General features: G+C 37.7%; 2 protein-coding genes across 2 annotated transcripts; both read right to left on the bottom strand.

Annotated features, from left to right (window-relative positions):
• Nucleotides 1-34,430: 34,430 nt before the first annotated feature.
• LOC131045495 (aldehyde dehydrogenase 1) lies at nt 34,431-94,595 on the bottom strand. Its single transcript, XM_057979078.2, has 10 exons — nt 93,865-94,595; nt 93,640-93,782; nt 93,304-93,457; nt 93,007-93,236; nt 92,816-92,905; nt 89,179-89,352; nt 88,957-89,094; nt 35,520-35,657; nt 35,352-35,413; nt 34,431-35,022 (listed from the first exon to the last, which is right to left on the bottom strand). Exons 1-10 carry the CDS (start codon nt 94,031-94,033, stop codon nt 34,749-34,751), a joined length of 1,572 nt encoding a protein of 523 aa, XP_057835061.1. The 5' UTR covers nt 94,034-94,595; the 3' UTR covers nt 34,431-34,748.
• A 9,608-nt stretch (nt 94,596-104,203) lies between these two features.
• LOC131045496 (anthocyanidin 5,3-O-glucosyltransferase) lies at nt 104,204-106,511 on the bottom strand. Its single transcript, XM_057979079.2, has one exon. It carries the CDS (start codon nt 105,778-105,780, stop codon nt 104,365-104,367), a length of 1,416 nt encoding a protein of 471 aa, XP_057835062.2. The 5' UTR covers nt 105,781-106,511; the 3' UTR covers nt 104,204-104,364.
• Between the last annotated feature and the right edge of the window lie 37,668 nt (nt 106,512-144,179).

Genomic DNA, 144,179 nt, shown 5'->3' with positions numbered 1-144,179 from the left:
TACAAAACTAAAAAAAATAGATAAATTACTAGAACCAAAGCGAATGGACACTACAACAATAGATGTGAACTACAAAACCTCTTATTCCCTTAAAAGAAAATGTATGCAAGATCATTTCAAATGAGCCTCTAATAAATAGGCTTGAATCTAGAGATTTCTCATTATATATCTCTTAATGTTTCTTTCTAACTTATGCATAGAGGCTCATCTATAATTAGTGAAACAAAAATGATTTTTTTTATTAAAATAATTTTGACAAATAAATTAACATTTTTCATGTTACAACTACAAATGCTACTCGTGTACTTTTTTTTTTAAATGTAAAAGATGCAGATAGATATCATTTTCAAAGTGCCTTCATTCAACCACAAATATAATAAAAAATAAATACCTTGATAATAGCATCTTTTACACATATTTTTTAAAGATAGGTATATTAAGTTAAATTATGTGACTAGTTAAAATTATTTTTTATAAAATTGTAATCATATTTTATTTGAAATTTTAAAAATTCTGACTAACAACAATATTTTTAATTATCAATGGTTTCAAAAATCTTCCTACATATTTTAAATTGAGCCATTTTTAATAAATTATTGTTATTCAAAAAGGTGGTTAACAACAACTCATGCAACTATTTAAGAGATTTGGTAGTCTTGTAATTTGTATATTGTTTGTTTATTTATAACTAATGCTCACAAAATGGGATAGATGTTAGGAGACACAACAAAAGAAGCAATTCAAACGTTAGTGTTAGTGTCAGAAATGAAAGACTATCCTAAGCAAGCATATCAAGAGAGATATTAAACATGTAATGGAAAACATGCAAATACAAAAGAGATACACTACACTCCTCAAAATGCTAACCAAGATGTTTATAGATGTTCCTCCCTCGTTCCTCTCCTCTCCAAGTTCCACATGAGTGTAGCTCTCAACTTTGCACTACTATGGAAGTCTTATGGAGATTCAAGATTAAAAATGATGATTATGAGTATGCAAATACACACAAGCTAAATATGAGAGAAATGAGTTAATTAAGATATGTTAATTTAAACCAAAAGAAGAAAAAACTAACTATGTTCCTAAATGTTCTCTCTTAAATTCACTATAACTTAGATGCATACAAAATTTCTAGATTATGGCTAGATGATGTGAAAATGAGAAATGAAAGCTCTATTTATAGGTAAAATAGGTCAATGGATGGTTGATATTGAGTAATCTCAACAAGGGCCAAGATTGATGGGTTTATGATCCATGTGAGGTTTTCAACCCAATCCCAGGATGACAAATGTCATCATGAGATGACTTGAGAGGGGAGAGAAGAAGCATTAAATGGTTGACATGACATGAAGGTTAGTTTGGGAGGTAAGGTTAATGTTGAGTTGAATGAATAAAGCCATTATCCAATAAATAATGCCTTTATCCAATGGATAAACTTTTGTGCAAGAGTTAGTGAGGATAACCATGGTCAAAGCAATAAATGCTTGAAGAGACTCATGAGTCAAATGAGGGTTGAGTTAGAGAGAAAGTCTCTAACCATGTGGGTGAGTTGAGTTAACCATAAATGGTTATGTAAGAGCCATAAATGGTCATGTAAGAGCCATTAGTGGTTTGGAAGACTTTAGGGGTTAACTTGTTGAATACATAAAGCATTAAATGCTTTCCAAAGACTTTGAGGCTTTGAGAAGTGACTTCAAGTTGCTTAGGAATGTGACAATAATTAGAAAATGGATTAAGTTAATTAGGAATGATTAGAAGAACTTAGAAAGTGGTTAGAAGAGTCTAGAAGGGGATTTAGGATTGCAAGTGGGTTTGGTGGGTGAGAGATATGATTTTATTTAAAATAAAATAAATTTATTTCAACAAAAAAGGTGCAACTTGCATTTGTAGGAGAATGCAAGTGGGGGGGTAGTTTAAGGATTTAAATAAATGTTTTGTTATTTATTTAAAAGAGGAAAGGGGATTAAATTAAATAAATGTGTTTTATTCAATTTAATTGATTTAGAGTGTGGCTTAATGAATTAATTTAAATAAATTGAATAATTTATTTAATTAATAAGAGAAGGGGTTGAGGATGAATTAATTAAATATTAATTTAATTAACTAATTACTGATGGTTAGATAATCAAATAATTAGTAAATATTTATTTAATTAAGTGAACCGATTTATGTGATTACATTTGCCCCTCTTTGAGACGGTGAGGTTTATCGCGTCATTTCAAAGAAGGAAAAATGTGTGAAGAAATATGCCCCATAAATGTTAATTTAATGGGTGGTATGCCCCCTCGAGAGATGGGTCAAATTTTTTTGAAAAATCGGGCGATATCTCGAAAAAAAATGAGAAGTGGAGGCGAGGCAGAATAGAATAAATTAGTAATATCGGTGAAAGAATGGAAGAAATCAGAGTTAAAACAGAGAAATGAGAGGCATTGGAAGTTCACAGGAACCACGACGGTAAGCGGGGTGAATTAGGGTAAGGGCTGGAGGGTATATATGGGGGTGAAGGGGTAAAAATAGGCTCATTTGCATCTATCTCCTTAGCAGTTTGGAGCTCTGATAGTGACTTTTGGTGAAGGAGTGAGCAGTGAACATCATGCCTGTGCCTATAGCAAATCACTGGCTAGAGCGGATCCGTCAATTCCAGCGGCCAGATGACTACGAGCCAGCGGTATGCAAATTTTGAATTTTGTGTTTTGTGCATTTTTAGCATATTTTTTGAAGCGTCAAAGTTCAATCAAGACAATAGCGCTAAAACTGGGTTTTAACACTTTTGTCGCCTAAAATAGTGCTATTGTGCCACAATGATGTTATAGTCTAGTAGTTTTAGCGCTATGGCTAGGTTTAGCACATGTGTGTAGTAGTTTTAGTGCCATTGAAGTTTTAGCGCGATTGGGTGCTTGGTCTAGCGCATTTGTTTTGGAATAGTGTTGTTATGTAGTGGTTTTAGCGCATTTGGGTTTTTTGCATGATTGCATAGTTGTTTAAGCGCTTTTGTTAGCAGAATAGCACGATTGTCAGAAACAGATGCCCCAGTGTTAGGAAAAATATCTCCTGATGCCTGTGTTGGGTGGATGGATGGATGAGTTGTTTTGAATCATAGCAGCCCCATTGAGACTAGGTCATTATGATAAATTCCTGTTGTAGTCTAGGTTTGCCATGTTGGCTTACCTGTTGAGACCCGAAGATACTTGATCAAAGTATCTGTTGATAGTCTAGGTTGAAACTTAAGAAAGTTTGAAACAAAACAATTGATGATGTGTTGATGTGTGTATGTGTAGGAGGATCTTCTCGTCTTATAGATGCGGGAGTAGCATCCTGCCATAAAACAGCTGCGAGAGCAGTTGATTGAGGCAGAGTGAGATTGTGTTGCAGTGACTGGGTTGTTTGATATGATGTATCTTCCCGCAATTTGGACGAATCACAGACTAATGACAACACTGGTCGAGTGTTGGCATAGTGAGACATGTGCCTTCCACCTGGCGACGAGAGAGATGACAGTTACCCTAGAGGATGTGTGGAGGATACTACACATCCCGATCAGAGGGGAGCTAGTGACCTACGATCGAGCACTAGGGATGATAGCAGTATAGAGGATTTTTTTGCCGATGATGTTCATATTGAGGATGGTTTGATAGCCTGGGAGGACATAGAAGCACTATATGAGTCATTACCAACAATTTTATCCAGGATCGTCAGGGGTTCGTTGTGCCCCAATTGACGTTCACATGGACTGGTCGTTGGTTGGGGCCAGGTGATTGAGCAGATGATGACTGAGGGGAACCACTATGCCTAGGGACCATGCGTGTTAGCACATCTTTACAGGGAGCTACATGAGGTGGCGTACCGAGATGTGAGATCATTAGGAGTAGGGATCACATTGCTACATGTCTGGGCATGGGAACAACTGTCAGTTACGCGACCCATCTGCTTGAGATTTAGGGCGATAGATCAGCCCTACATATACATGTATGGAGGGATGATGAGCCAACCCCACCTAGGGAAGTTAGAGTTTTGGCGACGAGCGTTAGATGATTTAGACACAGTGATATGGAAGCCATATATCGAGTGTGAGCCCTGGGATGATGATGCAAAGGCCCTTCCCTATGTATTTATGACATGGTTTTTGATTGGTCACACAACCTACCTTGTAGAGAGACAGGTACCAGGGAGGGTGATGAGACGGTTTGGATGGAGGCAAGGATTTTTTAGGGGGTCAGGTGAGTATGCACCAACTGTACAGGAGAGATTTCAGTGGGGACTAGTGTTACCATATGATCAGGCCTTGGCAAAGTTTCAGACTTTACAGGCGAGACCATGGCATATGAGGCCTAAGATTGTGGATGCAGGGTGACGAAGGAGTACACACAGTATCGTACCACACATCTGATTGCATGGATTTCAGATCCAGTCGAGCCGATACCAGCTTTTCAGGATGAGAGGAGGCGGTGACTGGGGAGGAGAGGAGGTAGGGGTGGAGGAGGAGGAGGTGGTGTTGGGGGTGAGGGAGGTGGTGGGGGAGGTTATGGTGGAGCAAGAGGAGGTGGGGGTGGAGGTGGTGGGAGTGGGGGTTTTGGGGGTGGAGGTGGAGGTGGTGGAGGAGGATGTTTACAGAGGAGAGGAAGAGGTGGGAAACCATTGCGACTGTCACAGGGTCCACTGATACAGGGGGCAACCAGAGTAGAAGGTAGGGATATTGGGGAGGGAGCGAAGGTGGGGGAGATGGGAGAGGATCCTATGGAGATGGGCGAGGGAGTCGTAGGTGGAGGAGGTGGGGATTTACAGGAGCACACGATAGTATATTTGCAGACTCGACTGACAGAAGTTGAGGCTCAGTTAGAGGATAGGGATGCAGAGATTGTAGCTAGGGATGTTCAGATGTTTGCACAGGATTCAGAGTTGACAGTAGTGAGGCGAGAACAGGATGATGCGGTTGATAGGGTGATCCAGATGCAAGATAGAGTTTGGGTTTTGGAGGGAGCACAGGCACAGGGTCCGATGGAGGTGGTATTGAGTGTGATCCAACGAGCAGGGGGAGAGATTGACTACTGGCAAGGTTTATATGAGCAGTTTGTGTCGATTAGCCAGCGAGCTATGAGCTACGCTTAGATGCGAAGGGCGAGGTTAGAGTGGTCGCAGAGGGTACAGAGTAGTGGGGGTGTTATGGGTCCTCTGCGGCAATCTAGTGCGGGTGGAGAAGGGGGTAGTGGTGGAGAAGGGGGTAGTGGTGGAGCAAGGGGAGGTGGTGGTGCAACATCTAGCCAAAGTGCCATTTGAGAGTTGTTTATGTACTTGTTGCTTTTCTATTTTGGACTGTACTCTGGATTGCTCTTGGTAGCCAATATATTTTTGACATCATTGTACTCTAATACATGTATGTTTTTGCGAGATGATATGTAATGTGATATAGGAGGAGATCCCATATTTTTGTAATGATATGCATATATATGATGATATGTATGGTTTTATGCAGGATGATGATTATGATTTATGCTTAGATTCATGCTATGGATGATTTTGCTTTCTATATGTGCATGGTGATGATTTTATGATTTCTATATGCATGTTATGGATGTGGTGCTAACATGTTGATGCGGGTTAGTAGATGTATGATGCTTTTTTGTAATGCTTATGGTGTGATGCAATGATGACTATGTATGTGTAATGATGAGTTGAAATAAATGATAATGTTGTGTGATAGATAATACTTGTTTATGTTGATGATATGATAATATGAGTAAATGATGTATATTGTCTTAAGATGAATCTAAATGAATCAAATGTTTATGTATGCAATTTAGATGAATGTAATTTAAATGGATGAACAAATGCTGATACAACTTATGTATGAATGCATCTAAATGAATGCACTTAAAAATGGATAAACAAATGGAGACAAATGTTTATGTTATGATTCCAAATGAATGTACTCACAAAAATGGATAAACAAATGTGGATACAAATGTTTATGTATGATTCTAAATGACTCAAAATAAAATATGACTAAGTGATAAATGAGATGAAACAATAATGCAAACAAACCCAACTAAGGGATAAAAAACAACTGCACCTTAATGTGATTTAAAGGAGAATGAATAATTGCACCTTAATGCAATTAAAAGATAATGAATAACTAGACCTTAATGCAATTAAAATGATAATAAAAGGAATGCATGTTTGTTAAAATGAATGCACGATATGGAGGAATGAATGTTCTTGATAACAAAAATGCACTCAAATGAAATGCAAGTTAATGATAATAGATGTACATGATGTGCTAAATGCCTCAAAGGAGATGAACAAATTAATGCAGTTTAAATACATATCTAAATGAGTCTAAATTCAAGTAATTGATAATGAACTGAATGCATGTAATGCAACTAAATGATAATGCCATGCCTTCATGATATATGAATGCAAGTTGGTGAGAATTTGCAGATGTGGAATGCAGATGTGAGATGATGTATCAGATGATGTCATGATGTTTTACCCAAGACAAACTATATTAGGTGCTTTCTCATATAAGCCCGAATTACTTTGCATGCAACAATTGATATAAATAATGAATGAGCAAATGGATGGGTGATATGCAACATAATGCAATATATACAGATGAGATGAAATGACGTTCCATAGAGTCGTCATAGTGCTTTATTATATTCATTGAGCATGGTAGCATCGTTCTTGGCCGAGGTAGTAGGAACCAAGTTTGGAGCATTTCACCTGTAAGCAAGCATTTAAGACAAGTAAAAGAAAGTGACCCTCCATTTTGGTTCACGTGCAAATGGTCGAGGTATATGTTGTAGTCAGTAAGCCATAGTGATCCATGACTAGATTTTCGCATATGATCACTTTAGCTTAGTGAACTCCCCATGTAGACACCATTAGTACATGCCCCAGAACTTCATTGGAACAATTTGCAGATAATAAACAAAATGATATTTAGTAACCATCCCGACTACTTTAATCATTTGTGGATATCCCGGAGTAGCGTAGGAACCTGATATGAATAAATAAATAAATAACAAACCAACCAAGTACTTGATAGCTTAAACAAAATTTTCTTGTCAAAGAAAATGTTATCATGTCTTTGTTTTGGAAGGAAGGATGCATCCTTGTTAAGACAGTTGTGTGTACGGGTGTTGATTGTTTGGTTGATTTTATAAGTGATCATCATTTAAGTAGCTCAAAATGTTTGTTTGGTGTCTGTTGTGATGTATATGTACAAAGGATTTTATTTGTTGCCGTGTTTTTTATTGATCTTTGATGTTTTATCATGCTTTTGGATTTTGTGAGTGTTTTGAATTTTGTGGGTGTTTTTGAATGTTTTTGGTATTATTGCAAACAATTTTGAATGAGGAAAGCAATGAATCACAAATAATGTAGAATCCACTTCCATCAATAGGTTAATAGTATTGCCCCCAGTTTAGACATCACTATGAAAAGTAGGATGCAGGATGTATGAAGTACTAACCCTGATTGTAGATCAATAACAAGCCATGGTTTGAATGATGGATGAATGGATGTGATCGCAACAATTTTGAAAGACAATGGATCCATAGCCCTTACGAGTGGTGCCTGTTTGCCAGGTTTTCACCATCGCACTTACCCAAGGTGCCACCAGAGTGGTTGTTCACCATTTCGATGCATGATTTTTCTCTTTACTAGTTTCATTTTTCTTAATGTTTTTGGTGTTTTTCTGGTATGTGATGGAGCTTGATGCTCCGTACAACTTATGTATAAAACTGTTTGAGGTGCATGTTGTTGATTGAATCTGCTAGTGGTTCCCCTTCTGAAGTGGCCAGTTGATATACCGCAGACCCAAATACAGTAGTGATAACATATGGGCCCAGCCAATTGGATTCAAACTTTCCCTGATGTTCTCTGTTTGGTTGGTTACGAGGATTGTCCCTGAGAACAAGATCACCTACCTCAAATGTATGATGTTTAACCTGATGATTATAGCTTCTGCTCATGCCTTGTTGGTAGGCCTTGAGGTGGTTGTATGCATCTGGGCGCCTTTCATCAAGTAGTTTCAAGACTTGAAGACGTGAGACTCGGTATGCTTCATTATCTATGATATTGTGCAAGAAAACCCGTAGAGATGGTATCTCAACTTCAATAGGCAGGATGGCTTCTGCTCCATAGACCAATGAGTAGGGAGTTGCACCTATAGGGGTTCGAATGCTAGTTCGATACGCCCATAGTGCTGGATTTAATTGAACGTGCCAATCACGACCAACATCATTGACCGTCTTCTTGAGGATTCTCAATATGTTTTTATTTGATGCTTCGGCCTGACCATTGCCTTGTGGGTAATAGGGAGTGGAAAAGCGGTGTTGGATGTGAAACTTCTCACAGAGCTCGCAGACATCCTAATTTTTTAAAGAAAGCTCATTATTTGTGATGATAGACATGGGTACACCATATCGGCAGATGATGTAATTAAGGATGAATGAGGTGATCTTCTTGCCAGTGACTTGGGTAAGTGGAACGGCTTCGATCCACTTTGTGAAGTATTCGGTGGCGGTAATGATAAATTTGTGGCCATTGGATGAAGATGGATGAATTTTACCCACAAGGTCAAGTCCCCATTGACAAAAGGGCCATGGTGTTGTGATTGGTTGCAATTCATGTGCTGGTGCATGTATCGGATCTTCGTGAACTTGGCAGTTCTTGCATTTTCTGACAAAATAGTAAGTCTTTTTCCATGGATGGCCAATAGTATCCAGCGCGCATGATTTTCTTTGCTAAGGAAGGACCGCTTGAGTGAGCCTCACAAATTCCTTTATGTACCTCTTCCAAGGCCTTTGTTATCTTGTCTTTTTCTAGACATCAAAGGAGAGTACCATCAAGACTTCGCTAGTGTAGGGTTTCGGCAATGATGGTATATCGAGCGGTTTGGCGGATGAAGGTTTTGCATTGGTTATTGGATTGGTTGGGAGGAAGTGTGTGATCGCGGAGGTAAGTGAAGAACTCACCGTACCATGGGGATTTGGAACCGACGAGGTGACATATCATTTCAGTTTTGGGGATAGCATACACAGGGATCCAAAGTTGTTCTACTAAGAACTCACAGCGTGTTGAATTTTGCAGAAGATCCAGGAGAGATGCAATTGCAGCCATTGCATCAGCAGCTCGATTCTGATCTCTAGGTACTTGCTCAAATGTGATAGTTGTAAATGATTCTTTGTAAGTATCCACCATCCTTTTATATGGCATGAGCTTATCATCTTTGGTTTGATACTCTTCGGTGACTTGCCAGATGACTAGCTATGAATCTCCATATACCTATAGCTCTTTTAGATGCCATTGTATAGCCAATCTGAGTCCTGTGATTAAGGCCTCATATTCTTCTATGTTATTGGTGCAAGGAAAAGTGAGCCTGTATGACTTCGGGATGTCGTCACCTTGAGGTGTAATGAAAAGAATGTCTGCCCCCAAGCCATGTCTAGTATATGAGCCATCAAAGTAGAGATTTCATGGTTGTGTTGCTACGATCATGAAGATCTCTTCATCTAGAAAATTTGAAACAAGAGGATGGTCACCTGTGAGGGGTGCATCGGCCAATTGATCTGCAATAACTTTCCCCTTTAGAGCCTTGCGGCCCACGTACTCAATGTCAAATTCACTTAGGATCATAACCCATTTGGCCAAGCGGCCTGTCAATGCTGCCTTGCTGAGTAGGTACTTGAGTGGATTGGTTTTAGCATTGAGTTGTACCTTGTGTGTCAACATGTAGTGCCTCAATTTGGTGGCTGCCAAGATAACTGCTAGGCAAGCTCGCTTAATACGTGTGTAATTGAGTTCATAGCCTACCAATGTGCGAGAGATGTAGTATACAACACATTCTTTTCCTTCTGCATTGTGTTGTTCCAGGAGTACTCCTAATGTCGTATTTGTAGCTGAAATATAGAGCAATAGAGGTCTACTTGGATCTGGTGGGATCATCAACAGTGTATTCATCAGGTAGTCTTTAAGCATTTGGAATGCTTGCTAGCACTTTGTATCCCATTTAAAGAAAATATTCTTGTGTAACATATGCATGAAGGGATGACACTTATCAGCCAGTTGTGCAATGAATCTTTAGATTGATTGTAGCCGCCCATGTAGTGTCCTTAAATGACTGATGTTCTTGGGAGGTGGCATGTCCATGATTGCTTTGGCCTTTGTTGGATCTACTTCAATGCTTTTGCTTGAGACAATGTATCCTAGGAGCTTCCCAGAGGTTACTCCAAAGACATATTTCTTTGGATTAAGTCATACATGATATTGCTCTAATCTGTCGCAGATTTGACCTAGTATTTCCATGTGACCTTCTCTTGTTAATGATTTAGCTAGTAAATCATTGACATAATCTTCCAGTATAGTGTGCATTAGGTCATGAAAGATGGTTGTCATCGCTCTCTGATAGGTTGCCCCTACATTTTTCAGACCAAATGGCATCACGTTCCAACAGTAGGTTCCCCATGGGCATGTAAAAGTAGTTTTATGTTGATCATCTGGAGCAATCTTGATCTGGTTGTACCCTGAAAGATCATCCATAAGAGAAAGCATGGCATGATCCGCTATGAGATCGACGATCATGTCAATGTTTGGTAAGGGGAAGCCATCCTTAGGGCATGCTTTGTTAAAATCTCTGAAGTCTGTACAGATACAAATGCCCCCATTAGGCTTACCGACAGGTACAATGTTGGAGATCCAATCGGCATAATCGATAGGTCGAATGAACCCAACATCTTAGAGCTTTTTGAGTTCTGCTTTGACAAGCACAACAATCTGTGGATGCATCTTTCTGATCTTTTGTTTTATCTGTTTAGCTCCTTCTGCCACAGTGAGGTGATGCATGACTAAATTCAAATCTAAGCCAGGCATGTCCGCATAAGACCATGCGAAGTTGATTTGACGCTTCTGAAAGAATTACACAAATTTTGGATGATCCTCTGGAGTTAGTAGAGATACCAAATGTATTTGGTGAGGAATCCCAGAGGTCCCCACATTGAATTCTTTTGTTTCTTCAATTAAGATTGTCGATCTCTCCTGATTTGTACTAGAGGGGAGGATGTCAAACCTTTCATCCTCAGGCGCCTCATAGGGGTTTTCACCTTTGGATACGCTCTTTATTTTTACTTTTTTGGGATCAACAAGTGCCACTGTGTGGTTTTCACTAGAATATCCATGTTTTATTGTGATGTTTTTGCAGCTGAAAGGTTTGGCATCTGCCGCAAAGTATGTTGCGCTATTAAGTTCAATGGCAAATCTAGCTTTGTGATCCTCACTTGGTATGTGATCCCATATTTGTAAAAAGTCAATGAGTGCCTCATCATTTTGGCAGTGATCAAGACATGAGGGATTTAGCTAGTTCGAGTCAATGATTTCGAGGTGGATGATAGGCATGACCTCATCGGTTAAGTTGAGTTCAAAGGAGGAGTTAGTGAGGGTTAATATTGATGAGTGAAGTTCGTCAATGGTACTCTCCTTGTCAGGTTCTGGTGTCGGATTTGATGTAGGTCCTGTGGAAGGTGCTTCTTGCTCACGAACCCAAAAGGTTTTAATCTAGGCCTCTCCATAAACTGGGATATCTTTACAAGGTGGGGGAGGTAATGTGTCTTCCTTGTCTGAAGTATTTAGATTCACTTAATCAAATTCCCACTCATGCGAGTCGGTCTCTGAATCACTCTCTAACATCCGATTACTGTACCATGCTGGGATGTCTTGTGTATTGAAGAGTGTATTGATCACGGGTTTATGCACTTTTATAGGTGGGATTTCCGGTGTTGCTGGCAGGATTATAGGAGTTGTTGATGTTGTTGGTGCCACTACTGCTATTCTTAGTTTGGTAGGTGCGGTTGGTACAATTGCTAGGAGTATCGGTGTTGGTGATGTTGTTGTTGTTATTGATGGTATTATTAGTGTTGTAGATTCTACTGAAGGGATGATTGGTGTTGTTGGTACAATTGGTGTAGCAAATGTTACTGATGGGATTATTATTGTTGTGGGCGCTACTGCTGGGATTATTGTTGGTGTGATTGATGTCGCTGATGGGATCGTCGGTGTTGTTGGTACTGCTGGTGTGATTGATGTTGCTGATTTGATGATCAATTTTGTTGGTGCGGATGGTGTTGTTGGTGCCGCAGATATAATCAAGGATGGCCTCCTTGGAGTAACTGTTTGATACATGGGGTTGCTGGGTTTACCTTTGAATCTGAGTTTAGGAAGAGATTCCTTTTGAAAACCTAATCCAGTGTTATCTTTGGGTTTCAACTCAAGCTGCAAGGGCTCATGTCGTCCTTGTTTGCAATGTCCCAAAGCACTCTGGCCATCATAGCCCATTCTTTGCATGATAGTGAGGCCTTTGCCATATTTATCAGTGGGATTTCTGTGGTGATAGGGTCTTTGTAGATCCATTCTGCTAGGTCCTCATCTCTGGTTTCCTCTTCTCGACTTTTACTAGGGATGAATTGCGCCAAGGTGCATGCTTGTTTGGCCAATGGTGGTTGAAGCAACTTTTGAGGCTTTCCATAAGTTCTAGGGGAAGTGGGTAATTTCCCAACACAAAAGAGTTGGCTTAGATTATATTCCCTAGGACCTTCCTCTGCTATTTTCATTTTCAACTTCTCTTGCTTTGGTATAGGGGTGATTGAGCTGGAAAGAGAGGTTGGACTAACATATGATGTGGACGGGATGTCTTCTCTATTGTCAGGAACAATGATCTTTGGCTTATGGTTAATATTGTTGCAATATGCAAATGGATTTTCATCACCAAGGATTGTGATTTCTATACCGTTATGGGGAAACTTGATACATTGATGATAGGTGGATGGAACGGCTTGCATGTCGTGTATCCAAGGTCTTCCCAACAACAAATTATATGGCAGAGGAAGGTCCAGAACTTGACAGATGATATGCTTCACCATTGGGCCCACTCTGATAGGTAATACAACAACGACTTTGGAAGAACGCTCTGCATCATCATAGGCCTTAATGGTGATCTTTTTACTGGGATCCACTGATTCTACCGCATAGCCCAATGTTGTGACCAACTCTAAGGTACATATATTCAGGTCAGCTCCATTGTCAATCAAGACTCGCTTGATTCTATGTTGGTTTACAAATCCTTCAATGTGAAGGGATGCATTATGTGGTTGTTGGAATGAAGTGTTGTCACTTTCAGAAAAAGTGAGCCATGGTGATGACCTGAGACTACCAACCATGGCTTGAAATTGATCTGTGTTAAGGTTGGTAGGGACTGACGTTTCTTGGAGAGCTTGATCCAAGATTTTTTTGTGTGAAGGAGATAAGCGCAAAAGCTCTAATATGGATATGAGTGCAGGCGTTTTATCCAATTGTTCCACAAGATTATATTGCTTGGGCAGGGGTGTTGCTCCTTGTGGTGTCGCTCGAATGGTAATTTTGCTACGACTCCTAAAAACATTGCATGCAAGATTTGGATCTGTGATGGTGAGGGTTGCAACTTGTTCATTAGCGTCATAGAGGTGATTCACAGTATAATTATAGGCAGCTTGTGTATAATTAGTTGTAGTATCTGTGTTTCACCCGGAGGTGGAAGGGCCCCTTTGATCAGGTGATGGAAGTGGATTCTTGAACATTAGATGATTTTCATTTGATCTTTTAGGGTTGTGTCCTTCGATTTCAATTTCTCCTCTATCTATAAGATCTTGAACAAGATCTTTCAGTCGATGACAGTTACTCATTTTATGCCCTTTCCCTTGGTGGAACTCACAGTGTTCATTATCTCTCCACCATGGAGGTTTGAATTGAGGTTCATAGTTAGATGTCTTCGGTAAGGTCACAAGATTTGAAGAGACCAATTGACGCAATATTGTTTCGATGGGTTCCCCTAAGGGTGTGTACGTACGTTTTGGTTTATAGTTCGGTTGTCATTGTCTTGGTTCCTCTTGTGGCGCATTGCGACATTGATTTTGTGGATGAGTGATGGTGTTGTTTTTAGGAGGGGGATTTTGCCCCACAAACCTGACCACAGGTTGTGCAATCTTTATGGTCCTTGCATCTATGACCCCGTCATTGATGATGTTCTTCTTCTTATTCCAGAAATTGGGTTTATCACTATTAAAACGCAGGCAAGGGCCATCTTTTGGTTCATTGTAGATTTTGATGTCCCTTTTTGATAAGGGTTTGTTCACATTTTAATCCCTGGGTGATCATGTCTTCAAAGGACTCTATGCCCTTCATGTCTAAATGGAATTCCATCTCATCATTCAAGTTGGAAATGAATATTTCCACTAGTTCTTGTTCAGGCAAATGAAGAGAATGTCTACTAGACAGTTGCCTCCACCGTTGTAGGAAAGTTGAAAACAACTACCTTGGTTTTTGTTTGGTGTTGCATAGATCTTCCATGGTAACATCTCTTTCTATGTTATGTGAATAATGTGCGATGAACTTCTGGACTAGTTCCTCGAATGTTCTAATGTCGCCTGGTAATCGGGAAAACCATTGCGTGGTTGTACCTCCCAAACTTTGAGGAAAGAGGCACATTAGATAGGTGTCCTTGTAAGCCACCTCTAAACAAGCTGAGTGAAATTTTCAGACATGATCTCTAGGGTCTCCTTTGCCCTGATACTTTTCAAACTTAGGTGTTTCAAACCCTCGTGGAAAAGGTGGCATATGTAGGTTCCTATCAAAGGGATAGGGACAAATATCATTAAGTGAAAACTGGGTAGCCTTCACACCACTATTGAGTTGTTGAGCAAGATTCTCGACTTGTTGTCTCAACATGTCTATTTATGTAGGAGGAGGAGGCGGGGGATTTCGTTGATGATTAAGGTCATATCGGAAGTAATGTGAGAGCTGATAAACACAACACCACATGAGCCTAAAGATCTTCTGCAAGATGAATAATCTGTTACAAGGAGAAGCAAAGAAGCAAAAATAACTAAAAGAAAAACACAGAAAAATATGCTCAAAAGATGAGAGCTCAATATTCACAAAATGTGTAATGTGATAATAATACAAGGAAAAGAAAATTAACCTCTAATAGGTCAAGAAACCCTAAAAGGGAAAACTTAGGCTTGCACATAATAATTAATAAAAGAATTAATTATTATGCACCTAATGTTAGCTTAAGTGTAAAAAGAGATAATAGGGAACTTAAAGAATTAAACAAATATTGTTTAATTAATCAAGTAAAGACCTGATTACTCTAACACCCCCCCTTAAGCTAGACTTAGGGAGAAGCTAAAACCTAGAACAACTACTAAAAGCAGGAAAGATGGGTCCTGGCAACAAGGCCTGATCGGGTACCCAAATACAATGAAATCTCTATGAAATGGAGACAAAGGAGAAAACCCAATGGGACAAAACTTCTCTCCAAAAAGAGATAAAAGAACATGCTGAAAGAAGAAGAAGGAAGGAAGGCCTCATAAAGACCCCCCAAGGACAACTTCCTTCACCCCAAGCATAGAGCACAATTGAAGATAGCGCGGCGATGCAAAAGGTTTCATGAAGATGTCTGCAACCTACTCGGCAGTGGGAATGTACTCCAGAATGAGAGAACCATCCTGAATCAACTGGTGGATGAAATGCATGTGAAGCTCAATGTGCGTCATCCACTAATGCTCTATCGGGTTGCGAGAAATATGAATAGCACTCTGATTGTCACACCAAAGAACAGTGGGACTATCAAGAGGAAAACCAAACTCAGTCATCAACTGACGAAACCATAAGATCTCCTGACTGGCGAGCACAACAACTCGATACTCAACCTTTGTAGATGATAATGCATGAGCAGTCTACTTCTTGCAAGACCATGTGATAGGACCAGAGCCAAGACAGAAAACAAAGCCATAAGTAGACTTCTGATTGGTGACATCACCAACCCAATTTGAGTTAGTGTAACCAACAATGTGAAGTTCTCCTGATGTGTAGTGAATGCCATGATAACTAGAGCCTTGAATGTACCGCAAGATATGTTTGGCAGCTTGCCAATGACTCTCATGAGGATTATGGGAGAATCGAGAGACAAGGCCAACTGCAAAGGAAAGATCAGGGTGAGTGTGAGTCAGGTACAACAAACTGTCAACCAACTACCTGTAAAGTGTAGAATCTACTGAAGGAGTGGGACAAGTAGGAATCAAAACAACCCCTGACTGAAAAGGAGTGGGAGCGGGCTTGCAATCAAGCATACCAAAGTGCTGAAGCATGTCAAGAGCATACTTTTGCTCGTAAATGTAGATCCCATCAGAAGACTGAATCACCTAAAGACCAAGGAAATAGTGCAAAAGACCAAGGTCTGTCATCTCAAACTGGTCCATCAAGGCTCGCTGAATATGTTGAATCATAGAGGATGAGCTACCGATAATGAGGAGATCATCAACATAGAGCACAAGAATCAGGATCTCACCCTCAAGAAGCTGAATATGCACTGTGTGATCAGAATGACTACGGATGAAACCAGTGGAGAGCAAGAAAGAATCCATCTTTTCCTACCAAGCCCGAGGGGCCTGTTTGAGACCATTCAATGAACACCTAAGTCTACAAACCAAAGAACTGTCCTGCACAATTCCCTGAGGCTGCTCCATGTAGATTTCCTCCTGTAGGTCCCCATGCAAGAATGCACTCTTCACATCCATCTAAAAAATAGGCCATCCCCGAGAAGCTGCAAGAGAGAGTACAAAGCGAATAGAGTTCATCTTGGCAACAAGGGCAAAGGTCTCGGAGTAATCAATACCCAGAACCTGTGAGAAACCCTTTGCAACAAGATGTGCTTTGTACTTATCAATGGAACCATCAACATCATACTTAGTGTGATACAACCAGCGGCACCTAACCATCTTTCTGCCCTTAGGAAGAGGACATAGATCCCAAGTATGATTCTACATCAAAGAAGAATACTCCTCTTCCATAGCACAATCCCACTCAGGGTGTCATGTAGCCTCTGAAAGCTTTTGAGGATCATCTGAAAGGGCATGACTCAAAAGACTAGAACCCATAATATGAGAACGGGTGTGATGAGTATCTGAAGGATCACCGGCCATAGAACCTGTCGCCTCAACAGTAAAGAGAGCCCACTTGGGCATCTAAGATGGAGCAGGTGGAGGTGGGGATGGTAGATCATCAGAATCATCCTCAAAATAATCCTAAAGAGATGCAGTGGAAGGAGTAGGTAGAGGAGTAGACACTGGAGTTGAGGTATCCACTGTGGGAAGGCGCTCATCAAACTGAACATCCCGTCAAAATATGACCTCTTTGGAATCAGGATCAAACAACCTGTATCCTTTAACATCCTCACAACAGCCAACAAAAATGAGGGGTTGGCTCTTCTGCTCCATGGCTTTCCTCTGAGCATCAAGAATAAAAGCCCATGCCTCACTGCCAAACACTCAGAAAAAAGAAACATCAGGCTTGTCATGAGACCAAGCCTCCTCAGAGTCATATGTCGAATCGCCTTGTGAGGCATCCGATTCTGAATATAGTTGGCACAATTGACTGCCTCAACCCAAAAAGATGAATCCATGGACCTGGACTAAATCATACAATTCTCCATCTCCCGTAAAGTTATGTTCTTTCTCTCAACGACACCATTCTGCGGAGGGGTGTAGGGAACAGTAAATTGATGCTACAAACCATGCTCAGTGCAAAAATCTCTGAAAGCCTGATTCACATACTTCCCCCCATTATCTATACGTATCTACCGAATAGAACAACCAAATTGCTTCTCTCCAAATGTCTTGAAGATTCGAATTGAATCAAAGACATCAGACTTGTACTTAAGAAAGTACACCCATGTGCATTTGGAGAAGTCATCAATAAAAGTGAGTACATACTTGGCCCCAAAAAAAGGAGTGGGAAATGACATGAGATCACTGTGAATCAACTCCAAGGGTGCCAAAGCACGAGAGACTCTTCCCTTCGGAAAGGGATCTCTGTGATGCTTGCCAAGCACACAACCATGACAAACACCATCAGTGCAGGAAATCTGTGGGAGCCCAAGAACAAGTGCCTGTGTACTCATATGCTGAAGATATATGTAATTGACATGGCCCAAGCACTCATGCAAAAGCTTACTCACTGAATCTGCATGTGCTATAAGAGACAAACTGGCACCCATAGAGGGCTCAAATCCATCAAATTTGTATAGACGAGATGCAGTATCAACACTCCCAGTAGCCACAACCAAATCAGAGTCATCGAGGTCCCGAATAACCACATCATGTGGTGAGAACTCAATTGTCTTACCAGAGCAAGAATGGCAAATCTGATAAATGGACAGGAGGTTCGTCGAGATGTCAAGGACGACCAGAACATCCTGCAGAGTACCCCCATCCAAAGAGACAAAACCTGAACCCAAGATTGAAAGCTGTATTGGGTCACCCACTGCAATCTGTGAAGTACCACAAGAGCTAAGAGAAGTAACCAACTGTTGAGTGTGATTCATATGGTGAGAAGCACCAGAATCAAGTATCCATGTGGACCCATAGGTCAAAACTCGAGCAATGAGAGAATGACCTTTCCCTATGGAAGGAGAAGACGCCTGAGGTGAGGAGATGTGATGTTGTTGCATGGCTTCCTCTAAAGCCTCTAAGCATTTCCAACACCTGGAAACTGGATGTCCTTCCTTGCCACAAAAACTGCAAGTGTCTCCTAATTTCTTCTTAGTCTTGGAGGAACTCACCAGACGATGAAGATTTTCCATGTTTCGGAGCAAATGGTGGTTTAGAATCAGACTTGGGAGGAGGCTTGGAGGAATGCTCACTGCCAGCAGAATTCTTCTTTGGCTTCGGTTTCTGCTTTTGCTTCTCCTTAGAGGACTGAGAAACCAACGCTTTGTTCTTGGATCCTAAGAGCATATCCAGCTGAGAAAGATGAGACTGCTCACGAGACAAATGCTCACAAAAAACATCAAAGGTAGGCATGGTGAAACGAGCACCCAAGCCATCCATGGTGGAGTAGAAAGCAGAGACAAAAAATTGAAAATGACCCCGAAGCTTTGAAAGAATCAAGTGAATGCACTCTGTGTCTATCTTGGTCTTGCCACATCCTTGAAGAACAGATCTGGTAGTCTTGAACTTGTTCAAAAAATCCTCAATGGTGGGAAAGGAATCAAGTGACAAGGAAACTAACTTTGCATCAATCTGTAATGTCTGAATCTCATTAACTCTCCCGAAAAGAGACTCAAACTTCAACCACATAGCCCGAGGAGTGAGCAACTCATCAAGGTGAAACATGAGACTATCTGAGACATGCAAAGAGAGCAAACCCATGGCCTCATCCATCTTGTTAATGTGCTAAAGAATCTCATAAGGATGTTGCAAGAGAGGTTGAACCTCATCCAAACAAGACCACAACCCTCATGCCCAGAGAAGCCTTGTGATGCGAGGCTTCCAGGTGTGATATTTGTGTGAAGTCAACAACTCAACGGAAGGATTTGCCATGAAAAACTCTGCACTTGCACCTGCACTTGCTTATTGGTTTTTTTTTTATGTGATCTTTCAAAATAGATAGAAGATGTAGAAGGGTTTGTTTGTTTTGAGAGTTTTGGTGTTCTTTATTTTTGATATAAATGACAGAAAGCAAAAAAAAAACACCCCCCCATAATAGATAAACCCAAACCCTATTACATACTGATGAGAAGGAAGTAGTGCATAAGCAAAAAAACTTCAAACTAAAATCTCATGTACCTGACAAGAGTTCTGAGAAATAAGATCACAGATCTGAATAGAGCATGCTGAGAGCTTTCCAACACATTCATTTTTGAAAAACGGAGTCTGTTTGCCTATTCTACGGCCCCGGAAGTGCAAAAAAGAGTCCCGACTTTGATTGGAAAAAAGTACAATCAAACATCACATTTGGAAAAAAAATCCAACACCATGAGGTCCGGCTCGGAACTAGCTTTTCGACGCCTATTTGTTTTCCAAAAAATGACTCCGGATGCTTAAGATATGGTCAAAAAATGAACCCCCACTCAAAAAAGCAAGAGGGTGGTGGTCCGGTCGAGGAGCCAGGTGGCGATGGTGCATGGGCGGTGTTCCGATGGCTCTCTGGTGGTGCTTTGGGGAGGAGCGGCAGAATGGTGAGGCTGCAGATGAGGTGGTCGGGCGCAGGGAGAGGCCTGGTGGTGGCGATGGCGGCGGGAAAGGCTGGGCAGCGGCAGCAGGAGCCGACAGGGCTAGCAAGTGGTCGAAGGGCCAATGGGGGCCAGCAGATGGCCGAAGGGCCGGTGGGGGCTGGCGGGAGCCAGAGGGCGGGACCGGTGGCGGCTGGGACTAACAGGTCCGGTCTTCCGTACGGCAATCGGACTGTCAAGTGCAGTACCTCGGCGAAAAAACCAACGCGAAAAAGATTTTATTTTTTAAAACTCTTTTTCCTTTTGCCTTTTTTGAATTTTTTGATTTTTTTTTTAATTAAAAAATCGGCCTGCATGCCGTAAAAAGGCAAAAAATAATATTTTTTTGATTTTTTTTTGAATTGCGTGTCAAGTTCGTACGACCTGGTACTGAAGAAAAAAATGCCCCCAGATGCTCAGGAGTCAAAACTAGGCAAGTTTTATATGACTAGAGGGGTTTTGGGGCCTTCTGAGCACAATGGTGAGGTCCGTTTAGGCCCAAAGTGCTCAGAAAAAGGCCTATCCCTAAGTGCACAAGAAAAACTTCCTAAAACCCCAGATCTGCTTCCAATGCAAAAATTCTCAAAACAAGAACAGATAGCTGCATATCTGAAGCTCTGATACCATGTGAGAGTTGAGAAACACAACACCACAAGAGCCTAAATATCTTCTGCAAGCTGAATAATCTGTTACAAGGAGAAGCAAGGAAGCAAAAATAACTAAAAGCAAAACACAGAAAAATATGCTCAAAAGATGAGAGCTCAATATTCACAAAATGTGTAATGTGATAATAATACAAGGAAAAGAAAATTAACCTCTAATAGGTCAAGAAACCCTAAAAGGGCAATCCTAGGCTTGCACATAATAATTAATAAAAGAATTAATTATTATGCACCTAACGTTAGCTTAAGTGTAAAAAGAGATAATAGCGAACTTAAATAATTAAACAAATATTGTTTAATTAATCAAGTAAATACCCGATTACTCTAACAAGTAATCTCTACCTCTTCCACCATCGTTATGGCTATGTTGTTCTGATATATGCCATATCTGTGCAGTATCAAAATCAGAGGGTAGTTTAGCACCCTCTTGAGCAAGTCTCAAAAGATGAGCATCTGCATTGTTTTTAAGGATTTCGTCAAAAAGTCGATTGAACCTGGGATTGTGTTGTGCTCTTTTTATAGCTTTGAGAGTTGGAGTGCTAGGAGCTTCATCATTTGTACCTCCTCCAATGACCTCATGAAAATCATTGAGGTTTTCTTCCTCCTCTTCAATCTCTAGTTGTCTAGTTTTCAATTTGGTGTGAGCCATTTTGTTTGAGAGTTTTGAGGTTTTGGTGAGTTATGAGGGATGGTGATGAATTTTTTTTATGAGAGATAAGTGTTTTTGTGAAATGTTTAGAAGATGGATATCTAACACTGAAGGTTGGATGTTACCAAAGTTCTTTGTGAATTGCTCTTGTGTTTTTAACAATTTGGATGTGATAAGGTATAGCAAGGTTTGAGATGTGTTACAAACCAAACTACCTAGTAATGAGAGGATGCACTCATAAACTAGTTTTAATCTGTGTAGAAATGCCTCTTAGGATGATTGATCCTAGATGTAGAGACACTCTAAAAGTGATGTTTTGTTTTGATTTAAGTAGTATCTAAAAAGAACTTAGGACAAGACCTTTTTATGTTTTGAGAGTTGAATGGATTGATGATGTATGAATGTGAAAGGATAGAATATGGACCTCAATAAAAAAAATTGTGTCACAAAGGGGACTTCTTCCTCTTCTCTCTCAGGGGTTGGTGGTTCTTCTCGAGCTATGTTATAGGTAATGCAGATGTTTGGAAAGAAAGCAAGGTTGATTTTGTCTCCTTTGTTTTTGTGATAACTTAAGGCTCTATACTGAGTAAAAGCTCTGTTTTTCAAAGGCTCTTTATCAAACTCGTTGGATTTGCCTTGAAGATATAGACACATATGATACAAGAAGGCTCTGTGTGAGATAAAAATTTGTCTATTGAGATAGAAAAATTTCCTTCTTTTGATAAAAGCCTTTGAACTCAATAGTCTTTTCTTCAAGTTGATATGTTGATGAAGAGTCCTTTTTTCTCAGGATTTGAATGATGGTCATATAATTTGATATCTTGTTTGCACTTTGTTTTGATGTTTGTTTGTTGGTCAAATATTGATGGAAAATTGTGTTGGATGAATACTTGGTTTGAATTTGTTTTGAATTTCTTTGACAAGAAAACAGAGCAAGCACAATAATTTTGACTCAAAAAGGCACAAATAAGTGTGGATTTAAATCAACCCAATCTTTGAACTTTTTGAACCTTTTTCAAATGTTTTTGTATGTTTTTCCAAAAGCTTGAAGTTGGCTCAAATTATTACTGGTCTGACACAAAACGAAGACACTTCAAACACACTTTATCCCTAAGGTCAAATGGCCAGTTGCGATAATTTCAGCCCACGTCTTGATATTTCTTCAACTTTGGTACTACTTACCTTATGAATCTCGTTGTGGAAGGTAAGGATGTGATAGACTAAGTCTTGCGTAAGCATAATAGATAGATGATCCCTATGATGGGGGAGTCACCACTTTTATCAAGCTACAAGTAGCCTTTCAAAAAGCCCTACTTCTACTCAAGGAAATATGTATGGTGAGTATCTTGGGAGCAAAACCATCTATGCTCTTGCACTGAACTTCTCACAAATATTCTCAATCAATAGAACGGGTGGGTTTCTATAATAAAAGGTGTCTAGTAATGTTTGATGTTTTTGGACATAAGTTCATTATGCAGTGACTCACTTAAGAGCCTTGTAACTTGTGGTGGGGCCCATATGTCCTTTCAGTAAGTTACACTGTAGGAACAACTACACCCAAGGCTACAACTTTCGCTCACTCCTGATTTTTATAGCGGGTCGAAGGATTTACCGCGCAAGGTCGTTCCCAAGAGTGATGTGTCTCTTGGCAGACCTCTCTTAAAAAGATAAAATTTTGAGGGTTACTAACACTTTTCTCTTGCACCTAGGACCATGAAATCCAAGGGAGAGGATAGTGTGTGTTATAAGTAGGACCACTCTACAGACTTTTTGCACAAGTGTGCCAATCACTGAAAACACCCGTTCTTATTAACTGATTTATTGCAATGTGATTTAAAAGCTATTTGGAGATGTTACTCCAACAAACATGGTGTTCTTTTTAAATTCAAGGCAAAATGTTGTCTAACTCTAGGAAAGTAAAATCCTGGTCAACCAAATTTGAAGCACGTTTTTGCTTGAAGTAAAATCGATTTAGAAACATAATTTTGACAAGTTGTTGGTTCTTTTTAACTTGCAAAAATAAAAAATTGATTGTGATTTTTAGATTTTTGCAAGAAAATGAAAGTTTGTTTGTCTTGTTTTAAGTCTAAATGAAAATTTGCCCCTAACTTACAAAAACAAAAAAATTGTTTGATGTGAATTTTTTGGTTCTTTTTAAAGCTCAAATTGAAAAGTGTGATTTATTTTATGACCCAAAATAAAGTGAAGTTGGTTTTTAACCAAAAAGAGAAAGTGAATTCGTTTTAACCCAACTTTAAATAACAAAGTTAGTGGAAAAGAATTTAAACTTTATAATCTAACTCTTCAAATCCTACAAAAGAAGTTAATAAAAACCTGCATAAACAAACAAACAGTTAGTGAAAAAGAAGTTTCTGGTGGGCTTCTACAAGCCTAAATTTTTTTAATTTTCGGTTACAATAATTTTTTTTACAACTCTCTGTTACAATAGCGCTACTCTGTGTAAACATAGAAGTGCTATTTAACATGAAGGCGCTAAATGACAGACAAAAATGCTAAAAGCAAAACAAACGCACTATAAAATGGACAAAAGCACTAAAAGAACCTGTCAAACAAAATAAAAATTGTGTCAATCAAAGAGTGCGAAAGTGCTAAACTAATTACAATAGCGCTATTTAAAGTACAATAGCACTAAACCAAAGACAAAAGTGCTAATTAAAAGATGAAAGCGCTACTTTAGCTAACGAAAGCGCCAAAACACCAACTTTCGAAGGCGCTAAAGCGAGTTCAATAGCGCTAAAGCACGGCCTGTGTGTTAATTTCAATAAACAAAATGTTAGTAGTTTCAAATTTTTAAATCAGAAGGCTGCGTGTTCGATTTACCCTGGGTTCATCAAATGATGCTCACAAAATGAGATAGATGTTAGGAAACACAACAAAAGAAACAATTCAAACGTTAGTGTTAGTGTCAGAAATAAAAGACTATCATAAGCAAGCATATCAAGAGAGATATCAAACATGTAATGGAAAGCATGCAAATACAAAAGAGATACACTACAGTCCTCCAAATGCTAACCAAGATGTTCATAGTTGCTCCTCCCTTGTTCCTCTCCTCTCCAAGTTCCACATGAGTGTATCTCTCAGCTTTGCACTCCTATGGAAGTCTTATGGAGATTCAAGATTGAAAGTGATGATTATGATTATGCAAATACACACAAGCTAAATATGAGAGCAATGAGTTAATTAAGCTATGTTAATTTCAACCAAAAGAAGAACAAAGTAACTATGTTCCTAAATGTTCTCTCTTAAATTCACTATAACTTAGATGCATACAAGATTTCTGGATTATGGTTAGATGATGTGAAAATGAAAAATGCGAGCTCTATTTATAAGTAAAATAGGGCAATGGATGGTTGAGATTGAGTAATCTCAATAAGGGCCAGGATTGATGGGTTTATGATCCATGTGAACGTTTTCAACCCAATCCCAGGATGGCAAATGTCATCATGAAATGGTTTGAGAGGGGAGAGAAGAAACATTAAATGTTTGACATGACATGAAAGTTAGTTTGGGAGGTAAGGTTAATGTTGAGTTGAATGAATAAAGCCATTATCCAATAAATAATGTCTTTATCCAATGGATAAACTTTTGTGCAAGAGTTAGTGAGGATAACCATGGCCAAAGCAATAAATGCTTGAAGAGACCCATGAGTCAAATGAGGGTTGAGTTAGAGAGAAAGTCTCTAACCATGTGGGTGAGTTGAGTTAACCATAAATGGTTATGTAAGAGCCATAAATGGTCATGTAAGAGCCATTAGTGGTTTGGAAGACTTTAGGGGTTAACTTGTTGAATACATAAAGCATTAAATGATTTTCAAAGACTTTGAGGCTTTGAGAAGTTACTTCAAGTTGCTTAGGAATGTGACAATAATTAGGAAATGGATTAAGCTAATTAGGAATGATTAGAAGAACTTAGAAAGTGGTTAGAAGATTCTAGAAGGGGATTTAGGATTGCAAGTGGGTTTGGTGGGTGAGGGAAAATAGGATTTTATTTAAAATAAAATTAATTTATTTCAACAAAATAGGTGCAACTTGCATTTGTAGGAGAATGCAAGCAGGGGGGGGTAGTTTAGGGATTTAAATAAATGTTTTGTTATTTATTTAAAAGAGAAAAGGGGGTTAAATTAATTAAATGTGCTTTATTCATTTAATTGATTTAGAGTGTGGCTTAATGAATTAATTTAAATAAATTGAATAATTTATTTAATTAATAGAAGGGGTTGAGGATGAATTAATTAAATATTAATTTAATTAACTGGTTATTGATGGTTAGATAATCAAATAAATAGTAAATATTCATTTAATTAAGTGGACAAATTTATGTGACTACAATAACTAATTTTATTTTTATTTAAATGTATAAATCTATGGAAAAATTTTAGAAATGAAATTAGGAAGGAAATCTTTAGGTAGCCTGGGTCATTTTGTTCAACTCTTAATTTTCTTGTAGTGTGAATGAGGGTCTATTACACACCCCTTTAGAGGTTTTAGGAGGGACTCTCCTATAAAGAGCTAAGATCCAGGTTGCTAGACTAAACTCTTGATTCCTTTCAATTGAAATTTTTTTGCAAAGGAAATGTTAAAACAAACTTTAAAAATGCACCTATTTGATTCAAACAATGACTATAATTCTCCTTTTTACCCATCATCAGAATTCTAATTCTTATTGTAACTTCTTCACAAATTTTGGAGGATTCTATAATTTATAAAGACCATCTCTTGATGAGCACATGATTATAAATTGAGAGGGGAGCGGTGAATCACTATAATACAATTATTTACTTTTTTCAAACTTAATACCATATGCATATCAATTGTACATCATTCACATAAGATGCAACAATTACGCAACACGAGAAGAACACAAGATTTACTTGGAAATCCTTATGAGAGAAAACCTATATGTATATATATATATATATATATATATATATATATATATATATATATATATATATATATATATATATATATATATATATATATATATATATTCACAAGTCTACTAAAACCTATTCTCAAATTTGATCAAGATCTCTTCACGAATGTGCTAAAAATATCTTCACAATTTCTTGAAATCTCTAATGAATTTTCTCATAGGTCTCATTATTCTGCTCATACGTCTACTCAAATCTACCATATAAGTCTGCTCAAATTATACAATAAATTTAATGTGATGAATGATCTTTATGACTAGTCTAAGATGATGTATTGATTGTACCAAGGTCTACTCCAAATTATAGCCCAAACCTACTCCAAATTATGCATAATGTCTACTATAAATCTATAATGAATTCTTTACAAGTATTTTCATATATTCATCTGTGTTTAATCTTCATACAAGGGCTCCATATATTCTTCAATATAGGTTTGAAACACTCGTAATTTTCCACTCTTAGGTCTCCTATGAAATCTGAAAGATATTTTTTAATTGCTTTCCTTTTAATCCTCAAAACATCTATATATACCTTCCCCTAAGAGATGTGACTCCTCCAAGGGAGTCCTCCATGTCAACAAAGAAAATATTTATCTAATTTTATATACTCTTCCAAAGTGGGTACCAACAACAAGAGGGGTTAGCCCCTTTAGAAAATCATTTATTTGTTATTTAAATCCCCTAGGTTCAACCTTAATAAGTATACATAAATTTATGTATTTTGGATCTATTCAAAACCTAATATGAGCACTAAGAATAGGTTGGCCAAAAGGGGTAGTGCTTAATTTAATTCCATCACCTCTTATTTGCTTAAGGCAGTCGTCCATGATAGGAATAACATAATTATTTGTGCAATATTTAAATTGTCTCCTTGCTCAACAATATCTCAAAAATGGTGTCATAAGTTTGGCACAATCTAACCTTCAATAAATTAGACTTGCCATTTGACATCAATGACAACAATTTTCAATGATCTCCCTCATTGTCATTGATGTCAACCTTGCAATCAAACCATTTGTGAATACAACGTGATCATAATGCTCTTCCTTTCTCTAATGCTCCCCTTCCTCTAACTCTCCCCTTTGACATCAATGGCAAAGGGATCTCCAATGCTCTAACAAAAAATCTCCCTCTTTCTATAATACTTCCTCTTGACATCAACAACATTATTTTGTTTTTTCTAACAGCTCTCCCTATTTCTAAAATCAATGACAATGAACTATTTATTACCTTCATATAGAATATGCATTAGTTGATCTATCTTGAATTGTCTTCTCTATGGAGCTCATAAGATATTGCAATAATTAGCTCCCCCTAAATTTGTGCCTCTCCTTGAATTTGTCTGTGAAGTGTTTTTGCACAATCATAGATTCTTTCTTTTTTCTCATTATCTTTCTCTTATTTCCTTCTCCAAACTTTTGTAAACTTTCCCTTTTGTTTGTTCACAATATCTTTCTTGTTCTGTATAGGTTCTATAAGACAACTTCTATAAAATCTTGTTGTATGCCCATAGTTGTTGCATTTGTAGCATATGACATTATAATCTACCAACGGAGCAAATCAATTATAGTTCATATGTGATGCCCATAAGAACTATTTTTGTTGCAATCATAACTATATCTCACATGTTCGCTACAATCTATTGTCTTGTAACCAAAGTGGTTGCATGAAAAACATTAACCATAAAGAAACTTTGGAACCTCGTTACATGTTATCTTATTGAGGACTTTTTGAACTTGTTCTTGTTAACCTTTAGATAAATGTAGATCTTTTGTGGATCTTGATTCTTATTGTTGTTTCTTTCACCCTTGATAGAGATTTTTAGGGCTTCAACATACTTTTTGGTTCTTTATTTGATTCCTTTGGTGCATTTTTTGAGTCTTCTTTATTGGCCTTTTGATTTTTTTTTATAGCCGAATCTTGTCTTATTGAATGGTGACCTCTGTTCATTTAATATATCATCTATAATCTCGGTACTCTTATCAAACTTGAGCCTTTTGTTCAACTTGGAGGATTTTTTTTTAGTTCCTTTCTTAAGAAAACAATCTCAAACTCCAACCTTTCACAATCTTCTTCCTTTACTTTCAATTGGTTTCTCATATCCTCTTCAACCCTTTTTGCCTATTCTACTTGAACTTTCAGATCTACAATCATTTTTTCTAATTCTTCAAGACTTTGTGATATTTTTTCTTCGGCGTCATTGTCCTCTTGAATTCATAATCCTTGTTTCAAATTATTTTCCTAAGTTTCTGAATCTCTTTGTTGTCGTAATTGAGTTCTTCTTCAAGATCTACTTACCCTTCATCTTCACTATGCACTTCCTTTAAATCTTTTTCTTCTACATCCATCCATTTTTTTCTTCTACTCATAAAGTTGTCTTATCTTTTAATGGTATCATCTTTGTTCCTATTTTCATGTGTGTTCCATTTGTCATCACATCACTTTTTCTAGCTTCTTTGTCATCTCTTGCATTTGGTTTTGTTTGTTGATCAATGCTCTGCTTGGTGTTTCCTTTTTCCTTATTTCCTTTTCTTCTTGCCAAGTGTGCTCCCCAAAATCAACTTTCAAGTGATTAAAATATGTTCAAAGGAACCAAATCTAATACCAATTGATGAGCACGTGGTTATACTAAAACGGGTGGAGTGAATCAATATAATAGAATTATTTACTTTTTCAAACTTAATACCATAAGCATATTAATTGCACAATATAATTCACATAAGATGCAACAATTACATAACACAAGATTTATATGGAAATCCTTACAAGAGAAAACCACAACAAAATATCGCTTATATATAAATCTCTCTTACAATTTTCATAGACACCAACTCACAAGTGACACTAGTCTCATCTTATATGATTTGTAGGCACCAACCCCCACAATTGAACGTCAACTAAGCAAGAGACACCAATCTCTTCTTGTGGTATGCACCAAACTCTTTCGTTCTATACCTCATCACAAGTCTACTAAAATCCCTTCTCAAATTTGATCAAGATCTCTTCATGAATCTGCTAAACAATCTTCTCTAATCTGTTCAAAAACTCTTCACAATTCTTCCTTGAAATCTCTCATGAATATGCTCATAAGTCTTATTATTCTACTTATATGTCTACTTAAATCTGCTCATAAGTCTCATTATTCTACTATGTAACTTTGCTCAAATATGCTATATAAGTTTGCTCAAAGTCTACAATAGAATTGATGTGATGAATGGTCTTATGACTACTCCAAAATGATGAATTAATTGCACCAATGTCAGCTTCAAAGTCTAACTCAAACCTCCTCCAAATTAGGCATAATGTCTACTATAAATTTGCAACAAATTCTTCCCAAGTATTTGGACATGTTCTTCATATTTATCTACATTTAATCTTCATACAAGGACTATATATTTTTTCCAATATAGATCTAAAAGACTCTTCATAATTTTCTACTCTTACGTCTCCTATGAAATCTAAAAGATATTGTTTAATTGCTTTCCTTTTAATCCTCAAAACATCTTATAAATATACCTTGCAATAACCTCTTGTTCCAAGAGATGTGACTCCTCCAAGGAGGTCCTCTATGTCAGCAAAGAAAAAATTTATTTAATTTTAAATATTCTTCCAAAGTGGCCACCAACAAGAAGAGAGGTCGGTCCCTTAAGAAAATCATTTATTTGTGATTTAAATCCCCTAGGGTCAGCCTCAATAAGCATGCTATTTAAAACCCAATATGGGCACCAAGAATAGGTTGGCCAAAAGGAGTAATATTTTATTTTAATTCCATCACCTCTTATTTCATAATGTAGTTGACCATGATAAGAAATAAATAATTATTTGTGCAATATTTAAATTGTCTTTTTGCGCAACATATCTTAAAAAAATATGGTCATAAATTTGACACAATCTACCCTTCAATAAATTAGATTTTCCCTTTGACATCAATGACAACAATTTCCAAAACCTCTTCCTATAAAAACTCATAGGATCATGAAATTAATAGATGGCATTTTGAACATGTAAAAGGATGCGTCGCATGCAAAGGAGAGATCAATAGGGAAAATCCTAGTAGTGGCAGGTTGTTTTGCCTTTGTTGTGGGCAATAGGGATGAGGATGATGTTGAAGATGATGATGTTGTAGATAATTTTGGTTATTATTTGTAGGAAATGGTGAGAGTTCCTTTGCTGGAGATGACAAAGGAGAGCTCGTGTAGGCTCCCAAACCCTTGGGGTAGTGGTGTCTGGGTCGGTCATGGTTGATGGTGTTGATGAAGGCATAGTTGTAGATGACAATATTGGAGAAGAGGTTGAAGCTTGGGCTTTTAACTGGGTGGAAGAAGATGGATACCCTTTTTCTTTGCTTGCTTATGGTCTCTCACCCTCTGATGGGGTTGGTGATGAGGGTTTTTCTTCAATGGGTTAATCAATTGATGAAGAGGATGAACTTCTCTTGGACATCCTCTTGAAGCTCGTCTGAAGACTAAAAATTTGTTGGGGAGTCTATGGTGGATGTCATTGATGGAGAGTTGTTTTCGAGTATGTGTAAATGGTTTCTCTGCTACTCTTGGTTTGTCCTCAAAGTCAATCCATAATAATGTGGATTTCTTGTTTGCTCAAATCTTCATCTTTGACAGAGATGGGGTTCAATAAATCAACATGTGGTGTTGATTTTGTTCAACCTGAGTTTGTTGAGGATGGTGATGTTTTTCCACCTCATGTTGTTCATGTTTCATCTCCTAGGGTTTCAAAGGAACTCTGTGAGTTGGAGCTTGTAGCTATTGTTTCTTTACTGGGTTGTGATGTGATGGTTGCAAGTTTTGGTATTCTTGTGGCTTTTGTTTCTTTGTTGGATTGTGATGTGATGGTTGCAAGTTTTATTATTCCTATGGATATTGTTTCTTCACCTCCTATTGCTACCGTTTCAAAGGATATCTTGCAATATAGGAGTTCTAGTGATAGTGATTCTACCAAGGTTAAGAAGAATGAGCAATTCCAAATTGATATACCTAATTCTCTTTTTCTTAAGTTGTCAGGTTGGCTTAGGAGATTACTTGTTGGGAGACTTTGTGGTAATCATCACAATAAAGATACTATCAAAAGATGGGTTCTTCGAGTCTAGAAACTTAGAGGCCAAGTTGATTTCTTGTTTGGAGGATTACTCTAGGATCTTGCTAGATGGCCCCTCATTTCTGGGAATGAATGGCCTTTATCTCTATAACTAATCTCCTAATTTCAACCCAATGAAATATATATTCAAGTTTCCTACTTGGGTTCATCTACCAGGGCTGCCCTTGGAGTATTAGAATGAAAAGGTTTTTATGATTATTGTCAATTCTTTTGGGCAATATTGTGCTACTAATAATATCACCAAATTCATTAAGTATTTGTTATTTGCTAGATTTTTTGTGTTTGTGTAGAAAAACCAAGTGCCCGCCACTTAAATTACCTTATCTTCAAAATTTAAAGCTTGGATGCAGCAAACTGAATATGAAAAGTTTCCAATTATTTCTCATTCTTGTGGTAAACAACCCTCCAATTCTTGCATGACAAATATAAAAAACCACTTTGGAAAAGAAAGAAGCAAATGTAAGCTTCTATGGAGGAGTCCATTACCTCTTTGTGGAGGTTAAAAAAAAGATAATAAAGGAAAATACCTTATAGATTGTTCAAAAATGGACACCCTTTTTGATTTTTGGGGAATGATCCTTGTACTGAGATAAAGCAAAAGTCTTTGGAACAATTTTTTAAACCACTTTGGCTTGGTTGGTTGGTTTTTGCAAGATTTTGCAATGCTTTGTTTGTTGTAATCTTCTAGTAGTTCTGCTTGATAGTTTTCATGTCTGGTTGTACTTCTGTCCTTTGTATTTGATTTTGGACCCTTTCAAAACTCTGCTTACCTAATAAAAAACATGATTTTTTTTTAATTGTTAACCACACCATTACAGATCATACAAAACAGCAAGTGTGTAGGATAGAAAACTAACCACAAGAGGAAAACAACCAGCCGTTCTAAATGGGGCAGCCGAAGCTTTCATAGCTCAAAACCATTCAGTATTCTGTAAACTAATGAGAGAAGAAGATTTTATTTTCTCGAAAGATATACATGGGAAATTTTACCAGATTTAAAGCTTTCCATGCTTAATGGTCGACAGATTATAAGCAACTCACCAAATAGTGGTGCAGCTCGAAAGAGTTTAAGATTAGGGATTTTAAGAATTTTTGCAGGGGTTGAGTTGCTTTAACATAGGGCGACGCTTTGTTTTAAGTCATTTATAAAGTTAATTGTTTTCAATCCTTTTGCTGCAACTTGAATAGGGTTAAATCAGAGAAGAGCGGGTAGCAAAGAAGATTTTCACTTAAGGGCTGTATTCAATCACCATTAACTGGGTTAGATAGGCAAGCAAGCAAGTGCACATGCACATTTTCCCTCGTTTCTTAATAGTTTAAAGGAAAACGTAACAGATCTTTCCTATACCATGCATTCCAACATTTTATAATTATTGTTGTTCAAATGTTTTCTGGAGTTCCCTACCGAATTCACAATTTGGTAGTATGATGAAAACACAGATATTCGAGCCAGGGAGTTCAAAATCCAATTTCTTAGATCAAAGCGGGTCCTTCGGAAGAACAAAGCTAAAGCTAAGCTTTTTAGGATCTTTTAGTCTTGCACATATTTGATCCAATGCTTTCAACGCTGAGAATAGAACCGTGCTTGAGTTGTTAAGAGACTTCCATTTTTCACAGAATTATAAAATGTGCTGAATATATTACAACACTCGATATGAGCTTGCCTGAAATCTAGAGTTCGAATTTAGAGAAGTTTAACCTTTTTAAAGGATGTGGAGGTTAAACAAACTTCAACTCGGGCAAAATGTCCTCTTCATATGCATCTAATTTTAGAATAACCGAAATGTCCATTACAGTTACAGTGGTTCATATCTGAACCTGTAAAATTCCAATACTATTGATTTCACTTTAGTAAGCTAAAATTGTTAACTCTTGCGATGTTTGTGCTTTGCCATAGGTGATTCGCGCATACTTACGTGTTGGCACAAACACTAGAGCTAGTTTGTTTAGCTTGTTCCAAAACGTATAGTATAGTGATTGGGAAAATGCTTTTAAAGATATGAATGAATACTTTCAGGCTCATGCATCTATATTGGATAGCTACAATGATGAAAAATCATTCATACGAAAAAGTAACCTGCTATATGTTATTCTGTATTTAGTGTAGAATCTCAGTCTAGCTGCAACCTCTGAATCCATCCCTTGTAACATGTTTAAAAGCAAGTCATAAGCAACAAATAAAAATTGCACAACCCAAAATGTTTGGAAAATTGATAGCTTTTTGGGGACTTGGATTTGCATATCTCGTTCACATCTTATTGTAATGCTATTAGTATATAAAATAAATTACAAATGACTTCTTTGGTGTGTGTTAACATGTTTGAAAGCAACAGCAATAAGGAAGATGAAAAATTGCACAACCCCTGTAATGTCCCGAGCCCGTACAGAGGCTGTCTGCCGTATGGTGGAGTGGTCTGAGTGAACCCGTACGGTGGCTGGGAAGGTCATACGGTGGATGTTGTCCAGCCGTATGGGGTGTACGGTAGTGGCCGTACGGTGGGTGAATATCCGCCGGTAGATGTTGTTTGGCCGTACGGGGTGTACGGTAGGGGTCCGTACGGTGGATGAATACCCGCCGAGTTCCGCCCTCAGAGCCCTCTGGATACTTCGTCAGTTCGATGTTGCATAGAGGCGTGGAATGGATTATTGTTATGCCAGACACAAGAGACTCAGATGAAGATTCGAACATACAAAGAGAAATTATATTGATAAGATTCGCACAACAGATTACACACTTCAAATAGAAGCAGAATAGGGTGAGGGATGAATCCCACCGAAACTGCGGATACCAAGTAGGGAGGGTCTTTCACCTCCAAAATGGTGGACAACAGAACTCCAACTGGAATTCGCACAAACAAGAAAAGATACCAGATTTGCATGCCTACATCATGACTAACTCGGCCATATATATGGGCTCCAAGAAGTTTCCCGAAGGGTTACAAACGGGCCAACACAGCAAACATAACTTAACTAATAAAATAAAAAGGGGGCCCGAAAGCTTTTATTATTAAATTTAGGGCCATACAATAATTAATATTATTTAATTACATCGGGGACATTACAACCCCAAAATGTTCAAAAGAAATTGGTAGCTTCATTGGAGTCCAGATTTGTTTCATCTTTTATATATCTTATTGCAATGATATTTGTAAATAAATGTTTTTGCACAAATAAAATAAATTACAATAATATATTTGAAACAGATACTGCATAATACTTGTTAATATTGTAAAATAATATATAACTATTCTAATTGATAATAACTACAAGAGATACGTAATAAGTGAATCTCTTATAACCAAGGGGACTCATAAACAGGGCAAATAACACTTTTAACCTGCATGTAACTTTCAAGACCACATAAACTCCTTTCTCTCCCAATGCCACTCATCTTGTAGCCACCAAAAGGGGCATCCATGTCAGTTACTAGGTAACAATTGATCCAAATCACTCCTGCGCGAAGGGATCTTGAAAGTCTATTTGCAACATTTATATTCTTGGTTACTATACCTGCTGCAAGACCATATATTGTTTTGTTCCCTCTTTCTATCACTTCCTCCACCGTTCTACAGTTACATAAGTTATTTTAGCTTCAACTTTATAAAAATATCAATAAAATAGGAAAATAATAAAATATTTAATCTTTCATAAAACTCTAAAAAATGTATTATTATAATTCTTTTTGAGTTTCTGGATTAGATTGTGTGCCAAATTTTTTATCAACGTGTCAAATTTGAATTCTTTATCATCCTGATGATGAATCACAGAGTGTGATTCGAAACATTGATAAAAAATTTGGCACACAATCTAATCCAGAAGCTCTAAAAGAATTATAATATGGATTGTAGAAATCTGATAGCATTAATGTATTATTAATTAGTTTCAAGTAACTCACTTAAATTTTAAAATAGACATGACTGGTCCAAATATTTCATCTTGGGCAATCTTCATATTATCCTGTAAATCATAGCATGAGCATGATAAACAAATAGATAAATTGTAATTAGAATACTTAATAAAATGAGAAGCATGTAATGAATGCAAAACCGACTTATACAAATACCTGGACATCGGAGAATATGGTAGGTTCAACATAGAATCCTTTGTCACCCCAACATTTACCTCCTATCAACAAATTTGCCTGCTCTCTCTTCCCAAGCTCAATATACTTCAATATTTTATCAAACTGTGCCTTGTCAACCTATGATGTAACATGGGAGTAAGTCATAATATATTAAAAAACAAACACAATTAAGTAAACTATAATATAGCTTTGTGATCTATTGGAGTGCCATTATTAACGTAAATTTTGGAAACATTGTTGTTAATCCATTTATGGATGGAAAAACGATTCTCTTTTGAAAAAAGTTTTATTATCAAATATATTTAATTCACTTTAGAAAGTGTTAATCTGTATTAACATAAAAGATGATGATGATACAAGGAGAAAAATAAAAATGAAAATTTAGAGATGTTATTTATTAAAAAAAATCTTAACTACTTGTAAGAAATATAAGTTAAAATATTTTATAAAGAAGAATGAATAGTATGATTTAATTTCTCAATTTTCTAAATTCTAAAGCCACTTTATGTATTAAACTAAAAATTAAAAATATATGAAAAGAAATTCTTGTAAAATATATGAAGAGAAATTCATAAATTTAGCGATTCTCAAAATATATTAGAATAAAATGTTAAAAGTTTTTACAACAAATTTATTATTGAATATTATGTTTGATTAAATAAATATAATCCAATCTCATATCTGGAATGATCATATTTGATTTACCTTTCAAAACTTCTCCCACCCTTCGAAGAGTTTTGTAGAGGCCATAAAAGCAAGGTTTCAACTTTTCTGCACCACTCTTCTTCAAAGAAGACTGCCTATAAGGTTGAAGGCACAAGAAAACTAAGTCACCCACCCCAAAACTCCTCTCAACTTGGTGCCTATTTGCATATATCTTTTGCTGATTCTGGTCACTCTGAAGATTATCCTCAAGTATCTTGAGGATGTCTTGGTTATCTTGTATCCAATATTTAGCCTTTAGAGCTCTGCTATTACCAAAAGTTAAATCAAGAAATGATGGAGCATCATAACCATTCAAAAAATCTGAAAGGAGGCATCCCAATCAATATGTGATAGGTGATGCTGTAACAATGCTCACCCAAATGCAACCACCTAATCCAAGCCCTCTGCTGCTCTGCAACATTGTTGTGCAGGTATCCTTCCACCTATTTATTCACAATATCTGTCTGACCATTAGTTTGAGGGTAGTAATTGGTAGTAAGTGTCAACTCTATGCTAGCCAACCTAAATAGCTCCTACCAAAAAGCATTTGGAAACTTGCTATCCCAATCACTAACTATAATCTTTAGCAATCCATGAAATTTCAACACCTCCTTGAAGAACAACTCTGGAACTTGTGATGCCTTATACTCCAATGAAATGGCAAAGAAATGTGCAAACTTGGTCAACCAATCAACTACCACAAATATGCAATATTTGCCTTGCACCTTTGGTAGACCTGTAATGGTTGTAACAAACCTACTGGGAAAGTGTACTTCGACTTGTTCTATTGACAAGTAATATACTCGCAAACATGTTGCAAGACATCATCCTTGAGGCCCTTCCAAGAGAATCTCTCTCTAACCTGCCTATAAGTATTAAAGTATCTTGGATGTCCTGCCAGCGGTGTATCATGAATAGCTCTAAATATCTTCTCCTTAAGCTTCGATTTAGGAACCAAATAAATCCTATCTTTGTAGTAGATAATATCATCTACAACCCTATACCTATCATCTTGAATTTTGCCATCCATAATCTTGCATGCCAATGCAAAATTGGACTACTCAACCAAGAGATGAGCTTTCCAATCAGCTGAAATTTTCTCTAGAGAACAAATAGTGGGCTTTCTAGAAAGAGCATCTACAACCATATTCTTCTTCCCTTTTACATACTCTATGTCTAAGCCATATGCTTGTACTTTGTTAACCCACTTTTGTTGCCTTTCATTCAAGTCTTTCTGCTGTAAGAAATATTTCAAGTTGTTATGATTTGTTCTAACAATAAATTTGCCACCTACCAAATATTGTCTAAACTTTGTCAACGCATGCATGATGGCAAGCATCTCCTTATCGTAGATGGAATGGGAGTCTCTCTACATATTGGAGCTTCCGCTCTCATAGGCAATAGGATGCTTGTTCTACATCAACACTGCTCTAATTCCATCACTTGAAGCATCACATTCCAAAACAAAGGGATGAGAGAAAATAGTCAAAGCCAAAATAGGACAAGTACTCATCACCTCCTTGAGTCTGTCAAATGTACGTTGAGCCTCATCCGTCCATTTGAAAGATCCCTTCTTGGTGAGATTTGTAAGAGGTGTGCCAAGCTGAGAAGAACCCTTAACAAACCTCCTATAGTAATTGCACAAACCAAAGAATCCCTTCAATTCTATCAATGTCATTAGCAGTAGCCAATCAAAAATAGTTTGTATTTTCTCTTGATGAACTTGAACACCATTTGTATTGATCACAAGCCCCAAGTAGAGAATCTTTGTCATCCCAAACTCACACTCGAAAGCCTTAGCATTAAAGGATTGTGCCTCCATGATGCCCAATACCTCATCAAGATGCCTCAAACATTCCTCCCAAGTCTTGCTATATATAAGAATGTCATTTAAAAACACTGGAAGAATCCTCTACAATTGTTTATTGGAAGTGTGGTTCATATAGGATTGGAAGGTGGCGAGAGCATTACTTAAACCGAATGGAATTCTTAAAAACTCGTAGTGCCAATAATGACACCTAAATGTTGTTTTGTGTATATCTTGCTTGCTCCCTAACTGTAATCTAATGGTATCCAGATCGAAGATCAATTTTTGAGAAATACATTGCCCCATGTAGCTCATCCAGCAACTCATTGATCTTGAGCATAGGATATCTATTTTTAATAGTCTTTCTATTTAGTACATAGTATTCAATGCACATCAACATAGTCCCATCCTTCACCAAAACAACTAAAAAAGCAAAGGGACTCGAGCTAGGTTGTATATGGCCCATGTCTAGTAACTCCTTAATTGTTTTTCTAACTCCTTGAATCTTTTTCCATACCTATAAGGAGTGGTGATGATGGGCTTAGAGCCCCCCTCTAGCTCAATAACATGCTCGCAGAGGTCTCCCTGGAGGAATCTCACTAAAACCAAGTTGTGCTTATCCAACACCGACTGAATATCCACATAATACTAATCACTACTCTTCATAGGGGCCTTAGATGAAATCAAGTACCGAGCTACCCATGCAACATCGCCATGTCTAAATAATATGCTCTCCATCCTCTATGCTGACATGATCCTAGGTGCACAATTGGACATTCCCCGTAATACTACCTTCTTAACATCCATTCTGAACTTCAACTCCATAGTCTAAAAATTTTGTGAATATTTACCTAATGAGTGAAGCCATTGAAAAGACCAAAATAGCATCAGTATCAACATAGAAATCATCAATGACAATGTAATTGCCTAGAGCAATATTCAATTGTGGGACCCTTTGGTACAAGACATGTTGAAACCATCTGCCACCACAGCATTGAAACCATCAAAGTCCTATACCTGTATACCCCTCTTAGCCGCCAATGTTGAATGAATAAAATAATGAGTAGCCCCACTATCAATCAAAGTTGTAACTCACTACCCCTAAAGCACCCCACAAACTTTGAAAGAGTTATATCTAGCAGTGCTCGATATTGTAGCTATAGTTCTACCTTTCACCTCCTTAGTTGAATGTTCATTCTTCTCCACATGCTCACCATTTTACTCACTCTATTTGTTGTCGTTGGCTCCTTCAACTTTCTCTTCCTCACCATCGGAAACTACCTCAATGTAATGCACCTTACCTTTTCCCAAACACCTATGGCTTGGTTCCCAAGGCTATTTGCAACAAACAATTTTTTTTTCTATGTAATTCATTCCAAACATTGTCATCCATGTTATTCTTTTTAGGCCATTCCTTCTCAAAAGATTTCTTAGCTTTCTTGTGCTTTAAGGGCTTAAGCTAAAATTTGTTTTTAGGGACTGAACTCTCCATGTTTCTAGCCCTCTTTATGCAATCTTGCAAGGTACTAGGATCAAATGCTTTGATCCAGCCATGAAGTGGCTCTGATAATCCCTCTATGAACAAAACAATCAATTTATGCTCGAACACATTCGTGACCATAACAGATAACTTCCGCAACTCTGAAATGTATGCATCAACTGATCCAACTTGTTTTAGCTATGTCAACTCCCTGAAATGCAATTTTGGATCCTTCTTATTGAATCTATCAATTAATCTCTGAGTGAAATCTATATAGGAAGTAATGGTATCATGTCCCAAGGTCACTAGCCCTTGGTACCACCACTCCTAAGCTTCTCCATCTAAGTGAAGGGTGGCATACTTGATTGCCTCCATCTCTGTCATTGGTTTAAGCTGAATTCTAATTTCTGCACCCATGCACAAGCAATACACTTACTCAAACCATCGAAGTTGGGAATGGTTGACTCACCCACCTTGCGTTGCAAATCTTTGTTACTCCCTTGTCCTCTTTCTCCTCTAGATTTATTTCTGTATTTTTTTGGACAATCATCTGCTAGGGACAAAGCTACATGAAATCCATCACCCAATGATTCATATTCCTTCAAATAATCTATAAAACCTTCACCACCTTCCTGCTGGTCCTCTTGGTGGTGCCTCCAGAAATTCAAGCATTAGAGGCCTAGGAGTGGTTCTACTCGTTGTCCTAGAATTGTTTATGGAAACATTAGTGTTACTACCTTCTCCTTGATTGCCATAATGGCCATTATTGCCATTGTTCCCATGATCGCCTTGATTATTTTTGTTATTTGCATTCATGGCCGCCATCATCTGGGATATAGTTTGAACCAACTATCGTTATCCTCTATCTAGATCACTTAGCATGGCCAAGGCCCAAAACACTAAGGTCCCAATGTTCCTTACTATCATGTCTATCCCCCAAATTTTCTTCTTCTAAATCTGAATTCAAAACACCCCTTTCTCTCTTACTCTTGTAAGTGATATATTCCTACCTTTTGGATTCATTAAAAGGTTTCAGACATCAAATTTTGTTACAAACCCACTAGGCTGGCAAGGTCTAAACTTTGAGACCATTGTAAAATCCCTTATTTTTCACCAAATATTTGCATTTTCATCCATCAACATTCGGACAAGCAATTTGCATACTTTATGGTTTGTTTGCAAGATTTATATGTTCAGATTTGTAATAGTTTCATATCATATGGGCAATGCATAGCATATATAAACTACATTCAATTGAGACTTTCTCTTAGCGTAAAAATCTGTTTTTTACACTCAGATTTATAAACATTACAATGAGCAGAAAATATAAATGCAAAGATTTATTTCTGACTTGTACTATTAGAGCAGCCAAGCTTGGGGATAAGCCCAAGCACGCAGCTATGTTCACACAACAGGAATCAAATTCACAGCAACAAGAAATGAAACATCTTTATTGACAATATTGTTTATGGAGCACAAAATGTTTACAAATTAGGATTCAATGATCAACAGTTCCTAGTTCTGGTTTGCACTTCAAGCAAGCCTAAACTTTACTTTTCCCTCCGATGATTACTACTTCAATTTTCTCTGATTCTCAAAACGGTTTCTCTATTCTTTGCGTTCTCTCACAGTTTGCTCATTTCTCTATTCTTTGCGTTCTCTCACAGTTTGTTCTTCCAATTCCAACTTCCCCCCTTTACAACCGTTCATTTCGGTCTTTTATTGGTTGTGGCGGAAGTTCAACTGTCAACCAATCTAGTGTCCCAACCACGTCGTGCCACCTAACTCATCACAACCAAGTCTGAACCAATTGATAAGACAAGGCGTTATGCTCTCCCACCTCTCCTCAATCCACTGATCTGGGAGACTCTTTCATGCCCCATAGGTTAAACCAACCAATATCGATGAGAGACTTTTGATGTCTCATTGACACATCAGTGAAAGATGTGATTGAAGGCAAGTGGGAACAAAGTCCATCGAAAACTGTCGAGTTGAGTTGTTTTAAGCCTCCTCGATGGAGCAAAGGGTTGACCAAAGATAACGAATTAAACCCATCGGGCTGACATGACCTCATCAAGAAGAGGTTCTCCAAGTCCTTTCGATCAAGTGCATGACCAAACAAAGAAAGCGTAAGCAGCTTATTGGTAAGATAATGCCACATGGATGAGAGCTTTAACAAGTCACTATGACAACCTGGTAAGTGGTGAGCATTGGAAACGAAACCATTGGAGAGACCTATGAACTTCAGGATGAGCTCAGAAGAGTCACTTTGATCAAACGATGACGTTGACAGTACTCTGACCGGTGAGAGTTCAATGAAGTCTTATCGAGCGAACAAACGCTCGGTGCCATCATGAGGACTTACTCGGATTAGAGATAACATTTTTTGTCTCGTCAAGCCACTCGAAATCTGACCTAGTTTTGCAAACACCGATTCCGAACCAATCCAACACTAAGATCAAACCAAAACTGCAACTAAAACAAAAGTGCCTCCAATAGAAATGAAAAAAATATGTACAATGATGCAGATTGCTCTTGTGGCCGAGATGCTCCTGCATTAGACACCCCGGGTAGGAAAAATGTTCCATGAGAGGGAACTCATGAACATTTGGGCCCATCTGGGATCCGAATCCCAAACTGAGCTAGATCATTCACCCTCAACCAAGATGCCTCTACAACTATTTCCCTTTCCTTTCCACGTGTTTTCCTAGCAACTCTAGAATCTATGATTTCATCCACCTCTACAAACTGCTTCTTAGGAAGTTGATCTACCCACGCTGTTCTATTAGATGTATCTATAGGCAGATGTGTCTAAGCACTGGTCTCCCCCTCATAATACTTATAAAGATCACTGATATTGAATATAGGAGAGGTATCTATGTTCTTTGGAAGGTCAACTTCATAGGCATTGGCTGAAAACTTCCTCAAGATCTTGCAAGGACCTATTTTCTTCCATTTGAGTTTATTATAGGTTCCCTGTGGAAACCTTTCCTTCCTCAAATGAACCCAAACTAACTCACCAACCTGAAATTCCTGCTCCATCTTCTGCAGGTCACCATAATTCATGTACATAGTAGTACTCTTTTCCAACCTTTCCTTTACTTGTAGTCTTGTACAAATCCCAGATGTAATTTGCAAAATCCTCAGCCACAACACTTGACCTCACTATGTCTGCACTATCCCTTAGTTCATCCATGCCTCTTGGGTTGTAACCATACACTACATTGAATGGACATTTTCCCACACTTTTGTTGACTGAATTGTTATAGGCAAAACTCTACCTGCGGCAATGTCAAGTCCCACTGATTTGGTTTGTCATCAATCAGACATCTCAACAAATTACCCAAACTCCTATTGACAACTTCAGTTTGATGGTCAATCTATGGATGGTACGCTGAACTGAAACCCAATGTGTGCCTAACTTCATCCACAATGTATGCCAAAAATGGCCAACAAACTTTGTATCATGATTAGATGTAATACTCTTAGCCTCTTAGGCAAGCCATGTAACTGAACTACTTTGAAAACAAATTTGCAAAGTGGGAAGCATCACTAGTCTTCTTGCACGGAATAAATGAGCCATTTTAGAAAATCTATCAACAACAAAAACTAAATCATTACCTCGCTAAGTCTGAGGCAGCCCCAAAACAAAATCTATGCTAATGTGTTCCCACAGTCTCTCTAAAATTGGCAATGGCTGATACAGTCCTATATTCTGCTTCATACCCTTTGCATGTTGACATATCCTACAGCCTTGTACCGTCTTCTTGACATCCACACTCATTCCTGGCCAAAAATAGCTCTCATTCAACAGAGCTATTATCTTATCAATTTCGAAATGTTCACCCAATCCACCACTATGTTTTTCCCTTATTAAATTCTCCCTCATGGAGCCTTGAGGTATGCACGACCTTTTCCTTTGAACAGAAAATTCTCTTGAATGAAATACTCCAGCCATGGAGTTCGATCCGTTCCCATTGGATTCTTGCATGCCATCCATGCTTCCTTGAAATCTGGATCTTGTTCGTACAAATCATTGAAAGGATCAAATCCAACAACATTCACCTTCAACTCATTCAACAATAAACTCTTTCTACTTAGTGCATCAACAACTCTATTGGATTTACCACTCCTATGTTTTAAAACAAAAGAATAACTTTGTGAAAATTCAACCCATTTCAAATGCCTCTGATTCAGCTTACCTTGGTTGTTAATGAACTGCGGCTTGATGATCTATATACAGTACAAATTCTTTTGGCAACAAAAAATGCCTCCACTTCTTGAGTGTTTGCCCAATTGCATAAAATTCCTGAACATACACGAAAAAATTCCTTTTTGCTTCATTCAACTTCTCGCTGAAGTATGCTATTGGTCTTACTTCTTGACTAAGAACACCCCCAATTGTTGTTCCACTAGCATCACAATCAACCTGGAAAACTTTTCCAAAGTTTGGCAACACCAACACTGGTTGCTCTATCACCTTACTCTTCAACAACTGAAAACTCTTCTCTGCTGTAAGTGTCCACTTGAATTCTTTTTTTACTCCCTTCATTGTTTTGGTTATAAGAGCACAAATTCCGCTGAAATTTCTTATGAACTTCCTATAGAAGCTCGCCAACCCATGAAAAATACAGGCTTCAAACACACTTCTTGGAGGTGGCCAATCAACAATAGCCTTCACTTTCTCAGGGTCCATTTTCAACCCTTCCTCTAAGACTACAAATCCCAAGTAAACCAATTCCTTCTTCGTGAAAGTACACTTTTTCAGATTCATCATTGGTTTTTCTTCTTTCAGTCTTTGTAACACAGCCCTAACATTTTCTAAATGTTCCTCTTTCGTCTTACTGAATTAAAATATCATCAAGATATACTATGACAAACTTACTCAAGATGCAACAAGGTGGGAATCAGCAATTAATACCAACTAAGCCCATATACAATTAATTCAAATAAGCCCAAAATGGCATCCATTCATGCATTAAATGCACCCCATTACATCAAATTTGCCCAAAATACCATGAATATTCCTCATGCAAACATAAATGCCCATCATTCTCCATGCGACGACAACATGCACAAGGAATCTGTCCTAAAATCATTAAGATGGCGGCTGCATGCAAAAAGATTCTTCATGCATTGATCGGGCCACTGCTAAGTCAAAATATCTAGTAGTAAATGTGCCGCCACTACTCAATCAAAAGATTCTCGTCCAAGAATGGATGACCATTATCCCGTTCATTAATTGTATAAGCAATGAATTTACCGATGATGGCCTCTAGCTCTCCTACGAAGATACTTGGCACACTTTCAATGTCAAACTCCATCAACGTAATTTCTTCCTCGCTCCTGGAGAAGAAGTTTCCCCATTCCACAATCATTTCCTGCACCTTCTTCATTGTGTTGGAAAATGAGGAAACATTTTGAAAATGTTCCTTAGAAAAGGAACCTATGAAGAAGAATTCATGTAACTGAGATTTCAAGGAATTCACCATTACTCCATCTTCATTGAGTCTCTTTGCGAACAGTGCTTCGATCACATTGATCACTTCCTCCTGCACCCTTCTAATTGAGTCTTTCAAAGTTAAAGACTCCATGCTAAACTTTTCAAAGGTATTCTTTCCTAAGCAAACAACACAGAACCATCGAGAAAAGTCATAAATTTCATTCTCTTGGATTATTTTTCCATCAATCAGTGTTTGCTTCGAAATCTTCATTAGAGCCCTGAGTCGCGGAACGGTTAAGTCCTGATAGATGTGGGCATCTTCCCACAAACCTTTTGCTACCTCCAACCTGTTTAGAAGGGCAACAACTCTAGAATGAAGACGAGCTAAGTCTTCAATGAACTTCCCTGCTGCAGTAAAGACATCTTCCACCCATTCCCTGGAACTTTGTGCCATTACTCTGATTACCTCTGTGTCATCAACGACTTCCTTAGGGAGGGAGGAAGGAGGAACGAAAGATGGATCTACTTCCATGAGTGGCCGCTTGAGACTTCTGATATATTCACATAAGACCTTATTTTCTTCCTTTAGCCTTTTACATTTTGCCTCTGTTTTCTGCATCTTTTCCCTCATGGCCAAGGAAGATCCTTTGAAGTCTTCAATTACCTGTCCGGTGGAAGCATGCCCAAGGTCAACTTGTCTGATTACATAATCTTTCGACCTTATTTTATTCTTGTCCTTATCTACTGCAGGCTCAGCTATGTGCAAGGTTCGGGATCCAAATTCATCCCTCACGACCTTGGAGAATTTTCGAGGATCCTTCTTCTCTATTGGCTGATCCATTCTTTTCAATAGCTCTTCTAACTCCTATGCTAGATCAGTTTTCTTTTCCGACTCCTTCCTCAATCTATCCATCAGCCAATTAGGAGCGGGAATGGAGTGACTATGGATTTCCATCTGCTCCTGTTCTTGTGATACTTCCTCCATCTCACCAAGGATGGCTTCCACGAAACTATCCTGGCGAATTTCTTCCTGATGAGGAAGAATTTCTTGTCTCTGACTTCCTAACTGACGTGGTCTATGTGAAGCACTGACGCTGAGAATATCTTGTGCTGGAGCACTGTCAAGGATGTTGCCTGGAGGTGGATTTACTGGATTTTCCTGCGAAAACATTTCTACCTCCCGCACACTAGAAGAACTTGTTGGTGACTGCATTCTTTCTACCATTGCTCTCTTTTGCAGTGGTTCTTCTTGCTGAACTTCCTGATGAATTTCTTGATGGACTTCTTGTTGGGCTTTTTGTTGGGCTTCTTGATGGACATCTTTCTTCCAAGTCATCCTCGGCCTCTTTGGAGCACTTTTCCCTCTATCAAGCTAGACTTCTCCTTCTTCCTGGGCTTGTGAAGATCCTTCAGTTGCTTCGCTATGGGAATCTAGACTTCCCATCAACTGAAAAGTCAGGTGGACATTTCCCTCTTTTAACCTTTTAATATGCCTATCAACCCAATGTTTGGTAAACTTTAAAATAGGTCTGGCCAAGATGTCTAGATCGTCAATTTCAGGTTCCGACCAGTCTGGTTGAATGGGTTGATCTTTCACCCTTTTGAATTTTGGTTGCACCAAGTCCGAATCTTCCTTCACTTGATCCAACACCTGCATTATCTCACCTATCCTGATGGTGTCAAGGGGCACCCTGGAATACATTTTCTTCCAAACTTCAAGGTCATCCTTGGCACTTGCCTAGTAGTCTTCTAGGTGAAACTTATGTATAAATTTCATTCCAGCAACCCTTCTAATTTGGCGATAAGAATCTGGATGTGTAAAATGCCAAGCGATAGAATGCCAACTCCTCTGCTGCTTTCTCAACCGCCTCCAAACTCGAGCACACCTCCACGTAATCACCTAGGACAACTAGGAATTCAATAGATTGCTTCTTCTTCTTCTTCTGTAATTGATCATAGGTTGTCGACTGCCTCATTAGTTCAAGCAATACCAGTTTGTCGGATGGATACCTCGACAATTTGTATGACTAATATGAGAATCCCCATGTCCTGATATAGGTGAACTTCGAAAATTGCAAGAACGTGACTCCATATTTCTGAACCAGGGCCCTACCCTGTGGTGACACCCTTGTGTGCAATTCATTCTACATAAGTCTTGTCAAATACATAGTGAGGGTATCATTTGCCAACTTGTAAGAATTAGTATTATGAAGATGCAACTGAGGATAACACTCATGCACTTTCAACTGTGTTGGTCCACAACCCATGATTCCTTTTGCTGGCAAGCCATCAAAGCCTCCCCTTCTTGCAAGCATATAAATCACGTAGGAGCTCATGAAGAAGGATTGGGACTTCCTTTCTTTCAAACCTCTCAGTTGTTCGTGCAAGTAGTGGTTGATCAACCTGGCCCAATCCACTAACCCATTAGCATTCATGATTTCGCCGATGTAAAAGAACATCCACAGTTCAAAATTCACAGTATGTGAACATCCCACTATCCTACTTAGCATCTTTATCAGGTCCACATATTCCTGTTTGAATTCAAAGATATTATCTTAGGCATTTTGGAGATATGCGGCCTAGGCTTCAGCAACCATTGTTTGTTGATCATATCCCGATTCATATACTTCCCTAGGTCCATTTATAGTGTTGTATGTCATGGAATGGTGTGAAGGAATTCTGAAGGCTTCACCAATTGATTCCGGAGTCAAAGTCACCAGTAGCTTGCCATTTGACGTTGAAATTGTCTTCCTCTACGGATTGTAGTGTTTTGCACATTCAAGAATCAAGTCTGGACACTGGATTGCAGGAGGAAAACCAGTTGCCGCAACGATTCTGCTTCTAACAAACTTGACAGCTGTAGGAGAGGGATTATGCCCTGCTGTCCCATACATCCTGATCTTGAATGCAGCCAAGTTGAACGTTCCTAAATTTGTATCGTTGATCTCCTTCCACCTGGAAGCAATCTTTGGAATCCGGAAGAAAGCCCTTCATCTCCGCTTTTATCTGTGCCTACCTAGTTATAGTAGCTGCCTTGCTTGATTCTGCCATCCTCAAAAAGCTCCTTGAAAATGATGATAAATTCTCTAAGTATGACTTTCTTCACCTCTTCTCCAACTCTTCTTTCTTGAAATTCGCACATGAGAAATGAAATGTCACTTCATGCTTAAATAGAATTTATCAAATCGCGTTGCTAAGTTAGGAAGCATTAGATTTGGCAATTGCATTAATTATGCGTCATACTTTCCCATTCACCACGCTATGCACATAGAACCTTCCTTGTTGTTGAGTTCAAATTTGGAAATTTCTCTTATTGCATTGAGTTGTGCGTCATACTTGGAATATTCCTCGCCAACTCATCGTCTTTCCATTCTTGAATTTTGGAGGGAAATCGAAAGATCCATTCATGATTCATCTAATTCATTCACTTGACTTGACTTTCCTTGCCTTGGAGGGAATTTTCGACGCTTTTCCACCATCTCCTATTTTTTAGGAATTTTCCTAAAATTCAAGACCCGGGTCCAAGAGAGAGAGAATCCTCTCACGAGACCAAAAATGCAAAAACTTTTGAATTCTGATGAGATTTGGTGGCTGAAAATGGAACTTTTGAATTCTGATGAGATTTGGTGGCTGAAAATGGAACTTTTGAATTCTGATGAGATTTGGTGGCTGAAAACGGTTCCCGAGGGGATTTCTACTTTTCCTTTCCCTGACCCTCGAAATTATCCTTTGCCTTGGAAGTTGCCATCTTGAACTTTCAAACTTGAGCATGGAATTCACTTTGTCATGGAATTCCCTCATCATTTCCATGCCTTAGTCGTTTTGGAGCTCATCTCTGTGCATGGGTGTGGATTTCATTATATCATGGAATTTCATTTGTTTTGGATTTTCCATGTGCATCTTTGTTTAGTGCCATCCTTCTTTCTAGGGCGCAATTTTGACTTAAGCAAGGAATTTGATGTGTTTGTTGTTTTCCATGATCAACTGGCTTTGGTGCCCACTGACTTCCTTGGGCCCATTTTGCATGTGGGGAAGGATTTTTGTGTTTTGGAACTTTTCACTGGCATAGGCATTTTAGCGCCCTATGACTTCCTTAGGCACAATTTTCACGTAGTGAAGGAATTCAACCATTTTGAAATTTTCCACGCTACCTCCACTTTGGTGCCCTTAACTTGGCAAGGGCACAAATTTGCCCAAGGCATGGAATTCATGATTTTTTAAGTTTTCCATGAGTACTTTAGTTTAGCGCCCTATCCTAGGGATGGGCGCTATTTTGGCTTGAGGAGGGAATTTTCCATTTTCAGTGCTCTCCATGGATACCTTTGTTTGGCACCCTATCCACTTCATGGGTGCAATTGTCATATTGCCATGGATTTTGGTATTTTCCTTGCTCTTCATGGATACCTCCATTTGGCGCCCCAATACTTCCTTGGACGCTAATTCTCCATGAAGGAGGAATTTCATGCCTTGTTCATTTTCCTTGAACACTCTAGTTTGGCGCCCTCCCTTGGCCTAGGGCGCAAATTTGCCTTAGGCATGGATTTCGTGAATTTGAGCATTTTCCAAGGCACATCAACTTTAGCACCCTCCCTTGGCTTAGGGCGGATTTTTGCATTGGTCAAGGAATTCAGTGGTTTTGCATTCTTCCATGACCTCTTGACTTTGGCGCCTTTCCACCTTGGCATGGAAATTCACTTTTCAACCTTCCTGACTTAGCCAATTTTGATCTTCTCAAACTGAAATGCCATTTTGGGGAGGTTTTGAAGTAGATTTCTCCAGACTTAGAATCTTTTGATCACTTTCCACTCTAGGAATGGATGCCAACACTTAGCCATTTTTTATCAGTCTCATCTTCTTTCTAACCTTCCGGATTTAGACAGATTCTTCAGGAATGCTCAGTCTTCATCGTCTACCTGCGAGGACCTGTCACAAATGAACTTTCCAAAAATAGAAACTTTTCAAAATGTCAGAGTTAGAGCCCAAAACAGGACGCAAGATGACTTACTATAAATGGAAACTTATTAAAAATAGAAATTACTAAAAAACAATAAGTTTGACTTGTCACAAATGAACTTTCCAAAAATAGAAACTTTTCAAAATGTCAGAGTTAGAGCCCGAAACAGGACGCATGATGACATACTATAAATGGAAACTTACTAAAAATAGTAAGTTTGATTTTTGGTAAAATGAAGACATTCCGGGACAATAAAATCCCTAAAAATAGGAACTTTCTAAAAATAGAAAATTGCTCTGATTTCACTCAAATTTTATTGGGAGGTTCCTCGAAGGGTCCTGATTCCAATTCTACATTCAATTTTTCCAAAAGCCTAAAAGAAACCCCTAAAATATAGGACTGAAGACATAAACCCTAAAATTGACAAAACAAGCCCTAGATTCAACCAAATTCGCTCAAACGAAGAGCAAACTTGATCAAAAAGACCCCCAGACACTTGCAAAGCAAAGAGACTAATGAGACTGCCACCAAAAGACCCCAAAACACAAGACAAAAGACCAAGAGGGCCTAAAAAGTACGGGGTTCCCATCTGGGATGGGGTGATGTGTGATTAGGTCACAACACTACCCAGCAAGATGTGACATGCATCCATTTGGCATTACATCACAAAGTATTTCTGAATAGACTTATATGATCGTCTATAGGCAAAAAATTTGCGTTCGATTTGGTCACCATCCTATCCCAAGATGTTATTTTCTCCTTGCCTCTTCATTGTCTATCAGTCTGTAAATGATCCCACCACAAGGATGCATATGCCCTTTCAATTTTTTACAAGCATATTTCACCTACCTATCTTCCTCTATACCTTCAAAATCAAAGTACTTCTCCATCTTGGAGATCTAATCCAGTAATTCATCTGAATTCAAGTTACCATTATAATTTGGAGGGTCAAAACGGGGTTTGGTAGTTATCATGTTCATGTCTCGAATAAACCTTTCTTCTTCTTGATCAGGCTCAGGTTGATTTTCATCTTCTGGTACTTCAACCTCTTCATCTTCACTAACATTCTCAACATGGACACCTCTCTATTGTGTTGTCTCAATGGCTCCAAGCCTGGTTGTTATTCTTCTCAGTATTTGCATCAGAGCAGGGTCTGCTTCTCTTCGTGCCCCTCTTCCTCTGCCACGTCCCCTATGTGCAATTATATGCAAGTTATCTGCAGTTGCGGGTCTTTTGTCTTTTCCTCTACACACAACAAAGTCGCTCTTAGAACTTCGTATCTCCTCACACCTTCAATTTTACAAATCTGCTCTGATACCACTTGGAGTAGTCGAGCCCAGGGATAAGCCCAAGTACGCAGCTATGTTCAAAAAAAAGGAATCAGCACGTGCAATGTTTTTTTTCTCATGTGCCTCCTTGTTCCATCCAGTGGCCTCTAATGATGGTTGTGCTCCAGGTGTGTTCCTGGGCACAAAATAACTACCCATAGACTGTCCCTAATGGTGATGCAACAATGCCAGGTACTCTACTAGAGGAAGTAGTAGCGGTGGTCGAGGTGGTGCTGGTTTTGCAGATATGAGGGCCACAACGAGAGCCCACCATGCCTTGAAGTGCTTCTTCTTCTTCTTCAATGTTAATTGAAGCACCTTGAGATTCAGCTATGGCTGATCTCATGGCTAGTTTTGCCCTCTCCCTTTGCAATTTCTTCTCTTCCCCGGCTGAAAGTAAGGCATTCATGTCTCTTTTTATTTCATCGTTGGTCCCACGACATTCTCTAGCATCATGCTTCTCAATGCCTGCAAGGTGGTATTTGAGGCAGTTTATGCCTCCATGAATTATTTTTTCACATTTTATGCAAATCACCATCCCAAGTTCTGGTCCTTCATAGGCATACCTCCAAGCCCTATCTCTAGCACCTTTAGGACGGGTGCCTACATATCCAAATAGGCATTGTTCTAGTGGCCAATCATAATTTGCCATACTGAATTAATGGTTAACTGTTAACCTACACATACAAAGTGAAAAGACAAAGTTAATATTTTAGTTAACCAATTTAGCAAACTATCTAAATTAGTATAAATAATTTTAGACATCATTCAAAGTTGAAAAAAAAAAACTATTAGGGTTTGATTTTTTTGAAAAACTAGAGATTCTTCAAAAAAAATAGTGAAAAATTCAACAAAACTTGTAAAAAATAGTGTTAAATCTTGTTCCAATGACTCAAAAACATTTTTGACTACTTAGGAATGATTTTCTATTCATCTAGATGCAACAAAAGATAAATAAAATGTTTTAAAAAAGCAGAAAACCTACCTAGGAATCTAATTTTTATTCAAAAACCACCTCAAATCCGCTTGAAATCTGCCTCAAATCCGCTTCAAATCGATGGAAATCAGTAGTCAAGTGTTTGGAAGAGTTTTTTCCCCCCTCTCAGTAAAATAGAATACAAAAAATGATAAATAAACTTCAATTCTGTCATTTTTCCCCTTTATGCACAGGCGGCCGAGTTTTTGTGGAAAACTCGCCGAGTGCTTGCGAGTAAAAGTGGTATTTACTCGCCAAGTAAAAAAACTCAACAAGTTTTTGAAACTCGTCGAGTACTCTATGAATGGTGCATCTATGGAATAAAGTACCAAGTACTCTGTGAATGGTGCATCTATGGAATAAAGTACCAAGTACTCTATCCTCTCTTGAACAAAATCTCCTTAAATGCTAAACTTCGTGATCAAACGAGGTGACTCAAAGGTTCCTATTGTCAGGTCTGGACTTTATATGTGGATAGACTCAGCATATAGATGTGATTGTTGGTAATCCAAGGGGACTTACTTTATGAACTACAACTGGAACATGAACAGCAGATGTATCAATCATGTGATGCTTCTTGTCCTAAATTGATTCAAACTCAAAAAAAGAGGACAAAAAGGGAAAGGGTTTAGAGAATCTATGCTAACTCCTAATTCCTAAGGACAATGACAATAATGAATAATGCCTTGATAGACAAATCCTTCATGAAACTACTTTCTACTTAACCAGAGATAGCTCACAACGCCATAGAAAGAGTGTGATCTCCTAAGGTAGTGAAAGATCTTCATATTGTAAACAATCCACTCAAATACCCAATACTAACGCATTCCAAATGAAGTATTCACAATCGAACTTAGCCACAAAAATAATTAGGTTCAAACTAACCAGGCACTACAACTTGCAATCAACAAGGTGTAAATGGTATGAACCGAAGGATTCATCAAATATCATCACACTTCTACATTATAATCAATGAACTTTATCTAAATTTGAGGGAATAGAAACCATGCAGCATGTAGAAAGAACAACACATTCCACCATATCTTCAATGTAAAGTATGTTTATTTACATGCCTTGGCAACAATTTCTTCTTGTCCTACTAATCTACTCCTAGTATTACTTTTCTATTAACCTTTACAAATGAGAGAGTTGAGCCTTATATAGAGAGCTCATTACAATTTGGAGGCTTAGATCAAATCCAAATCAATGGCCAAGATTACAAGATAAAACCTTAATTAGGGTTAGTTACAACTAACTTCTTCTCAGCCAATGAGAAATTACATTATAATGGACACGTGTCCAACATTGAATCCTGACCAATAGGAATCAAAGTTAGGTAAGATAAAAAATATTTGATGAAGTGACATGTGTCACTTGCTCCATCTTTGAATGAACCAAGTCCATTGAACTTGGACATGTTGACCTTAATTGGTGGATGAAGGTGAGTTGTCGCCACCTCAACTTACTCCTTGTAACTCAACACAAGTGTTTCTGGTTAAGCAATATCTCTAGATATTCAACATTTCCAATTGCTTCATGACAGATGTGATGATAGTGGGAGATATTCCCGAATTGCGTCATCTAAGTGATCAAGCTTCTAACTTTGATTAACTCTTCTGAAACTATCTTCATTCCTTGATCACACTTCACTCTTCATCTTCTTGTACTTGGGAATTCCGCCTTTGTGTTACATTTGATGTAGACCTTGTGGCGTGTGTGCTTGATGTAATTGACCTTATCCTTGCATTGGTGATTGATCTTCCTTTCCTTGCTGAAGTTTTCCTTGTCTTTTTACATTGCCTCAACCTTCTCTCATGTGATGAAGTCTTTCTTCATGTTGTGATATCAAACCCTTGCACATCCTATCTCACTTGTCTTTGACTTGAACTCCTGCATGTTGTATTGATTGTAACCTTGGATTTCCAAAGGAAATTCAAGATTGTTGTTACTTCTTTCATTTGCATTGTTGAAATTTGATTCCTTCACTTATGTTTGTCCTTCTTGTTGTAAAGTTCTTCTTCTCTCTAAGGTATTGATCTTGATTTTGTAATGATGAATCCTCATTCTTTACTTGAATAGCTTGCCTTGACCATTTTGAAGTTGTAACTTGAATCTCTTCTTGTGTTGCCTTCTAGTGAAGTCCTCTCCTTTGTACCCTTGCACCTGCTGATGAAGTCATCCTCCTTGGAATCCGCAATGTGAGGTTCCCTTTTATGTCAAATTGCTGAGTCTTTCATCCATACTTGTCTTTGTATTTGATGTCTTTGTGGAATTCCTCTTTGAATTCCCACCTTGAAGGTCCTAGAACTTGTCCTTCCTTTGTAATGCAATGTTCAAAATGCAATGTGCAAGTGTGATCCCTGTTTTTATTTCTTGAAGTCCTAATGCTGATCTTGCACGCCTTGGTAGGGTTTGATGCCAAAATATTCTTCACCATGCCTTCATGAATGTCTGATGTTGCATTTGCCTCCTTGATCCAACCGCTGGCTTTAAACCTAGAAAACAAAGACATTTTACATCATACCTCATGCACAAAAATAAGACTAAACCCTTTCAATCTGGAAGTATCATTGACAAATCAGGAAATGTAACATTCTGAAAATGTTCCTTGATATATTGTCCTGAAATCTGATTGAACTTTGGATAAGCTTTGCCAGAAATTTTGCCTGACAAATTGATGGAGAATGATGGATTCGCATTACATAGTCTCCAATTCTGCACTAAATCTGCTAGATAACTTGCCCTCAATATCTCACAAAAAGTCATTACTGGTCTGAGGATCAGATCGCTCCAAATTATAGATTGAATTGCTCCTGAAAATTGATGAAATTCACTGTCATTGTCTGATGTAAATTGCTGTAGAAGACTGGTCCTAATTTGCTTGAAGAGTTCTGCTCCCAATTCACCTGTGAATTGAATTTCAATTGATGCCTTGTGAAATAAAATCATATCTCCCTTTATAGGATTCCAATGTTTGAAATTAACCCCCTCCTGATTTGGCCAACCTATGCATTTATTTGCATTTTTTAATTTGAATTTTGAATTTCCTTCACCTGATTCAGGTCGGGCAGCCCTTATTTTGTCTCCTTTTCAAATTAATATCTCAATTTTCCTCATCCAGGTCAGTAGGGTTAATGATGAATTTCGCCTTGAAGGTATAAATAAAAGGTCTGAGCAGCTCATTCAACACAATTCTCACTGCATTTAATATTAATTGCTCTGCTCCACTACAGGTGGATTAGGTCTGATCCTTAGGATCATAGGTCTTAGGTCTGAATTTTAATGCCTCAGGTCTGATTTCTACTATGTTCATCTCCTTTCCCTATGAGGGCATATAGGACACAACCTTGTATAGCGAGTTCAAAGCATACATATGCACAATCAAAACTGAAATCTTATGTTCTCTTGCACAAGGTGTGAATTCAAAAACATTTCATACCCCTCATCTTGGATTTCACCAAGCTGTGGACAAACTTCTCTTCCCACCCCAAGGTCATTGATTTTCTCAAGTCGTGGATTCTGCATGGGCATGGATTTTGAGGAGGCATGGATTTTCTCATGTTGTGGACAACTTGCACTTCAACCTCAAGTCGTGGATTCAGTCTAGGAGTGGATTTTTGTGTCTCACAGACAAATCTCTCCTTTGCATTTCATGAATTTCAACATCTCGTGGATAGATCCCTTCTTTCAAGTCGTGGATTTTATCATTCCATAGACAAATCTCTCCTTCCACCTTCAAGATCATGGATTCTAGCATTTCACGAATTTCAAATTGTCAAGGACAAGTTGCACTCTTCACCTTCATATCGTGGATTCAGCCAAGGCAATGGTAAAATTCATCTTTCATTCCCTAAGTCGTGGATTTCCTCACTTTGTGGATTTTGTTAAGTTATTCCACCCTCAATTGTGGATTCTTCGACCTCATGGACAAATCGTTGCTATCCACCTTCAAGTCGTAGATTTTGGTTGATCGTAGATTTTTGAACCTTATGGACAAATCATGACGCCTCCTTTAAGGTCATGGATTTCAGAGGTCTAAGGATAAAATCATGAATTGCATCATACCTCTCTCATTTTCCTTTCACTCCTTAATCACTTCTCACCCTTCTTCCATGAACTTACTTCACTTAGGCATTCATTTGCTCAAACATGGGATATTTCACTCATCTCCACAAGGTTGTGGATTTGAGAAATTCATGGATAAACCTTGCCTTATCACCAAAAGTCATGTATTTCACCCAATGAAGGACAAATTTGGAACATCATTGAAAAATCTTGGATTTTGTCATGTCATGGAAAACTTGCAAGGATCACCAAAATTTTGTGGATTTTGTGAGGTGAAGGACAAATTGGATGCATTGTCACCCAAAAGTCGTGGATTTTGGTAAGTGATGGACAAATCTTGCATTTGATCATGAGGTCATGGATAAAATCGTTCACTTCAGCTCTCACCTATCTTGATCATTAAAGCACCTTGGTCATAGATTTCTTATCTTTGGTGAGGGTTTTACCTATGAATTTCCTTTAGAAATCCAAGGAAAACTAACCCATACTTTACTTGCATTTCTTCACTCACCTCATCTTTACTTATCATCCTCCTTTGAGATATAGATTTGCTTGAGTATTATTCAATCACCTCGAGCATCCATCATGAAATTCATGCCTTGACTTCGCCATTTCTTGCTTGAAGGTTGCATTGTGAAGCCTTACTCAATCAAGACCTTGACTCCTATCCAATACTTAAGCACTTTGACAAAAGGAAGCTAAAGGTTGTTTGCTCATCTTAGTCCAAGACATGGAAATGCTAACTTGATCACATCATGATGACAAGGCACAATATCCTCTCACAAGCAAAAGGTTAATGACTAAAGAAACTACTGCCAAGCGAAGTAAACTAAGCAAAATAACTAACCTATGAGCAAAAAAGAGGAGGTCCCCATTTGCAATGAGGCGATGTGTGAAAACATCACAACAAAGTGGAAATGGTTGGTGGAAATACAAGTGGAAGTGTTCAGAAAAGTAGTGGACAGCAACCTAGAAAATTTAAGTGCCCTTCAAAAATCATGGAAACATATGCAAAGGGCCCTTTGAATAAAAAGAAAACCTCTTTTCCAATATGTTACAACTAGTGGTGAAAGGGAAAAAAAAATCAAGGGGCAGTAGGGTGTGGGATTGTCATGTTTGTTTGATAGATTTTAGAGGCAACTACACAAGGGTAAAATCTCATGTTTTGGCTATTACAAGCCATGGGGTCTGTTGACGTGTTTTTTATGACTGCATCTAACACAGAATAAAGTCACCAACAGTCACCTTATCCTCTCTTGATCAAGATTAGCCCGTGTGCTAGGATTGCTTGAAGTTCAAACGGCTAATCCCAAGGTTCCTTCAGTGCGTGGACGTGACTCAGATGTTTGATGGGTTTGCTGATAACCCAAGGGGCCTTATGTGTGTTCAATTGGAGAAAACTCATGCAAGCTCAAATATTTCTGTGTGGATGATTTGCAATGAAAGCTCTAGTTTTGGATCTTTTAGATTTTGAATTTTGCGGAAAGTAAATAGGAGTAGGGTAGAGAAAAACTAGGCTAAGGCTAATTTAATCCTAAGAACGGGAGACGGGATTACTTATGCAAAATCAAACCAATCTTCGTTTCACCAACAGAGCACAACTATACGAAGGCGGTGCAATCTTCAAAGGGTGCGTGGAGGCTTTTCAGATCATCAATACAGACCATCGGATCGAACAATCTCTATTGACAACCGAAGTTAAATGCATACACATCAACACGCTCAGGCTTACTTTGCGCAGCGTAAAACAATCAGCTGCACACCAAAAGTATAAGCTCGGATTCTGCAACAAGTTCTCCTATCAAATCCAATTCTTTAACAACATATAAGCAAATCTAATCTAATTGAAGAGAGCAAGACCATGCAGATTGCCAAAGTAGAACAAGAATACACCATCAAATTGAACAATGCATTAAGTTGGCTACTTCACAATCCTGATGCAACAATCTCAAACAATAATCTCTCCTCCTTTACAAATGAGGAGGTCACCCCCTTATATAGGCCTCAGGCCATGCAAACCCTAATTAGGGTTTCACCCTAGAAGATTCTCCACTCAAGGTGCAACAAGGTGGGAATTAGTAATAAATAACCCATTATGCCCATGTACAATTAATTCAAAGAGCCTAAAATAGCGCCCACTAGCACATTAAATGTGCCCCATGATGTTGATTATGCTCAGAATATAGCGAACACCCTCATAAATGCCCATCATTCTCCCGGCGACGGCGACATGCACAGAGAATCTGTCATAAAACCATAATGAGAAGGCGGCATGCAAGAAGATTCTTTGTCTGATGACAACATGCATTGACTGGACCTACGCCCAGTCAAAATACCTTCAGCAATAAGTACGCCACTACTATTCAGCCAAAAGACTTCGTCCAAAAATGGACGACCATTATCTCGTTCATTTATGGCGTATGCAATGAATCTGTCGACGACAGCTTCCAGCTCTCTGATGGAGACACTTGGCACATTTTTGATGTCAAATTCCATCAAGGCAATTTCTTCCTCACTCTTGGAAAAGAAGCTCTCCCACTCCATCATGACTTCTTGTGTCTTCTTCATTATATCAGAGAATGAAGAAACATTTGCAAAATGTTCGTTAGGGAATGAACCTACGAAGAAGAAATCGTGCAACTGAGATTTCAAGGAGTTCATCATTATTCCTCCGTCATTGAGTTTCTTCGCAAACAATGCTTTTATTGCACTAATGATTTCCTCATGTACCCCTCTGATGGACTCTTTCAAAGTGAAGGAGTCAACGCTGAATTTGTCGAAGGTGTTCTTCCCTGAGCAGATGGCATAGAACCATCGAGGAAAGTCATAAGCTTCATTTTCTTGAATCACTCTCCCATCCACCAGAATTTGCCTTGGAGTCTTCGTCAGAGCCCTGAGCCACGGAAAGGTTAAGTCTTGGTAAATGTGCACATCCTCCCATAATCCTTCTGTTGTCTCCAATCTGTTTAGGAGGGCCACGAACTTTGAATGAAGCAGAGCTAGGTCTTCAATGAATTTTCCTGCTTCGGTATAAACATCCTCTATCCATTCCCTAGAATTTTGCGCCATCGCTCTAATAACCTCTGCATCATCAACCACTTCCTTAGGAAGGGAGGAAAGAGGAGTGAATGAAGGACTTGCTTCCCTGAGGGGTCTTTTGAGAATCCTGACGTACTCACACAGGACTATTTTCTTCCCTCAGCCGCTTACATTTCACCTTTGATTTCAGCAGTTTCTCCTTCATGGCCAAGGAAGATTCTTCAAAGTCTCCCATTACTTGACTTGTGGAAGCATGGCCAAGATCAATCTGTCTGACGACGTAATCCTCTTGCCTGATCTCATTTCTATCTTTATCCATTGCAGGCTCAGCAATATGCAAGGTCCGGGATCCAGATTCTTCCCTGACCACCTTGGAAAACTTTCAGGGAGCCTTTCTTTCCGCTGACTGATCCATCTTCTTCAGTAATTCTTCTAACTCTTGAGCAGGATCGGTTTCCCTTTCTGATTCCCTTGTCATCCTTTCTACCAACCAATTTGGAGCGGGGATGGAATGACCATGATCCTCTACGTGCTCTTGTTCCGGCGACTCTTCCTCCATTTCACCAAGGATAGCTTCCACGAAACTATCCTGGCGAGCCTCTTCCTGATGTGGGGGACTTTCTTGCCTTTGACTTCTTGGCTGATGGTGTCCCTGTGAAGCATTGATGCTAAGTATATCTAGGGCCAGAATGCTCTCTGAAAGTGGACTTGTTGGATGTGGGAGCATCTCTACCTCCTGCACACTTGAGGAACTTGCCAGTGAATGCTCTGTCTCTATCCTCACTTTCTTTTGTGGAGGGTCTTCCTATTGGAATTCCTGTGGAACCTCCTGTGGGATTTCCTGTTGGATATCCTTATTCTTTGTTGTCCTTGGTCTCTTTTGGGCATTTTTTCCTTTATCCATCTGAACTTTCTTTCCTGCCTGAACCTGCGAAGAGCCTTCGGTTGCCTCGCTATGGGAATCTAGACTTCCCATTAGCTGATATGTTAGATGAACATTCCCTTTTGCCAACCTCCTTATCTGCCTGTCAATCCAGTGCTTGGTGAATTTCACCACTGGTCTAGCTAAGATGCTCAAATAATCCATCTCGGGCTCTAACCAATCTGGCAACTGAATAGGTTGATCCTTTACTTTCTCGAATTCAGGCTGTGTCAAATCTGCATCTTCCTTCACCTAATCTGGCACTTGATAAATTTCACTTATCCTAATGGTGTCGAGGGGCAATCTGGAAAGCATTCTCTTCCGGACTTCAAGGTCATCCTTGGCACTTGCCCAGTAATCCTCTAAGTGAAACTTGTGTATGAATTTGACACCAGCAACCTTTCTGATTCGGTTGTAAGGATCATATTGGGCCCTGGATGTATAAAATGGTAGGCGATAAAATGCCAATTCCCCTGTTGCACTTTCAGCGGCTTCCAAGCCTGGGCATATTTCCATTTTTAAGCTTGGGCGTTGAATTCACTGTGCCTTGGAATTTTATCATTTTCCAGGCCATCCAAGACCTCCTCTGTTCAGCGCCTAACTGCATACCTAGGCGGATTTTTGGCTTGAGGAAGGAATTTTGAACTTTTCATTTTCTCCATAGCTCTTGCTATTTGGCGCCCTCCCAGGTGTTAGGGCGGAATTTCACATAGGTGATGGATTTTACAATTTATACATTTCTCCTTGCCTTCTCCATTCTAGCGCCCTAGCTAACCCTTGGGCGCTATCCTTCATAAGGCGTGGAAACTTCATCTTTTCACCTTTTCCATGGCATGTCTATTCTAGCGCCTTCTACCTCACTTGGGCACAATTTTCACTATCTGAAGGAGTTCACAATTTGCTTGGTGTCCATGGGAACACCATTTTGGCGCCTTCCTCCTTGTTAGGGCACAATTTCCAATAAGGCAAGGAATTTCAATGTTTTCATGTTATCCACGCACCCTCCACTTTGGCGCCTTCCATCAAGCTAGGGTGCAATTTTGACTAGGAGAAGGATTCTTGCAATTGTCCTTCTCTCCTTGGGCATGTCACTTTGGCGCCTTCCCTCATGTTTGGGCGCAAATCACACTTGGCCAAGGATTTTTTTCATTTTTTCATGTTATCCTTGTCCCCTTCCATTTGGCGCCCTCCACAGGACTGGGGCGGAATTCTACACAGGGGAAGGATTCTTCACTTTTTCCACCTCTCCTTGGGAAGTTCATTTTAGCGCCCATCTCTAGGCTGGGGCGGAATTTCCAGTATGTGAAGGATTCTTGAATTGTTTTGTGAATCCCTCAGACCCTCCATTTAGCACCCAAGTCCACACCTGGGCGCTATTTCCACCAGGGCAAGGAATTGTCATTGATTTGTGAATTGTCCATGAGAAGACCAGTTTGACGCCCGATCACTCCTTTGGGCAGAATTTTCACTCTAGCATGGATTCTTGGAATTCATAGTTCGATTTTCCAGGCTAAGGACAATTTGACCCCTTTGCAATTTTGAAGTGTCTTCCTGAACCTTGGGGAATTTATGAGCTTTCCATTTTAGGCATAGGCTTCCAGCACTTGACCAATTTCACGTTTTCTCTTTTTGTTGTCTATATCTGCAAATGTCTGATCTTTGTTGCCTTATCTGACTGACCCTACCAATACTGACTTTCCAAAAATAGAAACCTTCAAAGTGTCAGCGTTAGACCCCTAGACAAGGTGCAAGAATGACTTACTAAAAATAGAAATTACTAATAATAGTAAGTTTGATTTTTGGCAAAATGACAATATTCCGGGACTCAGAAAAATCCCTAAAAAATAGGAGCACTTTAAAAAATAGAAAGTTGCTCCATTTTGGCTCAAATTTTACTGGGAGGTTCCTTGAAGGGTCTTGATTCCAGTTGTATGTTCAGTTTTCCCAAAACCCAAACAAAAACCCCTAAAATTAGGACAGAAGACAGAAACCCTAAAAAGGGACAAAACAGGCCCTAGACTTCATAGAACTCGCTCGACAGAGAAGCAGATCAACTCCAACTGACCCCCGAACATCCGCAAAGCAGAGAGATTGATGAGACTGCCATCAAAACACACAAAAAACCAAGACCAAACGACCGAAAGGGCCTAAAAGCTAGGGGGTCCCTATCTAGGATGGGGTGACATGTGATTAGGTCACAACAGGGTCAAAGTTTGTCCAGCACTAAAAAAAGAGGAGAAGATAGAGTGCCATAGATTGCACATGGAGGTGGAAATGGGGAAACAAGGTGAGACAATGCTGGCACCTTCTTTTGCATGTTCACAATCATCTTTGCCCATGACTTCCACTATTGGTAGTAATCAAGTTGACACAAGAGGAAAGAGGAAGATGAGTGGTAGTTAGAAGGGAGGGTCAGTAGAAGCTTTGTTTAATGCACAAGGATGTGAAGCTACATAATTATCCATTGCTAGGTTCTTTTTTGCTCACGCTATCCCATTTCATGTGGCACGTTCCTCTTGCTTCAATCAAATGGTCAAAGATATAGCCACCATCGGTCTCTCATGCACACCCCTTGGAGATCATAAGCTACAGACTACTCTCCTAGACAAAGAGTAATCCAAGGTTAATGTGCTAAAGGAGGATATGAGGCGAACTTGCATGAGGTTTGGTTGTTATATTGTGATGGATGGGTAGACTGATGTTAGACATCTGTCACTCATCAATATCATTGTCACATGCCCTACTAGTTCTTATTTTCTCAAAGTCGTGAATTGTTCAGGGAAGCATAAGGATGCAAAGTTCTAGTTTAGCATTTTTAGAGATGCTATAGAGGAGGTTGGGGCTGTTAATGTTGTACAAGTGATCACTGATTCAGCACATGTGTGCAAATCAACCGGTTTGATGGTAGAGGGTACTTACAGGCACATGTTGTGTTCATTCATTGAACAATGTTGAAAGACATAGGGAAAATAGATTGGGTGAAGTAAGTGGTGGCAGTGGCTTCAGACATTCAAATGGTCATTTGCAACCACCACACGTCACTTGCTCTCTTTAAGTCATTTTCAAAGGAGTTCCTCAAACCCGTTGAGACAAGGTATGCCCCTTACCTCATTTTGTTTCAAATTTTCAATATATGGAAACATTGGAAAATCAAAATTTTGAAACTTCAAACATTTGTATTCCAATTACATTGTGCCTTATATTGCTTCTAAATTTTTTAATGAATATAGGTATGCCACTTACTTCATCTTGTTGGAGAGGATGTTTGAGGTGCATGATCCTCTACAATTGATGGTGGAAAATCTTAAGTGGACTAGATGACCTAATTCAAGCTCTACTAAAGGAAAATATATCAATCAAAAGATCCTTGATGACAATTGGTAGTCCACTGTGAGGTAAGAAATTGTTGATTTTATTATTATATTGCTGATTTTCATAATAAAATTCTGATTTTAATATTTTGAACTTTTTGTTAGCAATTTGATTTTGCAGATATGTTTTCTCTATCTTCTCACCTATTGTAGATGTCATTAGATATGCTGATACAGACTCTCCTAGTCTTGGAGAGATATATGAGACATTTGACAATATGATTGGGAACATAAAGCAAATAATTTTGGCTAAGGATCCTAATGAACAACATATTAGGCCCATTGTGTTGTGGAGGTGGAACATAATGAACACCCTGCTTCATATGGCAGTCTACGCTCTAAATCTCAAACGGTATGCACCAAGGGATGGAAGGGTGTCTCCATGCGAGGACAAAGAGGTTTTAGATGGGTTCACACGGGCTGTTGATAAGATGTATCCAGAGGAGGAGGCTTCCATACTTCGCACACAATTCCTTGACTATACAAATCTTTGTGGTCCTAAATTGAGTAAACCAGAAGAGAGGTTGGATAGAGTTATATTAGCCCAAGGAGACCCTATTGGATGGTGGACATGGCATGGGAGGGATACACCACAATTGAAGTTGCTTGCCACTTGCCTCCTTCCACAGGTTGCTAGTTCCTCTGTTGCGGAGAGAAATTAGTCCACATATAGGTTTATCCACTCCAAGAGGAATAAACTTACCTCTAGACAAGCGGGAAAGCTATTGGCCATGCATAGTGCTCTTTGACTTCAGGATCATCAAACTCTAGAGTATTGACGGAATCCAGCTTTAGGGTGGGATATTGATCCCAAGGACGTGGCCCAAGTTGATGAGAGGGAGACACTAGAGGGATTTGTTGGGGTTCCCTTGGATGAGCTAGATATGAACCATGACAGTGGCAGAGACTCGAGGGACTCTGATTTTGATGCAATGTTATGAGATGCAAATTAGGGGTAGCAATGTACTTTGTTTTTTTTGTATTTTCATATTGTAATTGACAATGAAACTATATGGCAGCAATGTAGCCTTTGGGGATTTTGTACGTTATTTTTTTAATATCACATGCATATTGACAATGAATTATGAATTATGAATGCATATTGAGTATTGACAATGAATTTTGAACACAAATGTTGTATGTTAAAACTTAAGGTTCTAAAATGTTTTCATATGCATGCTATATCCATGTTTTCATATGAATATAATCTAAGTTGCCAGTCCTAGTTTGGGCTCAAATTCAGATTCGGATTTGGGTTCGTGGGTTCAACAACAAAAAAAATTGGGGGTTTTGGGTTTGTTAGTACAAAAACATAATAATAAAAAAAAAACATATATGCAGCAGTAGTTAAGTTCAAAATACACCACTATGCTGATAGTCAAATAACATAGCAAAATACACCATCATATATTGAAGTTTTAGTTCAAATAACATAGCAAAATAGTAAATACACCACCATATTAATGTTTTAGTTCAAAAATAATAATGTCAAGCTACAACAATCAAGCATCACTGATCAAATATCATATGGGTCATCAAAAATATCACCATCATCCTCCATATGCTGTGGTAGATTAGAAGAACCACAAACGATGCCACTAGGAGTGGCACTAGCACTGGCATTAGGACTGGCACTAGCACTGGCACTGGCACTAGCATTAGCATGGCAACGATACTAGCATAGCCAATCTCATGATCAATAGGTAGCTCATGGTCATCAATGTCATCAACTCCAAGTGCATCAAAGCGGGCAATTGACTCATCCAACTTGGCATGTTCTGGATCAATATCCCACTGCTTTGTCTCCCCTTCTTTGTAGGCAATTTCTTTGTGTGTGATGAGCCACAAGTTTGAATGTACAAAGAACAAGTCCTCCGCCTTTTTGGAGTGTAGTCTTTGGAACTTTATTGAGTGGATGAAGGAGGGTGTGCTCCAATTCCTCTTGGGTGAAGATGAACTAGCAACCTATCAAGATTTTGATATTAGAGAGTTAAGAGATAAATTAAAATTTAAAATATAAGAAAGATAGAAGATATTTTTTAATAACGAGGAGTCTAAGAACTTACTTGCGATAAAACTTTGATGGCAAGAGGTTGTAGGTTCTGGTATACTTCTCCATGGAAGTACCACCAACTATAAGCAAGAACCTTATCTTGTCCCAGAGAGCTTCGAGACCACAATCATTTGTGCTTGTAAAACTCTTGAATTCAATCCTCACCTTGGACCGTAGGTCTTGGGGAAAGTGTCTACGAATGGCTGCCTTGTACCCTTGAGCAACTTCGGGATCTCTATAAGGGGCAACTCTTATGTCACTCTCTTGAAGGATTTGCTGACTATAATACTTCGGGCTCAATGCAAAGGCAAGGAGATGCAATGGAGTGGTCATTTTGTTCCATCTCTCCACAATGATTTGTTGTATTTGTTTGAAAAAAAATTCTTCTAGATCTCTCTCTTTTGCATTTATAACAACTTTAATCCTCTCAATCATTGTGTTGATGCCATCATATACCTCACCCAAACAAGGCCTATCCATGTTAGTGTAGTAGATCATGCTCAATATAGGTTCGATGAACTTCAAGAGGTACTTGGCACTATGCTACCAAGAGTCATCTAGTATCATTTTCCTAATGTTTGTTGCCCTTGTAGTGCTAGATTGCTTCCGTATGCTCCAATTAGAGCTGATTACCATGCTAGCTAGTGCCTCACGAACCTTCACAAGTCGTCTTGTGTGTTGGAAGCAAAACGGGTCTCAACAACCTATTTCAAAATCAAAATAAGAAAAAATTAAAATTAAAATTAAATTAAAAGGTTTACTAAACATTTTTATTATTTTACTATATTTTTTATTAACTTACCTTCAACAGCTCCAATCTCAAGAATTGCCTAAATATGCCTTCTGACATATGGTGGTTAGTGATAAACAATTGGACGTCCTTGGCCTCAGCATACATCTCTTTGATCCAATCAACTTTGTTGCTAGTTTTTTGCAGCATTAGGTTGAGTGAGTGGACCGAACAAGGTGTCCAAAAAATATGTTGATACCACTCAACTAATAACCCAACTACCCTACAATTTTTGGCATTGTCTGTTACCACTTGAACAACATTTTGAGGGCCAACTTCCTCAATGGCTTGGAAAAGAATATTAGCAATGAATGGACCGTCCTTCACTTGCCCTTCACGATCCATTGCTCTCAAAAACATTGCCGCTTTAGGGGACACTACAACAACATTGATCAATGGGCGATTTCTTGCATATTTCCATCCATCAGATACGATGGACACCCCTATTTCAATCCATGAATCCTTGATGGCTTCAAGGAGTCCTCTACATGTTTCACCTCTTTCTCCAATAAGGAAGTACACACCTTCTCATAACCTGGGCCCTTGAACCCCTTTGGAGCCTCATTAATTGATCTCACCATTTTTTGCCAATAAGGTGAGCGAACAACATTAAATGCCAATCCATTAGCATAGATGCATCTAGCTATGTCTTGCTCGGAAATCTGTCTACTCTCATTGTGCAATGACGTTTCCAATGGACCCTTTGCTCTCTTATGTGACAGAATAGGTTGTTGTTGAGGTATAGACTGTTGGTGTTGGAAATAAGCCACACCCGGACCGACGATGGACTGGTCCAAGAGGAGCCAGTAGCTCAGTGGTAGAGCACTCCAGCAGCGTATGGAAGGTCCTAGGTTCGAGTCCTAGCTAGTCCATGTCTCAACATGGTATCAGAGCCAAGTCCAGGCTAGGAGCCCCAAGCACACGAGAGGTGTGGCTTAAGGGGGGGTGTTAGTGTTGGAAATAAGCCACACTCGGACCGACAATGGACTGGTTCAAGAGGGGCCAGTAGCTCAATGGTAGAGCACTCCAGCAACGTATGGAAGGTCCTAGGGTTGAGTCCTAGCTGGTCCATGTCTCAACATAGACAAGAATGGATGGCCCTCTATATGCTCAAGATTGAGATGTGATGGAGAGGCCATCAATCCCTTCTTACTCTTACTCTTACTGTTTACCAAAGGATGAGAAGATTCTTTCCCAATTGCTTCCTCTTCTTTTCTTTGCTCTTCTATATATTCCAATACTTGTGACTCTACAAGAAGCCCTTTACCTTTTGGTTGTCCAGGACAAATTTGATGCCTTTTTGAGGGATAAAGCACAAATGTGCTTTCACTTAATTGTATGAGCTCTTGTATGATTCTTTGCAATGAGAACAAATCCAAAGAAAACCTCCTCCACCTAGAAGTTGTTCTACCATTTCCACATATTTCCAAAGGGGAGAGTTTGGATCCGTTTTAAAACGGGGTTCATTCCCAACACTATAAGCATTTAACCATTCTACAAACCAAAATAAAAAATGAAAAAAATAAAACAAACTAGAGAGCTAAATGCAAGGAAAAAAAAATTTAAAAAGAAAAGAACAAAAAACCTACCTCTTTTGTAAAAATCTTCCTCTTCAATGTCTTTGAGAACAAATCTACACTTGCAACCGCGTAGGAGTAGCACAAGAACCAGCTAGGAACAAGCAACAATCAATCTTCAACTCCCCTTGAGAAATGGCAAGCAAAAAACGAAGTTTAGCAATGGAGCAAAGAAGTTATGTTTTTCATTCTATTGTGCAAAAATGAAGTTGCTTTTACCTTTTTAGTGTTTTAAGTCATCAAATTAGGGTTGGGGGGTCGAATATGCCTTTTTGGCATTAAAAAATGATTTAAAAAAGACAATTTTTTTTTACTTTTGCATCAAATTCTTCCCAGGTTCTACAAAAGTGACCAAAATTCTGCTCGAGTTCTTCTGGGTTCAGCAGGGAAGAACCCACAGGGCATATGCAGGACCCTAGCCAAACCCAGGAAGAACCAGCCCAAGACCAAGACCCGAGGGGAACACGCCTAGGACCTGGGGAGTCCAAGCAAGGAACCCGGTGTTGGCATTTTGGCATTTTGGCATTAAGTTGTCATTGATGTCAACCGGCATGAAGGGTATTCACATGAGTGTGAGCAGACAGAATGAAGGCTTACCGGTAAGGCATAAACCGGTCTGAAGGATAGCTGCTTGTTTATGATGAAGAGGCAGAATGTTAAAATTGTCTCAAACCAATGGAGATGAAGCTGTGTTACCAGTATAGTGTGCACTACCGGTTAGCAGAAGAAGAAGGCCTTACCCGTAAAGGTGTGTATAGGTATGAGTTTGTTGAATGTTCAAGTTTGAACCGACTGTGTGCCGGTGAGCAGAGTGATTGACCAATGTGATGCCATGTGGAGCCGAGGTGGCAAATAGGCAAAGGATGATAACACCATCATCGACACAATTGGTGAACTGTCTGTCGACATAAATGAAACAGCTACAAATCACGGGATTGTAACTGACTGTTGCGGCTCGAGGAAGAAAGAATGACAGAGGAAGATCAAGGAGTACTTGGCACCTGGATCAATGCAAAGGAAATCTGATTCAGGAAGACCTCGAAAAGGAAGCAGCTGAAGCGTTTTATGTGTCGACAGATTTCAAGGCAGGAGATCTTGTTCGAGATTGCTATTTTCAACAAATATGAGTTGGATAATGGAAACAGTGTACAGATGCATCCTTGAAGGACAGGTGATCGATCCAAGACAGGCTGGATCGGATCTCATGAAGATTGTGTCGGGAAGAGGAAACCCTAACCGCTCCGAAGTTTGAATTGCTTTCTGGCGGGAAATCACGGGATAAAAGAGGAGAGCTCAAGACAAAGCATGTTGATGCTGCGGAGAAGAGGAAGAGATAAGAGAGAGAGTTAGTAAAAGAGAAGAATTGCTAGCCTTAGAAATAGTTCTAAGAAAGTTGCAATGTATGTGAGCAAGCATACCAGTGAGAGGATTCTACCGGCATAACTATAGTTTTCCATTTGAGCCTAACTAGCAAGGTGTGGTAGAGCAGGCAGCATCCAAGTGTGACACAGAGTGTTGAGAGACTATGTGAGAGAGGGAGAGAAAGATAACAGAGGTTGAGAATCAGAGAAAGTAATCTCACAACCAGTAGTGTGAGATTTAGTGGAGGAGAAAAGACTGTCAACCGACAGTGAGTTATTTGATCAAAGAGTTGCAGAATTCATTTGCAACAAGAAGCCTTAATTGTATTCAAATAGTATTTCAATATACATCGCCAAGTTAAAACTTGGTTCAGGGGTTGGTGCTCTTTGGGTTGGTGCCCTAAATCTTTGTAATTCAATGTTTTACCTGTGAGGCTAGATTGGAGCAATAGTCTCCAGCAGCTTTTCTCACCAAGGTTTTTCCCACTTTGGGTTTTCCTCGTAAATCTGGTGTTGAGAGTTACATTTGTGTGAATGATCCCTTTGGCTTTCTTTCTTGCTCTACCGGTTTGATTGTTTAGTGTTTAAGTGAATAACTAATATTCTGAAGTTTATTTGAAAGTCAAAAAGTTCAGGAACCACTGATTCACCCCCCTCTCAATGGTACTCTGTGTTCAACACCCCACAACTTAGAATATAATGTATATATGCATGCTTTATTCATGTTTGTATATGAACATTTAAAATTTCCCTATATATTTTAAATTAGCCCTATATTTTACAAAGTCGTCCCCCAACCGTCCCCAAAATTGGCAAAAAAATTAACTATCCCAAAAACCTGTCTCGACGTCCCCTGTCGTCCCCATCCCAAAAACTCAGAGTAGCATAGCAAAAGATGTTAAATGAGTTTGGTGGAGGTCGAGGGCAACACCCCCACTAGAGCCAAGAGGTAGAACCCCTCTCCAAGGCTTGGAGATAACACCTCCTACAAGTTTAAGGGGCAATGCCCATCATGGGGATTTGGGGGCAGCAAGCTTGGCATGTTCCCTGGTGCAATATATGCCAACGTCAAGGGGCAAAGACCCTAACACCAAGCCCAAATGAAGAACTTCAGAATCACACAAACCTTCATGGTACACACCATTTTCATAGTTATTTAAAAGGCTAAAAACAATGCTTATAAAGCCAAAAAAACAAAGAATTTGAATGTTTAACCCATGCTCTCTCTACAATTTGACGTGTTTGCCAACAAGGCAAGTCAAGTGGAAAAATCCACCAAGTTTTTGGTGTCTCAAAGAGTTTTTCCAAAAACTCGGCGAGTAAACCTTGTGAGTACTCACAAAAAAAACTCGTGAGTACTCAACAACTCACCAAGTTCAGTAGATTAATGCTCATCCATTCATTCTAAATTAAATAAATAAATCTATTGTCACCGTAGTTTTTGCAAAAATAATAAATAATCTAATCATCCACTCATGTTCCATCATGGCTCCTCCATGATTCCCTCCTATATTTAGTCCATGCACAACTAATTAATCAAAATAGATAAATAAGCAAATTACCCTCACTAGTTGTTAGGCCCAATAAGAAGCAATAATAAATCCTCTTTTACTCTTGACTACTCTATAATATTCCCCTTAATTTGTTTTTGGTTTTTAGCAATAAGAATTACAAAGCAAACACCATAACCTGTTAAGGTTAGAGAAATAATCCATACAACTGAAAGCAACCCTTCACTTTCTAATCACCGAGAGCCCAACCTGGGAGGGTGAGAGAATACAGTGTTGAAGGGATCGTTGGCACCATAAACCAAACTGAAATTACAATGCACGAGCGGCAAGCCAGCCCCTTCTGCTTATCCATCAGGATAGAAACTGAACTCTAGGCGGTAAACCAGCCAAGGGAAATAACAAGAAACTAAAACTCAATCACTCTACCGCGTATTTCAGAGGGAGGACATTACATTAAGCTATCACTCTACCGCATATTTCAGCAGGAGGACAATGCATAAAACTTATCACTCGACCACTTATTCAGTGGGAGGACTGAGTACATAAACTGAATTACAAAGCAAGAAGGCGGCTAAGCCAACCTCTTCCACTTATGCAGTGGGCAAGCAACACATCAGAAATGGTTAGTAGTACTACTAATTAACCTTACAATATAGATAAAAGAGAGATTGAATAGGGAAGTTATGCTGTCCAAGCTGATAAATATTCCCAAGCAAGTGCTAACTCCCCAAAAGCCATTCAAAATGAAATTATGAAATTCTAGGAGCAATGACACGCATACCAGCAACTTCAAGAAGCTATGACATACTCATATCTCTCTCCAAATCACTCCCAAATCAACTAATCTACTCACACTCCTAAATGCACACCCAAACACTAACTTCTAGAAATCTATATTTTTTGACAGCAAGCTGGAAATGCACAACCAGCAACACCAAGACACTAAAATGCATAAAACTCTCTCACAACTCGCCCAAATCACTCCAAACCAAACCCAAACTGCTAATATATCAATAATGACCAAGAACCACCAACAAACTGACCACCAAACATCCCATTCAACTCAACTTGCTTCCAAATGCCCACACAGAGAAAAACGCCAAAGCTGGAAATTTCGATTTGCAATATAAAAATGAATACTCAGAGAGTAGTGCTGAAAACTTACAAATACCATCGATTGGGACACAAAAAAACAAAGAGCCAATACCCAGAAGCAGCAGGCGATCACACGAAGACTTATGAATGAAAGTATGCTTCAGCCATGACTTTCCCAACAGCCTGGAAACACACTGAAACTCGAACTACAGCAGAACCAGCAATCCCACACTTCAACAAACTCACAAAGATCACTGAGAGAACATGGAAAACAGCTAGGTACTGTCTTGCAAGTACGAAACTGCACTTAGCTAGGAAGGCTCACTTCGAAGCTCAGATTTCTATTGCCAAACCGGTAGCATAACGATGCAATTTTCAAGATATCCAAATGGGAGGCCAAGCACCCGTATTTATGGTTTTTTCCTCTGAAATTCAAATGTAAATGCTCCCAAATTCACCTCTCCAATTTGCATTTCATTTCACTCTCACATGGCGTCCAAATGACATTTCATTTCATTTCCCAAGGTGGGCGCCCAAGTTGCATTTTAACCAGCAATTCAACAAGTTCAAACTTGCCTAAGTCTTCAATAATAACTTAATGCATTCTTCAAATTTCAACGCCTAACTTAGGAAAATATAACATTGATATTAGATATAAATATGTCTTTTTGTAAGTCGCCCAATATATCATTAATCAATAATAAAATAATTAAATATTGAATGTTAGGATAAGGAAATAATATTTAATTAAATCACTTATGACTCCAATACTGATTATCAACAAAATCCAAGATGAAGTTGAGCAATGAAGACCACTAAACTGCTACAAGATCAGGACCCTGTCCAAACTACTAAAAATAGAATTGCTCTAATACTGCCACTTACTAAAAATAGTAAGTCATGAAATACTCATCCAAAAAACATGATCTTCGCACCCGGAGAAAGAGCTTGGAAAGCTCAGTAAGACACCATCATCCAAATAGTCAAACCCTAACTTACTAAAAATAGTAAGTTGTCACTTCACCAAAGAATCAAATGCATGTTATGCCACCTTGGAGCTCATGAAAAACCCAAAAGGAAACCATAGACAGAACTAAATAATTCCATCCTAGTAAACCCTAAAAAGCTCATGCAGAACTCCACAAAAGTTGGAAACCCTAATTCTCCCTTCCACTTAGCCTACGGGTCTCTGAAATAGGCCAATGGACCACTGAGCTAATCACTGCAGAGAAGGGGACATTACATATTCTTAGTCAATGAAGATTCTACACTCATTCCCAATTGATCTCAGATTCTCAACTACTCATCCAAGATGAAGTCCTCACTATTTGAATCCACATCAAACTTCTATAAATCCAAGCCATTCCTTCAACAATAAAGAGGAAACAACAACATGATCTTGATAAGTACATGCTACAGAAATCTTGCACGAAACATTAAGCATCCAAATCCATTAAGCACATCCTCTTATCAATGGAGTTTGCATTCAGTAATGTATGGCTAAGTTTTATTTGAATTTCGTTTGCTCAATCTAAGTTATCTACTAATTAGGAATAGAAAATCATTTTGCTTGCATTTTGTTTCCTTGTTATTCTAAATTTGGTAGTTACAAAATTGAGTCTATTGTTCCACCTAGCCACCCTCACAGTAAGTGCATAATTCCACCAAAGGTAATGAGTTTGGATAACTAGGCAATGCCATCATATTTACTAGCCCATTAATAAATTTGTCTTTCCATCATTCCATCTTGCTACCTTCATGGTAGCCAAAACAGAGTCATTTTCCAAGGGATGAGACAATACAAGACCAAGACAAAACTCGTGATAAACTAAGACCAACAAGGTTTAAAACAAATATAGTAAACATAAAAGGACATCAGCATAAAAGAACATTCTTTTTGGTGGTACAAAAATATTGCAGCACACATCAGATAAGGTAGGCAATCTCATGTGGACAATTGTTTTTGCAAGCTGCTATTTTCTACTGTAATGTCCCTTTTTTGGATTACCTTGTAATTTTCCCTAAATTCACAAATCGAAATGAAACAAGGAACATAATATAATTAGAGATATAATCCTTACTCATGAATAAGATGAGATAAGTCTGCCTTGGAAACCTGCAACCAAGTTAGATAATGATGTAGATATAATTCATAGAATACTTCCATTTCTAGGGCTAAGGAATATATATACTTATAACACATAATAAATCTAAATGATTATGTTGGGTTCAACCATAACGAGGGTAGAGTTGGGCGACATGATAAGGTGCCCCAAATATCCCCTACCCTAGGCCCAAGGGCAGAAACTTCATCCCCCTGTAATGTCCCCACTTTGAAATATAATATAATAATAAATAATAATAATAAAATTAAAATACAAAACAATAAAAATAAAAATTAAATTAAAATATAAAAGAATATAATTAAACATAGTTAAAATTTGATTAAGTTAATGAATGGTCAAAAGGCATGAAATGATAAGTTGTGACTCCCCCAAATATAAGGTATAAAAGGGAGAAGAGAACTCATTTGAAGGGGGGGATAATTTGGGAATCAGAAGTGTAGATCTGATTTAAATAAGAAGTGCAGATCTGATTGTGAAAGATTGTGTCCCTTTCAAAGGGTAGAAATAATGAAGAGTTGCACTCTTTCAAAGGGTGCTAATGGTGAAAGGGTGTGTCTCTTGCCAAAGGGAATACATGATGAAGAGGTATGACCTCTCCCTCGCATTGAGAGATATAAAGGAAAGGAATCAAAGCATCCAGTGACATCACAATCGATCAGATATATTACTAAGTTACAGTAACATCTTTCTTCTTGGTGGTATGCATGGGGATGTGCTGAATACGTATGCTTAATATATAAAGCTTGATAATGTTCTTATGCAGAATTTAGAGTAATATTAATATAGACTGCAATATGTATGACTGTCATACTTAATTTCATATACATTCATAGTACATGAAAGACTATTATATATATAGCCCAGTCCTTAGTCTTCCGCTAATGCCTAGGGATAGGGGGTTTATGTAGGGAAAGGCGGAGTAATTCAGTCACTAGATGGGTAAATCCCAAGATGGGTAAGGACATATATTTCTGAAGCCTTGAGGGAGAGTCCCAAGATGGGCATAAACATATGTTCCTAAGAAACCTTGAGGGAGCCCGCTCGTAGACTATTTCCAAGCGCCCTAGCACAGTAATTCCACCATCTTCCGTAGGGTTAGGGGAGAAGTGAGGGCGAACCCTAAATTTAATTAATTATTTATTGCATTATATATACTTCTAATCTCAATAACCTAATTTAAGACATAATTATGTTAGATGATGTATGTAACTATTGGGAAACAAGTAGCGTTCCAATAGGGCACATTACACCTACCCTAGGCCCAAAGATAGAAACTCTGTCCCCCCTTGGCCTCGTGTGGTCCTTACCATTCTCACGAGGTGGTGTACCTAGTGGGGTTTGAACGATGTTTCCCTCTATTGTGCCATCCTTCTCTGCTCTTATGATTGAGGATCTCTTCTAGCTCATGTCAATAATTGATCAATATGGGGTTCGTAGGGGAAACATGCAATAGGGTGCCCTTAACTCGACCCTAGGCCAAAGAGTGGAATCTCTAACCCCTTGGCCTCATGTGGTCCTTAACCATTCTCATGAGGTGGTATACCTAGTGAGGCTTGTATGCTGTTCCCCCTCCTTGCACTCCCTTTCTTTCCCTATCGTGATCGATTATTGCAGGTAGAGAATCATACGATTGTTCATATACTATTAAATGCATAGATACATGTATATTGCATATAATAATTCATGCATCCATTAGATATATACATTCCCATCCACATACAACTATATATATATATATATATATATATATATATTTTTTTTTATTTAAGAATTATCTCTGCATACCATAAGAAATAGATATCTTACTACTCAGATCGGATCTGCTGCAGATGAATATCTCTACTTGATTTATATGCTTGTTTTCTGTCATCATCGCTTGGATGGACTGCTTGGTCTTTTCCCTCAAATGAGAACCCACCTTATATATCTTTTAATTGAGACGGATGGACATGTCCATTTGCACCACGTTACCAAAGGAGGCATCTCTTCCAATGAATGCTGCCTTTCCTTAACTCGTGACCCCTTGAGACCTTTCATCTAGTTGCTGTAGTTGAAGGAGTTGTTTCAGATTAAGAGAGTATTATTAGTATCCAGACGCTGCTATATTTCATTGTCTGGTAACTAAGATCTTTATTGCCTAATAACTCACTCTGATCTCTATCTGCTGCTTCTTTCGTAATTCCCAATCTGTTCTTCACACACTCAGAATTATTCCTATGATTCCCCCCACTTTGTCCACCCAATGACCTTTATTTATACAACTCACATGCACCTCCTCACCTAATGGTCATGCCTCCTCAATGAGGTCGGCCAGCAGCAAATAAATTACATTTTTATTGTTTAAATTCCCTTTTCAAAAGGTGGGCAACAATGCAAGGAGAGGTCGGCCCTAGAAATATCAAATTTTCATCTAATTTAACACCACAGGTCCACTGCCTAGGGTTTGACATATTTTCTCTCATTTTTGGGTTGGCCCTCTTATTCAATCACCTAGGGTTTGCTATTTAGGGCTGCGACTTTCCAACCACGATCTCAGGTTGGGGACATGACATCTACTCAAATTAATTTTATAGGCAATCTCATGTGGACAATTGTTTTTGCAAGCTGCTATTTTCTACTCAAATTAATTTTATTATTTGATCTTTGTATCAATATTAGCTGTTTCTCCTCTGTGACATGTTTACATTTTTCTGTGTGCTTTTATTTGCTTATCATTGTTACTTATGTAGAGGTCAACTTTAGAAGTTTAATGCATTCTTCACAACTTAATACATTTCTGTAAATATTGTATGAGATTTTTGTCAAGTCTTTGAATCTGTTTCTTTATAGTCTTCACATCTCAAAACTCTGGATGGAGGGTGCTTGGCCATGATTCTCTGCACTGGATTTGAGACAAGTCGGGGAAAGCTTATGCATACCATCCTTTTCTCTACTGAAAAGGTCTGTAAAGCATACTTTCTGCATTTACTTTCCAATTGTCCATTTCTTTACATTTTCATGAAAATTGTATTATTTATATTTGTACTTTTTAGCTGAGGAAATTGTTATCTTTTTATCCATTCATTCTATTCCTGCAGACAGTTGGGAAAGTGATCTATTCATTCTATTCCTGGTAGTCTTTGCCCTGATTGCTGCTGGTTATGTCTGAAGAAGGTAATTACGCTTCTTGCCTACCTCTTTTGATGAGAAATGTTATGCTTTACTAGCGGTCGGCTAGTTGGATTGAGAATTTTCTATACTCCATTCTAATTTTGCATAAGCATATAGCTCATTGAGACAGGTGAATGCAATCAAGGCTTATCAATTAATTGATCCCATAGTTCTATAACATGCAGAGTGGGTTGTCCATACTTTCATATGGTTAATTCTTCATCCATGTTTTAACAAGTTGTGTTCTTACCATGAAGTCATGCAAGATGGTGTGAGGATTCGGAAATGAAAATCTAAAGATCTTTGGCCAGGTCAACAATTCCCTCTTCTCAATGACTGTTAAGCTCATATTTTAGTATCCCAGAAGGTCTCTTTAAATAGGCTGATATCCTTGGATGGGGATTGAGAGGTTTTGGGATTTACACAGTACAAACAAGTTATAAAACTCTTTTGGCAGAAAAACTTCAAGTTAAGAACTATAAGCTTTGGAAAAGGGTCTGGTATCGTAAATTCTGGCCAAAGGTTTATACTTTCATGTGGCTAGCAGCCTTAGATAGATTTCTTTGTCATGATAATCTCCAAAAACATGGGGTTGCTGGTTTGAATAGATGTATCCTCTGCCTAAAAGATGAATAGAATGGAAAACATGTCCTTTTAACCTGCCCCTTTGCCACTTTCCTTAACCAATTATGGTGTGACCTGATGGGAACTTCATGGAATAGTTATGGTTCCATCCAAGACTCTCTTGTGAATCAGCCATGACCCTCTTTGAAGTTAATTGTTGCATGATACAGGTCCTGGTCTAATCTGCTAGAATATCTAGTGGGAACGCAACCAAAGGACTTTCAATGGTACTACTAAGCATATCAATTAGGTTTGGGGTAGAATTATAGCCAATTTGAAAGAAACTTGTCAAGTTTTGGTTCAAGATTATCACACAAGTTATTGGTGGGAGTTCAGAGTTCTAATAAGATTTGGTATTTATTTGGTTTCCCCCTCTTCTGCATCTTCCAATAATAACCCCCAAGAAGATTAATTTACTAAGTGGGAAAATTAATGTGGATGGAGCCTTAAAAAACAATCTTGAAAATGTTGCAATGGAAGATGTTTGTCATGGACCATAATGGTAAGATTAAGTTAAAGTTTGCTAGTAGGCTTAGTGTTGGTTCTGATAAGTTTGGTGAGGCTATGGTCATTCGCCAAGCTCTTTTAGAACCAAAGCTAAAGCATTTTACTGATATTGCTTTGGAATCTGACTCTAAATCTTGACTGGTTACTTCAAAAGGAAGCTTTCTCTCACTTCCAACAGTAGCAGTTGAATGAATGTAAGAAAGACATCAGCATCATCATTCGTGGTTTCAATGTTACCATGCTAGAAGGGAACAAAGTCAACTTGTTGATTTCTTGGGTAAATCAGCTTCTAACTGGGATGATATCAAGGCTGAAATTGGAAATAATCATAAATGCCCTACCTAGGACTTGAGCAAAGACTTTAGTGTTCTTGTGAATCCCAACTACAATGCCTCTCTAGATCCGTGATTCTTGTTGGTGTGCTTCTTGCTGGTGTGTTGTTGCTTGTGGTATTCTTTGTTGGCATATGCACACTCCAATGAGACATTGTATGTGATTGAAGGTTTTGTCATTGATGGCAACCTTACAATCCTATGGCACCGGCAAGGCATTATATCGGCAAGGCATTACACCGACAAGTTAGTGCACCGGCATCAGCAGATCACACTCTACACCGGCACTCAGACCACCGGCACCGGCATAGAGAAAGGAAGCATACCGGCACAGAGGCCGACAGGATTTTTGGTATATTATATTTTGTTTATTATTGTAAAAAACTTTGTAAGCCGACTTAGCAAGTTGTAAAATGACTCTTATATATAATAGAGATCATTGTTAACATTTTGTAGGTTAAGAAAGTAAGAAAGGAAGCGAAAAGAAGAAGATATTAGGCAGACCTATTATGCGAAATATAGGTTAGAGGTTTTATGTAAAGAACAGAGCACAAACCGGTACTGGATCAGGCATTATAGATGCTATTGTAAAGCAGTACAAGTTATTGGATTTGTATAATCCACATTGTAAGTCAGTGAGACTTCCCATTGAGCAGTGAGCTCTAGGCAGTTGACCTTCTTGCATGTGCAGGCCCCTATTGTAAGTAATATTCTCTTATTGGCCAGTAAGTGAATATTGTGGGTCACAAATCCCACCGAGGTTTTTCCCACACCGGGTTTCCTCGTTAAATCCTTGTGTTATGGTGTGCTTTTCATGTGGATGCTTTTAATTCTGTTCATTGCATTATTTCTTGCATACCGGTACACTGTTGTAATATGTTATGCATGTTTTAAATTGAAAAATTCTAATTACCGGTTAGATACTGATTCACCCCCCCCTCTTAGTATCTGTGGGATTCCTAACATTCTTCATATTTATGAACCTATGGTTAACACTATTATTGTTTTTTGTTTTAAGTGGTTTTCCTACTAGTCCAATCTTTTTAACATAAAAGAAAACATTACCTCCAACACTTAGAGCATGTACAATCTTCAAGGAAACAAATGCTTATGCTTGTCTATTTTCAATCCATCTGGATTTTCTTTATTTTCTAGAATCACAGTGCCATAAGCCTTTTAGAGACTAGCAAATCTACTTTGTAACTTGTCTAAATAAAAAAAAATAACTTTATGATTAAAAAAAGGTTTGCTTCTTTCTTTGAAGTGCTCGTGATGCACGCATAGCTTGGCAGATTTTTCTTACATTGTGGTGGTTTAGAGCAAAGAAGCATTAATCGTTTGGGTAATTAATCGGCAAACCAAAAGTATAAGATTTTTTGGAAAAATCGGAAAACAATCGGCAAAAAATTGGGAAAAAATCGGATATACAAAAAAAGTAAAAATTTTGAAAAAAAACAATCAGAGCTTACTTTTTTTATATATTTAATGGTATTTCCATAGTATAGAGATATTATAAGTAGCTAAAACTAAGTTGCTAGTTGAGGTATCACAATTTTTTGGAGGTTGGGTACGTTCATCGATACAAAAAACATATAAAAATAATAAATATATAAATTTTTACAACCTAAAAAGTAAGAATTAAAAAAAATGTAATTATAATATAATTATTTTATATAATTTAATAAATTTATAATATAAGAAGAAATATTCAATATAAATTAAAATATTATATTATATACAGAAAAAAAAAAAAAAAATATTATATATTATATAATATTAATATATGTTAATTTGAATTAACAATATAATATTAATAATTAGTTATTATACTATAAATATAATTTATTCTAAACATGTATAATAATCATATATCATTGAAAATTTATATTTATTATAATTTAATTTATAAAATATAAAATATTAAAGTATTAATCTGTTACAATGTATATTTAATATTTTGAACATTATTAATTAGATTATATATATTATAATAATCATATTAATAAATTAAAATTATGTATATAATAAAAAATAATAAATTAAAATAAAAATATTATATATTATATAATTTTAATATATGTCAATTTGACAATATAATATTAATAATTAATTATAAATATAATCTATTTGAACATATATAATAATCATATATTATTAAACATTTCTATTTATTATCATTTAAATTATGAAATATTAAATATTAAACTATTAATCTATTACAATGTATATTAATATTTTAAACATTTATAAAACATTATAAATTAAATTATTTATATTATAATAATTATATTAATAAATTAATATTATATATTCTAATTAACATTTTAATTTTTTAAAATTCTAAAACTATTTTTAAAAAAGAGTCTATTTAAAATGATTGAATTGAATCTTAAAATCAGTCAAATAAATTAAAAAAAAACTATTGCCCCAGGACATTATAAAATAGAATTTACAAGGGGCAACATTGAAAATGATGACCTAGAAAAATGAAAACCATGCCAAATAATAATAATAATTATGCATGCCTTGTTCATGATGTGGTAATAAATATGAAAATGTCCTTGAAACCCCACCCCACGTCAAAAAACAAACCCGTTGGTTTTTCATTCTTTCATTTCGATTTTGCCTTCTTTCTCCTCTGCAACAACTGAAATGGTCTTTCTCCTACCGCGTGACATGATAAGTAGCAGATTTGTAGCTTATTTCTGCATTTTTGCAGGCATTTTAGAGTTTTTGCGGGCCGTTTAGGGATACCTTATATGTTCACGATTTTTTTTCCGATTAGACGCATGATTTTTTTGCGAATAAAACGCGGTAAAAATCGTTGACGATCATTGACCCAATTTTGGCGATTTTTTGGGGGAATAAATTGGGACCAGTGACAATTCCTGATTAATCGCGTCTCTGATCACAATTTTTTCCCGATTACTTTAGAGTCTTAGACTTCTCCTATCGAATACAAGATAAATATTCATCTTGAAACTCACTATACAGAGGGATCATATCAAATCAATGTTTGGCCATGGGAAATGATTTTGTCATCTTGGATGTAGGCACCATCAAATTTGTCAAGCTTATTCATGGCCAAATGGACTAGGCAACATTGGTAAACTTGAGACTATGGCTTCCATTTTGGTTGACTTTAAGGCCAAATTGGATACTAGTGCTCTTGATGCAAAGGTTGGGAATTGATTCTAGGCAGGGTATTTCTTGAAGTAGCAGATGTGCTACCATGCACAGGTCTAAGGAGGGAGTTGTAGACACTAAAGATGTCCCAATTTGAGGATAAAAGAATGGGTGTGGCTTCGTGCAAGGAGATATAGTTGATATACTCCCAAATAGAGGACCTTGCTTCTTTTTGCTATGACTTGTCTCTATAAATTGGTGAATTGAGGGTTATCCTAAGAGGCAGTTACTTGGACATGTCAAGGAGGAGCAATCTTAAGTTGCCTACTTTCTCTGAAAATGGGGTTATGTGAGTCAAGAAGTGAAATTTTTTGGAGCCAATTGTCCAAATGGTATTAACTGTGGAGGCTAAGAGCATACCAAAATAAGATGTTGGTTTTAGGGTTGATCTGATACTGATGTTGATTCAAGGTCTTCTAATTTTTGCAAGTACTTTGGTTATGAATGCAAACTTTAACATGTTTGTGTGCATGGGTTTCCCAAGGTGGGTCTATATCATGAAAAAGTAGTTTGTCTTTAAAAAGGTTGGCTCCTAGGTGGATTAACCCTATCCTATTGGTATAGAAATATTTTTATGATTCCTTTTGGTTTCCAAGTTATAAGGTTTTTGTTTGTAAAACTTTTTTATATATTCCAAGTGAAGGCCCCAATGGAAACCTCGCCTAATATAAAAAAATTACAAAAAGGTCAAAGTTGCTTAATGGGACCACTGAATATACAAATCAAAATGTAAAGTGAGACATGATGAGTGGCAACACAATTCTTGCAAGTAAGAAAGAAAATTTGAACACAATAAATACTAAACATTAAACAATAAACAAAATCAAGTTGCATTTTGCAATGTCTCACAAATCTCCCCTAAGAGTCACTATGTCAATAAAGAGATTTAATTCTACTTGGACTTAGAATAGAATCAAAGAAACGAGTAATAATCTTTATATAAGTCACACTAGAAACCTTGTTTCTAGCTAATGATTGTGTTATTCAAATATCTCTTCAAAGAAAAGAAAGGTATATTGGGTCCTATATGTCTTGAAGTATAGGAGGTTGTGAGCCTCTAAAGAGATAAATGAGGCCACCCAAACATCTCAACTTAAAAAAAGTGTGTACTTTATACAACATGATCCATGGTCTCTAGACCTAAGGAACAAGTTTGAAAATAGCAATTTTTTCATGGAATGAAATGGTTTGTTTCAATTTAGAGCTAATGAACAAAACCTAAACAATGCTAAAATAACCCTCAAGATGCAAGGTACTTAGGGTCTAGGATACCCTAGAGGTCAAATGACTTTGTCCTCATAGTAAAGGTACAAACAATAATAGTGTTGTAGTTTTGAGAAGAGAGACTGTCAACGCTCTGCACACATGGATCATAGACTTGATTTTTACATCTTACCTCAATAGTGAGCTTGTTTATCTCTCATACATAGCTATATACAAAAACTACATGGAGAAGGCATTCCCATGTTAATATTTATTAAATCTAGTAGTGAAAAGCCCTCGACATGCTATTCTTTATATAGGTCCAACATTGTGCATGTTGCTTGGATGTTATAAATGCAAAAATATGGGTGGCTAAGACTATTAGTTGAAAAGTATTTTATTTGTCTCAGCCTTCTATTAAAGCCACCACCTCAAAATGTATTGTTGTATTGAGCAGCACTATGCCAAAATATCCAAGAATAATGGAATGTGGAATTTGATCTTTTGGCATATAGATATTCGGGTATTATTGAGCTATACTTTCTACATAAAAGAGTATAGGCATGACCTAACGATGAAAGATTGAATTTTTTATCCAATGTATTTAACTCGAGATGAAAGCACTATTTTCAAAAGCCAGTTACTACTTTGTACCCCTCAATTTAATATTTGTTAGAAGTATTAATATGAAGCATAACACAGTAAGAGGAGCCTCTAATATACATATAAACCATAGAAATGGGACTCACCTAGACTCGGCGAGTCTGAGTACAAGTCAGGCCCGGCGAGTCCCAGGGACTCGGACTCAGACTCGTCTGAGTCTGGCGAGTTTGGCCCAAACCCGCCAAACTCGGTGAGTCCCGAGCCCCAGACTCAGCTGGCGTCAAGCCAAAAGAAAAACACAAAAAAAAATTATTTTGCAATTTTTTTTAAGTCCGTTTTTTTTTGTTAATTATCTTCTATCCCTAAAAGTGACTTTCATTTCATTCACTTGCAAAAAAAGGAGGAGTAAAGTGAGTTGGGAAGAAAAACAAGGGTGCATAGAAGAAAAACCAGCAAGGAGGAAGCTCAAGTTTTCTTCAATTTGTCACATTGGAGCTGCATTGTGTTTCGATTTGGTGCATCAAGAGTTGGATAGGAAGACTTTGCAGCTCATTTCAAGCTTGTTGTAAGAGGTAAGATTGTTCTTTTGAAGATTAGTTTGTTTCTTGTATGCAAAAATTCCATTTTCTATTCATTTATTTTGAAAGTTTTACATTTTCTTTCAAAATCTTTTGTATGTTTGTATGTAGAATGTAGTATGTAGTTGTAGTGTTGTACTATGTAGGGTTTGTAAATTTCTTTTTTTTTTTAGTAGGGTTTGACAAACCCTACTTTAATTTTTTTGAATGTATGTAATATGTATTAATTTTTTTTTGTATTTGTAATGTTTTATTGCAGCAAACTTCACTTTATTATTTGCCTCAACTTCAAGTTTCACAAAACTATCCTAAAATGTCTACTTCAGCTTCTAGACCCCCCATTAGAAAGGACCCTACTTGGAAATATCATGAGGATTTTCCGGGGCAAGGAAAGGGGCAAACAAAATGTATGTTTTGCAAAACAATATTCCATGGAGGTATATATAGGCTGAAATACCATATTGCTGGTGTGCATGGACATGATGCCGAACCATGCCTAAAAGCAGTCCCTGAGGCCGTACGTGAATGTTATGTAATGGTTGAGGAGATTGAAAGGAAAAAGAAACAAAAGGAGGATCGAGCGGCCATTGGGAGTGTAAAGTTTTATTCAATTGCAATAAAAGAACAAATTATATCTGTGAGAATTTTATATGATTATATTGTCTGATAATCTGATTGTTTTGTTGCAAGCTGAAGGAGAGAGATCATTAATATTTTTATATGTCTTCTCCAAATGATTCGTGTCGGGCTTTATATGTTTTAGAAGACCGGTCAATAGATGTCTTGACCGGTCATGTCTTTTAGACATGACCGATCAAGGCACCTATTGATCGGTGTCTTTCCATATTGCACATCTCGATTTCGGTTATGTTTGGTAACTAACATTTAATACTTAAACACTCGGTTGAAACGGTGTTAGTTATGATGCTTTGTTAATGGCCTGATTATAAATGTTTATCGGTATGAACTAAACCCGATAACAAATAGCATTACATATGCTATCGGGTTATTAGCCCGATAGCATTTAGATTGACGCTTAACCATGTTAAGCAAGTCGTCGATCTAATCCATCTTTATCCAATGCCAATATCATAATCATGATCAATGTTACAATCTAATAAACATATTCAGTTCGGAAAGCATAAATCAGATAATCTAATAGCATAGATGAATAAACCATAACAGAATAAAGGAGATTAACGGGTTAGAGAAGTCTTATCTTGCAGAAGCTACTAATGCATTAACAGGGAGAGAGACAGTTTTAGGAAGAGGGACACAGTTAGGTTGTGTTGGAGGCCCTTCTTCCTTACCTCCATATCGTCCCACTCAATTTGCTACTACTGGTGCTTCCGTTTCTGCTTCTGCTTCTATAAGTGGCAGTGCCACCGCCACTTCTCATGCTCCTAGCACTAGTAGTTGTAGTGGGAGTGTTGCCATTGGACCTAGGATTCATAAATCTAGGTTGGATTTCTTCTTTGTGCCTCGCACTACTCCTGGGTCCCAACCATCGCTTGAGGGCATGGGTTGGAACAAGGAGGTCCATGATGCTGCTAAAATGGCAGTTGGCAGGTTTTGGAGCTACAGCTGTATTCCATTCTTTGTAGCCAGGTGAATGTTTTACTAACTTTATGTTTGATAACTTTGATTGTTTTAATTTTTATACTTAACTTATCTCATTAAATTTTTATACTTAACTTACCTCATTGAGTTTCTTTGCAACACGTCTCCTTATTCGCAACAAATGGTTGATGCCATTACCATATGCGGGGCGGGGTTCAAAGCCCCTAGTGAGAGTGATTTGAGGGGACCCATTTTGTCTCAAATGGTGGATGATGTGAAGAACGATTTAGATGAACAACGGCAGATATGGAGCACTAAAGGTTGCACCATCATGACTAATGGTTGGACGGATAGGAGAAATAGAACTCTCCTTAATTTTCTTGTTTCTTCCACAAGTGACTGATTAATTTTAGTTTCATATAGTCTTTAATTTTTTATTTTTTATCTAATGGTTTATTGAATGATCATTGACCTAGCTTTATTTTTTTATTTCAGGGGGCACCGTTTTCATCAAGTCCATTGATGCCTCCGCCCATTGCAAGAATGCCACCTACCTATGTGAGCAGATAGAGGAGGTGATTGAAGATGTGGTTGAGGAGAACGTGGTACAGGTGGTGACCAACAATGCAGCAAATTATGTTGTTGCGGGTAAACTTTTGATTACAAATTAATTACTATCTTGTAGTTTGTACCTCCATTAATTACAATTTACAATGCAACAAATTATGTTGCTGCAAGTAGACTATTGATGGAGAGGCACCCATCTATAGTTTGGACTCCATGTGCTGCTCATTGCATTGACCTCATGTTGGAGGATATTAGAAAAATCCCATGGGTCAAGAGATGTGTAGAAAGGGCAAGAAATGTCTGCAAATTTGTATATAATCATTCATGGGTGTTGGCTCTTATGAGACAATACACAGAGCAGAAGGAGTTAGCTCATCCATGAATCACAAGATTTGCCACAAACTTCCTCACATTGCAGTCCATGCTTAGGTCTAAGTCTGCCTTGAGACGTATGATTGTTGATGAGGAGTGGTCTTCCTCATCCTATGCTACCACCCTTGCAGGGAAAGATATGGCAGACTGCATTTTTGATGAGTGAGGCTTTTGGGTCCCTTGTGATGACATAGTGAAGGTAATTTTTTTATAAATTCTACAATTTAAATTTTAACTTCATGTTTTATAACTTATTATATGTATTCTCTTATTTGCTCATTTTTCTAAATTACACAATATTTTCAATTTTGCAGTTTGTTAAGCCCTTGGTGGTTTTGTTGCGAGTTGCGGATGGAGATAAGCCCGCAATGGGCTATATATATGAGGGCATGAATAGGGCGAAGGAGGCCATCAGATTCGTCTATGGAGGAGATGAGAGCAAGTATGGTCCCATTTGGGAGATCATTGATAGGAGATGGCATCATCAGCTTCATAGGCCCATCCATGCGGCAGCCTATTATCTAAATCCGGCATTCCGTTTTATCCCTTCTTTCAAGGCTGATGTGGAGGTCCTTAATGGGCTACACGCAATCATGGAGAAGATGGGACCTGCTAGTACTTCTCAGATAGACCTTTTTCGAGAGCTATAGTTGTTCTCAGGTGCACAAGGGGAGACCTTCTCTCGTCCTGTCGCCAAAGACGGCAGGACAACTATGATGCCAAGTAAAAATAAATTGTAAGGCTTAATTTTAGTTTTATTCAATACTATATTGTAACTTGTTAAATGAGTTCATGAGTGAGACTGATTTTATTTATTTTTCTCATTTTAAACTCAGATCATTGGTGGAGTTTTTTTGGCCCAGAGACACCAAATATTTAGAAGTTGGCCATTCACATCTTGAGCCAACCATGCAGCGCATCAGGTTGTGAGCGCAATTGGAGTATGTTTGAGCACATACACTCCAAGAGGCGCAATAGATTATCTGTGGAGAAGATGAATGATCTCGTCTTTGTTCACTACAACCTCCGCCTGAGAATGAGAGATAATGCATTAGTTGACATCTCTCCTATCATTCTAGATGAGGTTGATCTTGAAGCAGAGTGGGCCAATGAGAATCAGACAGCTCCTAGGACTCCTACAGCTGTCTTTAGTGATGATGACATTGATTGGATCGACCAGGTATATAGATGCTGAGGCTGTAGCCATGGCAGAGGAGGAGCAGAGAGCAAGAACAGAGACAGAAAATACTAAGACTCAAAGTGACACAGCTGTTCCTGATGTTGGTGAGCATGACACAGTTGTTCCTGATGTTGGTGAGCATGGCATGGTATCACGAGGAGCGACTATGGCTGCTGAATCATCCAGGACCTACTTTAAACGCCTTCGCAAGGGGCCAGGGCGAGAGGGTGCACGGCCCTCTGAGCCATAGGCTTGTACACTTGTAGTTGTATTTAGTATTTACTATTTACCTTTGGTATTTGTATGAAACATTTGATGATGATCATATGATGACGTGGATTTTTTATTCCATGAGTTTTGTAATATTGTATACATTTGACAATATTTATATATCTATGTTTGTTATTTTCTTCAGCTACAATTTGCGTTTATGCTTATGTGATTGATGTATACTTGTGTATGTAATCAAATGAGCCGAGTTTGATGATGTTTTTGTGTCTTTAAGGTGTATTCAATAAAGGGTGTCTGAAACAAGTTTTAAATCTTTAAAAATCTCTAAATTTCTTGAGTTTTTTACTTTCCCGAGTCCAGCCGAGTCTGGAGCCGAGTCTGACGCCGAGTCCCGAGTCCGAGTCCGAGCCGAGTCCGAGTCCCAGTCCCGTTTCTTTGATATAAACATACCATCTCAACGCTATCCCTTTTATATATAGAAATAAGTACGATAAAAATGTCTAAATAATATGGAGGATAAGCACTCTGAACATATAATTATCATATGTTTAATTCTTACAAAAATATAAATTCATAAAACATTCCATGCAGTAAAAAGCTTTACTCATTAATAGGAAGAACATCAGTATATGATGAGCATGTTATATGTGAGTGTGTGAGCACGTGTTGTAGCTGCTAGGTAAAAGCCAAAGCAATTGAAAAAGATAAAGATGTGCCTACCTGAGGGCCTTGTTGAACTCCTGGCATAAAGGGGTCCCCTAATACCTGCTGCCTTGCTCTTTCCACTGCCTTCTTTACAAATTCATCATGAATGCCCTCCTGAACAAAGATCCTCGTTCCAGCACAGCATATTTGTCCCTGCCAAATAAATCATCTACTTCTTTCACTTCATTTTCAGTGGTAGTATTCACATCCTAAGAACAGGGAACAAGGATACTCGACCATGTTAGAGTAGGCAGCACGGTGAGCGAGATTGACAGCCTCCTCAACATCAGCGTCATCCATTACAATGAGAGGGGATTTTCCACCCAGTTCCAACATCACAGGCTTTAAGTTGCTCTTTGCAGCTGCCTCCATTATACGCCGTCCCACCTCTGTAGACCCTGTAAATGCAATCTGTCATACAGATACACCATAATATTTGTTTTTAGATTTAGAAGTTAAAGAAACGCCATACACAGAAAGATTGTTGGGAGATTAAACCCAGCAAGCTGATATAGCATAAAGTCATGAAACAAATAGTACCTTAACCTATATAAAAGAGTAGGAGTTATTAAACCCTACAAACAGAATCAGTATAATCAAGTGCATGGTAAAAAAATTAAGTAGTATCTTAATCCTACAAGCAAAACAGCTTAATCAAGCGCAAAATCAAGAGATAAATAGTATCTTTGCCAATATAAAAGAGTACAAAGACTAGCCAAGCAGAAACAATCAAGGACCAAAACATAAATAATACACCAAATTCATATTTATAGTTATTGACTATAGTCATTGAATGATGCAGGAGCATCCTGCCTGCCCGTGCTAGAAAGACCAATATGCAGATTATGTTGATTAAATTTGGAAGGCAATTAAAGTTGGAAGGTGTTCGTCATTTTAAAATGACCAAATACAAAGCATTTCCTGGCAGAGAATCCTTGGTCAGAGTTGAAAGAGGTATCGGTTACTTTATAATGACCAAATGCAGAATATGCTGGGCCTATGCATTAATAAATGGAAGGGAAAGGAAGCCACGTAAGGTGGAGTGGTTATGAAATAGAAGAGTGGGCAGCTATTCAGAAAAAAGTTAATGTCCATGTTCGCACGATATTGGTTCCAGAATGTGAATGGACAAAGTCAAGTGCAGATGGAAAACTGTTATTTAAGGGTGCATCAATTATTAGCATGGGGGAGACTGCGATGTATGAGAGAGGAGGCAGCAATAAAAGGAAAGGTTGAAACCATGAAGTGGTGCAAGTTAGCTGCATGGTACGGGATGGAAGCAGCAAGTGAGGCTTGTGAAGCTTGTGAGATGGCAGAAGTAAATGAATGTATGGAGGGGAAATTATGTAGAGTTTGGAGCTGTGCTGAGGGTTGAGAGGCCAATGTAAAGGCCATTTTGTAAAGTTATTATAGTGTTAGTTTTATTTTGAAATTAAGAGAGTATTTCTTTTGAGTTCCACTCTTGTTTTGTAAATGCGATATTCAAGTTGAAGAGAGAGTTTGTGTGTTTGAATTTGAAAATTTCCATGCAAGAGGTGAGGTTTCCATTGCATCAGTGGTATCAGAGCAGGAGTTCCTAAGCGTGCAGGCATAAGCACCGATTGGAGGCAGTTTGCACCAGGACTTGAGGGTGAAGAGAGTGTGAAATTTGCTTGCGGATGAATGTGCAAGTTGTAAGAAGAAATTTTCAGAGGTTTAAGGAGTTGAGGTTCTCGTGATTGTAGATAGATCGCCGAAGGAAGTAGTTTACAATAATGCTTGTGAACATTGAAAGAGGGATGAGGGTTTGATGATTTGTGTTAGGGTTTTGTGACTCTTATGGAAAAGATAAAGAGAAAGAGGATTTTTGTCATTAGATGGATTTTGGCAATCCCTCGACTCAAGGAAATGAGAGAGAGAATAAGAGATCGAATGCGAGAAGAATTTATAAGTTGAAACAACAAATGAAAGAAATAGAAGAAGAGTTGAAAAGGAGAAGAGCCCTTCATCACAAAAGAGGTGATGCTGATTTTTATTAGTCTAATGATGTTTTGAATGTAGGAAAGAAAGAAAGTAGCAGAGTGTTATGCAAGTGACACAGAAGAAGAAGAAGAGGATGAATATGAAGAGATTGATAAACCTGAAGAGGAAAGTGAGAGTTATCTTGAAGAGGTAACAACATCGAGTGTTGCTGATTTGAGCAGTGCAGCGGAGAGTGGTTTGGCACCATATTTGGTCATAAGTTTGAAGATGAAGATGTGACTGAAGAAATGCTTGAAGAAGATAAAGGTATAGAAGACACGTGAGTTTTTGTGACAAGTCAAGAAGATACTCAAGATGTGGAAGCCGATATGATAGACTTTGTGGGTCCTCAACTTGAAGAACTTATTGAAGGTGAAGAAGATGTGGTAACAGACAATGGCGATGAAAAGGTTGCAGTAAAAGAGGTAATGCATTATATTTTTAATTTTTATGATGAAATTGAGAGAGGATTGTATGTAGATGAAAAGATTGCAGTAGATAGTATGAAGAAAGATGTTGTGGTGACAGAATAGGTAAATTTTTATGAATTTTGTAATGAAGAATTTGAGATGGATTAATGTGCTGAAAAAGAGGATGGTGTAGTGACAAGATGGAATATGGATGTTACATATCTGTATGTGGAAGTTGTGAAAGATTGTGCAGGTGAAACTTGGTGGAGGTGGTTGGTTTGTGGTGGATTGAAATCCACGAAAGATGGGAAGAGTGGGGACGATATTTGGTGGAGGAGATTAGTTGATTGTGGGTTGGATCCCACTAAAGAGATGAAGAGAGGAGAGAGCCATTGGCAAAGGAGGAGGACACATGGTGGATACCAATCCACGAGAAGAGCTAAGGGTGGTAAGGAGAGTTGCGGGCTGAGGTTGACAGTTGTTTCAGCAAGATGCTGGAAGAAGCGAAAAAAGAAATAGTTTCATGTTCAATTGTCACAGTGATGGAGTTCAATGCAGATTGTTCACAATCTCACAGGGGGATTCTATCACTCAACTCCACTTTTGTGAGCCTGTGTTCACAAACTTTCTACCGGGTGCATTTGATGCAGGAGCATCCTGCCTGCCCATGCCAGAATGACCAGTATGCAGAATATGTTGAGTAAATTTGGAAGGCAATTAAAGTTGGAAGGTGTCAGTTTTTTTGAAATGACCAAATACAAAGCATTTCCTGGCAGAGAATCCTTGGTCAGAGTTGAAAGAGGTATCAGTTACTTTGTAATGACCAAATGCAGAATATATTGGACCTATGCATTAATAAATGGAAGGAAAATGAAGCCACGTAAGGTGGAGTGGTTATGTAATAGATGAGTGGGCAGCTATACAGAAAAAAATTAATGTCCATGTTCGCACGATATTGGTTCCAAAATGTGAATGGACAAAGTCAAGTACAGATGGAAAACTGTTATTTAAGGGGGCATCGATTATTGGCATGGGGGAGGCTCTGCTGTATGAGAGAGGAGGCAGCGACAAAAAGAAAGGTTGAAACCTTGAAGTGGTGCGAGTTAGATGCATAGCACGGGATAGGAGCGGTTAGCGAGGCTTGTGAAGCCTGTGAGAGGGCCGAAGTAAATGAATGTATGGAGGGGGAATTATGCAGAGTTTGGAGCTGTGCTGAGAGTTGAGAGGCCAATGTGAAAGCCATTTTGTAAAGTTATTATAGTGTTATTTTTCTTTAGAAATTAAGAGAGTATTTCTTTTGTGTTCCAATCTTGTTTTGTAATTGCGAAATTCAAGTTGAAGAGAGTTTCTGTGTTTGAGTTTGAAAATTTACATGCAAGAGGTGAGGTTTCCATTGCATCATTGAATATATGCCCTATTTTAAGAGGGAAAAATTGTAAATTGTGTATTGGTTAATAACTTACCTTATCAATACCCATATGACTGCTAATGGCAGCTCCAGCTGTTTCTCCAAACCCAGAAAGCACATTCAGAACCCCCGCCGGTATTCCCGCCTGTTAAGCGAGCATTCGCCCCCTTTAGCTTGAGTTGAGATAAGGATATTCATTTTCTTTGTTAGTTGATTGATCTGCACAGAAGAGATCAATATTGATACCTCTTTCCCCAATTGTGCGGCGTAAAGTGCTGTTAAGGGAGTCTGTTCAGCTGGCTTGATAACGACTGTGCATCCACATGCCAAAGCAGGACTAATTTTGTAGAAAAACATGGAGAGAGGGTAATTCCATGGTATTATCTGACCAACAACACCAATAGGCTCCTGCAAAGTATATCCCTGATATTCCCCGCTCATCTTTAATGTTAATCCATGGATCTTATCCGCGTATCCTGCAATTAAAACCAGACCACCATTAACACAAACACAAAGCTTCATTGGAGGGTTCTGCGATTTTACCCGCATAATAGCGGAGCGCCTTGACACAACTAGGAATATCCCCTGCACGACACGCTGCCAATGGTTTTCCATTGTCCAGGGTCTCCAAGCGCGCCAGCTCCTCCAGATGCTGCTCCACCAAGTCTGCATACTTGTTCAGAATACGCGCCCTCTCCTGCGCAAGCTTATTCTAGTAAATTCCTCAAATCTTTGCCATCAGTGTAGAAAAAGAGAAGGGTTTTTATAGTAAATTTCCTAAATTTTCGCCATTTGTGTAGGAAAAGAAAAGAATTATTCTAGCAAATTCCCTCAGTCTCCACCATAAGCGTAGAAAAAAGCTGAGGATAGGAAGATTACAGAGCCAGGCATTCGAGGCCAGGGGCCATGATCGAAGGCCTTGCGAGCAGCTTTAACAGCCTCGTCAACATCTTCTTTAGTGGCCTCTGCTACGCTTGTTATCGCATCCCCTGTTCGAGGATCCAACGTTTCAAACGTTCTTCCTGCAATCCAAAAAGTTAAAAAAAAAAGAAGATTACTTATAGTGAGAGAGAAAGAAAGAGAAGAGTAAAAAATTTAAGACACCTGAAACTGAATCCACAAATTCTCCATTGATGAAGAGCTTAGTGTATTTGGGGACGGGAAGAGTAATGACGGCAGGAGCAGCCATAGAATGCAGAGTAACACACGATACCCTCCTTATTGCAAAACTAAAATTTTTATGAAGATAGCCATACTTTTGTGCGAAGAACATTGTAGGCTTCGTTTCTACCAGTGGGTACTATTACCTATTGATCCTAAAATAAAACGAATCTTTTACTCTCGAAAGATTCCAAACCAGAACCCTCAGTAAACAGTTTGGTATATTCGATGAAAATTATTTTAATTAGCTAAAAGACATCAATCTATAATACTGAATACTGTAGGGGACGGCTGTGGCATCTGCATCAATGGTTCATACATCCATAATTGTCAGCAAAATATATGTTTATCAGACATCTTAACTCGTAGTCCATTAACTCGTAGTCCATATTTTCATTTGAAAGGCTGCAAATAGTTCTACTTCTTTGTTTATTCGTGAATAGATTGAAGCAGCTTCGTCACATTTTTAATATTTATTGCCAATCAACTATTGAGAGGAACAAATTGAATACTACAATGAGCTGTTTGTATTGACAGGAACAAAGAGGACTTAAAATTTTTCGCAAATGACAGGTAAAACTTCAGGTAAGATTAAGAAAATGGGAGAAATCTGTTTTTTAATCTACATATGGGATTTTCACGTACAAGGAATTTAACCATACTATAAACGTATATATCCTATTCCTCTAGAATTTAAAACGACTTTCAGCTGAAATTTGCTCTCAAAAGTCTATTTTGAGAATCATCAGTTACATTAGAATTTGAACTTATGACTTCTAATAAGATTTTTAAGAATTGAATTTTTTAATCTCATATCTAATCTGGTTTGGTTCAAACCAGATTGATGGTACATATCATTCATAAAAATATTTAAAAAATTATAACTGATTTAAATTTTAAATTACTTATCATTTTTCAAAAAAATCATTAAAAATAAAAATTTATAAAATATAATTTGTTAAAAGAATATTGTAATTATGAAATGGTGGATTATTTTTAAATATCTTTTTTAATTTTATATTTATATATTTTATATGGTTTTATTTTAAAAATATTAAACTTATAATTAATATTAATATTTTGACATGTGAATGGTTGTCAAATTTAAGCTAAAAGCTAAAAGTTACATTAATACACTCACACCATTTCACTTCACCCCTTGCTGTCATTGGAGAATGCCTATCAGCATTAAAAATCCTTGTGGCACAAAAGGTCTTACTTACAAAATTAGAAATAGGGGAGAGGACCCAGTAGTTGTGCACTCTAACTTCGCACTCCTCGAAATCCTACGTGGAAATTTCAAATCACTCCCATTTTTTCATAGTAGCTTACTTGGCAAGTCCCCTACTTATAACTAAGGTTTCAAGGTCACATCACCAAGTGTGGTGCCACATCGGCATGCTTTTTGCCAAGGTGTCCAAAACAGCCCAAAAAAAAAGTGAGACCAATAGACATGTAAAGGAGGTTCATATACTTGTGCAGCTGATGTGGCATCACATGATTGGTTGTTTTTTACAACTAATGGTACATTTCATAGCAATAACAACTTTAAAATCACAACTATTGGTGCAATGTATTGTAATTATTAATATATAAACACACAAAAATTGATATTTTATGTTTCAAACAATAGTTAATATTTGTACTATTATTGGAGCAAAAAGTATCAACAACCCTCACAACAATTCATACACACTCAACTACTGGTGCTCTTCCCTTATATTTTTTTTTCTGATTTAGATAAATATGATGAAATCAATAAATAGGGGATGAGTATCAGTCATGGACATAGTACCAATAGTGGACAAGTTTTTGTCAACCCAACCAAAAGTTCATTAATAAATTTCACATGTACCAATAGCCGATCATTTTTTAGCTTTTTTTTTACCATAATTGGCCCATTTGTGCACAACTACTAGGGCATTTGTCCACTATTACTAGCTATTTTGAGTTCTATTTTATTGGTACATATGTAATTAGGTATCAGGCGACACTTTGAAATGTGTACTTTTTGACCTTTGTGTGCATAATTGATCTCATAGCATGCATCATTACAACCCAAAAGCCAAAGCCTTAGTTACGAGGAATTAAGTCGTATACGAAGACAATAAAAAAAATCATCAAAATCTAATATACGGTTTAAGAGTTCTAGGTGCACAAAGTTAGTTATATCCACTACTGGTGCTCTTCCCCTATATGTCACAGTTAAGTAAGATGGTTTGTGAGGCTTCTAATATATAGGGATATGGGGAAAAAGTATCCTCAAATGTTTATATGTGCATCATCACCGAAAAAAAATTGTTGATCAATATTTTGTGAATATCAAACTTTTGATTTTATATTCTATTTATATTGCACTTTTTCTCTTTGTTTCCAATTTGCATGGATGAATGAATGAATACTTTTACTAACAGCCAAACAACCTATAGGACCTACGGATAGCCAATAAAGCAAATCAGATAAGCACAAAGGAATTGTAAGGTGTCTCAACAGGCCTAGAATTTGACAGGCAAAATGATCATTTTTTCACTTTTAGACCATATATGACAGCTGAAAAAATTATTGGATTGTATGTGTTGACATGTTATCTTTTAATAAAACCATAAACATGACACTTCATATTATCAATAAACCGTAAAATACTATTGTAGGTAACATATATTATATAGTATTATAATTTATAATATTGATATATATTATTTTAGAATGTATATTATAAAAATTTCAGTTTATTTAGAATATTATGAAATGGTTGGATATATTATTTTAGAATGTATATTATAAAAATTCCAGTTTATTTATATTCTTTTTATCTATATAAGATTCGCATATCTGAATATAAATAATGAAAGGAGAAAAATTTTCATTTATATTGAAAGAACATCTATATTTTAGTGCAGTTTCAATCTTCTTTTGTTCATAGGTGAAGCTTAAGGTATATAATCTCACCTATTCTTCCTTTTGATTTTTTTGTCTCATTTTAAAATTTTAAATTATCTGAATATTATATTTAAAATAATAACTAGATTACTTGCACATTACATTATTAAAAATAAAATTAGTTTTTAATATTTAATATGCATTATTGGTTGAATTGATATAATGTTTAAATGTAAAAGAAATTATTCATAAATTAGATATTTTTTTGACAATTAATAGTTTTCTTAAAACGTCAAATGAAAGGCATTGCAATGACCAAACCGTCAAAAAAAACTCATGTGACAGGCAAAGGTGACATTCAAATTCCATGCTTGTGTCTCAACCTTTGAGTCCTAGCATTAATTATTTGGATAATATTCGTTTAATATGTTGCATATTTAGTAATATCCTAAGTTGGCGTCCACTTGGAGATTTGAGTTTGGAACTTAAATATTATTTATGCAAGAGTTATGCAAAAGGAAGTTTTTATTTATATGTTGTAGATACATTGAACTTGGACACATTCGCAGATACATTGAATGTGGATGCTTTTGAAAAGTTGCTACTTTTTGCATTGTAAGCTCTATAAATACAAGGATTGCTAGAGGAGTTGTATGAGAAAGAATTTATTTTCACAAGGTTATCCTACTGAATTTTCCCTAGGATGGAGGAGGATGTAAATCTCCATGTAAAGGTCTAGAGATTGAATAACTATATTATGATGTTGAATAATACAATGGCTCTCTGGTTTTGGAGTGTGGGGTTTTTTACATGAAAGGATTTTCCCCACAATAAATCTATGTTGTATTCTTTTGTCTTTTTCTTCTATTTTATGATTCTATATTGTTGAATCTTAATGTATGTATGTTGTGGAAACTGTTGTTCGATTTGGCAAGATCTTAAATTGTAATCTCTTTCCTCTAAGGATTAATGTGGGAATGGATTGTGCATAATTCCACTTTATGGCATAGTAGTGTGTTTTTCTATTGGATATTGGATGTATGCATATTGATCTCAGATGCTTTTTTGGAATGTCATATTTCCCTTCAAGAACCACGAAGAAGAGACCAACAATTCCCTATCTACCTAAATTTTTTTTCTTTTTGTATCTTGGATCTTCTACTATGTATCTTGATCAAGAAGTTAGAAACTTTTGTTATCCTTTCTTCATCAAATAGGTTAGTCAAGGTGCTTGTGTTTAGAATCTCAATGTAATTGATCCGAATAACTTGGATGGTTTTTAATGTTCATATCATATATATTTGCATGTTCTTTTAGTGCTCTTTATTGGTGGATATAGAACAAAACAATTTTACAACTTGTAGGACATTCAAAGGAGCGGATGAACTTTGCCAATGTGTCCTCTTTTCTGCTTTGTTGTCGCATTCCCTTGCCATACTATGACTTGCTCTTTCAAGTTTCTATACCTAACTTTATTATATGCATACTAATCATAATGTTCAATAAATGTGATATATTGTTAGTTTCATGCAATTGCTTACTTTATTTTGGTCAGTAGTCATTATTCAACTTATTTAAGAGTTATTTGTGAAGCTAGTGGCTCCATGAATTTTTATTTTATTTTATTTATTTCTAGTCCTCCCCTTTTTCCACGGCTTATTTTCAATTCCTAACTAGTAGTTGCTCCATTAAAATAGGGAAGGATTCCAAATTATCATTTTTCCATAATTAAAAATTTTCATCGAAACAATCTAACTAAAAAATGTGCTTAAATAGTTGCATGGGGATATGTGATAAGTGTATTATTTTGGTAAGATCTTATATGTTTCAAATATAAACTAGGTGATTATCTAATGTTTTATACATAAAATATAGATAAAATATTGAATAGCATAAATGTTTATATGTTTCAATCTTAAATTAGGTGATTGTTTAATGTTTTATATATAAAATATTGAATAGCATAAATGTTGGTGTGAGAGGAGTATTTTACCTAGTACGTTCATCACCCAAGTCTTAATCACACATGTTACTTAAGTTTGCTTAGAGTACACACATAGAAACTAGAATTTTTTCTAGAAGTCATAGTTGTTGTGTTATCTTATCATATTTACTTCTTGTTCCTTAGGTTATCTTTCTCATAATTAAGAATTTGCATCGAAACACTCTAAACTACTCAAATCTAAGCAAGAAACATACTTAAACAATAATGTAAGAACATAGGATAAGTTTATTCTTTTTGTGTGTGCATATATGTTTCAATCATAAATAGATGACTATTTAGTATAGAAATGCTTTCATGAATATATATTTTATTAGATTAACTCTATTTTTTATTGATTGATCATACAGTAGAATATAGTTCATATTTCTTAAAGTAGAAGTAATACATTTTCATACATAAGAGATGGAATAGCATAAAAACTATAAATAATAAGTATTTTTAGATAGTCATATTGTCCATGTTTGTATACCCACCTAATCTAATGGCATTCTCGTTTTACATTGATTGTGTTTTAGAATGATGAAACCATTTTAAAAAAAAAATTAGCTGGATTGATTTAAGGTTGGATGTAGTATATCATGTATGTTTTGTGACTATCTCTAGCATTATGTTGAGAGTTTATCTCTATGCAAATTAATCTTCTTTTTTTAAAAATGTTTATGCATTTGAATACTTGAAATGCTAATTTGGAATTGATTGTATAGCACAAGAATCAAAATTTTCATGATAATTGTAGCATTGAATATTTCTTGTCTAAGTGACTTGATTTTGGAATACCTATAATTATTGAAGTTAATATGCAATTTTTGCTCCAAGACATGATATGTATGTCTAATGAATTTTAAAATAAATAAAAAATTGATAGTAGATACATAGTGCATAGTCCAAGAGTAATCCTCTACCCTAGGAAGTAAAAATAACAGTCAAGAAGGAAGTGTTGCAAGCTTTAGTTCCATCTTAGTCCATGAATGAGATCATAGGAGGACAATGCAATCCTATAAACCCACAAGTTAGAGCATTAAAAGCAAGGTTTGAATTTCAATTTTCAAACTAATCTTCTTCAATGCAATATTCAAATCTAGTCAAAGGGGCAACCAGTAGAGAAATCTCATATTTTGAGGGGGATCATGAGACAAAATCAACAATCAAACCCTTATTTTGAAGCCCCCAAGGGTGTCTCATCAACCAGGGGGACATTTGGAAGCATAGTCAGCAAGTTTCCTTCAATTCCAACCCTATTTTTTAGGGGTTTTCAAATATGCTCACCCAACAGGGTCATTCAACTAAAATTTCAAATTCACAGGTAGTTAGCACCTGATTTTGAGGAGTTGGAGTAGTCAATATTAGTCAAAGACAACCAGTAGTTCAAATTCAAATATTTTGGAGCGTCATTCTAGTATAAGTTCTTCTTCTCTCTTCTTTCTCCAGTTCTGAGTTTGTTTTTGCTATAGTAGCAACATCTATGCTTTGTAACTCATTTCTTATGAGTAATTCAGTTATTTTTCAAGCATTTTCAGACAAGTGTTATGTAAATGACTCCTATTGTTCAATAAAGAAGTTGAGTTCTTTTCCAATTCTCTTGTTGTCCAATTACTGTATGTGAATAGTTTGATGAAAATATTGTGATTGATTCTCAAAATCCTTTTTTTTTGTATAATTCCTTCAATGTTTGGTTCAAGGGCAACATGTATGGTGCAGGTCTTTGAATGAGTTTTCATTTTATTGATGTATGCAAGTTGTGAAACACTAGTGTGTTCCTACAAATGACCATAAAAAATCAGAAAACCTTTCATATGAAACATTTTTTGCAGGCATGTGTAGTTGGATTGTGAGCTGATTTAGCTTCATAGCTGAGTATTTTGTGAAGTTTGACAGAATATGAAGTCATTTTTAGCCAATGATGTATCACCTTGTTAGCAACAATTTCATTTCCAAAGCATCTCTCTATCCCTTTTCTCAAAGAAAGGTCATTAGTTTTAGGATATCTAAAGGGACGCCAACCCATAATTTGGAGGTTCATCTTCAACATGAGCAACCCACAAGCTCGAAATCCCTGTGACAACAATTTCACGTCAAATGAACTATATTGAATTGTTTTAACCTTTAATAAATTGTGAAAGAAGAGAGAGGGATAAGAGAAACATATAGAGATGGGGAGAGAGAGTGGTGAGATACATGAAAGGGGATAAAAAGAGTCCAAGTGAGAAAAAGGGAGATACTGGAGGGAGAGTGAGTGAGTGAGAGAGAGGGGGGGAAGAGAGGGAGAGAGAGCTCAACCTGAGAGAGGGAGGGAGAGAAAGAGAGAGCCCAAGTGAGAGAGAGGGAGAGAGAGACTAGCGAGAGGGATACCTTAGAGAGGGAGAGACATGAGAGAGAGTGAGTGAGTGAGATAGAGGGGGAAAGAGAGGGAGAGAGGGAGAGAGAGAGAGGGAGAAGGATAGAGTAGGGAGGGGAGAGAGGGAGTGAGGGAAGGAGGGTGAGAGAGAGAGCCCAAGTGTGTGTGTGTGTGTGTGTGTGTGTGTGTGTGTGTGTGTGTGAGAGAGAGAGAGAGAGAGAGAGAGAGAGAGAGAGAGAGAGAGAGAGAGAGAGAGAGAGAGAGAGAGAGGTATACAAAGAGAGGGGGTGGAATATAAAAACTTAACTGTTTGTCATCAATTATAAACTATAAATCTAAGCCTTAGTCAAAGTGGGAGAGAGAGAGAGAGAGAGAGAGAGAGAGATAAAACTTGTCAATGCGAGACATTTGGCGTGCGCCATAATTGGCACTTGCCAAATGAAATAAATGATTTTTTTTCAATTTGGTGCACACCAAATTTGGCATGCACCAAACTAAACAAATGCATTTTTTGAATTTGACACATGTCAAAAGTATCTACCTTGGGAAACACCAAGCCTTGGGCATCCAATGCAAAGGCTTGGATGACCTTCTTAGGCCCAAGACATGTTTGTTTGAAAACATGCAAAAATTTCTCACATTTTTGTTTGTGTCTCCATCAGGTTTGCACATGTTTTAATGCAAACAAAAATAAAAACCATGACGATGTTACGCTCTCTCTTAGCTATCCAACCATATAAATTTTTTTCACATTTTGACTAGATGTTAAGGTTTTCATCTCTAATTTCTTTTGTTAGTGTGTCTGTTTTTGTCAAAAACCAACATGTCATATTTTGGGCATGAACTTTTATTCGTTCATCAAATTTTAAAATAAATCACATTTTTAGAAACTAGATTTCATTATACATGATGTAAAAAAAATGAGTTTTGATTAGTTTTCACAAATTTTAGGGGGGAGCACACTCAAATATTTATTTTTCAGAATGTGTCCACTTTGAAAATTAGTATAAAATCATACGTTCATTAAAAAATTAGCTGAAAAATCTAACATAAACTAGATGATATTAGCTTATTTCTCACTAAAGTGATTTTAAAAATTCCAAAAAACAGTTGACATTTTAGGGGGAGCACACCGAGTGCTATGTTATGATATTTTGAAAATAATAGGACCACTTTGTGTGCTCCCCATTTTTGAAACCCTTAATCTCCACCATTTTAAAAACAAATAAGTAGTTTAGAAAGTAGACTCGAAGCACTACAACTCTTGTTCTTGTTGCATCTTCACATTTTGAGTGTAACTATTTTCATTTTCTTATCAAAGTTTAGACTATGTTGATTTCATAAAGAAGAAGAAGAAGAAGAAGTGGCATCTTAAGACCCCTTTTTGGTCCTCCATTTTGGTGCACTTACCCTCAAGTGACTCAAAAGTGAACCTTAAACTAGAAATATTAGTTTTGATGCACAAAGTAAACATATAAGAATATGTTTAAATAGAGGTAGATAACTAGCTAATAAATGATAAATATATGAAATAAATTGTTGATGGAAGTAAATAAAAATAGATAGGAACCATGGCATGGGCTAGATTTATTTATAAAGGTAAACTATTTATTAATGTTATTGCATTTAAAACACTCCACCAAAATGAATACGAAATAAATACAAAATTAAATAAAAATGACATAATGATATAAATTCCAGCATTACACATTTATTGCATTTTGAACATTTCAACAAAATAAATACAAAACTAAATAGAAATGATGTAGAGATACAAATTTCACCATTACAAATAAAATCTGCGCTTTAATCATAATCTTAGTTAAACAGTAGAGCATTCACTCTGAAAGCATTCAATCTTAAAAAAAATTGCACATCTAAGTATTTGTATCACCAAATATTTGTAGCTCAATTAATTGAGCACAATTGGAGAGAGTCGTGGTATGTCTCTTGATCACGTCATTTACCAAGGTAAGGTTCAAGCTCCTAGAGTTATGATAGAAGGGATGGAGTTGGAATCACGACTCAAACAACTTTAATGGAATGGATACCCCTCAATCCTTAACTCTTGCAAAATAAGTATTTGCATAGGTTTGTGCTTCCATGGTGAATAACAAAACTAACTTGTAGATGATATAAAATCCTCCATTAACATAAAAAGTTATCTCCTCCCCAAAATATATTATTTAATCTCCAAAAATTGTTTTACTTTATTAAAAAAAAATCATATTTTTTATAAACACACCAAGTACACCTCATAATTGTTATCCCATCGTTAAAGCCTTCATTGACATCTCATCCCAAATATCATCATACCCATAGAAACTATTGCGACCCCTGTATCAGCTACTTGCACTCTACATAATTATGTCCATAGGCGTCTACAATGGTAGTAGCTTCTATAGGAGGTCAACAAGAATCCATGAAAGAAAAACAAAATACAAGGATAAGTATCAAAGTTGAAAATGTAGGTTTCAAAGATCCTTATCTACCAAATTTCCTTCCTTATTTGATTTGGATTTCTTAACAATTCAACCCTCTGGACAACTTCTTAATTGCTCAAAAATAATAAGAAGAAATTGATGAAAAGAATTATGTCCAAAGGGATCTACAATAGTAGTAGTCTCTATAGGAGGTCAACAAGAATCCATGAAAGAAAAACAAAATGCAAAGATAAGTATTAAAGTTAAAAATGTAGGTTTCAAAGATCCTTATCTACCAAATTTCCTTCCTTATTTGATTTGGATTTCTTAACAATTTAGCCCCAAGGAAAACTTCTTAATTGCTTTCCTTCCTTATTTGATTTGGATTTCTTAACAATTTAACCCTGAGGAAAACTTCTTAATTGCTGACCTCTTCGAAAATAATAAGAAGAAATTTATGAAAAGTATGCTCTATAACAAATAATAAAATAATTTTTTAAATTGCCACTGCACTAATTTTATTGTGAACTACTTTTTTAAATTGGTTTATTGGGAATACTGTTAGTTTTCCTGCGAAAATGTACTCCTCCTAGATTTTTTATTAGGTGAATGGGAATGTTTTCTGAAGTGAACGATCACTGAACAAAAAATCTAAACTGCGGCCATGAGAATGAAATACACAGACTCAAAGACTGTTCTACAGCTTAAACAAATCTTGAATTCCAGATAGCTAGGGTTTTATGCGAAACCCCTGCCCAAATGGGTAGCCTCATAACTGTTGCAGAAGCACAAGTAGAGCTTCATCTGTTACTCTTCCATTGACTGGCCAGTACAGACAGAACCTCTGTGGAACGTCCCCCATCAGCCCAGGCCTTCCTGGCACTCTCCTTCAATTCCGCCGCCCTGGCCCTCACAGCACGTCCGCTCTCCCCTCGTATGAGCTCCCTCGCTACTCTCTGCACTTCCTCCTTGCTCACAGACCAACCGGGCGCCCACTGCGGTTCAATGGCCATCCCACTTTCTTTCACCAGGAAAAAAGCACTTGTCCACTGCTCCGCCCCAAGAGGCCAAGCGACCAATGGAACCCCACACGAAACACTCTCCAACACAGAATTCCACCCGCAGTGGCACACAAAACCCCCGATCGACTGGTGCGAGAGCAGCCGTATCTGCGGCGCCCACGACCTCCACACCACACCTCTATCCCGAATCCGCTCCTCAAATCCGGCCGGAAGGATCTCCGAGTCGGGTTGCGCCTCTGGCTTCCGCAGAACCCATAAAAATCGTTCCCCACTAGCCTCCAATCCCAACGCCAGCTCTCTGGTCTGCTCCGCCGACAGAAACCCCATGCTCCCGAACGACACAAAGATCACCGACGCCACTGGCTGTCGGTCCAGCCACTCCAGACACCCTGAACCGCTCTCGTTGGGTTCCGAATCCGATGCCCTAATCAACGGACCCACGGGGTAAATCTCGGGACCCTTTTCGATTTCGTCCGGGAAGAGCTCTCGCTTCCGGTCGATCAGAGCTCGAATGCTGCCGCTCTCGAGATCATGGAAAGTGTTTATCAGTATCCCGTCGGCGTTGCAGAGGCGATGTGAATGGCGAAGGAAGAGATGGTAAATCGGTTCTGTTCTTCTCTGCATCGGGTCCGGGAAGTACCGGGTCGGCATTGAGGGCAGACCCGGAATGTCGACGGGTCTGTCCATGTCACAGAGGGAGCTCGTGGTTTGGGCATGGAGAGTCGGATGGTACAACATCAGGCAGAGATTTGAGGCAGCTGTGGTTAATAAAACATAAGCTGGAATGTGCAGGGCAGTACTGGGTTCGATCATGACGGTGCAGAAGAGGTCGGTGATGAAGGCACATATGTCGTCTTTGAGAGTCCGGAGGAGATCCTGGAGGGGGACTTTGGATTTTTCGACTAGCTGGAACATTTTAAATAAGTGCCCACCCTCAGAATGGGTTTTCTCCTCCTCTGTATCCTCCTCCGGAGAAGGGAATTCCAGGACCCGGATGTCCAGACCGGAAGACGCCAAGCAGCGGAGTTGAGAAATTTGGGGCCGGGAGAGCATGAAGGAAGAGGTGATGAAGGTTACAGTGAAGGAGTGATCCGCTGCCATTCGCTTGGCGAATTCCATAAAGGGAATCAGATGCCCCGTTCCCCATGAGGGAAACATCGCTATGTGCGCCTTTTGGGTTCCCATTTTCTGCATTTTTGCTGTAAGTGGGCAAAACGGTACCTATAAATGGCGTTGCAATGGAAAATGTGGGTAGATAATTATTGTTCAGGCAGCGACCAGTCACAGGGAAAGCCCGTTGAATGACAGATCTGCATCGTGGAAAAGCTCTGCAACGTGTATATTTGCATTTACTAATCTGAACTGAACATTTGTTTAGTATTTAGGAATGAACCTGACCTCGACCAATGTACGTTGAGCAGCTGTGGTGGGGAGAAGACCAAGAAGGCTATTGCCTCAGAGGAGGTCAGGCGAACAGGAATTGAGAGTTAGAAGGACATTTTAGTGTTGCATAAGCTTCCGTCGGTTCAATATTGATGATGATTATTGCACTCACTCACAGACAGCAGCGAAGCGAAGTAGGTTCCGGTGTTTTTCAGCAAGACATAATTGAGCTCTTGTGCAGACCGAGCAACACAAATCCCTCATGGAAAAATAATCGCGGGCGCGTGCGGGGCAGTCGCCAGGAAGTCTAAAGAAAGATAAGAAGAGCACCTGATTTGTATAGGATCAAAGTTCTGGGTTATATGAATAGTAGAGAGTTGGAGTAAACTGATCTGAATGGTGGATACTAAACGAAATCAGAGTCAGTTAAATCCATAAACTACTCTGATTATCATTATAGACTATGGAATTTTAATATGTTAAATGAAAGAAAGATTTTAATGATGTTCACAGATCAACAATATAAGAAATAAAAGTTAGTCTTCAGTAGCCTTACTAATATTTGCTTTCTCATAAACTGTCAATTTTCAAATAATTTTTTTACTATCCAAATATCCAAATATCCTAATATCCTCATAATATTTTAAGACAAAATATCATTTCATCTCCACCACCACTTTAATGCAAAATATACAGATTCTCTCTTCTATCGCTTGAGATTGGTTGTAAATGCTAAAGCAGCTTTCCTGCTCTGACTGCGCACAATATAGAGGTCGGCAGATGTGCTTATCGGTCTTGCTGACTGTTTTTCAATTAAAAAAATGTCCAGTAGTTGAGAGAAGAGTCCAAATGCTATTTTTTTAATTCAACTCCTATATTCATTTTCTCGAACTTGGAATCTTTGCTTGTTATTTACTTTTGTTTATAACCCTCTCTTTCCAAATGATGATGACAGATTTGTGAAATGGGGAAAATATCATTTATTTAAGATGTTTAATATAATAAAATGTTTAATATTTTCTCAATTTAAATTAAGAATAGAAAAGTGGTTGATAAATGTTGTTGTTGTTCTAGATTGTATTATATTAATCTTTTTTATTTTTAGTTTCTTTGAGAATCTCTTTTTTTAACAGAATATAGCATTCATACAATTATAATATATTGTCTTTTACAATTAAAAATGATATCTAAAGTTTTATCGCTTGTCTCTTGTCACAAAAATTGGTTATCCCGACAAGGTAGTGTCATAGGTACCTTTAAGGGCTTGTTAAAAAAAAAAAGTTATTATGGTGCATCAACTTCTTTTCTAGTTTAGTATTAATACTATCAAATTTCCACAATTCGTGCGATTATCTTTGTTGTTTTTGGATTTGATTGTGTGCTACTTTTTATCATCAACGTTTCGGGTTACACTTTGTGATCTATCATGAGGATGAAAGAGAGTTACATGAGATGTAAAAATCTAATTAATAGACTATGCTGCATGTTCAATCTAATTGAAGGTTGTCTCTTAGAGCCTTTGATATGCTGTATGCCCCGCCAGGAACCCCAAAGGAAAAACCACAATAAGGGTGAAACAATTTTTTTTTTAAAAGTATAAACATATTAAGTGCATTAATAACAACGTCTACACAATAATAACACAAGCGGAAGACTCACACCATAATTCCTTAAGGGTTACCAACGAAGAATAAAACTAAAAGTTTAAATTCCACAATTACGATTAATCCAATTAACCATCATACTCAATGAACACAAGAAGTCATAAGCAATAACAGTTACACCATTGAAAGATTAAAATGATACAATATAATTCTCTTCAATAAGCATTTACACAAATCATAAAGAAAGCTGATAAACAACATCCCACACTTAGGATTACATTGATCCTCCAATACATGGCTTTCAATATACATATAAAGTTTCAACTTAACAAAATACAAGGTTACATAAGTTCCATGGTACAACTGACCACATAGGTCTCCAAAGAACAATAATCTCCAACTTGAGATAGAGCATGAGTCGCGAACCATAGAAACACCTGTGAAGCCAATCCTCGCATGAAGGTACGAACAAGAACATTCGATGGGAAGTGGCACTACCACCCGACCATGTAATTCCCATAATGGAATCACCCCACCGTGCTAGGAGATAGCAGAGGACCCTCAAGCAAGCAAAAGCATGACATGGTCGACATAACAATATGACTCCACAATATTCCAGGTGACTCAACATCACAAAACACAAGTGACTCGACATCACAAAACACAAGTGACTCGACATCACAAAACACAAGTGAACCTAAAGAGAGAGTGTCATCGCATAGCTTATGATGGTTACCATGGTCGGCCTCCATAGGTCCCGACCCCCATCCTGGGTTATCCTGGTGTAAAGCGGAAAATCGCGATCGAACCCTAGTTGCTCTCCCCTCTTCCAACTCCGAGGAGAGAGAAGGGAGGTTCGCTAGGGTTGATGGTTTTCACTTAGGGGAGAGACTTTACATTCAAAAGAGGGGTTGAAACCCACAAGATCCAATCCCACACAAGGCAAGATTGGATGCTAAATGTGTTTCAAGGGGTTAAGACAGCAAGGCTACCCTCTTTTGTAAAGAATGTGCATAGGAGAATTAGGCTAGGAATGCATAGAAAGTGACAAAGATTCGCTTTATAAACTGAGATAGGGATATAGGATGAAGCTGCGGACCTGGAATTAGCAGTAAAATGTCGATACGGCGCTATCCTGCAAATTTGAGCAAAAGTTGTCGGGACGATGGCGCCCGGCACCACGGTCCTCCGAAAAATCCGCGAAACGAAGGGGGATCTGTTCGTCTCTGCACAAGGATTCCAGATCTTCAATTTCAGCCGCGTACCTGCAACCTACACACAGAAAAGCGAAGACGATTGGGGGGTTAGGGATTAGGGGTTTGCCATTAGGTCAAACCCCGGTTTTGGAATTAACCAAGAAATGAGCAAGTGCTGTAAATGTAAATGATTGTAAAACAAGTACTAATACCTTGTTCTAAGGATGTTTGTATCCTTATGTGCGAAGGTATAGATGTTGTATGTTGTTGTAGTATGTTGTATGTAGTATGTAGTAAGTGATCTCCTCTTCAATGGTTGAATCCTTGTCTTGAATGCAACACTTAGCCTTGAATGGAGACTTGGAATGAATGCTTGAATGTTTGAATGCTTGAATGCTTGAGTATAGTTTCCACGCTTTGTACACATATCCTCTTCATGCCAAATGAGAGAGAAAAATGTAGTTTATATACTTGTCAATTAGGGTTAAAAGACTGATTTTCCCGACCTTAGGCCGACCAGGGAATGTAATTTCCAATTTGCAAACAAAAAGACCCGAGACCCCTTAGGAGACCGGGCCCAAAATAGGCCCAGGGACCAGGGCGCTGGGCGCCATGGTCCTGGGGGACCAGGGCGCTGAGGGACCAGGGCGCTGGGCGCTCTGGTCCCACCTCCCGGGACAGCAGGGTGCAAGGAGGTTCAGGCCAGGGTGCAAGAAAATGCAGTTTTTGGTGTTGTAAGCAAGTTTCGGGGTCTCCATTCAGGTTGCGTGTTGCGTCGCCATCGTGAAGACCGAAATGCAGTCGAAATTGCAAGTGTCGCAATTTTAGGACGCTACACCTAGTAACCTTTCCCAAACCTTCGGCTCCAACTAAGTCTCATGCGGACCCTACCAGCCTTTCGTGAAGACAAGGTGATCGGTTTGCCTTTCTAGGCCTTCTCACTACATCATGAGCCCTTTACAAGCACTCACCCATGTGCGAGGTACAATATCTTTATAATGTTATAAACTACCCACCTAATCAATTAATTAGATTATCACTTATTATCTGACTTTCGATGGGTTACCCAACCATCCACTTTGGGCGCGGCCCCCACTCGAAAGCCACTCTCTCAAAGGACACTAAACAAACATGGTCACTCCACGAGGACCCTATGGCCAAACAGACATCCATAACACCACTATCTAAAAACAAGTGGTAAAAACAAGGACATATTGACTCTTGGTTAACCATAAGGCAAAGACACTACATGGTTAAGACAACGAGGTCATCATATATCACTTGGTCAAAATAGTCAAATACGCCACAATAGGACGACTGAACCACATACAAGAAACAACCACAATAAAACTCTTTGCAAGGAAAGATAATTTCACTAAGTCCGCGCTCAGACAATCTTTGAGAAAATCAACATCATAAGCACTTGCAAATTCATTGATTGAAAATAAAAATAAAACACCCTTTCATTCAGAAACTTCATTCATCTCTATATAATTTCCAATTCAATATTCCAACAATAATAAAATCCACATTAAATATTCAACCGAATAAAATATGAATTGATAATAGACATTTAATATTTCTAGAATACATCCAAATTTACCAACAATTTGAATTAATAATTCATGCCTTGATTTCAATAAATAAATTTATTAAATCAATATAATAAAAATCACTTTATAAATTACCATTTAAAATTTAACTTCAAAACCAACTTTACAAATTCATTGCGTTTATAAAATAAAATAAATTAACGACGAAGGGTACAAGGCATGCGGGGGCCAAGCCTACCCGTGGTAGTGCTACTGTCAGAGCAGTAGGCACTACCTGCCAGTAGTACTGCTACCGCTAGTAGCAGGCCTACTGATCGGTAGTGCTGCTACTGACCGATAGCAGTCACTACTGACCGGTAGCGGTCACTACCGACCGGTAGTGCTGCTACCTGTGGTAGTCAAACACTACCATCCCGCGTGGTGGGGCTAGCCCGTCATAGGGTAAGGCTAGATTTAATTCAATAAAATTTCTACTTCATAATACTTCTAAAACAATATGATACAAAATCAATTCATCCCCTGTTCATTTCACGGGAGCACATACACAGTGTCAAACTCTAGAATACAAAGGGATATTTACCAATAAGGTAAATGGTGAATTAAAATCACACAAGAACCCAATAAATAAAGATTTAGGCAACGATAGAAGAATTTAACAGGTAGGAGAAGGATTAAGATCAATTTTCTCACTTCCATTACACAGGAAGAATTCCTTACATCTATCAAGAGGTAAACAACCAATTTTTACCAACATAAACCTCAAATCTTGGGCAATTAGATACTAGAAAGCACACAACAAGCTAAATCTAATTCTTTCTATTCCAAATGGAAGAGGTAATTCAAGAATTTGATCTTCAAGAACAAATAACAAACAACAAATAGAGAAATGAACCATTTCTTTCCTATATGCAAACATTGATATGAGTTCCACAAAATCAACAATAACAGGACTCTTTCTTTCATTCCAAGCATTCAACAAGGATTTACAAGAGATTTGCATTTTTCCAACACACAGGAAGCAACTAAAATATTCAAAATTAAATTTCAAACAAGAAGAGATTATCCAACCTTCAAGAAAACTAGCAAGCAAAATGATGGAAGAATCCTAGTCCTTGCAAACCAAATCCAATTTCAGCTCCTCTTCCACAATGGTTTTCCAAATTTCTCTTTCAAAATTTTTGCCTCCTCATTCTCGTGAACTCCCAAGAATATATGGGAAAAATAATTTCAACTTAAACTTTCTAGGTTAAAGGTTTTCTCCACCCAATCAGATTAAATTATTTAAAAAGTAAAAAGCAATCAGATTTACCCTTATCCAAAAACAATTCTTTTCCAACAAATAGAATACAAAAGTCAAATGGAAAGGGAAAAAGAAAAGCTTTTATTAATTTTCTATTTCCATTTTTACAATACTTTCTTTCAACATAGACATTTAAAATTTAAATGGCTAGGCATTTATTTATTTCCTTTCACAATATATTAATACAACCATTCACAATAAAATAAGCCAATTTAACCATTTAATTCTAGCAATTCGTTATTTAATTAAATCAATAGACTTATGAGCATAATAATCAACTAATTACGACAACATAAAAATAACATCATCCATTCAATTAAATAAACATTCAAATAAATGAAAGCATGCAAAACGAGGAATGATCAAATGACGACTCACAAATGACCAAACCAAAGCACTATGACTCGCATATCGGCCAGACGGGAAAGATAACCAACTGCCAACACTCACACAAGTGTAACCGTGGGTCAAGTTAGGGTCCAACAACTATCTCCTCCACTCCCATCGGACAAATAAGGCATGCTCAGACCTGTGAAACCAGGTGGAGTCGATACCTCGTACCTACCCGATACTTGTACCTGCAATGTCCTGCACCAAAGAACCACATGTCCATATAGACAAATATATAAACAAACACGACACACACACTGATGAAGGGGAATCATGGCGTTCCCTATCTCATCGGAGTGAGTGAAGGAAAATCATCCCCTCGCATCCCATACACATACAAACACGCAACATAAAAATAACGCATCACACATATAAGGTAAAAGTGTCAGTCCATGATAATGATCCATAAAATAACATTAATCATAAGCACTGAGATACTACATAAAATCATACACCACAAATCCAGATAAAGCATGAAATAACATCACATAAAATCTGAATCAATATATAATAATGTTCCACTGAACAGTTAACTGAAGTCAAACATAAATACAAAAAGAGTCTGATCGAGGAGGGGTACTACATCCTCCCCCCCAAGCCTAGGCTTACTCTTGGAACCCTAAAACAGATAAGAATAAAGCTCTCTTATCTTGGTTGCATCTTCCTATGTCGTTGAGGTCTCATCACTTGGGTCCCATAGGACCCTTACTTGGTCAATGGTACAACCCCTGAGGGTCAAACCCCGACGTTGAAGAATGCGCATGGGCTCCATGGAAAGCTGCCCGTCCTCGACCTGCAAAGCGTTCCAATCAAGAACATGGGTCACATAAGGATGATAAGGTCGAAGAACTAAAACATGAAAGACATCGAAGATGCGGGATAGACTCGACGACAAGGCAAGATGGTAGGCAATAGGTCTCGTCCTCTCAAGGATCTCAAAAGGGCCTACAAAACGAGGCACCAACTTAGAACCCTTTCCATAATGGATCAGACTCTTTCGTGGATGCACTCTCAAGAACACACGGTTGCCAACTAAAAACTGATGATCCACTCTATGGGCATCGACATACTTCTTCTGCCTATCTAGAGCAGCAACCAAATGCCCACGAATCTGCTCAACCTACTGCTCCATCTCACGAAGTGAATCTGGTCCTAAACGCACCCTATCCTCCAACTGATCCCAACTCCAAGGAGTACGGCAAGGATGACCATACAATGCCTGGAAGGGAGACATGCCAATAGAGCTATGATAACCATTGTTATAAGCAAACTCCACAAGGCAAAGATATTCCTCCCAGCGCGACTGTTGGTCCATAACATACATGCGAAGCATGCCCTCCAAGACTTGATTCACACGCTCAGTCTAACCGTCGGTCTCTGGGTGATAAGCTAAACTGAAGTTCAACTGGGTTCCCAAAGCATGCTGAAGTGAGGTCCACAATGTTGAAGTAAAGACAAGGTCTCTATCAGAAATGATCCGCCTAGGGATCCCATGCAACCTTGAAGACTCGTGCCACCACTGCTACCGTATAAGAAGATCGAATAGGAACAAAATGAGAAAATTTGGTCAATCTATCAACAATGACCATGATGGCATCACGACGACGCGAAGAAATAAGCAACCCTACTATGAAATCCATGGAAATGATATCCCATTTCCAATCCGGTATCAAATTAGGCTGTAAAAGCCCTGCAGGGTGCTGATGCTCTGCCTTCACACGCTGACATTCCAAGCACTTCAATACAAAATCAGCAATGTCACATTTCATACTAGCCCAATGATAGATCTGTCTAAGATCTGCGTGCATCTTCTTGACACCAGGGTGTGCCGAATAAGGTGCATGATGGGCCTCAGCCATGATCAAAACATGAAGACCCTCCAAAGGAGGTACATAGATCCATCCAAGATGTCGAAGAAGACCATTTGACTCAAGAGTATATCCTGAATATCTACCCTCCAATGGTCTTCTAGACTCCGCCACGACTCTAACATCTTGATACCATGTGTCTTGAGGAAGAACTCCAAGAATTCTCTCACTCAAGTCCACACCAAGGGACAATCTTGCAACCTCATGCCCCTTATGGCTCAAAGCATTTGCCACTACATTCTCTTTCCCTTGAATATAATGAACCTCAAAATCATACTCGTAGAGGAATTCCATCGATCTTGGTTGTCGAGCATTCAAGTTCGGTTGCGTGAAAATATAATGCAAATTGCGGTGATCACTATGTAGCTCAAACCATCACCCCAACAGAAAATGTCACCATCTAACCAATGCATGCACTACAACTGCCAACTCCAAGTCATGAACTGGATAGCTCAACTCGTGATCCTTGAGTTTGCGAGACTCATAGGCAACTACATGTCCATCCTGCATAAGCACTACACCTATACCTTCTAGAGAGGCATATGTGCATACCATGAAATATCTGGATGGATCAGGGAGTGCCAAAATCAGAGCACTAACAAGGAGTTCCTTCAAGGTACAAAAAGATGGCTCACACTACTCTGACCAAACAAACTTCTTCCCTTTCCTCTGGAGAAAAGTGATCAGGTGGCCTATCCGGGAAAAACTTTGAACAAAGTGGCGGTAATATCCAACCAAACCCATGAAACTTTGAACCTCAGAAACATTGGTTGGCACTAGCCAATCAACAATGGCTTGGATCTTAGAAGGATCCACGGATACACCTTCTCCCAAAACTATATGACCAAGATAGCTCACCTCTGACTAGAAGAAATCACACTTTACCAAGTTCGCAAAAAGTTGATTCTCCCTCAAGCACTACAATACCTATCCCAAGTGACCCTCATGCTCTTCCATAGATCTAGAATAAATCAATATCTCATCCAAGATCATAAGGACAAAGTGATCAAGGTTGGTGCGAAAACCCCCATTCATAAGGCTCATGAACACTGAAGGCGCGTTCGTCAACCCAAATGGCACCATTGTGAACTCATAGTGACCATAACGAGTACAAAACGTCGTCCTATGAATGTCTGCATCATGAATACGCAACCGATGATACCCAAATTTCATATCAATCTTAGAGAACACCTTGGTTCCCTTAACCTGATAAAAAAGATCATCTATCTGAGGCAATGGCTATCAATTCCGGATGGTTACCTTATTCAGTTGTCGATAATTAATGCATAATTGAAGAGAACCATCCTTGGGTATTTGCAGGATCATGGTGTGCCAAAACAGGCCCTTAAGTGGCAATGAAATTTAAGAAAATCAGAGTTATGCAACTTGACATGAAAATTTGAATAAGTTGTGAACATTATTTTTAAAATATGTAAGAAGAGAATCTGTAGAAAATTGAATTTAGTTTCTAAGCTACTAGTTGTTTTTTGGAAAAAAAAATCATATTTGATGAAAATTTCAAATTTCAATGCAGTGGTACTTAAATTTCAGGAAAAAGATAAAAAATAGACGTATGTCTAACCACCCTAATCACAATCAAATCATAATATTTTTTTATAATATTTATAATATAAGTATTAGACTCATGTCCGGATGTGACACATTTTTTTATAATTTCTTATAAAGTAAATAATTATTTATGAATTTTTTACTACAACTTTTCAAAAATTCAGAAACTCCTACGTTATACCACCTCAACTTGGTCAAAAACTTATGATTTTTAAAAAAAATTTCCCTATAGTAGACGAAGCATAGGATGTGATGCATGTTTCAGATTCAAAAAATGTTATACCGTTTGAAACTTATAAGTGTTTTTCAATCAGTCTATCAATCAGGACTATTGTCAAAATTCAATTAGAAAATAAATAATAATTATTTATTAAAGTCAAAATAAGACAAGCCTTATATTGTTGGAAAGCTGAGAACATCCTTAAAAAACCCTTTTCGTTTTATCAATTTTGGCTAAAAAAAAGTCGTCAGCCACCACTGTAAATTCTGGAAAATCAAGGAATACTGAAAAACACGTTTTTTCAGTTGACTTTCCAAGCTTGTCACTTCCAAGCCAAATCCCAAAGCATTCTCAAGCCGAAATTTGAAATTTAAAAATTTTACAACAGAAATCAGATATTAGATATCCGATTATCCGATTTTAATAAGTAAATTCACTAACTAAATTTGCACATAATTAATCTAATGTTTATTAATATATTAATATATTAATTTATAAATAAATTAGTATATGATATTAGGGAGAGGGAGAGGGAGAGGGGGGAGTGGGGGCAGAGAGAGAGAGATTAGGGAGAGAGAGAGAGAGAGAGAGAGAGAGAGAGAGAGAGAGAGAGAGAGAGAGAGAGAGAGAGAGAGAGAGAGAGAGAGAGAGGAGGGGGAAGGGAGAGAGAGAGGGCAAGGGAGAGGAAGAGGGAGAGGGAGAGGGGAGAGAGAGAGAGAGATGGGGAGGGGGAAGGGAGAGAGAGAGAGAGAGATTAGAGGAGAGAGAGAGAGAGAGAGAGAGAGAGAGATTATGGGAGAGAGAGATTAGGGAAGAGGGGGAGAGAGAGCTTAAGACACCAAATTGTGTCGTTATGGGTCCTATGGTGTCCTAAGGGGTCGTAGGACACAATATGACCCCTTAGGACACTATAGGACCCATAACGACCCAATATGGTGTCATAAGGGGTCAGATTGTGTCCTAAGGGGTCATATGATGTCTTAAAGGGGTCATATGACACAATATGACCCATTAGGACACAATATGACTCATAACGACACAATTTGGTGTCTTAAGGGGTCATATGGTGTCCTAAGGGGTCGTAGGACACCGTAGGACCCATAAAGACCCAATATGGTGTCTTAAGGGGTCATATGATGTCCTAAGGGGTCGTAGGACACCATATGACCCGTATGGACACCATAGGACCCCTTATGACACCATATGGTGTCGTTAGGGGTCATATGGTGTCCTAAGAGTTTGTAGGACACAATATGACCCCTTAGGACACCATAGGACCCATAACGACCCAATAAGGTGTCTTAAGGGGTCATATGGTGTCCTAAGGGGTCATAGGACACTGTATGACCCCTATGGACACTATATGACCCCTATGGATACCATAAGACCCCTTATGACACCAAATTGTGTCGTTAGGGGTCATATGGTGTCCTAAGGGGTCGTAGGACATAATATGACCCCTTAGGACACCATAGGACCCATAACGACCCAATATGGTGTCATAACAGGTTGTATGGTGTCCTAAGGGGTCATAAGGGCTCATGGGACACCATATGACCCCTAAGGACAACATACAACCCCTTATGACACCATATGGTGTCGTTAGGGGTCATATGGTGTCCTATGGTATCCATAGGACACCATATGACCCCTTAAGACACCAAATTGTGTCGTTATGGGTTATAGGTGTCCTAAGGGGTCGTAGGACACAATATGACCCCTTAGGACACCATAGGACCCAAAGTGACCCAATATGGTGTCATAAGGGGTCATATTGTGTCCTAATGGGTCATATGATGTCTTAAAGGGATCATATGACACAATATGACCCATTAGGACACAATATGATCTATAATGACATAATTTGGTGTCTTAAGGGGTCATATGGTGTCCTAAGGGCTCATATGATGTCTTAAAGGGGTCATATGACATAATATGACCCATTAGGACACAATATGACCCATAACGACACAATTTGGTGTCTTAAGGGGTCATATGGTGTCCTAAGTGGTCCAAGGACACAATATGACCCCTTAGGACACCATATTACCCCTAACAACACCACATGGTGTCATAAGGGGTCGTATGTTGTCCTTCGGGGTCGTATGTTGTCCCATGACCCTTTATGACTCTTATGGACACCATATGACCCCTAACGACACCATATGGTGTCATAAAGGGGTTCTATGGTGTCCATAGGGGTCATATGGTGTCCTACAACCCCCTAGGACACCATAGGACCCCTTAAGACACCAAATTGTGTCCTAAGGGGTCCTATGGTGTCCTCAGGGGTCGTAGGACACAATATCACCCCTTAGGACACCAAAGGACCCATAACGACCCAATATGGTGTCTTAAGGGGTCATATGGTGTTCTAAGGGGTCGTAGGACACCATATGACCCCTATGGACACCATAGGACCCCTTATGACACCATATGGTATTGTTAGGGGTCATATGGTGTCCTAAGGGGTCATATGTTATCCCATGACCCCTTAGGACACAATATGACCCAGAACAACATAATTTGGTGTCTTAAGGGGTCGTAGGACACCATAGGACCCATATGGTGTCCTAAGGGATCATATATTGTCCTATGACCCCTTAGGACATAATATGACACATAACAACACAATTTGGTGTCTTAAGGGGTCATATGGTATCCCATGACCCCTTATGACCCCTTAGGACACCATATGACCACTAACAACACCATATGGTGTCCATAGCGGTCATATGGTGTCCTAGGACACCATATGACCCCTTAAGACACCAAATTGTGTCATTATGGGTCATATGGTGTCCTAAGGGGTCGTAGGACACAATATGACCCCTTAGGACACCATAGGACCCAAAGCGACCCAATATGGTGTCATAAGGGGTCATATTGTGTCCTAAGGGGTCATATGCAATAGTAAAAAAAAAAAGGCGGCAACGGGAAAATTTTTTGGGACCACAAATTTATACATTAAAATTGGATATCTGATTTTTGTAAATAAAAAAGAGCCTTGTGGGCCATTTTGTGGATTCCAACGGCCCACAGTCTGCATATTCTGTTTTCTGTCAACGATCATGGGTTTTCAGACAGGTTGAGACAAATTTGTGCTTTTGGGAGATTCTTAAAGTGAAATCTTACATTGTCAATCATTTAGGAGCATCTTTGTGGAGGTAAATGGGGAGTAGTAGTTGTCGGAAGTCTAAACGCAAAATTAAACTTTCAAATGACCAAATTAAAGTGTATAGAGAAAGAGATAGAGAAGGTCATAGGAGGAGAAGACAAGGTATGTTAAATATTGCTAATGTTACTTCAAGTGAAGAGGAAATTGAATTTGAAAATGTGTCACAAGTTATTGAAAATGAAAATGTAGATTTTGAAAGTAAAAATTTTGAAAATGTTGAAAATGTTGAAAGTGATAATGAAAATGCTCAACATGTGGAAAATTTTGACATAGGAGGTGAAAATGTGGAAAAATTTGACATTGAAGGTGGAATTTATCAACCAAGTGAACCATATGTAACACCTAACAGTAGTACATTCGGAACTGATTTCCGACGGCCGTTTGTCGGATTTGCGACGAATTTTCGTCGGAGTGCCGACAAAATCAACCGTCGAAAACTCGACGTCAGATTGGTCGACGATGCCATGCCCGTCGGAAATACGACAATCTAATGGACTTTGTTGATGTTGTATGTTTGCCGATTACATCATCGGTCAAAAGCTTGGTATTCGTCGTAATTCCGACAATGATAATTTTTATCAAAAACAAAAATTATTATCGATGAGACCCAACGATGTCTCATCGATACAAAAGAGCCATCGAAGGAAGGAAACGCCGATAAATTCCAGAAAGGACTCACCGAAGATAATAACTTCATCGACAAAAGATATCGAAGAAAGCAGAGAGGGTCTTCATCGACGGGAAAAGTTCTTGAGGAAATAAGACTATCGGTGCAATATAAAAAGGACCTGCCGAAAGGAGCGTTTTCATCGAAAGAATAATATCAATTTGAATTCAAAAGGTATCGATGAGACCCAGTGATGTCTCATCGATACAAAAGAGCCATCGAAGGAAGGAAACACCGATGAATTCTAGAAAGGACTCACCGAAGATAATAACTTCATCGACAAAAGATATTGAAGAAAGCAGAGAGGGTCTTCATCGACGGGAAAAGTTCTCAAGGAAATAATAGAATCAGTGCAACATAAAAAGGACCCACCGAAGGAGCGTTTTCATCGAAAGAATAATATCGATCTGAATTCAAAAGGTATCGATGAGACCCAGTGATGTCTCATCGATATAAAAGAGCCATCGAAGGAAGGAAACACCGATGAATTCCAGAAAGGACTCACCAAAGATAATAACTTAATCGACAAAAGATATTGAAGAAAGCAAAGAGGGTCTTCATCGATGGGAAAAGTTCTCGAGGAAATAATACTATCGGTGCAACATAAAAAGGACCCACTGAAAGGAGTGTTTTCATGGAAAGAATAATATCGATCCGAATTCAGAAGGTATCGATGAGACCCAGCAATGTCTCATCGATATAAAAGAGCCATCAAAGGAAGGAAACGCCGATGAATTCTAGAAAGGACTCACCGAAGATAATAACTTCATCGACAAAAGATATCAAAGAAAGCAGAGAGGGTCTTCATCGACGGGAAAAGTTCTTGAGGAAATAATACTATCGGTGCAACATAAAAAGGACCCATCGAAAGGAGCGTTTTCATCGAAAGAATAATATTGATCCGAATTCAAAAGTATCGATGAGACCTAGAGATGTCTCATCAATATAAAAGAGCCATTGAAGGAAGGAAACACCGATGATTTCCAGAAAGGACTCACCAAAGATAATAACTTCATCGACAAAAGATATCAAAGAAAGCAGAGAGGGTCTTCATCGACAGGAAAAGTTCTCGAGGAAATAATACTATCGGTGCAACATAAAAAGGACCCACCGAAAGGAGCGTTTTCATCAAAAGAATAATATTGATCAGACAAAAGGAAGCTACATTGATAAAAGATATCGATGAGGATATAAATTTCGAGGAGGTTAAAAGGCATGTTCTCGATATGCGTGTTTTTGCCGATGTAACTTTATTGGTGAAGAACGATAAGGGAAAATAAAGAAAATCTTCGGCGAGATAATAACTCATTCATCGACGAGGCATAGTGATATCGATGAAAGAAGTATTTCGATGGAAAAATAAAGGAGGACACCGAAGCCCAAGGTTTCTTCGACATAAGACCCGATGGATATTAGATATGTTTCGATGAGGAGACAGTCATACTGACCGAATACAGTATTTCGATGAAGGGAAAAAATACTTGATCGAAGTAATATTCAAAACAAAAGTATTGTCAATAGAAACAAAGAGATCGATGGACTAAAGAAACAAATGATCGAAAGACATATCCTCATCGAAATGATTATTGATTGTCGCGTGGAAAATCAGAAACAAATCCCAGGGAAGGTCACATCGCCATTAAATTCAAAGGTGTGCCCAAGTGACCATTGTCCAAACCGCCATTACTAACTGATTAAATACACCATAAGTAGTGGATCAACATCAAAGGACACAACATTAAGGAAATCACAGGTGACGGACTGAAAACAGGAATTGGGAAAAGTCACAGATAAAGCTCAGTAATTCCAAGTAAGTTGTTTGCACACAAACCTCTTTTTTAAAATTCAAATGGAATCATCATCTAAAACTAATAAGACTAGAAAGGGAAAAGAACCTATCGTTGCAGAAGAAAAACCTAAAAGACAGAAAAGGGAAGGGTGTTCTTTGGCCCAGGACCTGATTGACCAGTGCCCATCATCCAGTTTGAGGTCCAAGAAGATTAGAGCTTATGAGGAAGGCCTGGAGGACCGGTTTGAGGATCTTGGAGACATATGGAAAAAATTGAGAGGGTATGAATTATTCATATATGGGTACAACGGAAGAGTTTCCCCTCAACCTATCAACAATTTATGGCGATTGAACTTAGGAAGGTTAGTTGTGGCTAATGTATTCATGAATGTGGAGCTCATGATGGCATTGGCAAACAATTATGACCCTAAAACCAGGACCATATATAACTACATGGGTGAGCCGATTCTTGCAATCACAAAGGAGGTTATTGACACCGTGTTCGAGTTGGATTGGGGATTTGAAGAATTGATAGACCTCAAGAAGTTAACAAGTGAATATTTTAACCTAGAGCACATTTGCAAAACGTGGAGACTCCCTATACATAGACCTAGGAATGCAGGATCCTTAGTGCCACTAGGTTAGGATGACAAAGCTCCCTATAATGTCAACTCTTTCCATCCATATTTCAAGTATACCTATTACTGTGTTGCCCAAGTGCTAGGGATAAAAGCCCATCCTTTGATGGATATTGCAGCCATGGTCATTTGTACCGATTTGCAGTCGAAGGACCCCCACTTCTTTAATTTTTCTGCTTATTTGGTTGAGGTTTTGAATCATGGGTTAGAAAAGTTAAAGGGGGATGTCATCAATGTTCATTTCAAGCATTATTCCTTACTTATGCATATGCTATTGTATGTGGGCCAAGATGAAGGGTTATGGCCAGAAGAGTTATGTGTCAAGACATATGACAATGCTGGGATGAGAAAATCAGTGCAACTATGAGTTTCTTCATGGGACCAGAGGTATGTGAATAATCAATATTGGCATTTTGAGGAGTTCTTTGTTAAGCCATTATATAGAGTGTTGGGATGGTTGTGCGATCATGCCCTTGCACCAGAGGTTCAAAGATTCCTAAGACCAAAAGATTTCGCTGAAGATCCCTCAATTGAACACAATTGGGGAGATTGGTATTGCTTTTTAGACTGCACACAAGTCACGGTATACGGGTTCAAAGGGAGACCATACTTACTACCACTTACAGTCCCTAACAGAGTGGCTTGTCTAGAAATTGTGAGACAACTGTCAATAGTGAGTACAAAACATCTGACAAGCCATGGGAAACAATCAATTGTACCTGGGTTGTTAGTATTTTCAGATTTTATTGTGAAAAGTTCAAAGAGTTATGGCCTGCTACAGACAAAATTGGATTATTATGGCATGGCTATGGGGAATCCAAGGCCCAATTTTGATCCTGAAGGATACATAAGGATAGCTCAGTCATCATAAAAGCTGAAGGCTGGAGAGCATAAATCTTACCTACCGGATGACCTCATTAAGAACATTGGCAGAGAAGAGGCCAGAGTGAAGTGAATAAAGTTTGAGAAAGCAATGCAGGCTTATAAATGGAAGCTTTTTAGAAGGAAAATGGATGAGAACTTGCTACAAAAGATTGAAGACCCCTTGGAGTTGGCCAACAAACTTATGGAGCATGAATTGGAAATACTTGAGGGAGTCCTGGCTCATGTTTTTATGGATTACATTGATACTATTAGGAATACAGAGCCTTTGGCTCATATGTCTCCTACTTCCACTTCTGGCATCGTTCCATTCACTCCTCAAGAGGATTACCCCCCTGGTTATGCAAAGGATACACCGATAGGCTTGGCAACAGGAGAAATGAACGTCCGAGAAGTGGTTGACATCAAATTCCTAGAGCACGAGGATTTCATTGCTGATAGTGACTTCATTACTTCCAAGGAGTTCATCGCATTCCTCTATCAACATAAAGGATCTCAAATTAGGAATAACATGAGAAATAGTGAAGAAGAGCAACAACTTCAAAAGTTACAAGAGGAGATGGATCTTGTGATGAGAGAAATGACACTTGAGAAGGGAAGATAGTTGCTTAAGGAAGATGGTGTGCTATTATACTCTGGATGGGACATGAAGTCTACCTTGTTGTTTGATGGATTCCTCAAGAAACAGGACCCAAGTAGGCAAATGATGCCGAAAGAGATTGATAAACTCTTTAGAGGATCAAGATATGATCTAGATCAGAAGGCTCTTCTACAATGGGCTATCTATCCCAAAGATAAAAGACCTATATTGGTTGATACAGAAGAAGCTTTTGGACATTTGATGGTACAACAGGTTGGAAAGACTGACCCTAGAACAATTGCCGAACTAAATTTGGATGTCACTAAACTGAACCAAGATCAGATAGAGTTTCTGGTCCGAGAAAATTCTACATACAAAAGCCTATATGAGAAAACCAATGAAGAAAAACAAAGTCTGCAAGCAAGATTGCTTCAGATTGATATAGGTACCAGTGAAACATGGATGACATATGGTGTTGACAGAGATGCCATGGATGCCTTGACATACGCTATGTATTGGAGGAACAGGGCCGAAAAGACATCTCGGCAAGTAAAAAAGGAACAACAAAAGATGGATAAGTTAGTTCTTGAGGTTGTTGAGCATAGATTCGAAAGTATGGTGCAGGTTACAGAAATCTATTAGAAGACATACACTGGAACAATCAAAGCTTTGAAAGGGCATGAAAGGCTCAAGTCTCTATTGGAAGGCGTGATGACTGACAACAGTCTGATGAATCCATGTGAGAAAATTGAAGCCAAGGCTTACTTGAAGTCCCATGATGAATTGGCAAATCAATTAAGGAAAGAGCTTCAGAGGCTGGACGATGGGAATGCCCCTAGGGTGCCCTCTTTTTATAGTAATGGTGAGTTAGTATTGTTGGAACAGTGGAAACAAGAGTTCAGTGATGAGAAGAATCGAGCAGTAGCAGAGTTGGATCGGGACAAAGAATTGTCACTTTGTGTTAACCATATTCTATCCAATCATTTCCAGACAGAAAGTAGCATGAGGACACTAAACAATGAAGTTCTAATGTATAAAGATGATAAGTACATTGAACACATAGGAATGCTGAACTTGTTTATCTCCCAGTTTGTTAATAAAAGTGCTAATTAATAGTTATGTGTTGAAAAGCCATGATGCTTGGTGACAATGTATACCCTCATATAAATGAGGGAACTTTTGTAACAATAAGGATCATTAGAGAAGAAGTAGAATATAGCCTCAGGCTTACTATTGTACCATTTTGCGAACATACATAATATAATCAGTCATCTTTCCTTTGTGTATATGCTGTGGATTACTGCATATTTCTGTAGGCAGTTGCTTGTGATATTATCTAAAGGAGATAAGGTTACTTGTGTTCTTCCAGTAAAACTCTATGTTTCATAATGTGGATTTGTATAAAAGATTTACTTGCGAATATAGTTTTGTATATAGTGTGCCTGCATATTATCTCAACCATGGTGCACCTGCATATGTATATAGTTTTGTTTATAGGCAGAAAGCCTGAGGTTCAATGTCGAACTTGGTTTCTCTGATACCATATGTAATATTCCATTAATTCTATACTTAAAGAAAATAAATTGTGATCTATATTAAGATAAAAAATTGAGCATTTCAAAATAAAACATAACTACTTCAGTTGAAGGAGAAAACTAACTAAATGTTCTTCAACATAATAAGAATCTAACTAACTTATCTAAAAGGAAGGTAATCTTTTAATGATAAAAAATATTGAACAAATATTATTAAGCTAATCAATATGAGAAAGGAATTCAAATGGCAAGTTTCATTTTTGAGGGAAGAGATAAAGGTTCAGAGGTTACAATTCATTTAACTTTCCAACTAAAACTTTTTGTATCAAGCCTCGACATAGTTTGGAATAGGGAGAGCATCATCAAGGGATTCTCCATTCAATCATAGACTTGCCAATCTCCCATGCCCCTTCCAATTGAAAGAGACCCAACCCCTAATGAGGGTGCATTCTAAGGATTGGGTCTCTTTTACATTTGGCCATCTGATCTTGGTGTTCAAAACCTACACGCAACTAGTCAGTCACACACTATAGGTAACCCCTAACTACTATGACCATCTGACTAGTAGGTGTATCTAGTTCATGTGATCTAACAATCACTTAGATAAAGAATCACCATCTTGGCCAAGGTTTTAACATTGCAAGTACCAATGCGTTGTTAGTGTTCACCTCCCTTGCTCGACTTGTACATCCAATTCTTGAGCTCAACAAAATCACTAGTTACCAACCATCAAACAAGCCATCTGCTTAATATGTACTTGTTGTCCTCGATTTAAGCGCAGCTAAAATCATGAGGCAACCCTACGAAACTGGTCCATTTCATGCCTCACGTCCTCTGAGAAAGGTTGATTGACTCTATCGGTTAGCCTCTTTTGCTTTTCATATTTTGTTTTTCTCATTTTTAAAAGTTTTTTAGATTTTGCAGTTTTGCCTGCAGATCGGACTTTAAAGTCCAACCTGTAGGGTGTTTCTTAGATAGAATTGCACATCGAACTTTAAAGTCTGATGTGCAATGTTTTGGCAATCTTCCTTGCAGATCGGACTTTAAAGTTCGACCTACAAGGTTTTTTCCCTTGCACATCGGACTTTAAAGTCCAATGTGCAATTTAGCAAGAAGGAAGTTGCATGTCGGACTTTAAAGTCCAACTTGCAAGGAGTCTTTTCCTGCATGATTATTTTTGTTTCAATTCACCAAGGTCCATGTGTAGGTCGGCGAATTTTCCCCGACCTGCAGGTCTAAGTGTAGGTCGGGGATTTTTTCCCAACTTGCAGGTCTAAGTGCAGGTAGGGGAATTTTTACTGACCTGTAGGTCTAAGTGCAGGTCGGGGATTTTTTCCCAACTTGACTTGCAAGTTTGCCTATGTGCAGGTCAGGGAATTTTTCCCGACCTGCAAGTTAAGTTTTTCCCTTCTCGCATATCGGACTTTAAAGTCCGATATGCAATCTTTGATTGATTTTCTTTGCACATCTGACTTTAAAGTCCGATGTGCGAATTTTGAGTTTCCTTCCCAAGTTGCAGATCGGTCTTTAAAGTCCGACATGTAGTTGCTTGTCAAGTTTTTCCCTTGCAGGTTGGACTTTAAAAGTCTGACCTGTGTATGATGTTGTTTGAACGTGCAGTTTGGACTTTAAAGTCCGACCTGCAAGTTTTTTCCCTTTTTGTCTCCTAAGTCATTTCTGACTCCTGTTTCTTGTTCTGATTGATGAAATTTGCTAGTCTGATGGTGATCATTTTCAAAACACTAGTGATCCATGTTGAAATGTCCGAGCCCTCCCCCAGCAAATCGACAGAGAAAAGAAGATGCGTTGATGAGATTGTTGATATGGCGCTAGACAAAGCTAAGATGCAAGTTGCTTTAGCTCGGTTTGAAGAATTTCAAAAATCTAATGAGGAGGAGAAAGATGAATAAAGTGTCCTCTTTTTGACACTTTCTTTTCATGTAGTTGCATTGTTAGATGTTGCAAGTTTTCTCGCAGCTGCATATTTTCTTTCTACTAAAGTTGTAGTCAAGTGGGACTGTGCAGTTGAATTAGTCAATTGTGCCCACATTTTTCTCCAACATTTTCCTATATAAGGAGGACCCTCATTTGTAAATAAGGATCTTTTTGGCAATGCAACAAAATTCTGCTAGTTTGTATGTGCACTCTAAGATTTTGAGTTTAGATGTAAATCAGATTGTTTTCAATAAAAGAGACAAGTTGTGTTGAGACTTTGTACCAATTCAAGTTGTTATGTGACCACATTTTCTACAGTTGATTGTGAGTTTTGTTCTATTGTGAAAGAGGGATTTAAATTCAATCTTGCAGACTTTGAGCTGCTAATTGTATTTAGAGTTATATGTTTGGTTTTTAGATTTGGTCTTGTAGACTTTGAGCTACTTATCATATCTGAAACTAGTGTGGAAAGCTAAAGTGGGAAGATAGCTTGTAGACTTTGTGCTGCTTCTATTTTTAAGACTTGTGCATGTGAGTTGAAGTGCATCATGTAGTTAGACTTTGAGCTGCTACATATTGTTCTTAGTTAGCAGAAAATCATCTAAAAAGGTTGATAGGAGAATAGATAGTTGAAGACTTTGAGCTTTCTTTCTATTTTCCCGTCCCGGGGAAGTGATGGAGGTCTTTGTGCCTTCATGGAAACTTTGCTTCCCTTTATGTTCCAAAAATCCTACAAAGAAGTCTTGTTTCTGTATTTGCTGTTATTTATTTCCAATTGCTATTACTTTTCTGAGAAGAGAAAAGAGTATAGTTTTTCTTGAAAGAAGAAGAAAGACTGTTGTCCCACCCATATTAGATTGGTTTAATTTGTAGATAGGGGGAGCCTTCCCTTAATTAGAAGAGTTTTACTCACACACTGTGGTTGAAGCCACAATTTTGTATATTTCCCCAAGTGTACAAAATTTTCAACCAACAATACTATCAATAATGGTTATTAACGACCATCATATGATAAATAGCATACACTTGAGCCAACTAACTCACTGGTTTACTAACCAGCTATCTAGCGAGCTGCTTAATGTCTACTAAGAATAATGATCATAAAAGACCATCATAAGATAATTAACATACACTTGAGTCAGTTGATTCATTGGTTATAGAACTTCTAGGTTTAGCTGATCCAATTCGTTAAATAACAGTCTCATGTCTACTGACATTAACAGTTTACAAGGACCTTCATGGGATTGTGACATAACCCTATAAGCCAACTGCTACAAATCCCCTATCTCTAACAAGCTTCAACTGTCATCATGGAATTAAACCTAATACAACATTGGTTCCCTTATTTAGCTAAATTAACACATATATTATGACTCAACAAAAAACACGGTTCTAATATATTTTTTTGTCTTTGTATATTCCCAAAAGTATGCATCTAATTAATGATAAGAATCCTTCTTCAGGTCTTGCAACCGTGGAGACTGGTTATAATCTGATTATAACCGATGTGCATTGATTCCAAGATGAACCATATTCGGTTGACCTATGAGTTAAGAGTGGAAAACAAATAAACATAGAATAGCTGCAATACTCGGCTATTATGCCCTTGTGGGCTAGCAATCATATTCTATAGTGAATGCTCTGAGGTTGCTACTCAACCATACTATGCACAAGATATGAATGCAATATTCAATTTTCTTATGAATAAGGTAAGACAATGTATTTGATGAAAAGTAACAAAATATCATCATGATTTATATCTGTGAATAAATTTATCTTCCTTAAGTTCAAGACTTGATAATGAATGAGTAAATCATATAGGCTCTACAATTTATCTTAGCAAGAAAGATCATGAACATGCAATAGCTATACATCGGCTACTCAAGGCAGAATTTACACGGCTATGCAAGACAGAATAATCACAGTTAGGCATGATAGTATGTTCACAACTATCAGAGCAAGATTCTTTTCAATTCATTTTACTTTTTCTTTTAATGAGTAATATTTCCACAGTCAATTAGTGATACACGATTAACCTCTACATTTCAGTCGGATATGAAATAGATACATACCTGATGTGAGAGGAAACGAGGAAGGAAATACCCCTCGAATGCAACATTTGCATGACTATGATAGAAGAGAATCTGGAATAGTTTTTGTTTCCTCCTTCTTTCTCCACTACTAAAAGTTCACATATGTAAAGGAAAAACAACTGATTATATTATATATATTCACCAAAATAGTACAGTGGTAAGCCCGAGGCTATAATCTACTCCTTTCTCTAAATTTCCCTCTATATAAAAGTAATATAATATCTAATACTATATTAATAGTACTCAGATTTGCTAAATGTAATATAAGATCTAATACTACATTAATAGTACTCATAATTGCTAAATAGATAAATATGTTTTTAATCTATAATGTAGATATATGTAAACTTTCAATCTATTAATCGTAAATGCTTTTGGATATTAAGTAGATGATATCCAATCCGATAAATATTATGATATAAAAGTACGGGAAGCAGTGAGCAAGGTCTTTTACATATAGGGTAATAAAAGTAATGAATAGTGGCCCAAAATTATTCAAAAGGTCAAGAAATAGAGCAAGCTCGAGAGTCAAATTCAAAAGACAAAGACATCATATGATCATTGAGCAATGATCTGAAATGCAAATTATAGCAAGGTATTGTGACTATAAGATAGAAACCATCCTAGGAGCCTCCAATATATCAAAAGTTGAGAAAGTAGCAAGCTTACTATACAAAGATAGTGATCACTATAAAGTTGCAGTCAAGTTCAAAGCATTGATTTGTGGGAACAAAGGGTTTCATATGGGGATTAATAAACATGCATTAGGAGTTGTCCTCCTTACAAATAGTGCAACATTAAAAAGGTATTATCAAAGCTACAACCACAATTCAAAGAGGAAGCTTACAAAGATAGGACAAAGCTAGGTACAATCATAAGTCAAGGCAAATACATAGTTGAAACTCAATCCAAAATAGTGAATAAGTGCAACAAATGACATGAGAAGTCTAAAGAAGTATTATAGCAATCACGAGTCAAGGATTAATGAAGAGATTTTTTGAATCCATGATACAATCCTTAAAAGCATCCATGATACAATCTCAAACACACTTTTTACCATTCTCTTGGTTATTGTGCCCAATTGTGTATGTCTTGCTTATGTATGAAAATGGCATTTTATAGCTTTCCACCGATGATGTATTTGAGATGTCTTTGATTTAGATATGGCATGAGCTTAGTCATAGAGTGAGACTAGGGAGTTGGACCATCTCAACCATGGTGCACCTCCATATGTATATAGTTTTGTGTATTCATTAAAGATTTTCATTTAATTTTAATCAACTAAAGAGAAATATTCATGACTTACAAGTAATAAAAAAACTTACAAGGATGAGGCATATTCATTACTTACAAGTAATAAAAAAACTTACAAGGATGAGGCATATTCATAACTTTTGCAGTCCTACCTTGGATATCAACACTAGAAGCAACTCATATTGTTCGTGTATAGACAAGACAATATGGGAGTTCATTATACCCAGCAACTTGTGTTGTTGTTGTTCGTGTTGGCTCTGTTGGACCCTGCAATTAAGATCCAATATTCATTATTCAATAAGATTAATTGTGCAACATAATGAAATATTGAAAAGTGTGTTATCTTGTTGAGCTTCGCTTGGTTTTGAGAATAGTTTAATATTCTCTACTTAATAGGACCAACCACGTGAAGGTGGAAGCCCATTTGGCCCCTCCCCCCCCCTAACATCACTCTAAATTCCTCGTTAACATCTTATAACATTCATTCATTCATTATTTCTACCATTAATAAAATATAGCATTCATTCATTAATATCACATAACGTTCATTAACACATAACATTGATTAACATTAATTAACACGCAACATTCATCAATATTAATTAACACATATAATCCATAACCATTAATTAACACAGTTACATTCATTAACACATAAAAATCAATCATTATCAAATAAGTTAGATTACAATCATTTCTTTCTTTGTTTTTTCTTTGAAGCTATGAAAAGACTAAGTGGAACATCGGTTTCTTCATCATTTCCCCCCTCTGTAGATATTCCGCCAATTGCTTGTGATCTCGATGTATGCCTAGTCCTATACTGAGGACGAGGACACTGAAGTGAAGGGGGGTCCTCTGCAATAACAAAGAAATGGGTTAAATTCAAAAAATAAATAAATTATTGTTACAAGTATTTCATTAATTTAGAGAACATAATTGTTGTGCTCTTTACCTGATGGGGCCACATCATTTTGTGTAGCCTCAACCTCAACATGCTGAACACCCTCTAGATCATCTGGAGTTGAAATATTAAAGGTTACATTAATGCTGAACACCAATTGCAATTATATTTGTTTAAAGCAATAACAATGGTCCTCTTTACCTGAGTGGGAAACATCACGTTCTTGATGTTGTGTACCTAGATCATGCTTTACTTTATCACCACCGACTACATGCTCTAAAATATTAACAAAAATGGTTACATTAATTACTACTCTAAGTACAAATTAAGATGTTTAATTGTATTAATAGCTAAATAAATAAATTTGAATAGAAAATGAATAGCTCCACTACTAGGATGCACATCCAGACCTTTATGTGCAGGTGGTGTTTCACAATTAGCAGGCTGCATTCCAATGACATGCACATTGTTATCATTGCTTGCTTATTTAAAACAAATATAGTCACTTTATATTGGAACTCAACATCAATTAGATTATTGGTAAAGTATTCAATTTGAAACAACTTCCATTTAACATATTTTCCTGTGTGACGGATGCACTTGAATGTTGTGTATGCCCACTCAATTCTCATAACTGATCAACCATGACTGAATAGCCTTGTTGGTAGACAATTCTCTTGTCATCTTCTGTGGGCACTCTATTGAATTCAAAGCTCTGCATTTTTGCTTGGTACCATGAATTCTACTTGCATTGTTTGATAAAAAAAAACGTTTGCAATTTATTAATATTTTGATGCAATATTTCGTTTACATGAGATACTCACAATTCATGCAGCAAGTTTCATGTAACCACCAAAGCCGAGTTTGTGTTGCTCGTGCTTTTCTTGCCTTGCCTTGGTTGCCTTTGACGTGTCACTCAGTCTATAAATTTTTTGAAATATGTTAGATTATATAAATATAAATAGTAATTAATAAGTACATAATTACATTCTTAATAGTATCCCGTACCTTCTTCTGGCGTCTAGTGGTGTATTTCCTTTTTTCCTTTCAATTTTCTCCTTGGCATCCAAAATTAGGTCCTTCCACTCCCTCTCTGGAATCATGGGGGGACGCTCGTACTTTAGGTTCCTCTCCAAATGGGTCCTGTATTGGTCCCTCACATACTTTAGATATGTGCTAGCTTTTTCAAGGAGCTTGGTTTTGCCAAAGGTTTCATTTCCAAACCATTCAACCATTTGGTTTGTCAATTCATCTTTTAACCTTTTTTCTTGGTCATTCCACCTTTTAAAGCAAAAAAAAACCTGTTAGATTCAGAAATGAACTGAAACTACATTTATTACACTTCAAGAAATGGATCAAAGGAAAAATATTCTAGCAATGATATGAAATCAAAAGTGGATTAGGGTTAGTTCACATATGATGTACCACCTTTTACGTATGGTGGGCCCAAATATTTGCAATGCAATGTCACTAAGATGTTTATAGAAAATATCATTGCCTTCAAAAAATTCATGGGATCATTAGTCCAAAATGAGTGATCATAAAGTAAATTACAATTAGAGTATATATAATAATAATTTTAAAGTACCTGGAATCTTTTGTATCTTTAAGGGAATCATTTCTTCGTCGCTCACCACCAATGTGGCCTGCAACGTTCTCGTACTAGCAATACGAGAAGATCCAGGAAATGATGGTATGTTATCAGCAGTAGTCGCCTCTGGCACATCCTCATGTGTATCTCCTCCTGCAAAAAATGAATCCACTATGAAATGGCATTAGAATTCAAGAAAGAACGCTTGAAGGGAAATAAACACATGACAGAAGATAGAGCAAAAGAGGGATCTACCAACAGTGGGTTGGCCAATATGACGTGCACTAGAGGATGTCTACATACTACGTGTTTCCGACATTGCAGTTGGCAATACAGGTGAGGGTAACCTCTAATGAGGCGGCGGCGACATTTGCATAGTAACATTGACAACACCTAAAGAATAATACATTAAATATATCAAACATTAAATATATGAAAAGTGCAAGAATTGTAAAAAAGGATGAACCTTTATTTTGAAAATTGACAGTATCAAGTATGATCCGTTTTGGGTACTTAGAGTGATAATCCAAGCAAGTGATAATACAAGAAAATCGTCATCACCTGAAGATCCTGCAACACCCCGAGGGTAGATAAATTGCTGTAAAAACAATATGTACATATTTTAGTTAATGACATAAAAGAGAATAAAATATAAACCATTATTGAACTTTTGTTATAATTAAAGCTTTCATTACTACTTACTTGCAAGTTTTCTGCTGTCTGAATCAATAATGCCACCCTCTCTCGTATCTCATTAGTGATAGGATGCATGATTGCCAAAGCAACAATCTCTTTCCTAATTTTTATAAGAGGCATTTTTAAGAATTTCATAAGGTCTGTGGGATCTTCGGGGTCATCATCTCTTAACCCTAATGATTCCACATCCCTAGAAAGGTGCTCAAGTACTGCAACTCCCTTTCCCTTTCCCTGAACATCTGTTTGTGTCAAGAATATCATTAACAATTACAAATTTAGTATAAATCACTAAAAAAAAGAACATAATAATGTAACAGTTTGCTTCTATCTAATTTGTACAATTACAATGAGGTTTACCTGCTCGGTAGAAGTGTCGCAAGCTACATCTCTGTTTGCGATATGTGATGGATCCATGTCGGCCTATGACAAAGGAAAAATATAAAAAATGTTAGCGAAATTAAACCAATAGACTTAGCAAAAAACTTCATAATAAAATGGTATATTGAATTCATTAATTGGACTATACTTGAAATCGAAACCATCAATTGAGTATCATAAGCATTGCTACATTTGTAAGTTGATAAACAATAAATACATACATATCATAAGCATCAGAAGCATCACATGATGTGTCATCATATATGTAATTGAGCATCACAATTAGCATCACATATCATGTGTCATCATAAACATGTGATCCATCACATATGTATTTTAAATCAACATCCATCACATAGCTAATAAACAATCCAATTTTCATAAATAAACACAGTTTAAAAATTGTCACATAAATAGTCACTCTCCCTATCTCCATTTCCATATTAAAAGGTGCATCATGAATTAATTATGTAATGGCATTAGAATTTAAAACATAATGAATTAATTATGTAAAAAAAAATCTATCAAGAAGTCAATATTAAATAGATAATATACTAGTCACATACCTCATACATTTCATTCATCTTCATCATGAACATCAAGGTCATCATCGCCAACATCATCAACATCATCATCATCATCATCATCATCATCATCATCATCATCATCATCATCATCATCATCATCATCATCTTCTTGTTCTTCTTCATCATCATTGAGAAATTGTCGATCGTGATCATCATCCACTTCATCTTCTACTTCTTCGGTATCTTCTTCTTCCATCACATTATACTTTATCGACCTTCCTCTTGGATAATGTCTAACAACAAATAACCAACCCGGTTTATGTGGAACCTCTGAGTAAAATACTTGCTCACATTGGCTTGGAAGAACATAGGGCTCATCCCCAACTGGTTCAAATGACCTTGTATTTAGCATTATAAAACCATTATCATGTTCAATAACAGTTCTATTAGGATCATTTTTATTCAATCGTAGCCTGTACCATTTGACGACGAACAAAAGTAATTTGAAGGAATTAAAGTCACACTCAAGTATATCATCCAAAATGCCATAGTATCGATTTTGAGACTGTTGAGGATGAATGTCATTTCTCGATGAAATATTTGTCACCTCAAAGACTGCAGTGATGCTAGAGTCACAAGTTTTCTTCGTGTCATCCAACTTTTTATGCAAAATTTATGACCATTGTAGCACATAGCATTGTGGTGTTTGACCTGCGATATGTCAAACATGTAAAATTTATTGCATTATGAGTTGATAAACATATGGGTGATTAATAAATTTATACGTACCTGTTTATCTCTTAAACCATATGCTAAATCAATTTCCCTTTGTGTAACATTGGAGTCTGCATTATGATGTGCTTCTTAAACCAATTAAGCCACACCTTCCCATGTTAACGTGCATCCAGAATGTTGACAATGTTCAATCCATACCATCATCCAATCAAGATTGTTTGCAATATACAAATGTAGTGCATCCCACTCTCGACCAACTGTACAAAAAATAAATAGACGTCTTACAATCGATTTATTTTGAATATTAATAATTAATTAACTACAATAACATCTTATAATTACCTCTCACTTTCCTCAATCTACCTTTCCCCGTCAAGTACTCCCCTTCGAATTTGTTAATGGTGTTGGGATCTTAAATGCGATCCATGTGGATCTTTACTGCAAACTTAGGAAGATATTCAAAAATGTACACCATAGTTTGGTATACCATATATCCCTCCACCATAGAACCCTCAGGATGTGCTCTTTGTCAAACCGAAGCCTTCAAAAATTTCAAGTGCCTCTCAACCATCCACATTGACCTAGTGTGTACAGGTCCACACAATTCAATCTCTTCAACTTGGTGTATGAGGTAGTGTTCTTGTGCATTGAAAAAAGCTGGAGGTAGACACTTTTGCATTTCACACATTAAATGAGGAATTTTTCTCTTCCAATATTTTATATCATCTTTATGGATTTCTTTACATGACAACCACCTACAAGGTATTCAAGACGCAAAAAAATATATTACATAACAAGTAAAACAAATCGCAAATATAATATCTATACAATGAACTAAACAAATATCACTACTTACCTCATGTATTTTCCAAGATCATATATGACTTGCTTGACATTATTGTCGAAGTCGTCTGGGAGAGATAGAGGTAGAACGTACTGCCACAATTATAAAATTATAAAATTAAAAACACAAGAACATGAATTACCTTAATGAAGGTATGCCAATCATGTGTTTTCATCCCTGGCCCAAATTCACTTTTCTTTGATATGAGATTGTTTATGTTCGCAACAAATCCTATGGGAAATCGAATTTTTCATATGACTTATTTTATAGCATTGCTTCGCTGGTCTGTTAATAACCAAGGAAGCTCACTTATATTAATCTGGTCTCCATGGCTATTTGATTGAATGACATTTATCATTGCATGATTGGAATCCTGAATGTCACTACATATTTTGACAATTTTTTCTGTCACGCCTTCCATCCAATATTTTCCATACTATCTCTGTTATATTCTTTCCAATATGCATACTATCAAACAAATGAACAATTTGTAACTGCTCGTAGTAGGGAAACCTACTAAACCATCGGGGATAACTTTTTAGTCCCTTAGGAAGGTGGTCATTTATGCCTTCACGACCTTCATGATCATCAATCACATCATCAATAAACAAAACAAAATAGAAAAGATGTTTTATGACAAACCAATAGATGGAATGGCATTACCTTGATGATTAATTCTATTATATTCCAACTTCCACAAGTGAGGTGTCATTCTTCGTGGCTTTGATGTATTCTCTTCTTTCCCATTGAAAAGATGTTTTTCAGTATTTCGATACTTATGCTTTTTGTGGATAAAGTGCCTATACTCATCAAACACCTGCTTTCGTAAACTTTTTGAATGATGAGATTTCATCTTTGGACCACAAACAAGACATGCAAATTTTCCCTTTGTTTGAAGACCTACAAGATAATGTATAATTGGATTAAATTTGAATTATAATGTTCATGCACAACTTAAACACTATAACATACCACAAAAATGTGTTAGCCTCGAGGCATCATGTATTGTCCATAGAAGTATCGCATGGAATTGAAATTGTCTTTGTCCTATTGGTCTAGAGACGTCATACATAGTGACACCATTCCATAACTCCAGAAACTCATCGATAAGAGGCTCAATATATACATTCATATCTTTAACTTGGTACTTACCTAATCGAATGAACAAAAACATTACATAATTATTGTGACCATTTTACTGCAATATTTATAATTAAATTTAGACGACTATATTTAAATGATAAAATACCTAGAACAATCATTGCCAACATTATGTGCTCCCTCTTTATTGACATCCATGGAGGAATTTTATTGTTGATAGCAAAAATAGGCCACACTGAGTAAACAGATCTCATCTCTCCAAATGGATTGACACCGTCCGCTGCCAATAAAAGCCTGAGATTATGAGGTTCTTCTTTAAAGTGTGGCCACTTTTCCTCTATGTCCATAAATGCTAAACCATCCACATGCATTCCAATAATGTCATCTCAACTTCTATTGCGTGCATGGTAATCCATAAATTGTGCCAAGCTAGTGCACTTGAATAATCGTTGCATACGTGGAATAATGGGAATATAGCGAAGAACCTTGCGAGGAACCCTTTTTGTTATTTGATCTATTCGATATCTACTAATATGAGATTCAGGGCATTCAGTTCAAAATTCATTTTGTTTGTGATATATAATATGATCATTGGGACAAGCATCTATTGCTTGATACTCCATTCCAATATCTTTCATAATGACAGATAATTCTAGGTATGAGCGAGGTAGAATATTTGATGGTGGTAACAAACACTCACCTATCAATCTACAACAAAAAAAATATAATTTGTTATAATAAAGAATATTAATGGTACATCACGATTCACAGTTTATTATGACATATATGACATATCTTAACATACATGACATTGTTATGTTGGATAAACCATTCATAACCTTCAAGTTCACCAACAACAATACAACGGAGAGAAGAGTTGCCTGTGAGCCTTCGTAAAGGTCCTCAGATGCCTTCTCAAGTAGAGGGACATCATGAACAACATCAAGGTCATCTTCATCATCATGATCAGCTGTGCGAGTACTAAATGAGTCATAGATCAATGTATTTGTACCATCATCTTCAATTGTGTTTTCTGGCTCATGATCGTCATCTTCCATGGTATCATTATCTTCAGCTTCGATATTCACACCTCCATGTTTGTCCACTTCGAAAACCATATTCTCAGGGTTGTGTTGATCCATACCATGTGCTCCAAGGTGCTCGACCTATATAAAATTGATAAACATAAATAAACCGTGATCATGATCTCATCATCACGTGATTTATTATGTATATAAATTTTCAAAACGATATAATGAAAAAATTACCAATGGATGATAATCACGTCCACCTTCAATGTGACCATGCAACCTACAATGTTTCTTCACTGTTTTGATTTGAAGTCTTCTAGTCTTTAACCCCTTACAAATTTTGCATGGACAATAACATTTTCGATCACCTTTTCTTTTCAAGTTAGACCACAATCTAGCAATTGTCTCCTTATTTTGTTGTTCGTTGGTATTGTCTGACATGGTCTTTCTTCACAGGCAAGAAAATAGAAATTATCATAATTGAACAAAGCATCTTATTGAATTTAGATTTCTAATTTTCTTATGGTACATCACACAACATGGAAAACAAGAAATACTCAATAAATAACAGGATTCATTGATCTAGTATTATCACAATCTGCACTTGGCCTTCAATATTTTCTCCTCCTAACACTGTTTATCCATTACCTGTCAAGTACAAAACTCTAAAACCCATGGCTATTAAAATACATAAGACAACATTGTAGCATCTTATAATCATTTGTTATAAAACCAAAGCACTTGGGAGTGATTCTTTTGTTTGTCACAGTCCAAGAAAACAGTGTCTACTGGAGCCTTGAATAACTGACTAGAAAGATTTTTAATTCCTTTTCTTTTTCCTTTTGATTTTTTTACTGTCACTTCCATCCTCTGATTCAGACACCCTCGCCCTTTTCTTTCTTGTTTTTTCATACTCATTGTCATTCTTTGAATTATTTTTCTTTCTTGGTGACTCCTTACAACTCTCACTATTAGTTTCACTCTTAGAATCTGAGTCTGATGTATCAAAATCTGACAAACCTGATGAACTAGAAGAATTGTCATTAGAGGTAGATTCATCTGACTAAGGAATAGACTTTTCTACTGCATTAAAAGCCTTGGCATATTCTTCAAATGCTCATGTAAACTCTCAGTGATACCACCAAGATCAATAGAAGTAAATAAATTGATAGCAAACCGTGAATTTTTGGGATTGTCCTTTGGAGAAATTGAATCAAAAGACTCCTGCATTATTGGATCGTTCAACCTTTCATTAAGCAACAATATACCAAGCTGCTTTGCCAGCTCCTACAAGAGAATCTTTATAAAAATATGGGAAGAGGAAGTAGTATCTTCCTCTATCAGACATATATAAGCAGGACAATGCCATGGAAGAGCATCTGTGCCAAGTAAGTGGGCCAAAAACTTTGCAACATTACGCAGTTTATTTGTTTCCAGTCTATGTATCATAGAATACGGTTGTACAAAACACTTATCAAAAAATTCCTCATAAATTTTATTGATCATATATAATCTTTTCCCAAGAAGACCATAATAATGAAGGTATGTTCTCTCTTGACCAGGTTCAAGCTTGATCTTTAGTAGCTTATGACCAGCTTCCTCAAAATCAACACTTGACATGATTGTCAAATAAATTGAACGTCTTAAATTGACCAAGTTTGTCTCTGTCTCATCCTATATTCTCAGTGCTTCCTCACCTTCCTCTTCATCATCATCATCATCATCATCATCATCTGAATCATCACCTGAATCATTCTCCCCTTCTGCTTCATTTGAAGAAGCATCTCCAAGGATATCTTTCTTCAGTTTTTCACAGTGTTCCATGGGGATGCATCCCCCCCTTTTTGGGTGCGTCCCTCCATTAGAAATGTCTTGGGGACGAGGGGACGGGGACGCGACGTCCCCTGCCGTCCTGCCATCACCACCCGACCTCGCCCTATTTCACGACAGGGAATGCACAAGGGGCGCTGCCCCTTGACCCCAACTTGGGGGCGCTGCCCCTAATCCCCCATTAAAAAATATAGGGGGAAACTGCGCTGATAGAAGTAGGGAAAATTTAACCTCCGAGTTTGATTAGGCTCCATATAACAACACAATTAGTATTGAAGAAATCTTGGTATTTAGATTTAGTATTTCAAATTTATTATAGTCTCATTTGAAATGTAATTCTTAATTTCTTATACTGTAATACTGTCATACATCTTTTCAAAACTAGTTTTTCAAGTACTATATGTATATGTATAACTATATCAGCACCACCACCCCGCCACCCCCCGCCGCCATCCCCTCGCTGTCCCCAAAATTAGGCGCTTGGTCCCCCCATCTCGGAAACACATCCCCCCATCCCCAATGCCCGTGGAACACTGTTTTTCATAGGTTGCCTCATGCTCTAATAAATAAGGATCTGGCTTGAAAACATCCAAACTAGCTTCTTGATCAAGTTCATCTTCTAGGAAAACTTCACGTGTTAACTGATCTGGACGCACAGCTGGATGACCCTCTAACTTAGCTTTGTGAATTTCAATTAAAAACTGTACTCATTTGTCAATTTCCCCCTCATGGAGAATACCTCTAAATCTTTCAAAAATCCCATAGAGACCTTTGGGTGAAAGGTCTTGCAACAAAGAACCACATTCTTTCACAAAGCCAACAACAACCTCTACACTGTCATCTGTGGGGTTCTCTAGTAAAAGGGTGAGAAGTTCCAAGGCAATGATCTCATGTGCAACTTGTTGATTCACTAAATGAGCTATGAATTTGGTTGCTGCTATCAACATGTGCTTGTCATTGCGTTTGTATGCCCTCTTAAGCTGCAAAATAATTCTTCGCAAAAGTGAATTGCCAACTTCATGAAATTTTGTATTTACCACAACAACCAACGCAACAAAAACATCTATAAATCCAGGGGATGCCATTTGGGATTTCACACAAGACCTACAAAATAGACCCCTCCCACGGATGAGATTCTCTGCAAACAACTTTGGAATGATGTTCTTGATGTTAGATGCATTTACCTTGTTTACTAACCCATTGATACTCTTCCGAAGGGCATCCCATGTCATATGCTGGTATTCCACACTGCTCTTGTCTTCCACATCTTTCATCATTTGAGCCAACTTAAATGGGGGAATCTAAAAACCCCCACTTCTTCCAACACCCTTCTCAACTCCTCTTACAACACCTTCGCCATTCCCATTCTGAGATGGAGCAGACACAACACCAGAAGTTTTCACTTCCACTGCCTCTCTGTCCCTCTTGTTTCCAGAAACCCTTTACCACTTAATTCATTCTTATTTCTGTACATAAACCCATCAGGAAGCATGAGTTTTTGCATATAAGCTCGCCCAAATATTTTATAGTTATTTTTCATCAAGATTCCCTCAGGAGCTGGCAGATCCTGCTTCCATACTTTAATTCTATTTTCTCAAAGGACAATCCTAAAAATCCATGCATTGCAAACAACTTTTTACACCTTTGTTGGTTGTGGTGGCATCACAGAGAGTTTACATCAATAAATGAAGAACATTCCAATGCTTTTAATGCAACAGTAGAAGTCTATCTCTTATTCAATATCTCTAGTGAAACCCCCATGATCTTTTGTTGGAGTAGAATTTGTTATATTCTAGAAAGGGTCTTGTCCTTTGTTGATGAGATATTCATCTACCTCAAGAAATAACTATTCTTTTCTCCAACAAGAAGTGGAACTAAATGAAGATCTAGCACCATGAAATGAATCCTCAAAAGGATTACTATAGTTAGTTTTGGTAGATAATGATCTAGGTAAAATACTAATGTGGCTTTAGGAAACATTATGTACTAGCTTAGAATACTCTAACAACTTTGGTGTGACATGCTACATCCAATTAAGTCTCCATCAATATCTCTATTGTGTTTATGGATTGGGATTCAATGTACTCTTTTTATACACAGATTTTACTTTCAACTAAGGAGGTTTGTATGTACTTACTTGTCTTTTGATTGTATCCCTATTTCAATAATTTCTTCTATCAACAAATCATTTGTTGTAAGTTGTACAAGTGGAAGCTTGAACATGCCTTCCATGCTAGCCTTGTTGATACGTTCAACACCATCTTGCGCGACAAATCTTTAGAACTCCACTATTTCATTGAAGAGTGAGTAGTAGGGACAATCTAGGACACTTATAGAGGTTTTGCAAGAGAGATAAATAGACCTAAATATTATGGCTTAATAATGATCAATAGGTAAACAGATAAGAAACTCTCAATATCAAAATGAATTTCTCAATTGTCTTTACTAGAATGGATAGATCTGCTAATAATGGCTTTATGACTGTATGTCAATTTTAGACTCAATCCAAGAAGACCTAGAACTAATATGCGATATCTAGATTTATGATCTCTATAATATAACAATCCCATAATTATGTTTCCATGCATCTATACCACAACACAAACATCATACTAGTGTTCAGCCATAGCAATAGATATCCTAATTATAAAATGTGAAATATGCACATAACTATGAATAAAGATTAAGAAAAACCAAGAAAGATGCTTATTGCAAACATAAATGACTAATGGACAAGAATTGAATTCATTGTAGATAGTTTTGAATATCAAATTCACTTATTTGTGTGCATTTAGTAACTCATGTACTTGTGGCCAACCATTTATCTCTTTCATAAATTAAACACTTATTAATAACATTAAATGGTTGAGTAATTATGTTTTAGTTGAAATTGAAAATAAAATATTTTATTTCAGGACAGCTCACACTATTCCCTATCATATTTTAGACTCTCAGTTTTGTTAGTAGTGGTTTGATGTCTTTGGAGCTGATCATTGCATTTATTTAGTTATGTTTGCCAGCGTACTCCCAACCTATGCCAAAATGGGAGCTTTAGAATAGGGTATGGACATACATCAAAGCATAAAAGATAGAGGAATTTTGTCAAATGTAGTTGCAACTGCTCTGTTAGCATGTATGCAAAATGTGGAAGCATAGACAAGGCACAGGAATTGTTTGATAGATTGCCTCAAAGAAATGTGGTTTCTTGGATTGCAATGATTGTCGGATATGCATAAAATGGATTTGTTGAGAAGGCTTTAGAAACTTTCAAGCAAATGCAATCGACAGGTGTAAAGCCAAACTCCACGACCATTGCTACTATCCTCCCTGCCTGTGCCAAAATGGGAGATTTGGAATAGAGTATGGACATTCATTGAAGCATAAAGGATAGAGGAATTTTGTCAGATGTTGTAGTTGCAATTGCCTTGGTAGACATGTATGCAAAATGTGGAAGCATAAACAAGGCACGTGAACTGTTTGATAGAATGCCTGAAAGAAATGTTGTCTCATGGACTGCAACGATTGCTGGATATGCACAAAATGGATTTATCGAAAAGGCTTTAGACACTTTCAAGCAAATGAAATTGGAAGGCATAAAGCCAAATTACACAACCTTTGCCAGCATCCTCCCTGCTCGTGCAAAAATGGGAGCTTTGGAACAGGGTATGGACATCCATCAAAGCATAACGGATAGAAGAATTTTGTTAGGTGTTGTACTTGCAAATGCCCTGCTTGACATGAATGCAAAATGTGGAAACATGGATAAGGCTCATGAATTGTTTGATACGATGCTGCAAAGAGATGTGATCTCATGTGAACAATCAACTTGCGTGTATACGGGAGGAAGGGATTACTGCTACAAAATTGAGTGCTCACTCCTCAATCACAGTTCTATGGTTTTACGAGATTAAACTAGGGCAATTAACCACCACATGTATATTTTTTGCAACATGAAATTAAAAACTAGGGCAATTTAAATCTACCTCCTGCGCGGGATTGAAAGCAATGCCACAAATGCCTTTGACGCGGGTTTGATGTTCTTGGGGGTTGAAGTCGCCACAGATGCCTACGCGGGATTGCAATTCACAAATGAATTCCCCTCTTCTTTTTTTTTAAGTAATGGCCAATGTCATCGGAATTACGATGAACTCGAGCACTTTTTTGAAAAAAAGAAAATTCTCATTGCTAATGCCTTCTTCGTCGAAACCAAATGGGAAATTTCTGTCGGAATTACGATGAATGCGGGCATTTTTTCAAAAAAAAATCAAATTTGGCCACAATATACCTTCTCCATCGGAAACCTCAGTCAGAAATCTAGTCCAAAT

This window comes from Cryptomeria japonica, chromosome 10 (assembly GCF_030272615.1).
Source record: "Cryptomeria japonica chromosome 10, Sugi_1.0, whole genome shotgun sequence".
Classification (NCBI taxonomy): domain Eukaryota; kingdom Viridiplantae; phylum Streptophyta; class Pinopsida; order Cupressales; family Cupressaceae; genus Cryptomeria; species Cryptomeria japonica.
The sequence above is the reverse complement of the archived record's forward strand: the minus strand, read 5'-3'. Positions and strand labels throughout refer to the sequence as shown.

Bases quoted from the DNA above. Each gene is read 5' to 3' on its own strand.
- LOC131045495 (XM_057979078.2), bottom strand. From the start codon at position 94,033: ATGTTCTTCGCACAAAAGTATGGCTATCTTCATAAAAATTTTAGTTTT. The intron at 93,783-93,864 runs GTGTCTTAAATT...TTTGGATTGCAG, and splicing joins ATTTGTGGATTCAGTTTCAG to GAAGAACGTTTGAAACGTTG. The intron at 35,658-88,956 runs GTAGGCACATCT...GTTACATCATAG, and splicing joins GAGTTCAACAAGGCCCTCAG to GTTGACAAGGCACAGTTTGA.
- LOC131045496 (XM_057979079.2), bottom strand. From the start codon at position 105,780: ATGCAGAAAATGGGAACCCAAAAGGCGCACATAGCGATGTTTCCCTCA.